This window comes from Metopolophium dirhodum, chromosome 1, assembly GCF_019925205.1.
Source record: "Metopolophium dirhodum isolate CAU chromosome 1, ASM1992520v1, whole genome shotgun sequence".
Classification (NCBI taxonomy): Eukaryota; Metazoa; Arthropoda; class Insecta; order Hemiptera; family Aphididae; genus Metopolophium; species Metopolophium dirhodum.
Genome location: NC_083560.1, coordinates 76346191 through 76472725, shown reverse-complemented (window position 1 = coordinate 76472725; position 126535 = coordinate 76346191). Strand labels below are relative to the sequence as shown.

Sequence of the window (126535 nt, the reverse complement as noted above, 5' to 3'; positions counted from 1 at the left end):
GCACCGCATCCCAGGCCGACGTCGTGCCCATACATAATAATAATAATATATAGACACATTATAGTGCCCACTGCACTATACATACCTCCATAAAATATTTTTATAATAAGCTTATGTGTACAATCGTAATATAAAACACAATATTATTATTATTACTGTGGGCCTTTACGACGAAAACGTCGCCGCGTCGACGGCAGCGACATCAACACACTGACAACTGCAACGATAATAATCATACGGCACACCGGTTCTTTTGTACACGCGCTTCGCCGTGCACAACATAATATACTTATATTATAGTGTGTATAATGCGTGTGTATATAATAATAAATTTTATTAATATTATTTGGGTACTATACCGCCGACGTGCGTGTAAGTAGTACTCCTGCTCCGGGTCATTGTTGTCGCGTCTATTCACTGCCGCCGCCGCCGCCGATGTACCCCCTCGACTCGATCTCGCGCGCATATATTATTATTATTATTATAATAATATATAGGTATATACATTTTTTCCGCAATACCACCGTAGGTACGATAGGGTGGGACGTGGTGGTGCGGGTAGGCTATAGTAATATATTGCAGGTTACCCATCACCACCCCATCACGCACACACACAAACTCACTCATTGTATTATCATGTCGATCGTGTGTGTGTGTGTGTGTGTATATAAAGACATTATTATCAGCAGCACCCGTCCGTCCGTAATGACGGCGGCGCGGCGGCGACGTCGACGACCCGAACCCGAAACAAACAAAACACAACCATTCGTCCTATTGTAGTCGATGCCATCGCGCTCGCGCGTGTATAACAGATTTATACCTATTATATATGTACAGGGTGGTTCACCGTACTTATCTCCGTTTTATCGTGAATTTGTTCAAATTCTGATTGATTACATTTTTAAATAAATTCGACGAAGATATATTTTTCAAATTATTGAGATTTTTGTACTATTATACTTCAAAAGAGTATCCAGCTGTGGCGCCACGAACTTTAACAGCTAAACGAGATACCCCAACGGGCCCAACGAGTAGTTTCTCAGTTATATAGTAAACAATGTGTCCCACGAAGAAGTGACGGGCCAGCATCATATGATAGTATACCTAAAGTTATGAAGAAAACCCTTTAAAGGAGGGGTGTAACTTTTTATTTTCTCCTTATGGGCAATTCAACTTTTTTTAATCAAACAGTACATTTGCTGATGTATGTTCAAAACTTTTCCACTATTTATCGCATTTTTCTTTTATTTAATAGCTATTTTACTGTGCTGCCTATCAACTAACGCATACATAAGCAAACCAGAAATGGATAAATTATATTAATTAAAGTAGAATAATAAAAAAAAAAATAAAAACTAGTAAATACACGATTTTCCATTAAAAATTCCATTTTTTTTACTTTTTTAATTTAATAAAAATAATTTGTACATTTCTGGTTTGATTGTGCAGTATGTTAGTTGATAGACGATATTACTATAAAATAACTTTAAAATAAAAAATTACGAAAAGTTTAATAAATGTGCAGTGGGTTTGGATTTGTAAAAAAAAATTAGTACCCTCTATTAAAGGGATTTTCTTTTATAAATTAAGGTATACTATTATATTAATATGACGCCGGCTATAATCACTTCTACACATGTATACTTAGGATAATAGTCTAAAAAACCGCAGTTTTTCAAAATTAATATATAAAACGATGTAATATATTTGTGCTAGGACCATTTTTACAAATTATAAATGCTGAAAATTATTACTAAAATCGGCCCCACATCTTCCAAACTCATCATCATCGTGACCTTATAGTACACAAAGTTAAGTAACTCAAAAAACACTAGTTTCTAATAATTAGACACGTCAACATTTTCAGAAAAATAATCCAACTAAATAATTTACTATAGGAAAGAGGTCCTTATTGGAAAAACAGAAATACTCCTAAGTAGTACAAAAATCTCAAGAATTAATATTAATGCTCTAAAGTGGGTATATTTAAAAATTCCAAAATTCAGATTTTGAATGACTGCATTATTGAAGAAAAAAAAAGGGGTTGAGTATATGCTTCATGAATCATCCTGTACATATATCGTATACCTGTATATATGTATATATATATACGAGGACGGACGGATGGACGTCGCGGAGATAATAATATTTGCACAGCAGCTGTGTTTTGCCGCGGCGCGTTTCCGACGACCGACGACGACATTACTGCAGCTATACAACTATATATACCTAAACGTACATCCATTATTATTATTATTATTATTATTATTGTGCCCGCGCGTAGTCTTCTCTGACATATACCATTATATTATACCCTTGTACATATTATAGGGGACGAGCAGCGTATAGCCCCTAAAAACCAGGAGCTCTTCAACGTTATATTGTCATCGTGCGTGTAAGTGCGTACCTATATAATAGTATACAGTATATGATATACCTATATATTATATTATATAATACGCGTAACTGACACTATAATATTATATATACACACACACCGCGTGCTTGGATATTGGACGCGGGTCCTGACAATAGATAATTGATTTAATGGCGTTTACACTCGGCGGGTAGGTATATAATATAATATAATGATGTACCGAGATGAGAGGCAGCAACTCGCGATTATATAATATAACATATTATTGTTATCATTGTATTTTATACAGTAGGTCCCAAAAGTCCCGTAGCGCCCTATACTCTCAATGGCTAGACAATAATATAATATAGGTATATCCATGATAATATTCCAGCTACTTAAACCGTAGGTAATGAGTATATTCGATTACAACTGCTAATATTAAACATAATATTATATGGATGCGGCTTCTATATGGATGCATGAGAATCTCCGTTATCTGACACAACTGATACTATATAATATATTATTGTTAACCACAACACCGTTATACATAATATTGTATAAATAATATCTATGTTTTATTAAAATAATAAATATAGGTATTATAATCTTCACTAACTTGTTTAAATGTTAGTTTCTTTATCGCTGTGCATAGAAGCTTCTGTGCGAGTACGCGAGAATCATGGTTACTATATAGAGAAGATATCATAGGAATGACGTATTCATAACATTATGTTTGATATCAATGGCACAATATCCATAAGTGCGATTTATTCATGGGTAATCTTTAAAAAAAAATCCAGGTCATTAAATTGGAGCCCTCTTATGTGGGTTAATGTTGAAAAAACCGCATTAAAATATAAATTTTGCGATGTACCGCGGGAGATACTTGGGGGGATGATACGGGAATTTATAGAGACCTACCGTATATTATACGTAACAATATAATACGATATATTGATATCATTATTTAGCCGGGGACACACGATACGGATAGATATATAATAACAATAATATTTTTCGGGGGTAGTTCGAACCTGTCGATCGAAACATACACGGGGATCGCACAAAAATTCACGACGACGAAATTTGAACAGTCGCGACGTTTTCTCGTCGACTCTACAAAATATGTACGCATCCGTCGAGTATAAAGATGAGTTCACGCTCCACCGGGATTTCCGAAAAAAAAAATTGCTGCCACATAGATTGGCTAAATCGTGTGCCGATTAGTAACAGCGGTATACCATAATGGTACCGTGTATACCGCGTGTATAGTGTGTATTATTATTCCGGCATATTGTACACCCGAGATTAAAATCTTTTCCTATACTCAAGGTATTAAGCAGCTATATTACTCATACCGCATAATTCTAGGTCCATCAAATGCAGCAAAAACTTATAAATCACTTCATCGCATTAAAAAATGTACCATCAATTTCTGGAAATCACGGTTCGCACGTGAGAATAGTCGCCTGCTTATATAATATAATATATTATAAGTCGTATAAATACATAATAATATTATATGGGTGACGTTTACCGCAAACGTGGGTAGGTATCTGGTATATATAGGTAAAGCCGTTAAATAAAAATCGTTGTAGGTACATTATATTATATATATATACTATACACAACACGCGCGTCACACGACAATTATGTACATAAATGTGCACGAACCGGTAGATTTGCAGCGTGCGTGCGAAAATCGTGAATCGCGTTGTATTATAATATGAAATACGCGTACCTAGGTATAATATCATATTATATTATTATTGTTAAGTCATTAATATAATATTATATAATATCAAACGGCGGCGGCGTGTGCAGCACGATTGCGACAAACGGTCATATATTATAATACATTTGTTACCTACGTATATAATAATATTATATTGCGCGTAATGCGGTCGTTTGATGTATAATATATGATTTCCCAGAAATACACTTTTGAAAAAAAAAAGCAGCCCTTTCTGCATTTCTAAAGAAATATACCAGCTATGCGCGGAAAAAAATTGTTTTAATCTTTTCCCACGTGCAGGTGGCGGCGGCGGCGGCGGCGACAATAATATAATTGTTATTATTGCCGGGCACACCGCAGCGTTAACCTAACCCATTTAACCCTTTTCCGGAACGACTACGGCCACCGACGTTGTAGCTGTAGGTGCCTGCGGTAAATAATATTTAACCCTTTTTCTTTTTGGTTGTTTCCGCGATTTTGGTTTTCTCTAGCGGAAACAATACCGCCCGGTGTGTTGCACCTATAATACTTATTATATTCCCACGACCACCGTCAAATGTAAAACGCAAAATATGTACCTATACATAATTGCAACGACGTGTTAAATATAATATTGAAAACGATAATTTATCGCACCGAGAAGCCGCTATTACATCGTGTATAGCAGCCCTGCCGCATGTTACAGCCGTCCGAATCCGTTTCGCTCGACACCCTTTCGCACGACCCGTTAGGGGCACAATTTCAGTTTCATTTAATCGGTTGTAAATTTTGTATAAGACCTGCAATTCCCCCCTCCCCCACAGCAAAATAAGTTTTGTCAAAAAAATTCACATATTTTTACTAAAGTATTTTTTTCTTGAAATTCAACATAGCTATATATATAAAAGTGAAACAGTATTTGCGTGCGTTTCTGTTTCAATTTTGTGCATATAATGTCTAGACTCTAAGTGATATAGAAAAAGTAATCAAAACGAAAAAAAAAATTGGTCAGACTCGGGAAAAGCCGTAGGGTAATAGCCTACAGGTATTTACTATTTAAACATGCATACAGCTATACCTATATAGTAAATAAATATAAGTACCTACTGCAGATATACTATTACAGCGTTTGGAATTGCGAGGCCCCGGTCAAAATACGCTACAAATTATGTGGTTGTACTTGGTACTTTCTTATAATATTTATATCAGGGCTTGCATTTGAAAAAAATTCCGTTTTTTGTTATCTACAAACGTTGCAAAATGTTTGCGTTTATAGTTATTCAGAATTAAAACGTTGTACAAGTTTTACGTTTATCGTGATTTAGAATAGTGTTAATCAAAATGTGTTAATAATAATTAATGCGGTCAGGTATACGGAATATAATATTATCAATTCTAATGTCCGTATGCATGAAATAAATATTTCTACGAAACAGATATATAACTTTTAAATAAATGGATTTTAAATTATTTAGTTTTGCGTTATGTTTCGTTCACTGAAATTCTATGAATTACATATTGCGTTATGTTTTGTTTAATGATATACAATATAATTTGTTAAACGTTGTATAGTTTGTTTTGCGGTGTTTAATTATTTTTGGTTTCAATCGTTTTTTTTTTTTGTCCAATATAAACATAACGTTATTATAACGTTTGCAAGCCCTGATTTATATACATAAAACATACCTGTTAAGTAACATATTTCCACATTTATGACATAAACATATGTGTCCCTTATTCTAAACTGATTTTTATACTACGCGGTGGTTCACTCAGAATTGTATTACAATTAACACACAATATATATTTATATTATTAAATAATATTTTTAATTACCTAGTAGGGTGTGCAATTTTCGTTTTATTTAGGAGAAAAATACTTCAACATAATTATTGAACTAACTGTTATTATGTGCATTTAAAATCAAATACGGGTAGTTCTTTATTAATAATTAGACAAACATAATATTCTTTTTTCAAAACTTGTCAATAAATATAAAATATATGAATAAACGTATTGATTTAATTACCTATTTTTAAGCTAATAATAATGATTATTGAAAAGTTTTTTCCTTGCTTTTTGTGATGCGAATATGTTAATTTGACAATTGTAATCGAGGGGATCTAATATTTTATTTTCAATAAAAATAATCTCTTCTAATACTTTATTCTTAAATAGTTTTTCATAATCTTAAGCAATGCGAAAATTCTTTGAATTCAAAAAAAGACTTGAAAACGTAATACAAGGTTCCTAGTAAGTTGTTGTTAGTGGAGATTAAAAAAAAGTTGTCTACTTTTATTAAAAAAAATGACTACCAGCAAGTCAAATTAAATTTTTATGAGAGTTTGAAGTTCAAATTTGTATACAATTTTGAAAAAGTACTAAAAATACATAACCACGATTTTTTGTTATAACCATTTAAAGTTCTAATGTTGATAAAAAACGTATCAAATAGAAAATGTACAATTATTTTGTAGTTAAACATGTATAAAATGTTCAACTTATATAGCTATAAGAATTGAAAGTTTAAAACAGGGTCACACACTCACACGTAATAAATTAATTCTGTAACCAAAAAATAGATATATGAACACAGTTTTTTTTTATAGTTATTTTAAATTAAAATTTGGATGAAACAATTACATAGGCATTAAATAATCATAAATAACGATTTTAGTTATTCTCTTTTAATTTAAAAATATTATTCGTGGGTACTTAAAACTTCTTAAGTATATTATTATATACAAATATTATAATATGCAAACAACATTAATTCAACTTACTGGCTACCGTATTAATAATAACAATATGTCAATATATATACCTAAATATAATATAAAATATCCTAGGCTGACAAACTGTCTCCGCTCAGAATCGTTTTTCGTGTACAATGATATTATATCATTGAATTCAAATTTAATACCATCCATTACAGAGACCCATTTTTAATCAACTGTACAGCAGAGCGTCACCCACCTACACGGTTTTTAAAAAAAATGTTTTCACATTTAAAGATTATGAGATCCAAATACATGCAATTGCAATGTAAACAATACAAAATTAAATCTGAAACCTGAATGCCGAAGTTAAAGTATTTATAATACCTAAGCTAATACCTGTGAATAAAAATTGCAGAGGGATGAGAGTTCACGTCCTTCCGCCCTTCTCCCACACCAATGGTGACTCAGACACCAGTCCATATTTATTATTATTACTTAACTTGGGCTGTGAATTTTATGCATTTAATAACCTTATGAATGTACTTAAAATCTCAAAAAATATAGTATAAAATGCACTTTAAATCTCAAAAATGTACTAGAAAACATTATAAAATTATATAAAATATAAAATATATTGTGTTAAACGTTTTACAGTAGTAAAATAATCGATTTTTCTATAAATTCACAGCCCTAATATTATTATTTATTATATTTACTTCTGTACGTTAGGCACTACATTTAATTAATATCACACAAAGCTGGTACCTACTACCTATCTAACTGTACATCGTAATATAATATTATATCGTTATAATAATATGTATAATGTATATAATTATTTTTCTCCCTTTCATAAAGCAAAACTTAAAAGTTTCAGATAATAGCAATTGATATTTAAGCCCGAATGCCAAGGCCAAAGTATCGATAAATACCTAGGCCAATCATTGTGGATAAAAATGACATGGGCCATAGGGATGCCAGTGCACACCATTCCGCACAACAAAATGGGACTACCAGCAACCCGTACGTTACGTGTAGGTACTTATTATTATTACATAATATACATTTTAGCATAGGCGATTGGGCCCCCCACTGAGAACTGAATTTACACTAGATCAAATTTATTTTCAAATATCCCTTTCTATATGCTCCCATAGTTCCTAATTTAAACCCCATAGGCATAACTACGCTACGCCCTTGATGCATACACAGTTAACTAATGATTGTAATGCACACAAATATAATATATAACATACAAAAAGCTGGTTCCTATAATTACTTTATTATATTATACCGAGCGATATTTAATGCATATAGTACATACTATAGTATAGAAATATCGTTATAAAAGGTACCTATAAAATATAATTTTATCTCTTTTTCCGTTTTGTCGGCGGTGATGGTTTCCGGCTCTCGCACCACACATCAAAAAAAAAAAAAAAAAAAAAAAATAACATTCTGTACTTTTCTGTGTGTACCTATAAATATATTATTATATAAAATACGAGGTATTACGACCTGCACTCGATACGCCTCGCGTAGTCGATCCCGAACCGGTCGGGATTTTCCACTCGGCCGCCACACGTCGGCGGCCATTAGCGTTACGGTCAGTGGTAGCGACGTGGCTGCGGCAGGGGGATTTCGGCCCCGTCGCAGTGGCAACGGATATAATGTATTATTATATTAATGCAATAATCGCGGGCGGTGTAAAAAAAAATATATATAAATCGCCACTGTTGCCACTGCGGTCTCCTCGCCCATTTCTGCGGCGGCGGCGGCTATATATTATAATGTACGTTCTATATGCACCTCCGCATCGCCTGCACCGGCTGTCCAACCTGCGCCCGTGCGGCTGTCGACGGTTCGGCGGGGTCGGTGGTCGCGTAGTAGCTGGTGTACGGTGGGACGTCAATTCAATCGCCGCCACGACGCATTTACGTCATTATTACTATTATTATTACTATGCTCGTCAAAAAATATTAATAATAAAATATAAAAAATAATATAATATTATTATTATTATTCTCGTGGTCCCTCTGCTGCGCTACGCGCCACATCCGCCACCGCCACCGTCGTTTGTTCCAGCTCCGAGGCCGGTGTCGGGTTTCTCCCCAACTACTAAACGTGTATATAGATGTAATACCCGCACGCCGCGGTGCCGTATTACCGCCGCCGTCTCGTCTACTGCGCGTGCGTGTACGTCTGCACGATGAAAACCTCGTCCGTCCGACCATCCGACCGACCGTCCGTCCGTCCGTACTACCGTTCACTCAAGTCTGTCCCCGTCCGTCCGCCCACCGCGGTTCTGACGCAAACAAACGTACCGAAAAAACAAACAAACAAGGCCAGAAAATGTACGAAAAAATCCGTCCCCTAACGCGCGCGTGTTTGTCTTGATGCGCGCGCATCGCCATTACATTATATAACCTTATCCGAACGGCAAACATAATAATATTTTTCTCGTTAATAATATATATAGGTACGATACACACAGTACGTGTATGGGGTCTGAAAATTCGTGAAATGGTTTTAGCCTTTTGGGACGTTTCGGTTTAAACACGAGCGGGGACGACTCGCGACGATAGCCAAAAGGAGCGTGTGACAATCAATACCGATCAGTATGTAGGGCACTCTGGCACACATCGTGAGCGGTTAGGCCCACAGGGAGACTGGGAATTTCCCGGTGGGCCTTCTCCGTATTTGGGTATTGGGGCCCTTTTTCATTGTTTGACGGAACAACGTCTTGTTGGTAGAATGCATCGGAGTCGGTAAATTGCGTCCCCCCAAAAAGGTCATAGCCATATACTAATATACTATAATAATGTAAATTGCGGCTCATGTACTTTTAAAACATACGTAAGTTGCGTCCCAGGCTGATGTCGAATCTTTAACTACTCAAGACGTAAAGTTGATCAAACGAAATTTATACTATGTTCGAGCTTCTACCCTACCAAAATTACCAGCCACTTTTTTGGAAATAGAAATTACAAACATTTTTGACAACACAGAATCCAAAACAAATAAAAATGAAAATATTTTGTTAGTTTTAGTAAAGAAACAAAAAAGTAGTAGTAAAAAATAAAGTAGGTTTCTCTACATAATTAAGCAATTTAAAAGTGCCATGCAATTCAGATACTATATTTGTAGATGGTACATTCAAAATATGTCCGAAATGATACCATAAGCTATTTACCGTTCCTTGTACAATAAGTCAGTCTTATGTTCTCGTTTATATTTTACTACCTTCGAAGACTACATAATGCTATTTACAGGTATTTTAACATTTAGTTATGAAGTGCAAAAAAAATAATTTACAGTTCAGTCCTATTCGGTTGTATGCCGATTTTCAAAGGCTATTTACAATGCTGCAAGACATGATTGGCCTTCTATTGAAGTAAAAGGGTGTAGATTTTACCTTGGTCAAAATTTAAACACATATTTAATTTCCAGTTCAAATACAATTTATCTAACCGGCAAGATCAGCCTAATAAAACTTTTTTTACGGAATTATTCGTTACAATTAAATATAGTTTAATGTTTTATTTGATTTTACATCTCGACATTTACAAGTGTTTGACCTAAAACCTTGACTGGTTCACAGTTTACAGAGCTTAATTTAATATGTTTGATGTCACGCCTGCACAAAAAGTTTGGTTTTCGATAGCGGTTAAAGCGTTGGAAAGTGTCCTTTTTCCGTCCGGCGCCAATAGTGCCGGACGGTAAAGTGGAAATCCCCAAACGTGCTGAGTGCACATATCACGAACGTATCCCCTGCAGAACTAGGCACTGAAATATATACCACGGTCCTTACAAAACATAAATACTTTTGGTTACATCTTATATTCATATTACAACCTACTTGCATGACGCGTAAACATTTTTATTTCATGAAATTGTTTTTGTAGAATAGTCTGATTGTTGCATAGATCCCCCTACATAGTGCATTACCTTTGCCGTGATTACATTTTTTTATTCTTATATTATTTTAATGTAAAAATTATTATTTATACTGAAATCCAGGGACGCTATTTGGGGTATCGCAGGGTATACATTGGCGGCCCTATTTTTCGGTATTGTCCGAGTTGCGGTCGCAATAGACGAATTGCGGTCTTAATAATATTGAAGGTAAAATTAACGTCTTAATTGCGGTCAGTATCCGGTTATCGATTATCCGATGAGCTCTTATCCAATTTTGTGCATCGTTTGTGCAGAAATGTGCACCAGATCCCGACGTTTGTGCACAAAAACTCCCAGCGCTATCCAAAAAACAAAGTGAGGGGTATTAACACGAGGGTCCCCCTTTTTTGAAATTTTAAATATTTGTCATATTAATAAATCTTGTTTACGTACCTAATAGGTTTAATAGAATTTTACTATTGCCATGTAAACGTATGACAAATAAAATCTTCAAATATTTTTAATTTATCAAGAAAGCATTATCTTGTTCTAATGTTTTTGATTTCAAAATTGTATGAATAAATACAGTTTTTTCTTTATGCATTTCTTTACTTTATATTTTATATTCAAAATTTGTATTTTGACCGTTTCATTTTTGTATTTAGCATAATAATATGTAACTATGTCAATATTTAAAACATAGTATTTTGATATTTAACCTGTTTTGATCCCGACCGCAACTCGGATTTTTTTTTTTACCTGTTATAATTTCGACCGCAACTCGGTATCAACCTATTTTTCGCCGTATCAATGTATCATATTGGCCTGGAAATAATTAATATAAGATAAAAATATTTTATAAATAAAGGGCTATACTTAGATATTAAAGATATAAAAAGAAAATGTATACAAATTAATAATGATATTTGACATTTATCAGTGTTATCACGTCTTAAAATATTAGTTATTTTTCATCCGTAATAGTAAGGTTAGAAATAACTCCAATATGGATACATTTCAATTTTCATTGTTATAACTGTGGTCTGGTGGTAGAAAAATGTGGCATGGTAAAAAATTTGACATCTCTATTTTAAAACTGAAATGGCACCCCTACTGAAATCTATATCATGGTTCTTACAAAACATAAATTTTTGGTTACATATGATTGGTTCTATGATCTTATTCTTTCTTGAAATATGAAATCAGAATTTCAGCCAGGTTGTTGCATAGACCTTTTCCGTGACCGATGAACGCATAGGCGTGACAAAAAATAGTATGTGTATCTCGTGCGGAAGGCAATTTTCGTCTTGGGCGAAATGCGATGATGCGCACGTCGCCCGCGACTGAAATAGCTCACTTCCCGCCCTTGCCACACAATATACTATTTTTTTCTAATTTACACGAATTATTAAAATACATATTAAAATATTTAAAAGGCATAACTGAAATCGACGCTCCACTTATATCTACTTCAAACGGAATAACTTTATTATTGACTTTGGTTTTAAACACAAATGGATTTCCCCACTATTCTGAGACACATTATTTACTAAATCAATAAACTCTATTTATTTTTAATTTTTTCCTTATACACATTTTCGACGTATGACCTTTTCATTTACACGACTCTCTGGATGGACACGGACATCGTACTTCCTTCCGCACATCTATAGCATTGACCAAACTTAAGAACTCGTGAACTTTGACTGCCGTGCTGAACTGACTGACCACTTTTTTGACCCGGTTTTGACGACTTTCCAGACAACGGTTTACCTCCAGATTTTTCGTTTCCCTTGAGTTCCGACTTCGATGACAAATTTATTTAACAAGACACGTTTTTCCCATTGTTGAAAAAATTTACTTGTGATCTATTATTTATTTGTTGTGTTTGATTAGGTGCACACCAACTCCACATCTAAAGCAATTTTACATGCTTCTTTAAATGGACTTTATACCAATCAATTTTCGTTGACACGCCCCATCACTGAGCCGCATAATAAGGCGATATCGCAGTGCATCGTTTAAAAACAAAAGTGTAAATTCACAAAAACTTGCTAATTTTTTTAATGCCCTATTATTTATGTACTCCCGAGTTGGCTTTCTACGCCAACAGTTTAGCCCTATCTATATTCTATGGTTTAGCCCTATAGTTGCACCACTGGTACAATATTATAAGTCACATTAAAAAAAAAAATTATAATGTACCTAGGTATATCAATATACTTACTCGTTTATAATTTAGTTAACACCTAATATTATATAAATGATAAAAAAATATTTGATCTAAAGAAAATGATTAAAATACTAATAAAATACGTCATGTCAAGTACTTTTTTTTGAAGTGTCTGTATTAAAATATAATATACGTATTCACTATTCGAGTACTTCAAAAAGTATAATATTCGAATGCTTTTATACTCGAGCACATATAATAGTGGAAGATACGCGACTTTACACTACTGCTCCCCGGCAATTTCTTGAATAGGTACACATCTTGCAGCTGCTGCTTTGGAATATCGCTGCAGGATATTTTTGCAAATAACTCGTAAGTTTTGCACTTTCGCGGCCCTTCTGCGTGGCAATATAAACGTCTCGCCTGGGGAGCTTATCGGAACGATGGTAATCATCGGGAAAGGTGTATATATGCGATAATATTATAATAATAATAATATATTACAAGCAGGTCGTTGACGGATTTGAAAATCGATAGCACGAGGAAAACACCCTGCGCCCCGTCGCTTCGAAAGCGAGAGAAATTCCTAGGTGGTTATATATTATTATCGTTCTCGCGCCGCCGGCAGTGAAACCGTTTGAAGATGAATCCGTTTACGTCAAAGTTTGGACCCACCTCCCACCCATCACCCACCTCTCGCCATCTCTAGCGTCGCTCTGTATTATATTATTACTCCTTCCGCGGACGAGCGTCGTCGTCGTCGTCGCGACATCCGACACCGGTCGCGTCGGATATCAACAGGCGGTGGTGCGGCGTGGCAGGGAGAGGGACAGAGACGGCGTCAATCGGAGGACCGGACCGCCGCCGCGTTTATGCCGTCCCGATGGACGGGCGGCGGTAGGAGAGCGTTTGTCGACGGGCGGCGGGAGGAGAGTGTTTGACGACGGACGGACGGACGAACGGACGCCGCCGCCACCGCCGCCGTCGATATCGAGTTTCGCGCGCGCAGTTACCTACGGCGACGGAACCGCCGCCGGTGCCGCCGGATAAGCCGCTGTCACCGCGCGTTATCGTCTACGCCGCCGCACCAGGGACAGAGAGTGGCACGCGAGAATAAACACGACGCGACGTTTATAATAACGTACAATATTTTATATTATTATTATTATCTATAAAATTAAAACGTCGCATTCGATATAAAGTCTATTCACCCCTCCGTTTTCGTCGCACTGCGCAATAATATTTGATAATGGTATTATAATTAAAATATATTCTCGAGCGCGCGTTGAAATACCGAGAACAATATAATGAAATTATGCTAAAATGCTAAACAAGCGTGTATAATGCGGAACTGCACGAGTGCGATGTATAGGTACAATAATAATCGAAGGCGCCAGTATAAAAAAATCAGATGTTTATTTTTTTAAACATTTTTCAGGAGACATAAAAAGTTTTATAAAAAATGAATTACATAATGATTCAAAAATGAAAAACGTAGTAGCATTGATTAATAATTATAATTATAATTATAAATAATTCTAATAAAAATATTATTATTATTATTATAATTATAAATTTATTTTGTTGTATACAACAATATTTCATATATTTTATAATCAACGACCGTTACCAAGGTACTTTTTGTAATAATTATATAGATAGATACTTTATATATAGTTCCAACAATTAAAACCATTTCTTTACGTTTAACCGTATAATTACCTATACGAATATACCTACGCCTACCCATCATTATATTCATGATAATTATAAAGTTTAAAAAAAACATACAATTTTGCAGTCTTGTAAAAAAAACCTTTAAAATGTATTGTATTTCAATACAGATATAAATATACATCCATTTAGAAAGTAGTTGTATATAAGTGTGAAAGTGTAGTGTATATTATCTCTTATTATAATAAAAGGTCCGCGTGTTGCACAGGTCGATCGGTCATTTTTTTCCTAATAATAAAATTGAAAACAAATGGACTTGTCTATAGTTATATCTATTGCATTGCGGTGTCTTCAAATGTTCAATAATATTGTACTTACAACAATACATATATAATATGTACGCATGACGTATTTATGTAAAAACAATTTTCGGAGGATAGTGATAGCCTAAATATAATATGGCTATCATACATTTTAATATTAATTTAAAATAACCCCTGAGCGCAATTTGCCACATGGACATTTATACGTGAAATTACGTATTGGGCCCAACCATAGTATTATGCATTTCCTACCTTCGTTGGGTTCAATTTACGTTTGCTCGTGTTTATTGGTATTGTAGGTATATACACGATGAAAAGAACATGGAATTCCGTAGTATGCATTATAATGAGCATTCCAACGCATGCACTCGCAAAACAAAACATTTATAATATAATTCCGATTTCCTTTCAAATAACATACATTTTTTTTAATTGAAAATTGAGACTGCTGTAATACATCTCTAAACTATTTGACAAAAAAAAAAATTATGAAATCGCTTTACTTCAAATAATATATGTATAGGTACCTAAGGATTTTTTTATCAAACAATAAAACTGCTGTAATAGTATATTTTTGAGGTATTTCACAAAAAAAAATTAATCATAACCAGTTATAATATAATATTTAAAAAACATAATTTTGCATTTTAAAAACGAATTTTGATTTGCACAATTTCGATTCTTGGACATGTAACAAGATTGAACATTAATTTGCTTTTTTCATCTACCTACCTAATACATTTTTTTATGATTACCTACCTAGACGGTTAATAATTTAATTTTTCATATATTTCTGCCAATGCACACTACACTCTGCAATACCTATAATCTATGTATCATGGTTGTATGTATGCATACCATGTATGTATGTATGATAACGATAATCGTTCTATGGTACAAGATGAAGTTAAATATAATATATATATATGAATAATTATATTGATCAATAATAATCTATACTCAACGTTTCATTTAATTTATAAATATTACATTATAAACACATTTGGATTTATTCAAATTTTAAGTTAATAAATTATATTACCTACTAAATTATTACTAAATACTAGGTATATTAAATGTTGATACACGTGACGTGAACGTTTCGGAACACACAGAGCCAAAAAATTACTAGACATGATTGTATTTTATTTTATACATTTTTACGATTTTACCAGAAACATTTTACCCGGTTTTATATGCTATTTAACTTACCGCTGGCGACCCCTTTTCAGAATAATAATATATGAAATGTAATTCTGTCGCGTCGCACCACGGCCTCCACCATCACCACCACCCACTCATCAATATTCCCAATCGATATACTATATAGTACCTATATATGGCTTTTAAGCATACAAATTTTTTTACTGCCATCCAAAAAATGTTTTCCGAGAACAAACAACAACAACACATACACACACACACACACACACACTGAGCAGGGAACATCCATCAATTCAATATTTAGCCGTCTACTGCTGGAAATCTACTACACACGCGCGCGTTGTTTAAAATAAATATGAGAAGTCAGGGATTACATTGCAGAAGGATATTTGTTTTGACATCGCATCATGCGACAAAATGTAATTTATGCTGAGAGTAATCTAGTTCGACATAATTATTATTCACCCCGTGACGCGGCCCACATGCTTTACCAATTTCCATATAGATTGATTGGGAATTATAATTATTAAACTAAACGTACCGTATAATGTAATCGCTGCAAAATATAATAATAATTATTTGTCCTCGATGAACTGTTGTGTAAAATGTCAAACAATATTGCACTATAATATAATATTGTAAAAAATATTTTAAATAGTTAGGTACTAACTACTAGGTACACAATATTATTTAATACTATTCAAATTTCAAATTACACTTTTTATAATTATTTATTATTTCACTTCTTTATTTTTGGAAACACCTATTCCTGGGGAAGTTAAGAATTTGAAAAAAAAATTGTCGGCAGAAATTTGGTGGTGAGGAGAAGGTAAGGTTAAGTTAAGTTTATGAGTAAAATCTTTAAATTACATTTTTAAATTGTATTTATAGATTAGCTATAGAATCCGACTTTGTCCGGGAAAAAAAGAGCAAATATAAAATACAGTGCCGTATATAGATGTATCTCGGTTTTAGTATACCTTAGTTTATGGGCAAATCAGTGTCAGTGATAGCTTTGTGATATAATTCGACCTAGATGAGCAACCATAAGTCATGAATTTTATTTGGCACTTGGTATATTTTTTAACGTAGTTCAAACTAATATTCTCTAAAATTTTTTATAATATCTCTAAACACAATCTTTCATCAAAATCATTGAATTATATAAATTTAGCATATTTTAATTTGAAAGGTACCTATTGAAAAATTGAAATATTTTTTATAAATATTATTCTTCTTAAAAATCTATAAATCAAATTTATTTAAATATTTAAAAAAAAAATAAAGTATTAATTTCCATTAATAGTTAGAAGTATTGAAACAAAAAGACAAGTTTTAAAGTTTTAAGTTTTTGAAAAGAGATGGTTCGTACGTAGCAATACTCTTGAGTGCTTTTTATAGACGTAAATCGGGGCGGTGAGGAGAAATGTCCACAGTCAACAAAATGAACAGACCTCTTGGTGTTTTTGAAATAAATTAAACAAATATGATTGAAAACGAATTGTGGATTTTATAGTTGTTTTATTGTAGATAAAAAATTACCTAGAGAAAAATAATAATTTTAATATTAATTAATATTTTTATTAAATTCAGTGAAGGAAAAGACAAAACAATTTGATAATAGTAGCGAGTATAACTATAATATTATTATATAGCTGGACTTGGATTTAATAACAGTACGTGGAAGTACGTAAGTATGAAACTAAAACCATAAAAAATGTATTTAAACAAATTGTTTGTGTATTATTTTGTACAAAAAATTATTCATAATTATTCAAATTAAATATTTATAAAAAAAAATTAAAATTAACTTGAACGAAGATATCGACACTAAATGTTATGAAATTTTACTTTTCATATCTATTAGCAAAACTACTATTTAATATTATATTCTAGTAGTATATTCCTAAACACGTTATTTATTTTAGGAGAAACACGAAATAAATCAAACTGAATAAATAATATATCAGTAAAAAAAAATAGCACTAAAACACTAACTAAGGATTTTAAATTTTTTTTATCTGCCTTTGAAACAATAACCTAGGAGCCTTTTATTAAATTTTCAAGCTTTTTTAACCAACAAATAAAATTTTATTGATATTTATAGAAAAAAAAACTAAAACAAAATTAACACGGAAAACGTCTGTAAACAGCTCAAAATATTTGGCAAATGTTATGGTGTATAAAAAATGCTAATATAAATGCACCAAAAACCAAAACCGATTTTCTCAAAAACAGATTTTGCGTAAAAATTCCCGTTTTTCCTTAATTTTTTTTTTGTTTTTCACGTCGCATTTGAAAATTACTGAGAAATTTTTACTTTTGACCTCCTTAAAGTGTTAACTAGATTCACTTTCCTATCAGAAAAGTTACTGTTGAAGAAAATCCAAGCACTTTTATTGTCTATCTTTAAAAGATGATAACAGGTAAAAAAAAAAATTTAAATAAAAAACACACATTATTGTAAAATCAATACATTCATCGCTCTGCGCAGAATTTAAAATATACTAAATACGCCACTGAAACAGCAAGTATACCTACAACAGCGACCCAAACGCAATTATAACTGGAATTTTTGAAATTTTTGGTAGACGTAATAATTTTTGGTTGCACGGTGGTAACGGTAGTGAACTCGTGAGACCGTCTATAATATGTAGTGTGGTAAATATATTAAATACGACACAAACTAAAATAATTGGGCGTAAGTCTAAAATCTACATTATGTGAAAAATACCCTAATGACGGTGGTCATTCCGATGTAGACGGACGTGCGCCTCCCCTTCGTCATTAAAATCGTCTACGACTATATAGGTACATAAATATATATATATATATTAATATATATTATGCACGTGTGCTAACACACACACCCGTACATTATACGAAGCAGACAGACCCGGGTCGACATTGGTATAGACGATTTGTATTTACTATAATATTATAATATATACGGAGTGGTCCATTTAACTCAAGACACTAATTATTTCAGAAAACGCACTAACGTTTTTGAAAATAGTATGTTTTATATAATTTTAAGTCTTTGCAAAACCATATTTTTTACTATTTTTTATCGTTATAATTTTATAAGTTATTTAATCTTTTGAATAACAACATATATTTTTGGTTTCATATTCCATAGAAGAATATTATTTGAAGTATTTCGATCTACAAAAATACAATTTCTGATATTTAGTTGATTAGTAATAATAAGTAGGAATTACAATTTTTATGAGTAAATGAGTGGACTAAAATTGTTTGTGGTACGTACTACCCCTCTGTATTACTGCAATCTGCTCAACCAAACATTAAATACTCATCGACTATCCGTCCAAAATTCGATTTTTATACATTGGAGTACTCCAAATAATATTTGGTTCCGGAATAAGAAATTAAAGTGTTAAAGTTTGTCATTATAAAGTAAAAAGTTTAAAATAAATTACGATAAATAATAGAAAGTAAGTCATATAATTTTTTTAGAAAATGTTTTGTTTTTAACAACTTAAAATTATGTAAAATAAATATTCCCAAAAACGTTAATAGTTTTTGAAATAATGAGTGCCTTACTTTATATATAAGATAATAAGATCACCCGGTATACAGGTGATTCGCTATAAGCACGTTTTTATTTTCCATAAGCTATTCGTTTTCTTTTGATTCTGATTTTTAGAATTTGTTATACTGGATAATACAATATATTGTTGCGTACGGATTATAACTTGTTTTATTTTATTTGTATATGCTTATAAGAATCATATTATTTTCAAAATATGCTCGGACATAAGGGAAAAATGAATGATAGAAATTTCTTATTTTCAAATGAGTACCACACACTTTTTCTGTAAACAATATAATATTATAGCAAAGGAGATGATTTTTTTGAAAATGTTGCCACTGTACAAATCGAAAAATACTCACTGTGTATCGTATGCATATGTATATATATATATTATGTGTGTGTGTGTTTGTGCATATATAGATCCCATTCTAACCCCAAAACCGGACAATATTTGTGTATACGTGTCGTTCGGTCAAATGTGTTGTCTCGATGCAAATCTTTACGGATGTTTATAGGTCCGACAGATGTACTGATGCCACACGGTGTATACTATATGAGATTCCTCGAAATATAAATTTTATTATAGCTGTACGAAGGTCGATCCTTAAACTATTTTCGAAGGGCTGATTACGACCAGTGACGATGTTATATAATATCGTTCACGCAATATATTATTGAGATACAATTATTATTGTTTGTGATTCTGTTGGTTTCCCAAACTAAATGTCAATTCATGTATTATAGATGTATGGGCAAATATATGCAGATCGCCAAATTGTATTAATTGGTTTAATTAGGTACTCGCCACTAATTAAACGTGTACAGTGCAACTGCAAAATGTAGGTATATAGGTAATAATGTAATAAAAGGTTCCTCATAAGTTGTTATAATAGCCGTTTAAAAATATTAAAGATACATAGGTAGGAACGAATTTGTTTGATTGATAAGCATTTAAATTTTAAGTGTTGATACATTTTATCAAATTGAAAATTTGATAGTTATTTTGTTGTTACAAATTTATTAAATGTTCAATTTTAATATTTAAGAATTGAAAATGTAAAACAAGGTTTTTCATAAGTATTTCTTACTGTGACCCAAACATCTAAAAACTATATGTACTTGTAACTTTTAAAGCGTATATCATTATATTTTATAGACACAGTAATAGTTTCAAATGTAATTTTTCGGCAAAAATGAATTTATCCTACTGTTTTACTAATGTCTGATAGTAAAATAAATTACTTCAATCACAATAATATCAGAAAACATACTTCGTAGATGATAGAATAGGCTGACAGATCGTCTTTGTTCAGAATCATTTTTCGTGTACAATTATGTTTTATATCATTGAATTAGAAATTAACACATTCATTACGGTGACCCACTCGACAAATACTTAATGTACCTACAGCAGAGAGACTTCCCCATTTTTATTTTTATTTTATTTTTATAATTATTTTTGATTTCCTAAAATAGTTATAAAATATTGAGTATTGATAATTTCACTATTGTAATGTAAATGTTTTTTTTTTCATAATTGTTTTTAATAATATAATATGTTTTTTAGTTTTATGTGTCTAAATAAAAATTCAAATTATCAAGCACGCTTTTAACATTAGGTAAATTACGTCACACCCTTTGGGAGTCACGCTGGTCACTTATTTAGGGTAAAATATGTGTATAGTTAGTAGTTCCTTTATAATAGAATTAAATTCAAAATATTATCAATTAGCTAACATAAAACATTTATGTAAATGCTATACTTTTAGGTGCGTTAGCCTGCACAATAGCCACATAATCTAATATGTCTTTTAATGGCATACCAAAATAGGTCGTGGTATGTGCTGTTGGTATAATATAATATATACATATCAACTAGGGGTAACCAACATGGGCGGTCTCCTGGTTTGCCAACAAATAATATACCAACAAGACAACTTGTTTGCGCATAAAGCTACCACTTGTTATTCGAGAACGGTTGTACCTTAAATAAGACATATGGTATACCCACAGTGATATTTTTTGTAAGTACGTATCTATAATTTCTCTCCCATTTAACATATGCTTAGAACTGTCAATGAGTATAGTCGCAGGTGTGGTTAAAAATGTACGTCTTGCTTGTAACATATTACATAATATGTTAATAAGTCTTGTATGTATATAATATATATGCGATAAAAATCACTATAACAAGCATCGCTCGTGTATATATACAGATTTATTATTTCACATAAAAACAAAAACTAAATTCAAATAGAATTGAGATTGATAAATATGAACCGTGTTGAAACATTTTTGACATTAATCAAATGCGCCATAACTAAAAATGTGTTGAGCATTATATAAAATGTAAAACGTTTTCAAGAAATTTAGAATTATTACATTTTTGCCGTGGTACTTAAATAAATAAACTTTTTGCATCTAAATAACAAAGTTCTTTTAATTTTCTGATTAAAAAAAGATGATTATAATAATTATACCTTGTTATATATTTTGGAAAATATTTTTTTTTCTAGTGATGTTCACATCGAATTTTGTAGTAAATTAACATCAATATGTTGTTATAATATGGTATAGTACATCATTACCATGATTTAATTGAAGCACTTGACTTATAACCTTTACACAATTATTATAATGGTATGCGCAAGTCGAAAACCAATACCTATAGAAGATACATTAAATTTTTTCCTGTGTACAAAGTCCAAACAAGTTATAATATTTCGAGTAAAAATTATAGATTGTGTGGGAAATCATTTTGCAGTTACCAAGTAGTACCAACACACTATTCGAGTAGATGCTTATGCACTAGGTTTGTTTCATATTCATGAGCGTACCAAAATTAATGTTTGATATTTCATGGATTTTTGAAGCTTAATAATAGTTTAAAAGTAATTATTTTGATTATAATTATTATTTATGAATAACAACATTAATACTTTATGTGTATACTTTTGCTATTTTGAAAGTGTATGAAGTAAAACTGTGAATTAGTCGACTAGGCTGTCGAGTATGGAAAAAATAACAAAATATTATGCAGTGATACATAGTTTAATAAGATAATTTACACTGTATAGTGGCTAGTGGCGTGACGATGAGAAACTTGAAAATATAATTTAAGGTTCCTTTTCCTCATAAGAACTTGTAGCAATTTTAAATTATCGAAAATACATAGGAGAATATTTTTTCATAAGCTTATGAAATTTTTATCACACAAAACATACAGCACTCACTCAAATCCTATAATCACTCAACTATCATCCAAACAAATCCCAGGTAATCCACCCAGGCGCCTGAAAAGGAACTGGCGTAGGGACCTACTCTCTCCTTAAATCGATTTCCACGGGGTGCCACCATTGCCACCTCCTGCTAATCAACCCAAATCCCATTTACTTATTGTATTACATGTAAATATAGATTGTATTTACAGAATTTACTGTATTGTATACAGATTGTAAATATAAATTTATGTTCAATAATAAAAAAAAAAGTTTATGAAATTTAAATTTTGACGAACTTGGATATTTTAAAGAACAATATTTTCCTCTAACGGTTTTAATTATTTTCTTGTAATTCAATAATATTACCTACCTAATCACAAAGACTTTTTGCTTACGTATGTTTATTATTATTTTCTATGCTCAATTAATTTTTTTAAATATTTGAACTAATTATTGAAAGGTTTGTATATTACAAACCTATAATTTGTGCTTTACGCCGATAAACTGGCTTAAATGTTTTAAACTAATAACAATATTATACTTATAGTATAAATAGTAATACTATAAATTATAGGTATATTATAATACTTATTATATTAATTGTATTAATAATATAATAAGTGACATGATTTTGACCAAAATTAGTTCAACTTCAATCTACCACATTATATTATTATTAATGGAAAAATAGAAGTTGACGCACTTAACCGTCTAACTGTCTCGATTAGAATTTGTTTTCGTAGACAATGATTTATCATTGAATACAAATGTAATACACGAATCTACCTAACGACAAGGTACACTAAAAATCTATACTATGTTGTAGATCGAATTTCTAGGTTTGAAAGTTTCTAGAACTTGAAAATAGTCTGGTTCTGAGATAATATTGTTCCAGATTTATTTATTATTTATTAAGTCCTACAGTTGTCCATTGAGCCTTTTTGGAGTCATTGATTATTGTATATTTAACAATTAAGACTTTAAAAGTGTTCGCTAGAACTTTTAAATCTGAATATAAAATACAGTCGGTGGGGGAGAGGCTTTCTCTACTATCCCTACCCCACGCCACTTATGACAACATTATATATTATAGTTTTTGACATCATATTTTCTTATATTATACCATCATACCTACTTTCAATAAAATATTATATATTGAAAAAACTAGTTTTTGTTTCAAATTCTAACAGACACCAATATATATTAAAAATATACATTATAATAAACAATATATTATATTATTTGCCGTTTAAAATATGAAAGAAATATGAACCTGTATGTGTAATATATTTAAGATAATATTATTATAATATAACCCGTCTGAACTCATCTTGATTCTTGGCACTCAGCAACCGCTACATTTACGAAAATTCAGTGGTCCGAAAACTATATTTCTTTCAATATTAGTTTACATACAAAATAATATTAATTTACAAAAACACAGTTTTTTTTTTAAATCCTAACGGTTATCGAGTGCTTAGATTAACTGGACAGGTTATATAGTTATATAAAAAGTATATACGATTTTGTACTTCAGAACAGTTTGTACAAAATCGTAGCAATAATAATATTTTATAATATTGTTGTATATTTCAAGGGTATAATACAATATATAGAGTGAAAAATCATTTGAATTATATAAATGTTATTAAGGACCGGTGGTGTATACATCTACTCATCAATATATCACTATAATAATCTACTTATAATTTTTTATTTTTAAAGCGTGTGGTTTCGATATTATCTGCACTTTTTGATGATATTTTTTTTTTATTTATCCCTACGTACGGTCGTGCAGCATCACATTTAATTTTACTATTACTATTCATTAATAACGACTAACGAGTAACGACCGTATATCAGAAGATCTTAAAAAAAAAATGTTTAGGCGTCCCTATGGGTATTATACCATATTGGTTGAACCAATGGTAAAATATGTACCACGTGCATTTATACATTCGCTTGGTGCTGCAGTATAGCAGCAATGTATACCTATACCATACGTCTTGATGTATGTATTATTTTTATTAATGTGGCATGTAGGTGAATACCTATAAGGCTATAAGCGAGTTACGACGATACCTATAATACACAATACATGTTCCCATATAATCTGGACAAATTGCGGTAATTTTCTGTACAATACAACAACGTAGGTATATACGCGCAGACAATTCTCATATATACCGGTAGGTTCCAGAGCAGGGGTTGAGTGGGGTATACAATTATTCACGGGGGGCCGCTTAAAACGATTTTTTTCCTGTTTACAATGATAAAAATATAAAAACTGAGAGCCAAAGTGGTAGTCTGCAGGGTCCGAAACATAAACACGGATTAGGGCGCATTATTCAATGTATATTTTAAGAATTCGCGGTTGGAGAACAGGAGAGAATCGATGAACCGGAAAGTCTTAGGGTTACTGATCGAGTGCGGCGTTAAACATTAAATACAATATTATATTTTATTTTATTCAATGTTACAAATATATAGGTAACCAAGAAGTATATTTTCAGTTGTAAATTAAAATTAAAAAATAGGGCATACGTAAACTGCGCCCAAATGACCTTTTTTTTTGTAAACTGCGCCCGAATTTTTATCTATGTTAAAAAGGTATAATGTAAACTGCGCCCAAATTTTTATCCATGTTAAAAGGTAGGTACTTACAACTTAAAATGTGCGCCGTTTGTAAAATATATAAAACTTTTGAATTATTAAAGTCACTATGATTGTGTACTTTTGCAATTATATCACAGAAATTATATTGTTATCTAAAGATACCAACACGTTATCGAATAGTTATTTCAGTAATACGGCATGGGGCTACTTAGTACATGTCGTATTCAGTTTAATCAGTGAAGTCACGATGGCCGAACAATTTGTTTCACAGCGCGAAAAAAGCTTGAAAATAATTGAAAAATTTAAATTTCGGAAAACTAATCGGCCTCTGAGTTACATATATTAAACTAAATAGTATAATTGTACCCTTTAAATACCAAAATTCTAAGACAAAAAATAAACGCAAAACGTTACAACATTTTGTACTTTTTAAGATATATATTTTTTTTAATTTTTAATTTTATTCTATTAATTATTTATGCTATAATATTATGAATGTAACGAATTAAATATATTAAAGATTGTAATTTTAGATAAGTAATTCTGTAATTTTGTTTAATTTGGCAAAAATATAGCTATTCAATTTTTAAAAGTTTAGCCGGTCGCGGTTTACATATTATGTAACATATGTCACCTTTTTACATTTGATAAAACTCGAGCGCAGTTTACATATCACCTTTTTACTCATGATAAGAACTCGGTCGTATGAAGTACATGTATGATTTCGTGTTTACCTGTACGTTGGGCGCAGCTTACAATCGCCGAAAAAATAAAATTGTAGGGATACATAAATAATGTATGTAATCGGTATGATTTCATTGCAAGGTATAAAATAATAATTATTATACTATAAATAAAATGATGGCTAAAATGTAATACAAACTTTAAACTCCCATAAACAGTTGTACTACAATGATTTATCACGTGCAACGAAAAATGAATTGTTTATTAAAACGTAGTTTAAATAGTTTAATAATGGCTAAAGCATGTGTACACAGGAAGTATACGGAAAAATATTATCTTTTTTATGATGTGAATTCAACCATATTATTGCATACTTGATGTCTGATGAGTTGTATTGTATTAGTATTGTATATTATATTATATATGACAGTTTTATAACCTCTCGTGAAAGTCTGCAGATAAAGACCCAATAGTAGACCCATATAAGCATAGGGCAGTGCTATATAATTCACAACACAGACATGCCTCGGATATTTTATTTATTTATTTTTAATACCTATATAAATTATTTTATACACATCACTCATCCTCGGCACTGTGTTATAAAATAGCAGTAGCTGCCGTGGTGGCTCAAAACCGTCATCGCTGCTGCACATGTTTAGAACCGGCTCAGACGGATTTCGGACGACGGCGAGGGGGACTGACCAGACGGTCAGTCTCTAGGACGTTTCATTGTATGCGTCGCACACACTGACCGGCAGGCATATATTAATTATATCTATATATTATTATAAACACATAAAATACAAGTGTACATTATTATTTTATTATACTACTGCAGTTTACGCTATGCACTATAATATGTCACTGTAAACACGAGTAATATGCCTGCACTAAACCTGCATATATAGAACATCTGCAATGCATTGTTCACGGTGCGTCAGTGCACATATATATATACAGATATACTTATATATTATAATTTAAAGTAATATGTACGACATGCGTAGGCCATAGGGTGATAGAATATATAGGGGGGAGGGAGGTGAAGCCATTTCGACAATCTCCTTCAATTTATGATAATGATATTCATTACTAAGGCTACGAAAAAAAAAATTGGTAAATATGTATGTAGATTTGCTTTTAAAAAGACACAACTATGCTGTTATAAATTAATAATGAAAATATTTGCATTAAAAATAAGGAAATAAAATATGAATGTAAAAATAATCATAGAATAAGCACAAACTTGTTGCTTTACTATAGCAATTAATTAAATGGATTTATAGCTTATGCTTAGAAATTAATCTAATTATAACCAGGTACAAAATCATGCAATCGTAATAACGATTTATAAAAAAAAAAATACAACAATCTAAATTCAAAGTAAAATCTTTTTTTTGTTTTATAACTTTAATCGCATATTATACGTTTATACGCATTATCACGTGGTCGACATTTGCGCTATAAACTGCAGTATACAATTATTTGACATCGACGACGGTATTTTTATTATATATATAGGCACTTGACCACCGCCCATCATTATTTTTATATATAGATCGTGAGTGTGCGCGTAAGTTTGTAAGTGTGTATCCATATTCCATATATATTATAAATAGTATACCTATACTATATACCTATTTGCGTAGTAATAAGTATATTGTACGATTATGGCACTTACTATATTAGTTATGCTTTATAAAATATATTTAATACCTATTGATTTTAAACGCATAGGTACACTATATAGTATAATATCATATATTATTACTATAGTAAACAGTAGTTAGTATATATAGGTAGTATATAATATTGTATAGTACCTACCACCTACGTTTATTATGCCATTATGATGGAGTATAATAATAATAATAATAATAATAATAATAATAATAATAATATATATATACGCTGCTACTGCAGCACCGAACGAATGCAATGACGAAGACTATACACGACGACGACGACAATCGAACAGCGGGGAAAATGTGTAATTTAACGCGGAACGGTGGACATACGATATCCGCGGCCGCGTTGGTGTTGGCTGTGGCGGCGGTGGAGGCGGTGGGGGTGTTGAGGTGCTGGTGGCAGTGATGGGGTGATGGTGGTGATGGGGAGGGTGATGGTGGTACACGATACACGATACTTTGGAAGCGTAGGCGGCGGGGACGCACGCGAAATACGATATACACACAACGACCGCCGTCTCCGTCATTATATTATATTATTTCGTCGTCGACGTTGCACTACACTCAAGTTTATCCGCATGTATGTATATATATATAGGACATAGGTATATATAGAAAGATATAAGTATGAAATATTTTTGATGTCGGTTGTCGTTGTCGTCGTCGTCGTCGTCGTCATCGTCGTTGTTGTTGTTGTTGGTGTAGGATGTAGCAGGATATATGCGTATAGGGGATGAGCAACGGTGATGGCAGTGACGCGACGACGATGAGCGTTATAAAGGTATACATTATAAATATTGCGGTATATATACTATATACATACCATATATTGCAGTACGAAGAGAGAAATAACGAGAGAACTAGAGTAAAAGAGAGGGGTGGAGGAAGTGAATGCGAGAACGAGAGAGATGGCGGACGGATGAAAGGATACAATATGGTACTATATACATATAGTAATAGTACTTATATATTATAGGTATAGGCTGCTTCTGCAGGTGAAATACGACACTGGCACGCTGTCGGTGTATAATGTAGGTGTGTGTGTGTGTGTGTGTGTGTGTGTGTATGGGGGCGGAATGACGGACCCAGGGACTATTATATCAACTGCAGCACGACGTTATCCCGCGGTGCGCGTATTTTAGAGTGCCGCACGTCGTATATTATGTACCTATACCTACGATGACGTTTGTACATATTTTAATATTGGCTATACTGACCTGAGTGTATAGGTAAATGTTACATAATATTATGCGTAAACTGTAATATACATGTCATATAATAATAATTCACATAATTTTAATGTAATGTACCTATACACTGTATATACACACTTTAATACAATATATATTATTATATAGTTTTGCACATATTCCATAATACATACCGCATATTTTGTTTTCATCACTGACAGGTGACACTCCACACTCAACGTATCTACAGAATAGTAGTGCCACGACTCTCTCTGTGTAGGTAAACTGCAGTATAAATGTGTATTATACAAATACAACACATTTTGGTATATTTTGTACTGCAATATATAACGGGATCCGCCATGGGAAACTCGTGGTTTCAATTAACTATTACTCAGACTTGAGTAGTATAATATATTCTAAACTCTTTATTTTAAGCAGGCAATTGGGTAACGATATGCTGTACATTAGGTGTATAGAGATATCACTGCGTAATGGATGTGTTATTTTGAATTTAATGATATAAAATCATTATATTCGAAAAACGATTCTGAACGCAGATGGTCTGTCAGCCTTTAATATTACTACCTAAGTATATTAAATAATATTATTGTATGATTAAAGTATTTTTTTTTACTATATTAGGCATTATTACAACAGTAGGTTAAATTAATTTTACCAACAAAATTGCAGTTTTCTATTTTGACCCATCGAAAGTACCAATTATATAGATTCACTTTCTTACCAGAAAAAATACTGAAGTTAAAAATCAAAGCATTATTCCAAGTACTTATCGTGTATACATAGGGACACAAACAAACACATCATTGTAAAATCATATTATGGTAGTCTGTAGAGCACATACAGACTCAGACACTTGTCTGTCGAGAATCATCAATAAAAATATTAAATAAAACCCATTCACAACGACGTATGTAGACTGTAGAGCTGCAGTGTTTCTCAACCTAGGGGTCGCCAACTTATTATTTAGGGTCGCGTATGAATTAAAATTTAACATTTAATACGCTTTTTAATTGAAAATAATTATAATATTATATATATTTTATGTTGTGTACTGTGTACAGTACTTTTACTATTGATTATTAATAAAAAGATATATTCTATTCGAGTATATAAAAAAATATATGTAGAAAGGGTTCACTAAAAAATTGAAATTCAAAAAAGGAGTCGACACAGTAAAAAGTTTGAGAAACACTGCTGTGGAGCACATACCTACTCAGAAACTTGTCGGTAGAGCGCATACCGAATTAGTACCGTAAAATCTAAAGTGTATGTTGTTATTAAAAAGAGTCGTTAAAAAAAAAAAAACAACAACAATAAAAATAGTAAAAAATATTATTTATTCATTTGTTTCCGAAAATGTTATATAACGACTTACAATAAACGTTTTTTAAAATATTTGTGTTTTTCTGAAATAATGAATGTCTTAATATGTCGTATATGGATTAATCTCAGTAGAATACTCCATTAATGATATATCGTTGTAATTTTTTTCATTAACATAATATTACTTTTCAAAAACTGCCACCAGTCACCATAATGCCTTTATTATGCACTTTAGACTTAATAGTACTTCAGGGTATATGAAACGTGTTATAATATTGTCACGCGTATAAAATAAACAGTCGCAAATTTCAGTTTTTCATGATGGAGTCGAGCCCGGATTAATATCTCTATATCATAGTCGTGGCCTAGAACCGAAATACATATTTTTGTGGGCCCACATAGACCAATGGAACAAAAAAGTACAATCTTGTTCTTATATAGGTACCCCTGTATGAAAATATTATATATTGACCAGATTGGCGTACAACACGTCATATGAGTATATAACTTCATAATTATTGTACTCACTATGTTAATATACATATACTATCAATATAATATTACAATTCACCATTGATTAATTTTTTTTTTATTAATTTCTTAGGCATCAACTAGGTGGTTATTACTTATTACCCGACATTACATTATTTACATTAAATTAATTAAATTACTTCTAAATACAATTGTACCTACATTGGTTTCTTAGGTGGTATATTATTAAATTAGAAGCGGAATTCAGTTTCGTTGATAAGGTTCATTAATTTTCTGATGTATCGGGAGTGGGTGAAAGAAAAAAATAAATAGCGGTAGTTCCTGTTTGATGCGTATTTCATTGAACTGGCGCCATTCGAGAAGTATGTGCTTGACCGTAATGAGTTATCCGTAAGTAGGCCAAGAGAGTGGGTCTTCATTGGCTATGAGGTGGCCTTGTGTCATGCGGGTGTGGCCTGTTCTGAGTTAGCCAAAAATAACGTCTTCTGGACATATAGTTTAGAGTTTTGGACCATGGAAATATTGTTTGCTGGATTTTTCTGAGCTTGTTATTATTGCAATATATCCAGAGGTTTTACTATTCATCCATATAATTGAATTTAATTGAATTTCGAAAGGTCTTGGTCTGATATATGACTAGCATCAAAAACGGATTTATGTCTTGTTACTTTATCTTTTAAGTCAACTTCTTCGTTCCCTCTAATACCAACGTGTCCCGGGATCCCTGAAAGAGATATATCGTGTTTACGGTCATTAAGTTCATTGACTGATAATAAATTGGTTAAGATGTGTTTAAACTATATATTATGCTAATATTAAAATATACTTAAATAATCTGACATTATTAGGTATTTCTTATCGTCGTTAAAATGATTAATTATCATTTATTATATTATTATACAATACATAATATTATGTAAGATTAATCAATTATGACAATTATATGTTACTCTGAGTTGTTTAAACACGTTGTTTTTGATACTTAAGTATTAAAAGGTGGGCAATTGGGTGTCGCTCTACTGTGCAGTAGGTTACAACGGGGTCACTGTAATGGATGGTGTTAAATTGTATACGAAAAACGATTCTGAGCACAGACGGTCAGTCAGACTTAGATAGGTATTACTAATAAGTAATAGTATATTTGATGATATTATTATAAATAAAATAATTTATTTACCAATTTACGTGGATCCTTAACTTTAATTTTCAATCCTATTATAGTTATAAAAGTTGTACATTTTATAAATTTTTAACTACAAAATCATTTTAAATTTTAAATTTGATACATTTTGTCAAAATTCGAACTTTAAATGCTTATAAAAAAATTGTGACTATGTATTTTAAATTTTTTTCAACTGTTTTTGTATAAATAAATTATCAGGAGCCTTATTGTATTACATTTTTATGTTTTTTTACAAATGACATTGTATACAATTGAAAAAAAAATTAAATATAAAATGTCCAGTAAACAACTAAAGTGAGTAAAAATATTTTGAAAATGTTATCAAGTATAGAAATTGATAAAATAAACATATTATGGTGTAGATTTAATGTATCTACAGTTATTGAATTACAATAAAATAAGAAAATCGCTACATAATGAGAAATCGAGTGAATATATCCAATGTTGTTAAAATTATGAGGAATTTTGAATTAAATTTTCAAATCTTAGGTTTAAAAAGAAAAATGTTTATGAATTTCTAACGCAAATAATTTCAAAATGTTCATGATTTTTACGTAATTTTGTCAAAATTCAAACTTAAAATACTTACAAAAAAAAATTATGATTTGGTGTTTTTATTATTTTTCATCTGCCATTGTAACAATATGTTAGGAGCCTTGTACTAAATTTTCAAGCTTTTAGACCCAATGAATTCCATTTTATTGAAAATTAAAATATTTGAAACAGAAAATGTCCGTAAACAGCTCAAAATTTAAAATTATACTTAAGCATACAATGTCATAATAGAGTAACCCGAGCTTGCATTTGAAAAAAAATTCCGTCTTATGTTATTTACAATTAAAACGTTATACAATTTTTGCATTAATCGTTATTTAGAATTAAAACGCTGTACGTTTTTTGAGTTTATCGTTATTGATAATTAAAACATTGTAAAGTTTTGCGTTTATCGTTATTTAGAATAGTGTTAATACCTACCAATTATATGAATTAAAAATAAATAATAACTATTGTGGGCAGGTAATGACCCTGATACGGAGTATAATATAATCAATTCTAATGCGCGTATTCATGAAATAAATATTTCTACGAAACCAATATAACTTTTAAATTATTTCGTTTTGCGTTATGTTTCGTTCAATGAAATTCAATAAATTACGTTTTGCAATATTTTTCGTTTAATGATATTTTTTAAATTACGTTTTGCATTGTGTTTTCATTATGTTTTGTTTTGCGCTATTTAATTCTTTTTGATTATCGCTTTCCGTTATAATTACGTTTACAAATTGCAATCGTTTTTTTGTCAAATATAACGTTATAATCACAAGTCTTAACGTTATTATAACGCTTGCAAGCCCTGGAATGAACACGTCACTATAACTATTTAAAAAAATATATAATTATTTTTACACGATACTGTTATTTTAAATAAAAACCTCATATTATATAATATTTCCATAAATATTATTGCTATAAATATGTACAACATTTAATACCTATATACATTTATGTTTATTAATTAAACATCGGAATTATTAAAAATATATCACTTTTTAATATTTTTAAGTGGACGTTACAGTATCGTTTGATATTCGTTGTCTCCGTCTACAAGTGCGTAGTATAGCAAATTGTAAGTTCGGCAGATCACGTTTAACTCCGTTAGTTTAAAAATCAGACATATTTTGGTATTTTAAAATTGTAAATAGTTTATACATCTTAAAATACTCATACTCGGTTTAAAATTAAATTTTAATAAAAAGACTATATCTTTGCCTAGATAATCACCTTACATTTAAATTGTATAAGAAGTCAATTCACTTTAATTTTTAAACTAACGGAGATAAACATGATCTGCTGATCGTAAAACTTGCTATGTTACGTACTTGTAAGACAATGACAACAAATGTCACTGTAACGTCCCTTTAACGTGTATATAGGTATATAAAAAACCATGAGTGTGTCTTGCAAGCATGTGCTTATGAAGTGAAACTTCTTTTGTAGTTTTTAATGATATCTAGCTTTTCCGAAAATGAACCATCTCGCAGCAAAGACTTATGATCTGACAGGATTTTAGGTTCAAGTTCGTGATTTATTTATTATTCATTTTTATTTATTCTGTTTATTTTATTTACTCTTATTTCATTATAGATTGATTTTAGACATTATATTTTTCAACGTTTCAAGTTAAAATCAAATTACTATTGGAACCATTTGATGTTGTACCAAGCAGTGTATTAAAAATATAATAATATAATATATTATTATAACTGATGCAAACCTATTGCAATTGTTTCAATATTTATAATTATTATATCCATGCGTTAATTACAAAAATTGTATAAATTGATATAAATTACCGTATATATTAAAATAAAACGACGCTGCGTCTCACTATTCCACACTACATAATTATTAAATATCTAAATAGATAAAAATAATATCGAAATATTCCGTTATTTCTTAAAGCTTTGATAGGTATATACATAGTTTTCTACGATTTCCTTCTTTTTTCCCTTCTCTGCTTTAATTCAGACGTAAATATCGGGACATATAGCAATTAATTATTTTTCAATAGGTATATATTTAAATCATCATATATACAATACAGCTAAATTATATCAATGAAAATATATTTAATGCAATAAATATTATAACTACTCGCCATCTTCCGGTGAAAAAAATAGTATAAATTAATATATTCTAAAAACAGACAATAGCCGAAAAAAACTATCTGGTAACGACACGGTATAGATACTATATAGATTATGTTGGTAGGTACATACTACACAAACTAACAACCTTTCACACGAATATAATATCATATAATAGTTTATAGTACCGGATGACCGAGTTTAACTCGTGGTTAAGTTTTTCAAAAATTATAATAGGTAAATGTAATATTATATATATCGAATACAAAATGTTTTTATTCTTTCTACAGTTTTATTTGTTTGTTTTAAAACAAATCAAAAGTACGGATGTTTTATATTATGATTAAATTTGCTGTTAGTTTAATTAAATCATTGATTTCAGATTAATTTAGGTCAGTTTTGTATTTGCACAATATACCTTTATTATAAATAATACGTGTAGGTATACGTACATCATTTTATAAAAATGAACGTTATTAGTGAAAAAGGCAAAACAATTTTAATTCGAGATGGATTCAAGTTTGGATTTGATAAGTTTTAATTTTTCATAACTCACCCTCATATTTAACCTGCAATGGCAACAAAATAATAAATACTAATTTCTTCTAATTATTTCTTCTATAGCCAATAGCAACCATTTATAAACAAGAATTTCCACCGTAAACCTCAAAATCCCCGTTTGAGCACCTACACGAGTTAGGATGAGTTTGGAGTCGTTTGGAAAGGTGTCTGAAAGATATGTGCTTCCTCCTATATGATGTATAGGCTTTCGATAAAATTTATTATTTTTCAACGAACTATCTAATGTTATCCCATATTGAAAATGGTAACTGAATAATATAATATAATATATTAAACCACTAGTCAATAATATTAACTGATTATACAGTTAAAAACACTTAAAATCATTTCGTACCTATATAATATAAACCTATAGTTAAATATTATAGGTACATATACCTATTAAAACTGTAAATGTAGGTTTCAGACTATCACAAAACAATAATGTTTTATATAGCATTGTAATGCAAGTTACTATATTGTCGCATATGGAAGTTATATTATGAGGCACTATATGAATATATGTAACCAAATAATATCAGTATTTCAGATTTTTGTCAATTTTTCAGCATTTTGAGGATAACTAAAAACGCGAATTTTTTTAATACATTTTTACCAATGAATTAAAAAAAAACCCAAGTAACAAAATCTGTGGGAACTGTTATTGAGAAAAATGTACAGGCATAAGCACATGTAATTATTGCTCAGTTTATAGTATAAGATAGTACCTATTATATTTTTTTTCTTTATATAGTTTGTTATAAAATTCACCTATAATATTTATCACTAAAAAAAGTAAGCATACAAATAACAATTTGTGAACATAACTGAACAACAATTAGTATGGACCCTTTAAATATAATTATGTGGGACGTGGCTACCCTTAACCCGGGCCAGGATGGGATGCAAGGGGTGACTTTGTCAACAAGACTTTGCATTGTTTATGACAGGTGGTGGGTGTAGGCAAGAGGGAGGTCAATCACACACTGTCGTCGACTGCGGTAAAAGTTTCGTACGGAATTGCCCCGAAATTGCGATAATTACATTTTGGCTTCGATGGACATGGCGGGGGGGGGATGTTTGTGGTGGCGAGTAGTCGCGGCAGCCGTGCTGTGGGCGTGACCACCGCCGTCGTGGTGTGATGCGAACTTGAACGAGGGGCGCGTGGGAGTGGGAGGAGCCAGCGGTCCCGCCTCGCGATCGCACTGTAATATATAATGGTTTTCCCAACTTTCACCGTCCCGCCACCACTACCACCGCCGTTGTGCCAACTATATCGAGGTTTTCGCTGACGTCTAAAAAATGACAACGTTTTGCTTTACTACACTGATGTATATTATTATTTATCATTATATCATCCGTTTTACGCTCGACAACTTACAATAATAAGTGTATTATTATTTGTAACCACTTGAACACCCACCGGCCACCCGAACACACTACTAACAGTCACCCAGTTTTACAGCTGAGCAGCTCACGAGTTTTAATATATTTTTAATATTTATTAGGTACTATATTCAGTATAGGTGCATTATGCATGTAACGTATAATAGTGTACTTAAAAAATATATTATAAAATATAATACAATTTATAAGCGTTTGTTCGTAGGATTGAGGTGAAGATACCTACACACGTATGAAAGCTATATATAATATGCTATACTGAATAATTATAAAATTCAATACCTATATATAGTAGATATAATTCTGATATATATATTGTTTTCTAACACTTAAAACGTGCAAAGAAAAACGATAATAAAAAATAAATTGTAGCATTGTGCCAATATTAAACTATTAAACTTATTATTAAAATATCATAATAATATATTATATCTTAGACCTTAGTAAATTATAGTTATACATGGCTTAATATTACATTAGGTATATCATATACCTAATATACGATACAAAAAAATAAAAACAACGTTTTTATTAAAAAATTATATTTTTTATCCTTAAAATTTTTTAAGTTTTTTACTTTTTTTAACGACAGCATGGAGTTTTAATTTCATATTCCAAAGCAGAATATTTTTCTTTAAATGTTTAAAGAAAAAATTAGGAAAAATACAATTTTTACGAAAAACCAAGTTTTTGAACTCAAAGACGTAGGTCATCGTAGATACTATAGATTCATGATATTTTCTCCAAATTTGCATATTAGCATTTTCTATGAATGATAACATTTTCTTAATATTTTGATTGGTTTTCAGCTATATATTTGACATTTTCGATTTTCTTTTAAATTATTTTTTTCATAAATGTTGGTAAATAAATTTCTCTGTGTAAAAATGATTGAAAATATTACCTATAAATATTTAAGAGACTCGTGTGGCTGTATTAAATTTAAAAATGTTTATTATTGTATTGGTACATAATATTTTGTAAAAATAAAATTGTATTTATACACATAACAATGAGCAAAAAATTGGTGCACCAGCTGACCTTCCTAATAGTTTGGTATCTAGTGAAAATTTAAGTAACGGGGATCAACTTAAAACAATTTGAATACAGTCACGACATTGGGCATTTTTTAAAATCCAGACATCTTTTTGATTTTGTTAAGCCTAAACTTCTTAAGAATTTGAAATTTGAATATTCTTGAAAACAATGATCCTGCAGGGTCGATTATATAAACGGGAAAGCACTGTTGCATTTATGACGTACAAAATAAATATACCAGTGGATGATATTATTGAAAGATTCTCAAAGATAAAAGACCAAAAATAAGGTATCTATATTTATGATATTGCTATCTATAGTTAATTATAAAAGTAATTTATTTTACTATTGGTAGGTAATGTAATAAGTTAATTAAATACATTTTTGCCAAAAAAATTGCATTTGAAAATTTCATTGTGTGTATAAAATATAACTATAAATAATATACTTTAAAAGTTACAAGTACTCGCACGAATAATATTTTTAAATTACAACAAAATAACTCAAATTGTTAATTGTTAATAATCTTCATTTTAAAAATCTAATAGAGTCCAAATTTTAACTTAAAATACCTATCTATATAAAAAAAGCTGTGTGTATATATTTTTTAGATTTATTGGTTTCAATATAAACTATTTACGAGTAACCTTGTGTTAAATTTTCAGGCCTTAGCTATAAAAATTGAACATTTTATACATTTTTAACTTCAAAATATTTTGCAAATGTTTATGATTTTAATATGAATTTTGTTAATTTCAAATGCTTATAAAAATATCTTGCCTTATGTATATTTAATTTTTTTTAACCGCTATTATAATTTATAAAAAGGTGGGTAAGTGGATGTCGCTCTGCTGTACAGTAGGTTATAAGGGGAAGCCGTAAATAAACGGAAAATAATCAAACGGACCGTCAGATTACGGAAATAAAAATAGTGCTTATCGTCAGATTACGGACCGTCAAATACCGAAATTAAAAAATGTACGGACCGTAATATGACGGAAAGTAAATACATGGACAGTAATATGACGAACCGTCACATTACGAAAATTGAAAAAGCTAGTCACCTTGTTTTTGTTTTCGGCAAACAGCACAAGATGGCGGTGAAAACTTTGAGTCCTCACAACGGGATGGGGTCAGTTGGGTCCCCAGATAAGAATTTGGACGCCGTGGTAAGAAATTATATCTGACATTGATAAAATCCAAATTTTGAAAATAGAATATAATTTCAACAAATTCGTCATTTGGTCACCCCAGTAAGTACGCTTTACTAATGACCTCGTTCGTTTAAGAAGCCGGGTGTTTATCAATACAATTTAATTAATTGGCATAATATACATATTTACATTGTACATTATACAATATACAATATACATTATTATAACAACAAATATTTTCAATAACTCTTATAATATTCATCATGTCAAAATAATTTATAATTATTTTTTTTTTAATTTTTATTTATACAACCTGTTACGCATCAGAACAGTAAGTTAATGGCGTAGCCAGGATTTTTTTTTTTTGGGGGGGGGGGCTAATCAACTTTTTCACTTTTACACATTAAATACGTACTAGCACTGAAAAGTGTTAATACTTTTAGTACATTTTTTAAATATTTTAAATACAATTTAAGACTTTTTGAGCAACTATCATAGACCATTATAATAATCTTTAAACTTTCTTAACATTTCAGTGGGGCTGCAGCCCTCTCAGCACCTCCCCTGGCTATGCCACTACAATAAGTAACATATATTATGACAGTAAAAACGAATTATGGAATATAGAAGAAGATTATCTACAATCGTAGAGGAGGAACTACGACTTAATTTATTATTATAAATAATATAATCCTGATACAATGTTACAATAGCAGTTAAAAAATATTAAAAATACATAGGCACAATTTTTTTCGAATCTTGACAAAATTTATCAAATTTAAAATATTTAATAATTATTTTTAATTTTATTATATTATTATAATATTATTTTTTATTTTTAAATTTATAAAATGTTCAACTTTTATAGCTAATGATTGAAAATTTAAAACAAGGTTCCACGTAAATAAGTTATATATAAATTACCTTATTCACAATAATATCATCAAATATACTTGGTAATATCATACGCTGACTGACCGTTTTCGCTCAGAATCATTTTTCTTATACAATGATATTATATCATTGAATTCAAATTTAATACCATCCATTACAGTGACCAACTTGTCACCTACTGTACAGCAGAGCGACATCCACTTACCCACCTTTTTATAAATTATAACAGCGGTTAAAAACAATTAAATATACATAAGGCAAGATATTTTTATAAGCATTTGAAGTTAACAAAATTCATATTAAAATCATAAACATTTGCAAAATATTATTTAAAATAATAAAAAGTAAATATTTACGCAACATATTGTATCATCAATAATAAAATTTTAATGAAATTATAAATTCAAAAAACATGCCAACAAAAGACAAAAAACGAATTACACTATAAAAAGTATAAAATAACAAATATGCATAAATTATACAAAAAAAAGTAGACAGTTATTTTACCACCCAGTGAACGAATATAGTTTTTACTTTTTTTACCGTGTAGATACAAGTGTTTCATCATTGTTATACAATTTTTAAATCAAAGTTTGTAGTTATACAAAACTGTACTGATACTAATAAGAGAAATATAAAGAAACAGGTTATAGTAAAGAAAACCGTCTGAAAAAAATAAAATACAAGAGTTTTGACAGAAACTTATTATTGTATTATTGTAGTAGGTTTGAAATTTGGTACCAGGGTTTCAGATGTACCTGTAACGCGTGTGCTTGGCTGATAAAACGATACTTTTTCAATATACCTACAAAGTACAAAGGTGACACCAAAATGAATTACTGATTTCTTAACATAAACATGTTTTGATTGTCGTTAATAAATACGAATTTAAAAACAAAATATTTTATAATGTTTATAATTTTGACTGTTTTGAGACATTTTTTTTATCTTTTTAAAATATGTTTTGTGTATATGAAATTGTAAAAATATAAACTTAAAAAACACATAGGTAAATAATTAACAAATTACCCTCATAATATTTATTACTAAAATAATAAAAGATATTTGTGTTTGAATATGAAACAAATTAAGTATAATAATGTATGTTGTAGATGAAACATGGGATTTTTAAATTAATATCTTAATTATTATATGGCCTGGATGTTTCTTATAAACAACACTAAAAATAACCAGATAATGATAACTTTTAAATTATAACTTAAGAAAAATAGTTAGTATAATTACCTATAAAAGAAAAATGTATAAACTACCTAATTACTCAATATACTATTATATAAATTATATTCATACAATATTAAAATTATTGAAGAACGAAAGAAATTCTTTTTTATTTTAGGAAGCCAAGAACGGAAACGTTTTAGTTCCTTTCTAAGATGACGTTATATCCCCATGTGTTTTCTCCGTCTTACAATTTATGTACAACATAGCAAAAACTGTTTTGCGCGGGATAGAATCACTCCCTCGGTATTTATAGTAGAATTTCACAACGCATTATAGGGAACAAATTTATCTGTGTCGTAACGTTTTTATTATTTGGATAATATAAATACAATTAAAGTTATCAGTTTGAGAACATTAGGTTTTTTTTTGTTGTTTCTTAAATGTAATTATTAAAAATTATTGGTAAATGCTATCAAAAAAATAAAAACACCTCAACACAGACAAAGTTGTCCCCTATGCGTTGTGGAATTTTGGTAATTCTACTGTAAATACCTAGAGAGTGGTTCTATCCCGCGCAAAACAGTTTTTTGCTATGTTGTAATACATTTGTAAGACGGAGACAACGCATGCGCGGGTATAGCGTCCAAGATGAAAGTGAAATAAAAATTAATTTTTTATAAAGGACGTTTCCAAGCACTGATTATATATATACCTATACAATATATGCTTGAAAAATTTTATAATATATTAAGAGGACGTAACACTGGTATTTATTGTCTCCGACTTACCAGTGCGTAACATAGCAAATTTACGCTCAGCAAAACACTTGTAGCTTCGTTAATTTAAACATTAGAGTAAATTGACCTATTATAAATTTTATGAAGCTTGATGGTAAGAACAATATCTGTATTTGTACGTTGATTTTTTACGATAATTCAGCTTTTAAGTGATTTATGATCATTTTTAATTTACGGTATATTATATATACGCATAACTTGGTAAAAAATTGAACTATCGTAAAAAATCAACATACAAACACAGATAATATTCTTACCATCAAGATTCATAATAGGTTAATTCACTCTAATTTTTAAACAAACGAAGCTACAAGTGTTCTGCTGAGCGTAAATTTGCTATGTCACGCACTTGTAAGACGGAGACAACAAATACCATGCAGTGTTACGTCCTCTTAAATATGGTTTATTATTATTTTTTTGTTTTAACTCAGTATTTTAATTATTCTCCTTCTTTTAATATTGATAAATTGTATTTTAAGCTAATACAATTAATTGTAATATTTAATTTAATTATTGAATATTTTTATAAAAATGGTTTAATTCATTATACCTAGATAATAAATTACCTAAAGAAAACATTTTTAAACATTTTAAATTTGATTTTTCAATTATTTATTTTACATTTTAATTTTCAAATTCATAAGTAGGTATTAGGTACCTACTTACTTGTTTTTAATTTAAATTGTCATGACTAAAAATGCATACAATATTTTTTAATATAATAAGTATAATTTAGGTATAATAATTATTGGTTATAAATGGCTTTATTATATTTCATAATTTGTCATATATATATTTGTATAACTATATATTATTTTCAATAATCAGAATAGTAAATAAAATATATAAAAATTAATATTGGATTAAGAAGTGATAAATATAGTTTGTTCATTGTTGCTATTAATAAAAAAAAATATCCATACAAAAAATATTAATTATTATATAAGACATGTATTAATAACAATGATGTATTGTTTTGAAAAATTGCGTATATTTATAATTATGTATGTATACATCGGCTTTTTGTCATAAAAATACAATATTTTTATTAAATAAATGCGTACGTGAGTTTGACTAAAAACCACTTAATCCTATCTACAACGGACACGTCTTTTGGTGATCTCGACGTGCAGACTGTCCGTTATAATTTACTGGTTTCACTGTAGTAAATAGTAATATCAATAATAAATAATTACTATATTATGAAAGATAATAAAATGTACAAATATGAATTTCTATAGATAAATTATAAAATAATAATTATTGTTTTATATACAGTAGACAATATATATTTCAGTTATCATATTAAAACCATGCATTGTTACTTATTTGTATTAGTATATAGGTATTATACTAGCTCTATTATCAAACTACTCTCGGGTTAAGACTAATCTATTTATTTTTTTATCGTTTTGCGTTTTGCTTCAGTTGATAGTTATATATTATAATATTTAAACACAATTACATGATTGATTTTACGATTTTTCACTTTGTAATTCTATAAATAAGAAAATTGTGTACAATTAAGAAAGCAAATCATAAAGTTAATCATTGTCATAACTGCGTTAATAAATATTTTATTTTAATATTTGTTTTTTGTTTTTAAAAAATATATATTTGTAAACATTTCTATATGCCATATTTTTACTAATTATAATAGTATTAGCCATTTAGCCATTAGGTATAGAAGTAGTAACTTAATCTGTAATTAATGGCAACTATTTAAATAAACAAAAAAATATTCGAGTTTTGTGAGCCAAAACTAAATTCATACGAGAGCCACCATATGGAAATTAGCAACATATATTATAGGGATTGAAATAATAAGCTTTATAGTTATTATAGATATTAGGTACTCATATCATGATTAATTTATCAGGATTTTAATAAAATATGTATACAAATTAACAATGTATGTAACCATAACACTGGTGAGTACGTGTTAACAATTACCAGGTTGATACATTAATAATAATAGGTGATGAAAACATAAACTTATTATTAGAACTAGGAATTTCATGCTCTAAAAAACTTTAAAATATGCATGAATTTATTTCCTTAAAAATTATCATATAAAATGCTCTAAAAATATGCAAAAATGCTAAAATAGCTCTTAAAAATATTGTATTTTTCATTAAACAAGTACAAATTCCAAATTTATTTGTTATTAATTATTATTTTTATTATTTTAATTTCTTCTTCTATAAACTTGTCTGAAAAAAAAAAACAAAAATTTCAATTACAAATGCATATTGTGTTTATGATTTAATAATTTTTAAAATCTTACCCAAATTAATTGCATGGTGTGGCTGTTAAATTTTAAGTCGTGTTTAAATTTTGAAATCTGTAATATTATGTAGGTACCTATTTTCTATTGAATATTGCTAGGTAATAGGCATATATTATTTTCATAACCAAAAATGTCGAAGGATTACAAATGATTTTAAGATATAAGATTAACAACACATTGAGCCCATATCAGCCATAACTTCCTGTCTTATCATACCAAAAAAATCATATATTATAATCGATTAACAAAAAAACTATACGTCATAATATTGATAAATACCTAATATCGGGTTGGTGCATTATATTATTATAGTTATTTTTAACAATTGTAAAGACATTTTAACTTTATACCTATATAAGTACCTAACAGTCCAACAATATTCAACTCATCGCGCCGTCGTACAAATAATAATAACGCGACGAGAGTGAACAAAAAAATTTTGAAAAACCACTGACAATATTATTACAGTAATAATATAACATAATAAATGTATGTACATAGTAAATACCTACCAAGACGGAGGACAAGAGAAACGAACGAATGCGCCGCGGCTGTTCGCCCCAATATGAAGCGCCGGGCAAACGCATTGCTTTCTGGGACCCTGGTAGTGGTTAGCGTTTTGAGAAGACTCTTCAGACTCACCTCTTAACCTTGGCAGGCACTATCGAAAAACGTGTTTCTCATCTCGTTATTGTTATCGCTACTCGGCCGACTGAAACAGCAACTGTGTGCACGGTTAGGTATACCGGACGCCCGGACGAGCAACTGACCATATTATTATTGCCTACCTATATCGAAATAATTATTCATAATAATATTATTACAACTGACTGTATAAAAACACCGGTTCGAATGCCGATTTCTGATATAAACATTTGTGTGAATATAATAATAATATAATCCACAACCTATAACTTGACTAAGTCAATTCAATTAGGTATATTATGTACATACCTATTTTATTTTATGAAAAATAAAAATCGTTAGGTACTTTGCATCAAGTAGAATTTTTAAATGTACCCATAATGTTAATGATAAAAAAAATAAAACAAAGTGTAATTATAGTGAAACAAAGTAAAGAACCGAAAATTAAAACTATTTTTCCAAGTACCTAATCTGAAAATTCAGTTTCTCACGCGTCACCAATGCTGCAGCTGTCGTTTATAAAACACTTGTATCCATATTGTCTCTAAAGTCTTAACTCTGTATGAACATTTTAAATATTATCATTTATTACCTATCAACATTTTGATATCTTTCCACTGTAAAAATAAGCACTTCCATAGGTACAAGTACTTACGGTTTAGAGTTGACGGTCGTAATAGTTGATTAACTGCTGCCGTTTTTAAAATATATATATCGTTCAGATTTTTATACGAGTTGAAATAAGCATAATAGCATTGAGAAAATATATGATAATAGGTATAATGGTATAATATTTATCTACATGACTACATAATATAATTGATAAGACGTAACAATGTGCATTTAATTATACTTGAGTATTTCTCGACCTTTACCTAAGGAAGAACCGAGGCTAACAAATTTTGAATTTTTTTTCCACCCATATTCTTTTTTATAAATTGTCAAATATACTAATATCGCATAAATAAATAATATGTGAACAATAAGCTACATAATAGTTGTACTCAATTATCCTATTAATGATAAATATAAACTGAATTTGGTGTAAAAAAATATAAAAATATAATTTTTTATTTTTAGTTATTTTATGTTCAAATTTTGACAACATTTTGTGTTATATTTTAAAAATATTATTCGTGGGTATTTGAAACTCCTAAAGTATATTATTAAATACAAATATGCTAACAAACAAATAATAATAATTCAATTTAATCGGCTACTTTCATATAACTCTCATATAACAAACATTTAAAATTTTCCGTTTAAAGAAATATTTTTGAGAACCAAATCAACTTAGAACCAAATTTATTCAGTTTTAACTTATATTTAAGAAATTCTCTATAATACGAATTTTTTTATGCCCCATGAGACTTGTACTATGGAAGTTTCACTGTAATATAAAATGTCATAGGTTGTCAAAACCATCTCCGCTCATGATCGTTTTTCGTATGCAATGATATTATATTATTGAATTCAAATTTAACACCTCCATTGTAGACTGTAATTTACAGTCACCCACTTGTAACCAACCGTACAGTCGTAGGTACAGCAGAGGAACTTCCACTAACCCGCTTTTTAATATTTTTATCAGACGTTAAATACATTTACAAATAGATATAGGTAAATAATTTTAGTAATAAATATTTTCATTATAAGTGTTTATTTTGTAACTATAAATAAATTATACAATATTTTTTTATATAGCTACTATATGGCATAAATAATGAAATTATTGGTATTAAGGAAATTTATTTTACTAATAGTAGTACAATTGGTATTTATACTTTTGCGCAGTTTTGCCTAAGACGTTGCGTTTGAAAATGTCATTATGTATAATATACAATATAAAAAAGGTGGGTAAGTGGATGTCGCTCTGCTGTACAGTAGGTTACAAGTGGGTCACTGGAATTAATGGTGTTAAATTTGAATTCAATGATATAATATCATTGTATAAGAAAAACGATTCTGAGCGAAAACGGTCAGTCAGCCTATGATATTACCAAGTATATTTAATGATATTATTGTGAAAAAGTAATTTATAAATTACCTATTTACGTGGAGCCTTGTTTTCAATTTTCAATCCTTAGCTATAAAAGTTGAACATTTTATAAATTTTTAACTACAAAATAATTATTAAATTATAAATTTGATACATTTTGTCAAAATTTGAACATTAAATGCTTATAAAAAAAAATTGTGCCTATGTATTTTTAATATTTTTCAACTGCTATTAGAACGATATATCAGGAGCCTTTGCCTTATATTAAATTTTCACGCTTTTCAATAAAATTTTATTGATATTTATAGAAAAAAAAACTAAACATTTTAAAACTGACAATGTTTGTAAACAGCTCAAAAAGAATCAAATTATTTTCAAAATTTTATCGTGTATAGAAATTACTAATATAAACATTCAGTGAAATTTTCAAGAATCTACAGTCACACGTTTTTTAATTACAACAAAATAAGAAAATCGTTACATGAGAAATCGAGTGAATATCAAATGTAAAAATATGAATTTCAAACGCTCATAAAAATTTAATTTGACTTTCTTGTAGACATTTTTTTTTTGATAAAGGTAGACAAACTTATGGATAATCTTGTATTACATTTTCAAATCTTAGATTTAAAAAGAAAAATTTTTATGAATTCTCAACTCAAAATAATTTGCTAATATTTTCGTGATTATTCAGGTTTTCGGTTTTTTTGTTTTTCCCGTTGCTTTTAGAAACTATTATGCATTTTTTACTTTTGACTCCCAAAAGTACCAACTAGATTCACTTTCCTATCAGAAAAATTACTGTTGAAGAAAATCGAACCACTTTTACTGTCCTAAAAAGTGATGACAGACACAAAAAAAAAATAAAATAAATTAAAAAAAACACACATCATTGTAAAATCATTATCGCTTCGCTCAGAATCTAATATACACAAAATGTTCCAAATACCCATAGTATATATTAATAAGTTTAAATCATGACAAAATAACTAAAATTGTTATTCTTTGTTTAAATATCTAATTTTGTCAAAATTCGAACTTCAATATCCAAGGCTTTTTATCCATTAACGAGTTAAAAAAGTTAAAGTTAAGTTATTTTTAACTTAGTTAAAGTTAAGTTACTTGTAACTAAGTTAAATACCGAGTTACGGTTTCTTCTGTGTTATTCAGTAACTATTATGAGTTAACTTGAAAATATTATACTTATACAGTATACACAAATATGATCCGCAGCGAACGTGTTAAGTTAATAACAGTTAAATTTTGAATTTTCGAGATTTTGAAGAATTTTGTCAAAATTTGAACTTTAAATAATTGTATTTTTAAAGTTTTTTAACTGGTATTATAAGAATTTTTTCGTAACATTGTATTCAATTTTCAAACTTTTTGTCGTGACGGATACGTTTTTATTCATATTTATAGAAAAAAAAATATAAAATTGAAAATTGAAAATGTATATAAATAGCTTAAAACAAGTCTTAAAGATTTTGTACATTTTATCATGCGTATGGACTATGGAGTATGATAAAATAAACATTTGGTAAAAATGTCAATTGTTTAAAGTTATTTGTTTTTAAATTACAACAAAATAAGAAAATCATTCGATGAGAATTCGTATATCCATATCAAAACAATTTAAATTTCAAAAGCTCATAAAAAATTAATTTTACTTTCCAAACACATTTTGTTTATGTGTTAATAAGTGAACATGATACGATTACAGCAGATTAAAGACTAGTTTAATAGTTTATATATTGTGATAAGGGCCATATTTAAGGGGGGCAACGGAGACATTTGCCCTAGGCGGCCAATTTTTAACCCATTTAGGGGGGCGGCCAGGCGCCGGGTGCCGGTGTGTATTATATAAAAAACATTTTTTTTTTTTTTTTTGATAATAATTTGTTTGTGTAGGTACCTATACTTGGACTTTTTGCATTGCATGACTATGATACGGCCATATTTTGGCGTCATTTACTCATTTTGTTAATCAATGATAACTATTAATTTTTGTAATTTTTTTTATAGTGTACAATTGTATGCTCTTATACATGTTGATAATAATTAAAACAATGTATCATCGTGATCTGTGCTTTTAACAAAATTTTCATAAATAATAATAACTATACCTACCTAAACAATTAAAAAACGGATTAATTTTTTTTTGGAGGGCGGGAGCGTACAAAAATATTTGACCTGGGGCGCAATAAATGTAAATACGGCGCTGAATTTCTATAGCACGGTGATTATTGGCTGTTGATCGTTGGACCATATCATCAGCTTTTTGTTCTCAAGCACTAGTCAATGATGAATAATATGTAGAATGTAGATTGTAGATAGACACTATACCTACCAACTTATTATAGGTAGTAACTTCAATAATGGTACATCCTGTTGTAACAAGGTATACTTAACAATAGATTTAGATAGGCACTATGAAAAAAAAAAATTTCTCGTTTTTAATATGTTATATTATTTGTTTACGGAATTATAGTTTATGCCGTATTAAGTTTATACTGTTGTAAGATAACAGCTCGGCATTAATAATAATATAGTGAACTCAAAAACAACTGATTATGAAAATACTAATATAAAAGACGACTATGTAATAATAATTAAAGATAAGACCATGTTAATATCAAAATGATTGCATTATCGCTAGTACCTACCTACCTATAGGTATTGTTATAATTTGTAATAAAGCTGTGAAAAGTAATTTTAATAACATTATTAAAACAATAGATTATTAATAATAATAAAAAAAATAAATTATAATAATTCTACTGCAAAAGTGTCTCAGATAACGTAATTAAATATTACATTTTTTCATCTTTTTGCAAAAAAGTCACAACCAAAATAGGGGACATTAAGAGCATCTTTCGAACGCTTTTTTTTTTATTTGTATAATATAATATACCTATGGTATAATATAGTATGATATACGGAAATACCTATATAATAATATTATTATTAGGTATATATTAAAAGTAATGTTAAGTTGCATTTATTATATGATAGATCATTTTTAATTGTTTATATTCGTAAAAGGTTTATTTTGAAATTCAGTCATCCATCAGTAGGTATTTAGGTACTTCAAAGTACAAAGCGATCTTACGATTGAGCACAGATTATGCGATAATGATATACTATTATTAATATTATTATACTAGGTACTTATTGTCTAATATTATTTTAGTACGACTGTAAACAAGACAACGGTGGATTATAGTTTTCAATAGGGTCTTTTATAATTTTTTAATATTTAAATTAGAAAAATGTGGTCAGGTGGGTACGCTGCTCTGCTGTACAGTAGTTGTCGAGCATTGTAATGGACGTTTGTAGATAGTTTGGATTATTGTAACTATTTTTCCCCACCACAAGCAATGCTTATTGAGGTCAACATTAATCAAAAAGCAGTTTATTTATTTAACTGTATATTATTGTAATGTTTTGATTTTATTGATATTATTATTACTATTATTATTATTTCTACAAACAATATACAATCCATTCAATCATTCATTAGACACAATAAGAATATAGGCTAAAAATAAAAAAAAACAAATATGTCAGGTAACATGAAAGCAGCCACTCATTGATGAAATTTCCTATTGATAAATGTATTAAAAGATTATTTAACGTTGCTCATTTTTGATGCCTTAATATTCTAAATATTTAAATGAATATATAAAAACCACGGGTTAATTACTTTCAGAATATTTTCGTTAGTTAAATTTGTATTTTGTATTTTTGGTCGAAAGTATCACTAATGTGTGGCTGCTTTCCACAAACTAATCATGGTGTGTTATATAAATTCAAGTAATTATGGTAAACTTTTTTTTCTCTTTGATTAATTTATTGTTTTTTGACTATGTATGCATGTTTTTCTGTAACGCATTTGGTCAGTTTAAATGAAATTGATACTTTTAGAAAGTTATATAAATTGCCTATACCAAACTCCTTGTATTTGTATAATGTGGTATTTATTTTAGTATAAATAGGTACTTAATATAATGTTTGAAGATGGTATATACAAAACTTACAAATCCTACCTAGTTCAATTTATCAATGGATGTACAATTATTTTATTATTTCATTCTATGTTTTTAGAAAGTGACTAATGATAAGTTAGGTATCACTTTTTATTCCCGTTTTCCTCAATTTTTTGTTTGTTTTTTCTGATGCTTTTGAAAACTAATATGAATTTTCCTATTTGACCTTCTAAAAGTACCAACTAGATTCACTTTCCCATCACAAAAGATGCTCAAGTTGAAAGTTGAAGAATTATTATTTATTCTAAAATCTTTGCTCAGAAACTATAAAACAGCTGTGATCCAGTAATGGAGACCGGGTACAATTGTTTTACAACATTTTTCATAAAATAATTTATTTCTGCCAAAATTCAAAATTTGTTGGTTCGTTTACACTTTCAATATTAGTAATGTAAGTTATTACCTTTAAAAATATGTGTGTATTCTACATGTTGTTGAATAAATATAAATATAGAAAAAAATGTTACAACTGTACCTAATACAGGTACAATATTGTAACAGCTAGTTGGGACTAATCACTAATGTAATAAACATATTTTTTACTTTTTTATTGTTATAAAACTTAAATTATATAATAGTTATCTTTAAATAAAATAAAACATAACTTTGGTAAACAGATTATCTCTAGTAATATATAGTAACACAACTTTTGACCTTTAAATTATTAAAAAACTTATAACATAACATATTAATATGATTTAATCTATATATATAAAAAGACTTGTCCTGGGTGATTCATCATCGCCTAGCCGGAACTGCTGAAGCTATGGATATGAAATTTTCAGTAAATGTACTTATTACTATGTATAGGCGCACTAAGAAAGGATTTTTCGAAATTCGCATTTTAAATAGCTGCTCAAACAGGGAGATTGAGATTCAAGATGGAAATTGGAAATTTTATTTTTATTTTTTTAATAGTTGCCATTGGTTACACTCTACAGTAGAAATTAGTAATTATTTATTATTGGTTGCCATTAGTAGTTTTAAAGTGTATATAAATAAAATGAATTCGTAGAATATCCTACGCATACACAAGGACAAGGTGTTTTACTTATTATTACGAATATTAATGCGTCATCGTATACGCACCCCAGTTTATGTACGGTTCTTTCTAAACATTGAAGTGTATTAAAATAAAATTTACATACTTACAAATTAATAAAAAAAATAATTAATATGGTTGTCGAATTATTGAACATAAATGGCATAATGATGTCCCACACTATCATTCCAATTATTGGTGACGGAGCTTGCCTGTTTAGGGCAATATCTTTTGTGTTATATGACACTCAAGATAAGGCCCAAGAAGTACGTAAAAAGATAGTAACCCATGTGATAAATAATTGGGAAGATTATTCAATAATGTCACATGATAGTGATGGAAATAATTATCGTAGTTCTGCTGACTACTTTAGTGATATGTTAAAATTTAATACTTATGGAGGTTTATGTGAGCTGGTGGCAGCCGGACAATTATTTTTGGTATTTATTGAGGTGTACCTCAATGGTGAACTGTATGAAAAATTTGGTTCAGAAAGGAACCCCGTAAAGAGATTTCGTTTTAGTTCTATGCAAAACATATCTAATGGGCATTTTGATGTTTATTTACCATATGAAGATGAATTGACTAACTCTGTATCTGATGAGTTTGATAACATACCCAGCTCTCAGAAGCATACTAAAAAAAGACGGAAGAGATTTACAAATAATATCAGAAAAAAACAGCTTATACAATCTGCTACTAAATATCAGCTCAAAAATAAAGAAGTTCATAAAGTAGCAGCAGCCAAGTATAAAAAAAAAATCCAGAAGTAAATAGAGTGCAAGTTCATAGATATGAACAAAATAATTCAGGAGGACGATCAGAAAGGCGAATCCATCCATGGAAAATAAAAGCTTTTTCCGGCATGAAATATGAATCGGAAATAGCTTATGAGACGGATGAAACCGTATCTTTGGGTACTATGAGTCATAAATGCGTATACTGCGATGCTCTTAAATTCAAAGAAGAGGTGCCTGGAATGTGTTGTAGTGCCGGTAAAGTACAACTTCCGTCTTTTTTACCTCTTCCTGAACCTCTTTACAGTTTGATTATGGGGTTCCATCCTGATCACAAAAATTTCATGGACCGTATTAGAAAATACAATAACTGCTTCCAAATGACATTTTTTGGAGCGAAACAAATTATCGAAGATGGATTTATGCCCACATTCAAAGTGAAAGGTCAGGTGTATCATTTAATTGGTAGTTTGCAAGCTTTACCTAAACGAAACCCTCAATTTCTACAGATTTATTTCGTTGGAGATGATGAGAGAGAAACACGCTTAAGATGTAGCCACTTCGCTGATGTAAAGCAAAGCCTGGTAAAACAATAATAAGCGATGTTGCACCATAATAACCCATACATAAAGGACTTGAAAACCACACTCGAAAGAGTACCTCAAAATAGTAAAAACTTTGAAATTATAATACAAGCTGATAGAAAACCTGATAATGCTCACAGAGGACGTTATAATGCACCAACAACAAGTGAAGTATCATTGGTCATAGTTGGACAACAGTTTGAAAAACGAGATATTATGTTACAAAGTCATGATAACAAATTGCAACGGATTAGTGAATTGCACCGTTCATACGATACACTTCAGTACCCGTTACTTTTCTGTCATGGGGAGGATGGTTATTCCATTAATATCTCTCAGATTGATCCAAAAACTAAATTACCACTTCAGAAAACAGTTTCTGCATCGCAATTTTATTCTTACCACATCATGATTAGACAAACGGAAATCAACCATTTACTGTACATTAGATCACTTTTTAATCAATATTTAGTTGATATGTACGCTAAAATTGAAACAGAGCGCTTAAATTGTATTAAAAACAATCAAATGCAACTCAGAGCTGATAATTACATACATCTCAGAGATGCTATTGGGAGACAAGATACTGATCTTACCCATCTTGGTCAGATGGTAGTTCTTCCGTCATCTTTTACTGGCTCACCACGGTATATGCATGAAAAAACTCAGGACGCCATGACATACGTTCGTCATTACGGTCGTCGGTTTGAGTCTTATAGAATTGGTACATTTAACGGGCAACGAAGTGCCAGCGGGATCAGCTAGTAATATATAATAAAATAGGTGCAACAGTGTATCACAGTTGTAGGCAATTGTTACATTTGTACCAATTCAATATTTTTTAAAATACTTAAATATTAGAAAAAATACTGACTAGAGTATTCAGACCAGAACCAACAAATACTACACAACTTTTATTGTATATCAAAATAACTACAGTCAAACATGTAATAAAAATCTGTACTCAAATAAAAAGTAAGTGTAGGATTTTTATTTTCTATCTGTTATCAAAAAGACATTTAATTTTTTTTTTCAAACAATTATCTTGTTATCATAATTTTGATAAGAAAACATTGTGCGTTCTTCAGGGCCCAACTGTTATATTTATTTGAGATTTTTTATATTGGGGAAACAGATTAACAAAACGCGCTTTGGTGGAAACAATTTGTACCTTCCAATTCGGGACGTATAGATATAATTTTATATTGGTCATTTTACTTTTTATAATAAATTAATTCTGGTATCGAAACTTTATACTCTTTTATAGCTAACTGTATACGTTGGTAAGTACAATTTCTACTAATATTATCAAATACATTCAAATACACTTCACTTAAAGCAAAATATATGCGAAATGTCGGGAAAATACATACAATCTCCCGACTTGAGTCCCAACTCCACGTAGGGGGGAACCCGCCTAACCATCAGTACGATAGGCGTCGACAGCGCTCCCAGTGTTAATCTGTCTTCCCAATTAGAACAATTTATTGCCAGTGTTACCAATTGTACCCGGTCTCCCTACTGTATTTTATTCGATGTAATGGTAGTTTTCGGATCACTGACTTTTTTTTAAATCCTTGCAGTTATCGAATGCTTCTATAGTAGGTAGCCTATCTAATAACTAATAAGTAATAACACATAATGTATTTATAGATTCTAAGTGTATGAAACAAATAAAATCTAAAATTAGAATGATTTGTGTTTTTTTTTAATTATTTTATTTGTGTTATCAATTTTTGAAGCAGTAAACATGTTTTGATTTTTAACATTTAAGGTGGTTTTTGGCAAGGCTGGGCAAGTTAATGATATTTTTACTTATAAATGGTTAAGTATTTTTTTTCAATTAAATTAAAAGTTAAGTTAATAGACATTTTTAATACATCAATTAAGTTTAAATTAAGTTAACAAACCTTATATTTAATCAATAAGTTAAATTAATAATAATAAAAAAAATAATGCATTTATAAGGTACCTATTATTTAATAAAATAATTGATAATCACTTGAATAGTAATCATTATTCATAGGTATTTTACTATTTAAACAATCTATGATAGTCATTATTGTACTAATAAAAAATAATTAATAACTAATGAGTAATGAATAAGTATTATGATTTATGAACATAATTTGTGGAATCGATGTTTTTATTCGGGCGACTAATGTTACCTCTATATCTAATATTTATAATTAACTTATATTAATACAATATAGGTATTAGTTTTTATCTTTAAACATAAATCCGAAATTCTTTGTAAATATATCTTATTTTTTCACTGATAATATTTTCTATATTCTGCAAACTTATAATAATTATAATAAACCAAAAATCCATAAAAAACAAAATATTTTCCTAGATTATATTCAATACAAACTTAATTGGAAAAATAAAAAAAATTACGAGTTGATTTTAAGTTAAGGTAGAGGCATATGAGTTAAGTTAAAGTTAAGTTAATTAAAAAACCGAACTAGTAAATTAAGTTAGTAAGTTAAAATTAACTTAACTGTCAACTTATTAACTCGTTAATGCCCAGCCTTGGTTTTTGGTGGCTGATTTCCAATTTGATCTAGTTGGCATTTTGAAGAGTCAAAAGTAAAAACTTTTCTGTACTTCCTAAAACTATTAATAATCGGAAAATTCAACAAAACAAATTGAGAAAGACAGGAATTTTTAAACAAAAATTGTATTATTTTTTTTTGTCGTAACTCAAATACGAATAACCTAAGTTGATCTCTCAACCTAACCCTTGTAATCTCATTGAAAATTTAGTTAGATAGTTACCTACTAACAACTATACATTACTCATTAGCAAAACCAAATAGGTACTTAAGTACCTTATATATCAAATACAATGTGGTACAAATTAAACTTAATTGAAAAAATAATGTGGAATATACTGATATTCAATGAATAAATTTAAATAATGTACTCTACATTTATAAATATAAATTTAAATTGTTTTGATTTTTACAAAATAAAATATATAATACATTTTTACATTACATATATTAACCTAGATACATTTTTGTCATCATGGAGTACCCAGGCCTAATTGATTTAATTTGATGTTTAGTGTAAGTTTAGTTTAATTTGATAGTAATTAATGTTCAGTTATAATGGTACTCACTGATGAGTTTTTCACATTTATTGATTTCAAAGATCACAACCTAACCTCTGTAGTGTTATCCCATATCATGTAAACATTATAATTATGTTTTAGTATTTGACAGATATCCTTATAACTCATATTATTAATTGATTATCATTATTCATTTTGATTTAAGGATTACAATTTGCTTATAAAAAAACATAAATATTTATTTTCGACAAATTCGACACTTTTGCAGGCTAGGGTTAATATTTTAATAGATGCTTTTAAAATGTTAAAATTATAAATATTATGTCGTGCAAATTTAAAATGTAACATTATTAATTCATTAGTTCTGGAAAAATTTTGAACTAATGTTTATTTAATTTTTAAATTTCAACGTTTCATGAACAGTGTTGGCGGGAATTTATACCAAAAACATATAATTTATAATTATGTTATTTATTTATGTATCGTTTTTAATTTAATCTAAATTATTTATATTTTAGTTGTTATTAAATAACTGCAAGTTCAAATAAAAAATAGAGTTTTATTCTATCTTCCTTTTTTTAACTAAACATTTAATACATAACAAATATATTTTTGATTTATGACACTAGTGTACAATGTAAATATGTAATTTTAAAATTACAAAAATACATTTTTAAAATTGCAATATATACATAGCCATGCAAACAATTTTAAATGCAATTAAAATTCACACTTTCAACAGGAACATGGGATAAAATGTTTTAAATGTGGCAAGGTGTGGATTATATGTAAATACTCTAGCCATTTTAATATTAAAACAATTAAAAACCATTTAACTTTGTATGACAACACAATAATATTATTGAGACAATATGATATTCAAAATAAATTAAATGTTATCTTTATTATAAAGTTTGATACATAATAATAATGTTGTAAGTAACAAGTAATTTATAATTGATGTGCATGTTGTAGTAACTGTCTACATTATTATCTACATTATACAATATATTTGCTTAAAGTTTTATAGTTGACATAGTATTTTACCTGACTTATAATTAACTAGTAAATTATATTGTATACAAAATAAATTTATGCACTTATCAATACATAGTTAAAATATATATATTTGAATTATACGATATAATTTTCTTAGAGAAGTAACATTATGTATAATATCTAATTTTAAAAGCTATTAGAGAGAGAAAACTGTCGAAGAAGAGATTTCGGCTGCATTTAATAGCTGTTTCATATCATTTAACAGGAACTTATAAACATTAATAGTAATACAATATGATTTAATAATAAGCAATAATTAATTAAAAAAAATTAATGTAATAGAAATACTGTAAGGAGACAATACACAATATAAGAAAATAAAACGCATTGTTAATACTGCGCAAGTAATTTGGTATTTTTTAAGTACTAAATTTACATAGTTGAGCAACTAGTAGTATTGCAAAAATAAAAAAAACATACAATTACATAATAAGATAATAAGATTAGCCTAGTTTAAAACTAAGGAGACAGGACATTATGTGGGGAAATGTTTGGGAATGTTTGTATACCTATTATTTATTTGATGGCACAAAACAATAACTTACATGCAAATAAAAAAAAAATACATTCCATTTATACTATTTATGGACGGTGGAGACATTATAAGGGTAATACAAATTTTTTGAAAACTACGTTGAGAAAAAAAAAGAATTGGATTATTTTCTAAAAATAAAAAAAGTATTTAAACTTTGTAGACTATAATAATAAATTGATATGCAGAAAGATAATTTAAATTACAGTTTTCATTTAATACTATCTATTTATGGATAATTATAACAAGAATAAACATGATAAAAAGTATAAAAGAATGATAAACAATAATAATATATTATATGTGTTGTATAGAGTGGGCCATGATGTTTTTCTATTAGATATTGAAAAAAAGACTATAATCAGCCTCTTGTATACATTTTTCATATATATATATATTAATATTGTTGATTTAAGGCACTCGTTAGTGGTAAGTGATTTATTTAATTGCGGAACATCTTATATAATATCATGAACCTACATAACCTACATCAAATGATTGCATCACATCATATCACAGAAAAATGTAATTTAAAAAATAAAAATGTATCTGAACAATTACGAAATATTTAACAAACAACATTTAAAAATCTGTATTTAATGTATAATAAAATAATGGTTTGATAAATTTATCATTGCTCTTTTTTCTAAACTTGATTGGAAAATCTTTGTTCAAATGATAACCCAGTTAATAATTTATATAAAATACACAAAATGTTTGTGAAGTTAATAATCCCATAAAAGTTGCATTAATAACTTAAATAGATGATTGGGTTAAGATTTGTCAAAAATGTAGCAAAGTATGTTTATAATAATATAAACAACAGTAGCATAAAAAAAAACATGATCAATTAAATTATTACTGATGTGATTAAAATATTTACAAATGTATGTAAATACATAATATATATGAATATAAAAAATGAGAAAACATACAGTGGTTATTTAAGAAAATAAAAAATAACTTTTACGGCTACAATAAGTTGGTAAAATGTATTAAAGTAAAGGAATTAAATTAAGACTATGTGTGATGGTGTAAATAATTAAAATAACCATGAGAGAACACTTTATAAAGGGGGAAAACATTGCAACATGGTCAGTGGGTTAAAATAAAAACAAAACGTAGTTTAATGTTAAATTAATAATAATTTTTATCAAATAATATTGTTCCTACGAGGAATATGGTACTAAATGTTAGGACTTTGTATTATGTGTTTATTATCCCGAATGGTGACTTGGGTTATGTATGGTCCTTGTTGCGGCGAAGACCTTTGTTGTTGCTGTTGATGATTGTGATTATGGTACATACCACCAGCATAATTGTTGTTGGTTGTCGGCCCTCTGTGTTGAAGCTGCTGCTGCTGTTGCATACTGTTGTGTCCTTGAGCATCACTGCTCCCGTAGTTGTACATCGCATAGTTTGGTGACTTGGTCGCAGGAACAGGATAATGATGCCGAGACAACGATTGTTGTTTTTGACTACGACCAGCACCATTTTTGTTGTTGTTTGTTGCCGCCACTGCCGCAGTTTGAGTAACACTGCCTACTAAACAGGGTAAGAGCGTGTGTGTGTAGGTGTGTATGATTGACAGAGATTGAGTGACGGGCCGGCGGCTATACATAAGTACGGAGGTTGGTGGGAGAGGGGGACAACTCACCTTGTCTAGTCAACGAGTTAGAATTGTTGTCCACCAGACGTGATGGGCCGCCGGTCGTGTACGGTAGAGATCTCATCACGCTTTCATATTCGTAATAATTAGAACTAGGTCGTGCAACAGATTCCTTAGGGTCACGTCTTTGAGAATGATAGTGCAACTGCCTTCGACTAGAGAAAAAAAGAACATAAAGAATTAATAAAATCATCTTAAACAGTCATCAATAAATGTTCAAGTGTCTTAAGCCCTAAATATAAGACATTCAAACAAACGAAAAAATATAAACTAAGACATCACAATTTGTAGGTTTTAATGTCAAAATATTGTTTTGTCAATCGGTCCAACTATTATTAAAAATAAACTCAATATGAATAATGTAAAAATATGAAATGTTAAAAATTATTAAAAATTACTTTAAGGATAAAATATATTTTAAAAAAATGTGACACTTATTTGGGCTGGATACAACTCTTTTTTTTTTCTGACCATATTGTGTCATCAATTTCGCGATTTTGCCTCAAGTAGCAGGTAAATAATGTAATGAAATTACCTACCTCATTGATACATTTTTACTTAATCAAATTTTGTATGCGCCATAGTAGTTACATTAGAATTTGTCTTTATAAATAAAGTTATTTCCAATTTATAATTAGGACTGAATTATGAACATCTCAAGAAAGTCTATCTAAAATAATGTGTAGAAAATATATTTAAATCTCAATGTCAAACTGTGAGGATGGATGAACATAAGAATTTACTAAAATGAGAATATTTACTGCAAGGACCAGCAAAAATATATATATAATCATTGATTTTCAATTCAGTGAAGAATATATCAAGAAAAGGTAGAAAAAGGCTCTTTTTAATAATTATACTAATTATAGTAATCTATACAAATTCTGATAATTTTTTTATATAAACTTAGCACCACATGTAAAGAAAGAAAGTGAAGAAGTACTTATAAGTATAATGACGCATTGTAATAATAGGCACATATCACAATCATAACTAAATAAGTAATGGCATATACAATTCATAACAATTTAAGATTAGCTTTTTCATTACTATAATCAAGTACATTTTAATTTATGAAATATACACCATTTATCTTAGAATGTCAATTATAATACAATTTTTTTTATTCCGAGAACAATATATTATATTGTACGATGGACCATTCAAGATAAAGCATAAAAGACAATATGATGTTTGACTCGCAGTTCAATTCTTCAGTGGCTACAGATGAGTGCCAAGACTATGCAGGCTGATGCTCGAGTAACTAATATTTTTATATGCATCTTGAATGTTCCAGTGTATGTTGTTATTGTACTTATTAAAATATATTTGAATCAGGTATTCGTCAAAATAGTGAACATAGCAACATTTTTAACAATTTGTGTACTTTTTAAATGTTACATATTATGCATTGTAACTTTTATGTTTTTTAATAATTTAAATATAATACATTAATTGTTATCATCACATGAAAACCTAGGTTATTTTTGGCTAGAACAATTACCTACCTTTCATCGTCGGTGTCATAATAGCAAGACACGGGTTTTTTTGTTTTGCCGTGATGTCGAAGCTTAACGCCGCGTATTTCATGCATCAAACTACAATCAAAAGTGCAAAGCATGCATGACATGGAAGAAAAAATATATAAATTAACACCTTATTCGACACCACAATCAATGATTAATGATGACTAATCTTAGTTTGTGGTGTCTGACACACATCACCAATAGTTGTGAAAATTATTGACATAATGAAAAAGATGTTCCAGAAGGACTTTTCCCAAACCTCAGTATATTCTTATAATTACAATCAAGTGAACTTATCAACCAACAAAAGTATAACATGCAAATATGCAATATGTATGTATATCATACTGCGTAGTTATTGAGATCAAATATTTGTATGTACATTGTAAAAGTTATATTTAACACCATGCAAATAATAACTGTTCAAATCTTGTATAGATGTTCAGAATTTTCAAAAAAAATTTAATTTAAAAACACTCATTGATTACTAACATGCAAAACAAATAAACAAAATTATCAGCAGAAAAAAAATTCACATTATGCACTTAGTAAAATAATAACAAACCTAAGATTCTGCTGTATTTCTTGAAAATTGACGTAATGGTTAAATCGAGAGGAATCAATTATACCTACACGACTACCAGGTCGATTTATTGCATTTTGAGTATTACCGATGGGCTGAAAAGAATAAAATAGTATTAAAATAAAATTAAGATTGTATAACAGAAGTACCATTGACTATAAGTTTATGTACTATACATACCTGTCGAACATCAGATTCATAATGATTTTCCTCCCTCTCATCAGGAATAAACTTTCCACTACGTTCCATGTGTCTTCTTTGATGTTCAGCTCGAAGTTGTTGGATACGATCCATACGAGATTGTTCAGGATTAGACGGTTTTGCAGGCACATTTGTATAATTGGCTGAACCATCATCTATAGCTATTTCTCTACAATGATTTTGTTCTTGCTATAATGTAAAGGTAGGTAAAATTAAGATACTTGCATACAATAATAGTTAAAAAGCAATCATGCAAAATTATAAATTTGTATTATTATAATATACATATTAAAATTTTTATTATATTTTTAGGGTTGGGATTTTGTTGCAACGGTTTTTTGTATTTTATAAGCATAGCTTTGTAAGTGGAAATTGGGTTAGGGGATCCTGAATTAAACTTTAAAGGGTATTTTGCTTTTTTTTAGAGTATTTTCATAATTTATTATTGATGTGAACGTAAATTGTAGTACAAAATATATTTTCATTATTCAGTGATAAAAACAAGCATTTTAGTAGAGGTACATGTTAGTGATAGTGTAGAATGTGTAGGTAGTAGATATGCAATACTTATTGACCACCGTTTTCATATCTGTAAATAATTGAAGAGGTGACAAAACTTTAAGAAATTAAGTTTTAAGCGCATTCATAAAATATAAATTTTTAAGATATTTTTGCTATTTAAAAGGCATTAAAATCCCAGCCTAGATTGTTGCTAATTATTTTTCTCATTTAATTAAAGTAAATAATTTACATAGAAAAAAAATTTTAATTAGCAATAACACATTACATTTTAAGTTATCTAAGTTTATGATATTTTTTTAATAAGTAGCATATTAATAATTAATACATATCAATAATAATAATATAAAAAGTAAATTTTAAAAGATTTTATCTTACTGAAGTTTTAAAAAATTCATTAAGTTGAGATCTTTATGGCTATATAGCTATGAATGCTATGATAAATATAACAAACGAATGAAAAGGCCTGTTTCACATGGGAGCCTATCAAAGCTGTGCCAAGGCCGCAAAAGTTGTAACATATTAAAGGGTGGCAAATGATCTAAAATGTATGGTTAATAGGGGAGCCAAATATTATTGCCCTAGGGCTCCAATGAAAGTTAGAACAGCACTGGCGCGTATCATACGATTTTCAGTGACATTGGTTAAGTTCATCAGCACCACTCCGACGATAGCATGTTTCCTTCGTTGGTATGGCGGGATGAATTTAATCAATGTAAACTAAAAACACGCCCATGTTAAACGAACGGGCCTGATGTATTGTAAAAAATAAAATACCTTATAATATTAAGGTTTATATAATAATTTATCACTTTAAAAACTATATTATTTTATATAATGCTACATGACATGTCATGTTTGAACTTAATGAAAACATACCATTTCTGCTTGTCGCTGAATTAGTCTTTGGTATTGTTCTTGTATTCTAAGTTGTTCATCACGAGCATTTCTTCTGGCTATTTCTCGTTCACGGTCAGCAGAGTTATCTTCTTCTGAGCTTAAAGTACCATTTAAATCTGGTCCTCGTCGAGGTTTACTACCAAATCTAAAATATCAAAATTTATAAAAACAAATTATTATTACATTACAATAATAACTAACCTAAACATGGAACCAATCCCTTTAAGTAGCCCTGGTTTTTTCTTGTTAACAACGACTGGTGGTGTGTTTGGTACTTTGTAATTTGTTGGAGAATGAAGTGAAGACTGTCTACGGCCAATTGGATGATCATCACTCTCCTTTCCATCTACAATATATCATTATACAATATACATGAATAAATTAGATTTAAATTCAACATTTTTAAAACTAGGACATTATATTAATTTATTGAATTTAACAAATTAAGTTTAAAACACTTTTTTAACTATTCATGTTATTACATAACATAAAAAGAAAAAAGTTTAAAAAAAATGCTTATTTAAATAAATGATAACAGTAAATTCTTATTATGTCAAACGATAGTATCTAAAATTTTTGTAATCTCAAACTCAATTGAAATCCCCTTAAAGTAATTAACATTACTCAATAGTTACCCTTGAGTTTTAACATCACAAGAATTTAGTGTTTATATACCATACATTGTGGCTTACAGGAAACTTAGAAATACAAAACAAAAGAGCATTGAAGTTTGGATCATCACAAATTACCACTTGAAATATAAACAATATGGAAAAAAGTTATATCAAACATAAAAATACCGTAATCAGTAATACAGTGAAACTTCCATATTATAGTCTCATGGGGCATAACAAAAATTTGTGTTATAGATAATTTTGTTAAATAGAATTGAATAAATTTGGTATGAATGGAAGTTTCACTGTATCACAACTAAATAAGTTATTGCAAAAGTGCAAAACTAAATATTTGGATACTTAAATGTTTGATAAACCTTGATCTTATCAGTATGAAAACAAGTGCTAGTACTGCAGGTTAGCAACTATATTTAGTGAATGACACGGCAACTAATATTAAGTGCTAACACTGCGTGTTTTTTTTTTTTTATCAAAATTATATAAAAAAAAAATTTTAAATGTTCAAAAAAATATTTTCCGGGTTTAATAAAACTAATATTTATTTCTCACAATTTCAAAATATGCTTAATAAGCTAAATTTTTCCTAACCCATAAAATATTCTGAAATAAGAAAAAAAAACTTTTTCCTACTAACTCATAGTTTAATGAATCGTCTACATTTTTTACTCACATACGAATCAGTAACAAGATGTAAAAACATATAAATCCGGTATTTAATTATAATACTTGGATATACACTATACAGACTTTAAATTGTATCATTTAACCTAATCTAGTCAGGTATCTTATAGAAATGCTCAAAAATATATGTGATTATACAAATACCAAAATGCTTTTTACTTAATATATAAAATATACATATTAATAAACCAACATGTTTCCAATCTTAGTTCATGTAAAGACAATGGACCATCCTTGTCAATTGCAGCTCTAAAACTTTCATCACATCCTCTACCACGCACTACTTTAACATTTCCCCGTTTTGATCCACCATCTGTCATTTGCACCTCTTGAACCATTGTTTGTAATGATTCCAGGCTGGAAGATTTTTTCAACCCAAGAGAAGGTCCAAGTTGCTGTTTTGATGGAAAACCATTGCCTGCATACAATAATTAATAATACAATTACATAGACAATATTAATTTCAAATTTGTATTATACTAACGAATTTTGGTATCATCTCCACGCTCTTCACGCAGTTTTTTATTTCTTTGATATGTATCAGTATTTTTGGCGTCTAACGTTGCATGTCGTTTTTCAGACATACTTTGCCGTCCGAATGCGTCTCGTGAAAATCCTGAGTTGGCATTATCCAATGATAATCTTTATTGAAACAAACATAACTTCATAATTACAATTTTATTAATTTATGTTATAAAATTGTACATACTGGCTTGCATAAGTAACATCAGTGCTAGTTGAACCAGTTCTTGCTTGTGGCGATACGATTGGTGATGGTTTTTCTTCCTCTATTTTTTTCCGGCTAAACAAGTAATGTACACAAAACATATTTAAGTATGGATATAATAAAAAAATTAATTTTATAATCTTCTTACTATTGAAAACTAATTATATATTTAATTTAATAAATATTTTAATTTGGGAAAACACACACAAAAATATTCACGAGAATACACGTATACGACAGTTTTTTAGATAATTAGACTGTATTTTAATAGGTAGTGAACGTTGAACATTCATAGAATATGGACATCTTGTATACAGTTTAAGAGTTGTATCTAATTTTTGTTCACTACTTATTTGGAAGGTACTGATTTATTAGAGTTAGTATTTTGAATTTGTGAAAATTAATAAAAAAAATTCTAAAAGCCTGTCTTTCAGACCAAAATACGTGTATTCTGAAAACCAACGATCAGAACAGAAGTAAAATAATTATGCGTATTAAGTATAAATAAAAGACTGATCATTGTGGTTTGGACAAAATTCCAATTTAATTTTTACAGAACTTCCCCTCTTTAAATTAAATTATTATTTTTTTATCTATACAACAATACATGTGTTTAATAAAAAGGTAACACAAAATATTTCAATCACGTGACCTTGAATTTGTGGTAATTTGTTTGATCTTTATATCATTGAACACAATGTATAATAAATAAAGATACCAAGAAATAAATTTAGAAGTTAAGGGTATGTAAAAATTGAAAACTAAACTATACATTTAAGACAACTATATAAAACACACAAATTTTATTTTTAAACACACTTTACACTATCAGGTTAAGTTAAATGTAGATTTAAGAATTACATTAAATAAATAGTTATAAAAGCATTTTGTATATGAAACTAATATGGATGTAATTTATAACCTAAATTGTTAATGATGAATAATACAAACCCTTACCTAACAGTATTATAAATTGGGGGGTCTTCTTCAATAATTAACATCTCTTCTGATGATGGGTTTACAGTAGGGCTATTTAACTTTTCTTCTTCTTTCAACATAATTGTTGTTTGATGTGTAGCCTGTAATTATTAGTTAATTTGTAATAAAGTTACATTTACAGTGAATTATTATATTTATGTTTACCTTATAATAACTTTCATTGCGCAATGCATTATAACGATTTGAGTGTCCAGTTAACCTTTCCAAAACTGGATTGCGAATTGCAATTCCATCTAAACAAATTATAATCAATTTATTTATGTTAGAACATAATAATTATGTGATAATTAATATTTGAATAGTTAACTATACAAATTTTAAGATAATTAAATTTAGTTACCTGGAGAAGTAGCTGTAGGTAATGTATTCCGTTTTGAACTCTCTGATCCTTGTCTTTGATGCATAAAGATAACAGTGGTATCAGAGTTTTCACTTGTTCCAGAATTTTCTGCCGTATTTTGGGTACTACTATCACTGCTTTCAGCTCGGCTAAATGTTTCAGTGTTTGCTGCTTATGAAATTATATATAAATATGTATAACTTCTGTTTAAAATAGAAAAAAATAATAAATTTCTTACCCGATGAATCTGTAAGTAGACTTGACGAAGAGTCACGACTACGCCTTCTATCTGATGTTGGAGAACAATTACGTCGGCGGGCTACTATCAATGAAATAGCTCCAGGTACTGGCCCAGGATCCACATTTATCATAGTTCTACGTAATGTTTCCATAGCTGCTGCATTAGTTTGGCCAATCAATGACATACCATTTATGTATAATAGCTGGTCATTAGTACGTAATCTACCATCCCTAAAATGTATACCAATTTGTTTATCTTAATATTATACACATATTTATATCAATAAATACCTAGAAGCAGCACCGCCGTGAATAACATTTTTGATAAATATACCTAAGTCTTGTGAGAAGTCTTTATCATTAGAGTTATTACTAGATGATGTTTTACCTTTAACACTAATACCTAAAAAAAACAAATATATATTAGCATGTAAAAAATAATTTAAAAAGTATTTTACCTAAACCAGCTTTTTCTGAATCATGCACAGGAATGTCAAAGGTCAGTATTTCTTTATGTCTCCAAGGAAATGTTTGTGTTTCTTCTAAGCTTTTAACGTATTCCTAATAAATGATTATGAATCAAATATAAATTTAATTTATACAAACAAAAATTATAAAAAAATAAAGATATTATTAATTTTTAAGTATTTATAAAACTATACCTGAACTGTATTACTGTTGGATTTTTCACTTGTTTCTATTAATTGATTGTCTGATGAAATCCCTACTTCTTGTTCATAATTTTCATCTAGATCCTATAGAAATTTAACACCAATTATCATTAAAACCATAATCTTATAATCTTATCTCTTTTAGTAACTTACTTGATTAGATTTCTGGCCTACTTGGCTAATTACTACATCTTCTTGTCTAGAAACAATAATTTTAACCTTTGCACCAGATGGAACTTTTCGCAATACAGCAACTGCTTCAGATTGAGTCTTTCCAGTCAGTTCTGTACCATTAACTGCTAATAATCTATCACCTGGTCGTAATCGTCCATCTTCAACAGCAGCTCCCTAAAAAAAAAAATTAAATGGAATTAGTTACATTTTTAGACTAACAATTTTTAAATATTACTTTTGGTAACACATTTTTTATGTAAATTGGACAATTTCCTCCAGCTGGATTATCTCTTGTTGTTATACTGAATCCAAGTCCATGAAGTCCTTTAGTAAGTTCTAATTCCATTTTCTTTCCAATTTTTCTTGTGTTAGCCACCATCAAGATATTGGAGGCAGTATGTGTTGCAGCTGATATTTTTTTAGTTGGTGAAATGGTGGCTATTTTAGTATTTGAGTTGACTATAACATTACATAAATTAGTAAAAATTAATGTTGAGAACAAATTTTAAAAATGTTAAAATTAAATACTTTTATCTTTATCAGATGATCCTGAAGAAACATTTTCTTTATTACTATAAGTTGCAGTGGTGTTTGAGGATGGTTTAGGAAACACTGGTGGCGGTGGCTGTTTTTTATTACCAGCCACCGTATTTTGACTAGTTTGAATGTCCATATTATTCTTATGTTTTACCACTCTAAGTCTGAGCTCTGAAGAGTGTAGTGAATCTCGAAATATTTCTTGTATACTGTTAAGAACAAATATTACTAATATTTATCTTTAATATCTATTAATTTTTAACTAACGCATTAAATGGTTGATCCAATAACGACCGGCCGTTGATTTCTACAATTCGATCATATACTTTCAATCTGCCATCACAGTGCACTCGACCACCAGGTTCAATACCTTGAACAAGAAGACCCCGTTCTTTGCCCAGAGCATTGTAATCTGGGACAACATGAATGCCTAATGAGCCACCACCAGTGCTTAACACTATAAATTCAGTGCTATAAAAAAAAACATTTTAAATTAATGTATGTGTAAATTAAATTAATTAAATTATTTAATTAAATACTTTTGTGATTCTGGTAAGTGACTAGGATTTGTATTTGCTTGTCCCAACGGTTCTTTCCTTCTGTGATCTCTTGGTAATGATAATGATAAGGCTCGATTATTTGCCAAATCAGCAGCCTCTGCCCACCGAAACCCACTAATAATGTATAGATAAATATTATAAATATATTTAATTTGTTTCAAATTTAAATAATTATTAATAACAAAAAAAAATAGTAAGTCAAACCTTGATGACTCTCCTAAGAATTGCATGGATAAACGATTCGAAGAATCACGATGAAATGATGGTGCAAGAAAATGATTGCTAATTGGTGGTTTATCTTTGTCACCTAATTCTAAATCATCTTCATCTTCTTCAGAACATCTCCATTTGTCAGATAAACCAAACCCATTAATTTTCGTGTAATCATCCTAAAATGTAAATTATTAATTAGGTATATAAATTACAAACCTTAAGTTAGAAAAATTAAAATTAAAACATATTTAATGTTATAATGTTATGTTATATTAATGTTAAATTATATTAACCTTTAAATATTACACATTAAGACTAAGCATTATTTCTAAAACGTTATAAAAATTGTATAATATAAATTTATTGTGAGCTAGAATTAATGTGATGATTGTCGTCTGCGTTAATGTTATGATACAAATATTACTCTAGGTATTCAATGCGTAGAACAGATATTATTTATTTAAAATATATTATTGTTGAATATGTTTTAAAAATGTCATATTATAGATAATATCATTGATTATAAATACTATTTATAATCAATGATATTATGTTCTATTACTAATATATTTCTACTACTTTGAAAATGTAAGAAAAATAAATATTTTGATTGATATAATTTATTAAATTAGTTAATATATATTAAAATTTTAATTACGGTTCTTAGTTTTTCTTTTGGGTCGTGAATCATAGGAGCTGCTGACCATCGTTTAGATTGACCTGATGCAGCAGGTCTAGTATTGCTATTTCTTTTGCCCAAATTGTTTGCTATAGTATAAATGTAAAAAAAAATTACCAAATGTATAATTTAAATGATTAGTTACAGATTACACTTACGACATTCAAGTGGTAATTGATTAAGAGCTGGTTCACTACCTCTACGGACATGTAAAGCTGGGAAACCACAAGCAATTTGTTCATTAGTGACTTCAATGTCAGTTTGTAAACCATCTCGGCTCTAAAAATGTAAGTATTTAAAATAACAATATTACTATAATATCCTTAATTATTCATAATTATATTAATCATAATTTAAATTTATAAAAACGAGTCACATAAAAACAAAAGATTTCTATAACAACTAATTAAATGAAAATATAATACAATATATTATACCAACTAGTTAATCAATTAATAATCTCTCTTTTAAATAAAATAACTATCGCTTTTATTTTGTCATGTCCCGTTTGAATTATTGTGTGCAATTCACAGCAAGCTGCCTTTGGCGGCGGTCACTGTTGCGACGCGCTTATGAACGCCGAACGGTCCCCGTCGCCAAGGTCGGATGAAATAAAACTTCATCATACTGCGCGTTACGCTACTATTTCGTCAAGTTTTTACTAGGGTTTCACAAATCTATTTGTACACATATTATACGGAAAATTATAAATACATCACGGTCCTGGTGTATCGTATATGTACCTATACAAGGTCGCAAGTAGAAATATTTCTCAATGACGTGAGGGGGGGGGGGGGGTAACAAAAAATATTTCTTAAATCTTAAATCGGTGATTTAAATAATTTAGTGTTTGTATAACGTATATTATCATCTAAACACGGCGGGGGCGGCCCCATTGACCCCTCCCCATACGGGCGGCCTTGTTTACCTAACTGAGTCCATACAGTTATACGAGGAACTTGTAATAATACACACACACACGTATTATTATATTAAGAGCGACCAACAGATGTGCGTTTTACTTCGACCAAATAATTCTGGGAAAACGGGCTACATGTTTCATCGGAATGCGGAAGCCATGAACATTCTCGTGTAGTGCATATAATAGGTCACTACTATAATATAATTTATGGATATAAATTAATAATTATACATATTATTCACACCCGTGAACGGCAACTCCAAAAAGGTTCGATCAAAAGTTGGTCGCGGAGAAAATGGCCTACGCGGACGACTGTTTTTCTAGACATTTGAACGACGGGAAATATCGCGATTCCCGGTTACCCACCCGCGAGCTCTGTATGACTGTATACCATTATGGACTATGGTAGACGACCGTTGACCATCACACATAAACTTTGCGGGTGCGTCTATTTTCCTCCAAATATTATTTTGGACTAAAATTATATCCAGTTTCCTCCAAGTATTAAACTATTTAGCCAATAGGTTTAGCATATTTAGCCTTTTTAGCTATTAGTTTTATTTGTATTAAACATAATATGGCAAATAGATAACATATAATATTATAAAATAATTATTAATAATTCAAAGGCAATTTTTTTTTTCTGTTGATATAATAGGTATGACTTGAAAATGTAATTATTATATTCTTATTGGAGGAAAACGAAACTTAAGTTTCACTTTAAAACTATTTGGTGACTTTTTATGGCTACAAGTTCTCTGTCCTAGTGATCACAGTATTTTCCGCCAGTCAGTATTGGGAAGTTGGGACGATATCGTCCACGTCGGTCATTTTATCCGCGTTCTATTCTCGATCAAATCGTTTTTACGTCACCGCCCACACATGTTTCTATAATATAACAAACTCTATGTCCAGTGCGACGATATTCTCACGAAACGATTCTTGAACGTATTAGGTACCTATATACTTATTTACCAGACTCATCACTTTTGCATTCCGAAAAATGTAGAGGTAAAATTTACGTGCTTTAAATTGTATAGGTAGGTACAGTATACATTATATTCACAAGTTCCTCGCAGGAGTGGAAGGAGGCTGTATCCATACGACTGCTATTTAGAATTTATTTTATTTGTTAGGTACCAGCTGCTATGTATTATTTATTATATTAGGTACTAAAATGTGTGCGTTTAAAATGTAGTAGAATCCAAGAGAAATCTTGGTAAATTAGTCACGGTATGCGCCATCCGACGATTGTTAGTAAAGCAAAATCTGACGTTTATTATTGTACATTATCGTAGTATTATTCACGCGTAAGTTCTATATTCCTATATGTACCGCATATAATATGCTAGATATGTAACAGTATTATATTGTAGCTGATGGAGGTATATAATTCGTCGTTACTAAAAATGTTTAAGTTTCTCTGTGGCGTCGAGTCTACGAGTATTGTTTTCAATTAGTCTTAACATTGAAATTATGAGGTATAGTATTGTACATAATTGATTAGTAAATAATAAAATATTAAAAAAGTTTGTCTAATTTTTATGGTGACCTAAAAAAATGCATATACTCGAATGTATTTAACTTAAAAAAACATTTTAGAATAAGCTGATAGTCAATGTTATTATAAACTGGTTGGCTGAAATTTTTGTTCAGTCGCAGGTGGTACAAAATATAAACAGTCTCGTGAGTCATATCAAATATAAAGGTTTATACACGGCCATTTATGACTGTTACTTACAGTTATAAAAAATTAAAAGCACTGTATCACATATGGCTACATTTTAACTATTTATGAAATTGAGTTGTGAAGACTGACAACAGTTTCAAGTGCTTCCTATCCTTGTTTTTATTCATCATCTTTTTAACATTTTATTTAGCATAATATACATATTTTACAACCCATTGTGTCTAATAGGTATATTGCTCACACAACGCATACGTATAACCCTTGTCCTATAAATTAGTTAATGTATTACAATACCGACTCATAAGTATTGTGAGGCATTAAAACTAGAAAACAATATAACATATAATTATGTTTTTTGTGTATGGATATCTTACGTGGAACATATCCGGACTAGAGGTAACGCTAGCTCCATCTCCACCTCCATGTTGGTGAGGACTATTGCTATCACCGTCATCGTAGAGTGCTACAATTTGTTCTCTATCATCCGCCACATCCCTGAGACGATCATCTGGATCCAAGATACCACCATCACTCTGAGACTGTAAACTGTGGACGGTCACCCATGAATTTGAGCTCTAGAACATTAAATTATGGATGGTTGTAATAAATTTGATATTTAATTAAAAATAAAATATTGGTGATACACCGGTACATTGAACCATCTTATTTTAGTAACCGAAACAGAAATGATGACGAATACAATTTAGACAAAAATGTAGATTAATACAATATTTATTATTTGTATTCATAATTTTTTAGATGTGTGGTGTACCTAGCGATCTTCATTTCTTACGTTATGTTTAATATTTTGGATCACTCATAGTATTTATAAAAATAAGAAAAAACTGATAATTAATAATACTCTATCATAGTTTCACGTTTTGTATTGTTTTAATAAAAAAAAATATTCCACTCACTCCGTCAAGTTAATATCTGAGTTAATTATACTATATAATTTGTACACATGTAGTTAAAAAACATATTAAGTTTCCTAAACTGAGAATAAAAGAATAATGGTAATTGGTAAGCACATTCTAATAGATTTATAATGGGGAATCATCAAAATTCTTGTATTGTTACAAATATACACAATTACTTAATATCATCATACGTTGATGTCTACAAATAGAAACTAAAACTAAAATTATTATAAAATGTGTATATTAAATGTGTATACAACATATTTCAACATATTCAATAAGTGTTTTTAAAATAATTTTTTACAAGCAGTTATATATAACAATTGAACACAAATTAAGTATTTTTAAAGGTAATTTTTTAAGTACTTAATCCCTTTAATAAATAGGTTCCGGTTACATTGGTTAACAAAATAGGTAGTAACATTTAATTAAAAAGGTTCGATAAACCCACAGTTTATTTTTTCGATAACTAAAATTATCACAGTAACTAGCTATAATGAATGCAGTTTTTATGATATAAATAGTGCTTATTACAATGTTTAAGACAGTTATAACAAACGCATTTTTTTTCTCATCATCCAAATTTGTATACCTATATATCCGATAAGAAAATCTACTAATGAGTTTTTATTACAAACGACAACGTCTAGACGAAAAACAAGTATTTTATACCTATATAGCTACTTCGATGATATTTATATTTCTATCACTAGCTCACTACCTATTTTATGACGATGAACCTGTTTATTGTTTACTCGTATTTTTCAACTGACATATTATAATACCTTATCAGATTAAGCCCTGGGTTAGCTCAGTCAATATTATAGAGTGTACTTAAAAATAGACAAACGAATAATCCGGATAATTATTATATAATTTATTGTGGTATATAGTTTTACATAATTATTAGTAACTTTTGATATAATAACAGTAGACATTTCATTTAACGTGATGTTATTCAAATACCACTATTATTGTACGAGCAGTGAACACTGCAGTCTTATTAACATTTTTTATTTATGATTAAACATAGTTTTTATATTTCCTTACAATAATAATTGCTATAATTAATTAACTTGGTACACAAACCATAATCGGATAATGGTTAAAAGGTAAACTTAAGCACCTAATTTATTATTTTTAAAAATCAGATTAGTTGACAGTGATGGATCTAGATTCTATAGACGTTTAGTTCAGAACTCTTCAATAACATATTTTTACAAATAAATTTAAAACGGCATCGTGATATTCACCTAAAATAATGAGGTGCCGGTCGAGATACAGCCATTTATGATATATTGATATTTTATTAAACAAAAATTATTATTTATTTCACAGTCCTAAGTTGGGATATTAAACGTCTTGATAATACATAAATACATAATATACATTACATATTATGATATATTATTTAATATTTAATAAAAGCCAATGAAATTGTTTTATAGGAATATTCATAATAATGTATAGAAACACATTATTTAAATGCTGACTTAGTAAATTATGCGAGTTAATAAACTCCCGCATAATATTTATCAGTCATCATGCATAATGCAAAAACAATAATCATAATTATGTATTATATTATAGAGGTATGTTATAAAAAATATTTATACTTGAGATCTCTGCGAGTATTATATATCTGTATTGCATACTTATGCATAATTTCATACTTCAATGGGAAATTAATGTTATCGTGGTTTATAATTTATTTGAACCTAAAAATGCGTTTTATTCTTTACATTACCGTGGTTAAAAATCGTTGAATAAATAATGATAAGATTACTTATTTAACTGTTTAATTTGAAATACTTAAACGTTAATACATTTACGTTACCTATTGAAGTATAACAAGTTTAATTACTCCAGGCAAAAAATATTATTGTATTATAAAATGTATGTAAGCATTGTAATATTGCATATTAATTAGTATAATTAGGTAGGTACTAGGTAGTATAGTAGTCCTTCAATTTCCTTAATACAGTACCCACTAAGTAAACATTATTGATGAAATAACGACAATAAAATAAATTATATTATAATATTGATATAATTCACAGAAAAAATCATTTATTTCTATGTTAGGTATAAAAAATGTGTTTTATTTTAATTCTTACCTTGTAGGGTACCTTAACGAGTTTTAGATATGGGTAATAAGGAATAATATGTAGGTACCTATAGAGAAAACGATTTTTTAATTTGATGCGTTATTGAATTCATAAAGGTAATACAAAATACAATAGGTACATTTCTATGCATGGTTATTAAAATTCAAAACGTTTCAAAATGTTTAGGTAGGTATCTAATAGTTTTTTTTCACTCAAACAATTTGCATAATTAATTTAATTTGGTTTTAAATAAAAACAATAAAAATGTAAATCATAAGAAAAATGAATTTTAATTCTGCTTCATAAAATAGATTCCACGCTCTCGTAATTGTATGCCTTGAGAAGGTTTATAAAATAAATGCTAAGCGATTTAAAAAAATAAGTAGAATATTATAATTTTTATAAGAAGGCAGGTTTAAACGGCATCATTTTATAATGGTTGATCTCATCATCATTATTTATATATATTTTTAATAAATTGGTTTATTATTGCTTTAAAATGTTTAGTTAAACAATTAAATAATAAGAAATCATAGCCTGCTAGGGGTTAGTGACACGACGAGCGAAGTGTGACAATGGTCTCGACTCTCGGCTAATGTATCAATTTACCTTTTGATAATTGTTGCATAATATAGGTCATATAATATGAAAAACTATTTATTAATGGCTTCAATTAAAGAATAAAAAAAATTATATATAATATTATATAGGTACATAATACGTATAGTGCAGGTATATAAACATATTATTTGCAATAAATTCGTAATTGTAGGTATACCTCGCCGGGTTCGGTCGATGATACTTTATTGAGTTGTTGAGCTTTTTGAACTTGATAGGTTTTTCTGCGTCCAAATACTTTGGCCAACTTTCCAATGACAGATGCACTTCGTTTACCACAGTTGCAATTTTGATGAGATGAACAGTTTTCCAACATGATAATGACATTATCGACGATATAAACAACGAATGTTAAAACCGAACTTCTACAACAGCAGAATCGCACACAAAAATCGGACCATATACGCGTAAGTATGCATAGCAATTTAAAACATGCACTCTAAATACATAAAGTACAAATGAAATTATTTTTTTTTTTGCTGCTTGAAACAGTTTTTTTTTAACAGACAGGCAAGGACGTATGAGCTTGAAACAAACAATTACAGTTTATACAGTTTATACCTATAATTTTTCATTTGAAAATATTTAAGTACTATTTAAAAATTATCTGTTTAATATAAATCTACATACCTAAGTTATATTATATTCAAAACTTCATATAGTAAGATACATTTTAATGATTAAACTAATAATAAATAATATAACTAACTTTAATACAATAAATACGACCAGATAAAAGAGTTTAATTTAAAATTATTCGAATATATATAATATAGCTATAACGCAAATTGCGTTTTAAGAACAATCGGAATGATTTAGGGCGAGAATTTTTTACTAAAATGTCTGTAATTAATCATTTTGTATAAATTATGTAGGTACCTACAACATACAAATTATTAAATTATCGTTTTGTACCAATAATGACCTATTCCAATTAAAAATGTACCTAATATTATTTATTTATTTTAAACTATGAGTTACCTATATATAATTTGTTCCCGTAAATTTCGATTTTTAAAATTTTTATTCTAAACACTATAAGTCATTAAATAATATTAACAAAGTTTGATAATAATTTTTTTTTACAGCTATCTGTTATCAAAGTAGGTACCTACCTCACATGAATACATATTTTTTTTTTTATTATTTCGCATTATCATGTAGTTAGCCCTGATTGAACGTATATTTACTTAGAAAAGTTAATTTACACAAATAACTTTAGGTATGCGATTTTGTTAGGAAAGGGATAGTTAAATAGTTTATTTCGTGTAGATTTAAATAATTACCTTAGTTTATACGTTTTAAATGATAATTTACTATAGAACTTCTAAAATTGTCAATTATTACAAGTGTACTAAAAAAATATTAACTTTATTATAAATATTATGTCTTAACTGTTTGTATCTCATATTATTAATTTAATTTAAAAAAAGTAATCAAAAATATTGATAAACCTATATTGCATATTTGCAAATAACAATAATTTTGGTTATCTGTTTTTTTTTATAGACGTGAGGTTTTAAAACTTTTTTTTTAAATTTCGATAACATTTTATGAGATTACAAAACTGCGGTGTGAAATGTATGAAATCAAATCAAGTGCACACTTTTAATAAGACATCCCACACCCACGTCACTCATAAAAATCCGTTAAAAACCACACACTTTAACTAATTATTTTTCTAAGACTACCTAGTAAATATATCATTATTTTTACATTTTTCGTTTTTAATAGGTAAGATTGAATGTGTATATTTATATTCATCAAAATGCGATATTAGTTAAGTTAGGTATGTATACCAAACAACTAAGATGATAAAATTAATTTTAAAAACAAATAATATATGTAGTATAATATTGGTTAAAAAATTAAACATTTTATGTGAACACCAACTATGGGTAGGAACAGACTACAGGTATAGGAACCTATAAATACCGCTATTAATAATTAGTATAACTTTTTCACAGTTAAGATTTATTTATTTTACACCAATATAAAGAATATGGGTAAATGTGTTTAGTTTTTTTTTTTATAGAAATGTAATTAAAACCGTAATAAAGGTACTATATTTTTTTCGGCGCGTCTTAGTTTCTTCGATTGTTTTCATCATAGTAGCCGACGTAATGATATTGGTGCATTGTATTTGTCTACTTTTTTACTATTGTTTTTAGAGAAAATTAATATCTGTTAGTAAAGAACTGAATAATAGAGTCAACCCGAGCCAAACGTAACAAAACAACAATACCGTATAATATAATGTATAGGTACGTATACAATTTCTTATAACATTGAGATAACTAATCAGAATCTATAACAATATTAATAATAATCAGAAAATATACACGAAAAATGTGTGGTGAGAAACAGAAGTTGGGAGGGGGGGTTAACAACTTGTGTAGATATTGTATAAATTTACATTTTATAGCATTGATAATATATTTTTGTATTATAATAATAAATTAAAAGATATTTAACTTGCTTATTGAAAAACTATATAGATTTTGAAAATATATTTGTAAAGGTTATACTACCTGTTTCTAATGAGGAAAAATACTTGAATTAGGTATGCCATATCGTAAATGGTGATAAACCTATGACTACGGGTTAATAATTTTATTGAGTTTTAACTCATACAGTCATCGTCATGCGTATCTGTGTACAGCTCAATAAATAGGTATGTTTTAAATTGCAACTGCAGCGTTATAACATTAGGTATGTTAACAAGTTTTTTTTATTGATTATAAAATTACTAAAATAAAAGTACTTGTACGTATATAATTACCAGCTATAGCCAAAATGTATTGATATACGAACATCAATTTCTAAAATACTAAATTTAATTTGATTTCTCAATTTTATTAAAATCAAAATTCGTTATATTTGACCCAGATTTATTCACAAAATCGAGATACTGTAAATCGCATAGTTGCATTAGAGATCATTTTGAAATAATATGAAATACTTTTAAGTGATAGATAAAACACTGATAAAATAATACAAACAAAATAGAACAACTATGCATTTTAACGACAAATAACCACGTCTGCAACGTGTCACGCACTGAACAACACTAATAACGAGTGCCGAGTGGTACCTACAACAGGCACAGACATCGTGCGTATTACCTACAGCTGTTCGATGATAATATGAATGTTGTGTTCGTTTTACTATTACTAAAGGTAAAAGTTTTTAATTTACATACATAAGTAAAATATCCATTGACAGCGAATGTATAGGTATAACGAGAATAATAAGTATAATAATAAATTCTTGAACATTTTTCTACATTTTTCTACACAAATAAAATATATTTAAATATTAATTATGAAATAATATAAAATAGTAAAATAGTATAAATAATGGAAACAATTTTATCAATAAATTAGTTTAAAGAGGACGTCGTACTCGCATATTATGTAAATGTTGTATCTATATAACTCGTAACATAACATATCTACGTATCGGATTCTTACTACAGTTTATTTATAGTGTTAATATTAGAGAAAATTTACATATTATACAATTTATGAAGGATAATATACTCGAGCAAAATTGTTTGACCATTTGTTTTTACGAGTTCGAAATAATTTTAAAATTTTAAATCCATATGGGTAACTCATTATAAAATAAATATATTATGAAAAAAAAAACTCTTCACTCGAGCACAGTAAAGTTGTCTCTACAGATGTTATGATATGTAAATTTGGTCAAATATTAACACTATATACAAACTGTACCTAGTATGAATCCGGTACGTAGAAATGTAGAATTGCTATGTTATGCATGTGCAAGACAGAGACAACACTTCGGGACGAATTATACATGAATATACAATCAATATACAGAATCATTTATTGCAAAATATATTTTAACTACCTACTTGGGAACCTATAATATTATATTGTACTCTACATAGTTAAAACACATACATATATAGGAATGTATAAGGTGTTTATATAAATTATGCATTAAACGAACTTTGCTCGAATTCAACTAAAACCCGAACTAAAATAATATATGCTAATTGTAAAACTAAACATATAAATATTTTATATATTATTATAGTTTATAGGTACCTATAACGTAATAATCAGATATCATCAACCTCCATATATAACGATAGACATATCTTATATTTTATTAAGCTAAAAAGAAATACCTCGAGAAATACTGTCAACTCTTGAACTAAGAATTCGAAATTAACGGTATATTGAGAAGAAAATCCACTTCAAAGTGTCAAAACATGTAATTCATTACTCATTAGGTATAGCCCAAAATTCTAGATAGTTTAAACTTGTTTCTTTTCCCTTTCAACTTCAATAGTTACCAAGAGTCGATTGTATTTGAAAAATTAAATCATCAAAATAATTAAATAGAACAAAAAAAGTATGATTTATGATTTTCATATTTAATAACAAAAGTAAGTAGTAGTAAGTAGTCAATAATCAATTGTATATAATATATTATATGTAACTCAACATATAAAAATATATAGGTACATCGTATATAATAATTAATAAGAATTAGGTATGTACCTATGTAGTTTTAACTATTAATCCGTGCTGACCGTTTTGAAATAATTTTGACTCTATAAAGAAATTATAATAATTATATAATATATTATAATTACAAAAACAATTTTGAACATTTTTCTAATTTATTAAAACATAAGTAGATAACAATTCTTTAGAAATTACTAAGCTTGTAAAATGTGTGAAAACATACACGATAATATACAATTTTATAAAGATAAATTACGAGTTGGTTAATTAATAGACATTTACGGATATTTAATATTTTTTTTAAATCAAATAATATCCTTATTATAATAGTTTTGGATTTTCAGTAAAATTCCAATTAATATTATTAAGTTTGTAAATTATTTTATTTGTTAATTATTAAGTAAGTAACATGGTTGAAATATACAGGTTATTGCATATTGACTCGGATTGTTATCATCAGAAACAAAATGGTTGCGTAAAGGGATATCACAAATATAAATTTTTCTTATCATCAAAAACACGCTGACAAAAGCTAACAAATTCAAAATTCCCGCGCATGTATACTTGATTATTATTGGCTTTCTTTACGCTGCCATTTTTGTTTTTATCATCAAATATTTGATCTAGAAGGAGTATAAATGCAATAACGTTGTATATTTCAACCATGGTAAGTACCTAATAAGAATTTAACGTTAAGAACTTAAGATGAATGCTCGAGCGGTAATGAGAGGATGCCTGAATGGCAAAAGGGTACCTCGCAAAATTATGGCCCACTACTCCACCCATAAAAACATTAAATACTTATAAATTATAATCTTATAACTAATTAGCTAGTTACCTATTCAAAGTTCAATGTTTTACTTAAAAATATTCTGTTGTACAAAAAAGTAATAATGGTAACGATAAAAAATATTTGCAAAAATGTTGTTTTATGGTGATGACTTCAAATTACATAAAAAAAAATATTGAATGAACAAATACTTTTTTAGAAAATGAGATGTAGGTATCTTTTATCCCTTTATTATACGAATCGCATTTTACAGCGGAATGATTTTACCGTGTTTTTAAATTGTTATATTTCATATACATACTTATATGACATCGTCATTAAGTTTAACCATATAAGTAAATTTACTTAAATAATAAAAATTAAAATACTTAAAACATTTAAACGTGTGCTAAGACAAATTCAACGAAAACATTTGTAGAGTCCTCACAGACGTTTTATTTTTTACGTTTATAAATTATGTATAACACTTCAAAATCTCAAGGATTTATTATTTTTTAAAGTTTCACTTCAAAAGTAATTATATCATAAACAACTATAATTATTCTATAATATTATGTTAAGTACAACGTACGTAAAGATTTTTTGTAATTTTAAAATAAATTGTATTATTTTTAATTTATCATTTGTACAATTGTGGGTTTTTGTCAACTACATACGTAATATATTTCAACCATGGGTATTGCAGATAATATTTAGCCTTGTATATTATGCTCCTTTTAAAATAGGATATATGCAATATAACATGACTTTCTGTATTCATAATAGCCTTCATTACTATATTACTTTAATAATGTTTTGTTTTCGGGAGGATGTCTGCTTCAAAAATATTATGCGACTATACAATTAATTAGAGGTTGAACATATATTGCATTTATAAACTAAACTATTTTTTATTTTTTTTTATTGATCTTTAAGCCCGGCGACTATGGCCATTAGCTGATTGTGGGGTTTTTATGATTGTAGGTAGTAGGGTTTATAACGGTAGGGGTTTTAAACGAGTGTGTTGTGTTTGGCAGAATTTCTACTGGGGCACCCGTAGATTTCAAATTTTAAATTGATAGTATATAAGTATAATTTTTAGTACATAAGTACAGGGTGTAACATATAAAGATCTGACAAATGTAATAACTTTTATTATAATTTATAAGCACTACTTGCGCTATATTTATAACATACATTTTAAAATGTAATTCAATTTTTTTTTGGAAATTTCAAAATAGCCTACAATTTGTAAATCTAATTAAAAGAACAATTTTGATGGTAAAAACATTTATCTAAGTCAAGTAATTTATTTTTTAGAATTTTTAAATATCAATACTTTTTTGGAGTAAATTATTATTTAAAATAAACTAAATAATTAATTAGTTTAAACTTTTTTAAAAATACAATTTTTTGGAACATCTTGACATGAGTATATTTCTTAAATTATTTATTATTCATATAATTTTCACAATTTTTGTCAAACGGTTAACTATTATCAATTTTTTTTTTTATCAGATCTTTCTGCGATACCCTGTGTTGTGTGTATATAGCAGTATCTATATCCGTGGTATATACACAGAGCAATCCTTGATTTACTAGAAAACAAATTTCTAGTAGTATTAAGTTAAGATATATTTGGAAATAAATTTAAAAGAGAAAAAGAAAATCGTTACATTTTATTTAAAATTAATAAACACAATTTTATCAAGTTGATCTAAAAGTTCATACAAAAAAAATGTGTCAATGTTATATTTTCGATATTTCAAAATTAGTGCAAGAACAACTTATGAGGAACCTAGTGAAATAGTGTATTACATTTTCAAACCTTTACCTAAGGTTTTTTATAATTAATTAATCTTGAAATTGCCGCGATTTAAAAAAAAATATTTAAGATGGTAACTTCGAACATTTAAAAATAATTGTGTAATTTGTATGTATTTTCAATACATTTGATTTCAATACAATTAGCAATAATTTATCGGGAACACTGTATTTTCAAGAATAGAAAACTATTATTTATCGACAACAATTTGAAAAAAACTAATAAAAATCTTTCTTATATAAATACCTTAAAAACAGTCAAAATATTTTTAAAATGTCATCATTGATGGAACATTGGCATATAGATATTTTGTGAAAATTTAAAGTATCTAAGGTTATTAGTTTTTGAGTTACATCATAAAAACGATATCGATTTGGTAAAAACTGGTTTTACGTAAAGATCCCCGTTTTCACTTATTTTTTTTTTTTTGGTTTTTTTCCAACGCTTATGTAAACTACTGGGAAATTTTTACTTTTACTTGTATTCAGAAATGTTATCGAATAAATTTGTTAATTATAATTGATAGTTTGATACAATATATAATTGGTGAAAGATTGATACTTTTAACAAAAATAACAAAATAATTAATATTCGTGTAGCGAGTTGACATGTGCGTGCACGTGCGGTAGCGCTCCGCTGTTTCTTTTACACACAGTCACGCGCACTAATGATCACACATTTACACGACCCTCACGTACGCACTTTGAAAATTACATTTATTCGACTTCTAAAAAACGGATGGTATTGAGAATTCCCCCAGAATCCCTATAACATTTTATTCCAACTGTGTGTTGATAAAATCATAATATTTAGCTGGTATTTAATAATAATAACAATATTAACTCTCGATTATTGATTTAAATGTACAGTATAGGTATGCGTGTAAAACTAGTAAGGTTTCAAAATTCAATTCTACATCGCAATACAAAATATATATAATGGAATAATATAATAGAAATAACAGATATTTTTACTATAAGTTAAAGTTAAATAATTATTCTTTTAAAGTTTAAATAAGTATTAAATTATTATATAAACACTAGTGTTAAGATAATATTATAAAATCTTATGTAAAAATCAATATAAAAATATATTTATATCATGAGAAACATACAAAATATATAAGGTGACTAGCAAAGTAGAATAGAATAGTATAAACTATTAAGTCGTCGTACTGGTACTACCACTAGGAATAGTGTTTACAATAATTGTATACCGGATACCAAAAATAGTAGAAGCATCAAAACTAAATAAGTAAATAGTGTTCAGATATCGAAGGAAACAAAATAGTCACAACTATAATAATGTAATGCCTTTATAATACCTTAATAACCTTTTATCAACCAACCATTTAACGGCATAAAGATAAAAAACATAACAAAATGTATGAAAAAACAAAACACGAAATTAAGTCAAACTAAAAGGGAATAAGACATTTTATTAAATCGACTAGGTACGCGTAGACCAGTCTGTTCACTCACAAATTCTTAATGACAAGAGAAGAAGCCCGTATATACCTATAATAATCGTAGCCTTTTTTCGTCCGCTTTTTATTTTATACACAGACCCTCACAATAATGATCACTAAAGCCCCGTCCAAACCAAAGAAAAATTGGTCGTTTACAATGTTTCTGATTTCCCGTCATAAGCAGTAACATAAATATTTGTCGACGACATGTTTCTTGGTCTGGACCGAGAACAAAACATTTTAACTGAATCTTTAATCATTATCGATTCAAACTCGACATAGGACATATCCTAGATGTCACACTAGGGCCAGACCTAGGAAACAACATCAATGCATTAATTTGTATGAAATAAAATATAAATCATTCTGTTTAACTAAAATAAAAAAATAAAAATGGTAGGTAATTATTAAAAATCTTTTTAAATTAAAAATGTGACTAATGGCCATATTGTAGCAGAAGTTGGCAATTAAGATCAATAAAAAAAATAAATAATTAATATTTATGCATGATAAAATAGGTAAGTAAATGTAATTTAAAATTCCAATATTACTAAATAATGATTTCAATGGTAACCAATATACGTAATATTAATCATATATTCCTCGATATATTCATATCACGTACCATCAATTAATTTAATATCAACCGACCCAATTATTTTATATAGGTACCTACATAATATAGTAGGTATCCAAATAGTAGATTGTAGATACACAAGTTACAAGTACCTATAGTATAACCATATAAAAAAAATTTGATTTCAAGTTTCAATCATGTCTTATTTATGTTTTAACTTGAGATATAAAGATTATCTACAAAATTTTTTATGTAATCAAAACTTACTGTTGTCTATTTATATAGTAAAACCCTAAGTTATTTAGTTCTATAATATAGGTATATATTTATAAATATTTATCTATTATATAATTACATTTTTATCCTTTGTTGGTTGTACATCCATAAAATGAGAGAATTATCGACGACTGGATGAATCATTGTTAAATGTATTAATTAATTTGGACTTAAAAACATCACTTATCATAAAACATAAAACAATAATAATTACAATCTATTATTGTAGTCATGTCATAAAATGTCTTAAAAATTTAACTTTACCGTTAAACTTTGTTTAGATTATATCATTATAATTATAGGTATCTATAATCTATCAATTTTTTACGACAATTGGCGACATCAATTCCCTGTCGGCGTCGGTTTAAAAAAAAAAAGGTTAGTAGATACATGACGTAATAGTACTACCAGTTATGATTTAAAATTAATCTAGTTAATAATAGAATAAAATACGTATTACGATACGTTGCTCGTAGAACAATAGACAACAAAATGAAATGTTAGTATCAGTAAAAATATGACAGTTCTATCGTGTGCTAACTGCTAATATTGTTACACGTGGAGATGTAGGGTATATAATATTATTATATATACATATTAAGCTTATTAGACGTTTACTGAATTAGCGAATTCTAAGAGACCTTGTACTAGACGATGCATGCATATTGCATATATATGTAGGCGTGAGCACATACAGTATATGTATATATTCAATAATATATTATATTATTATATGTACTGTACGTGCATGGCCAGTTTTGCAGAACAAGAACGATCATCAACACAACCAATAACGACCTTGTTGACTTTCATAATGTAAAATGTATGAGTCCGAGAATATTGTTGTAAGAAATACAAGAATATTTTTTGGACAATCAGTAGTTTATTTTGGGCAAATACTTAGTGCTTGTAAAATAATATATATAATATTAAATATTTGAATGTTGATCTAATTCTAATATATTTCAATAAACGTCTATATAAATTAAGTTAAGAAATTAGTTGAAGAAATGCTATACAGAAAATAATTAATCTTCAGGGGACGGGCATGTATAGACTAAAAAGTGAAGACTTACTATGGACAGTGATAGTTTGAAGGTTGATAGCCCTTCGACTGTAAACAAAACATCGATAATAATATTATGCTATGTACATTAAATATAGATTTTTTTGGGATTTTCAAGAATATTTCGAAAACAATCTATTGAAGTAAGTAATATTTTAATCACATCATCTTCTATTAACTTCCAAATTGATAATTCTAAAGAACTAATTAGATGTGTTAAAAATTTAAAACCTTTTTGAAAATTTAAAAACTCGAGGAAAGTTCACATAACACTTTTGAAAACTCTAAATACTTTGGTACCTTTGTAAGAAGGTACTTATACAATTTTGGTGTCAGCAATTTAAAATTGTCTTTTTAATAAGAATTTTTTAACAAATATCTTAGTATTACCTACCAACTTATTTACTTATTATTTTTTTATAAGTGTTAACAATTTGAAAAATTATAATCGTTTTATTACTACTATGTACAGTGAAGAAATAATAAATAAAAATTATAGTACCGCCATGCAATTTTAGCAAATATGTAAAATATATTTTACATTATATTTATCTAGACATTTATTAGAATTACTGTTATTTTTTTGTATACACTAAACATACATTTTTGTTTTATTTACGCCTCTGAACACATGTTAGGTGCTTTATCTGTATTTTATACATCTTATCATTAATAATATATTTTTTTAATTTTTATTATAGCTCCAATATTATTAAGTGTTTGACTATTTGAGTCAAGAATTCATGATATTCTGTTAACGATATTTTTTGAACTTCGATTTAAATAACCTTAAATTGTATGATTTGTTATTGCTTTCAAAGTACTTCCAGTACCTTAAAAATTATAATACAAAATATACACAATACTAACCAGTATTGAGTTAAGTAAAATAAAGATAATATTCTCTCCAAAAACGTTTACTTTCATATCTGATTAAAATATTTTTTAATGTAGTTAATAATATGTGTAATTGTATGTACCCTCACATGTATGTACAGTTTTATGTATAAACAATAAATATATAGTAAATCGGGCTATAAATATTCTTGGATTTATAGATAAGCTCTAGTTATTCTTTGTAGGCCTTGTATATTATCTGTAAAGACGTATGTATAGACTAGAATATATAGGTACCCCCTACTAAAATTTATTATCAATATTGTACAACAAAAAAGTCCTAACTGTTGCTTATATAAACACGTTTTAACAAAATACCAATAAAAAATATTTGGAAAGAATATCCATATATTTAGTCATACTTAACCACTAATACTTAAAACAAACAATGAATAATAGTTATTTCTAACAATATTATAATAGTTTAAATGCTGGTTAAAATACTTAATAATAAAATAATATAGAGTTATGTGGGCAACGGGGACCATAAATTATAATCAATACCTATAATATAAGAGTAAAAATGTTTTAGTAAGTAGGTATAACAAAGCAGATAAAAATATTTTGGGAATATGTTATACAAATGTAAATAAAATGTAGATAGCTAGGTAGGTAATTCAGGGGCACCATTTCAGTTTTCAAATAGGGCTGCTAAATGTTTTACCAGGCCATATTTTTCAACCACCAGGCCAGAGTTATAACAATGAAAATCGAAATGTAACAATGTTGGAGTTATTTCTTACCTTACTATTAGGGATGAAAAATAATTAATATTTTAAGTGATAACACTGATTAAAGTATAATATCATTATTCATAAATATACGTTTTCTTTCTATATCATTAATATCTATGTATATCCTTTTATTTATAAAATATTTTTATCTTATATTAATTAATTCAATTAATTCAATTTAACTGATACATCGGGCATCGACGCTAGCATGAAATTAAGGCAGGCCAATATGATACGGCGAAAAATAGGGCCACCAATGTATACCCTGCGATACCCCAAATGCGTCCCTGAGGTAATTGGAAATATTAAGACAAGGTATTTATTATATTTTAAACAAAACTATCTGTACGTTTTTAAAAATCATCAATTGTCTTTATTGTAATTATAAAAATCTATGAGAAAAACTTAGTATTTATTAAGAGTTGATAGGTCGTTTAATTTGTTTTAGCTATTACCTACAACATATCATTCCAGGTATTGTTCAAAACCATACCACATATTACCTATTACATTCTTAAACTAACAATTTGAGCTGTTATAATAACATAATAAATTATATAAAATCATGGATACCAAGATGGTTGTACTTTGAAGCTAATAATGTTCAACATAGCTTAACTTGTTTTTTTTTAATATTTAGGTTTACATCTGGGTGTTTACATGATATCATAGTTTTTTTCAAAATTACCCACATTTATTTTATAGTTAATGTCTTGATTATAGACAGAAAAATAAATGTATACATTTATTATGAGTAATAATTAAGTAAATAACATGGTACACGTACAATTAATAATGAGTAGATAGGTAATAAAAAACATAATATTTTAGATGAGTAATATTTCAATTACAGCTATATCAGTACGACAGTACCCATGTCAAAATCCTTGATACAATTGCACTTGATGTTTTCCTACAACATAATCTTATATGACCATCTTACTCAGCTTGTAGACTACCATTTATGGTTCATAAAAACAGATGTTTTCAGAGATGTTTTGGTACTCACTATTTTTATACATTCCTAGAATAGCAATCATAAATTAAAACTAGTGGATTATTCTTTGACAATTTTGTAAGAGTTTATCTGGCTTCCTATCATTATTTAGTTTTAGATGAAAAAGTAATACCTAAGGACTTGGGTAGATACTTTACAAGTAACTACCTATATGAAAAATTACATATCACATTTTTGTATTCAGTATTAATCATACACATCATTAGGTTTTATATTAAAATATAAAATATGTAGAATCCGAGTACAAAATCGATAAATAATAATACAAAATATAAAACAGTCAGTATTATTTAGGAATCTATAATTATCTGATAACAATACTTGGTAATCAATAACATTAATTTGTTTTATTGAATTTTAAATGTAAGTGAATATTATCCACCTACACATATAGTCTGGTAGGCTGATTTCTGGTAGAAATATAAATTATTACACAATACCTGCTGGCTGCTGAAGGCTACAACTTATTATTTAAATGCAATGATTTAAAATGTCTGTTGGCTGGACAAGTAAGTATGCAGTTAATAAGTTAATATCAAGTTACATAAACAATGACTAAGTAAAAAATGTATGAATCTATACTGAGCTAATGGTCTCTTAAACTTATCATTATAGTGGTTCATAATTGGTTCTAGAATTGGTCTATTAGATGCTAGTGAATCATTAAATTAATCAATTTTATATTAAGTAACCTTATAACCGTCTTAAACTGAATAAACTCCTCGACTCATCAGAGGTACACTATTAAATAAATAACATAGGAACTTAGCATAGTAGATAATGTTGGGCCTTTGTGGATTGTTGTTGATACATTGATGCCAAGTGCTAACCATAATGATCAATAGCTATAACAAAAACCTTTGGTTACCTAATACCTAGCTTGAACAAAATAAGAAAGAAAGAAAAGTGTAGTGGTGACTAATGGTGACTTGAAGTGAGAGGGAATGGTAAACCATCTATAGTTATTACTTATCAGGGATGCAAGTACAAATCGTATGATAGTATTTTTATAAACGAGGGTATAAATGTTGAAATATAAATTGTTTCAAGTCATGAATAGTGACATATATTTATTAATATGGAGCCATATTGACTTAAAATGTAACTATACCTAGGTACTAAAATAAATAAAAATGTTCAAGCAATTTTATTCTTAAATTTATGAAAATATACTTGATTACTAGGGTATGTAGATATGTATACTCTATATGTCTATATTGCAGATAACATACTTGCTCAACAGACATAAAATTACATTTCACATCATTCTATAAGCCTTGTATCTTATTTAAGATAAATGTTAACTGCTCATAATGTCTACCTATTATTATACCTACAGGTTGTGCTATCACTTGTCAGTATAAACACGCATCATGACAATTCAATATATAATTAATGTTTAAAAATGCACCGTGCCTATTAGATGGATAATTTGGCCCAAGTAAAGTAATCAGCGCGTTCTCTCGCTGGACAGAGTATAGATCCATATATAAAATGGAAGGTATATCAGTTACCCAAACTTTGTTTTCCCACACAACATTATAAGCGTTAAAATGGTCAAAGATCCATAGATTTGGCAGTTATAAAGCATGTTCGATTGACATATAAGAACAGTAATATCCACAATGGTCCTTAAACGGTTTAAACAAAATATGTACCTATCCATACGTAAACGTAGAAGTGATTGTTTGTGACTACCTACCTATTCTATTGAGATAACATTGATGTAAGAACTGCATGGGACTCACCTTTCCAGTGGCTTTCTTGTACCGAGTGATGGCCTGTTGAATTAGATCTCTGACCAATATTTCTCCACGTCCACAGGGGACGATGACCCTAGTTGAACCAAAGCAGACAGTGACTTTCATTGTGTCGCAGTCGCATTACCAGCGTCTTGAGCACGGCAGCAGTCCGTTGTGACGATAATATTATTCTAACCGAACCGACCGACGACATTGCCAATTCTCGGTCCGTCGACAAGCTACCACCGGGGGGCTCGACATCGGCGTCTGGTACCTGAGAGCAGTAGTCGTAGAAGTAGAAGCAGTGGGTCACAGCAGTCGTTATGTCGTTTTCACGTTACCGAAGGCGACTCGAATATCGGGCTCGACGTACTAGAAATACAACGAATACCACCCCGAGTGGGTGCCCAAAATTAATTAATTAATTATAATATTATGGTGATGTGCGTACAGTCGATTGTACCTCCACCACCGCACGATAACGATAACGGCGATAATGAAATATGATAATGAATCGACGACGTTCGGACTCGGCCGGCGCAGACAGCGATATAATATCGTTGACCGGCTAAGCGGGGACAAACGATATTATAATAACGCGTCCGGACGGTTCGGCGTATCGTTTACCGTCGGAAACGAGCGGAAAACGGCGTGGACGGATAGGATTAAAAACGGTCGAAACAAGCGAACGGCCGAACGGGGCAAACGGACGTGTGACGGCGGCGGCGGCTACAACGGCTATCATCAGTGTACGGACGGCCGTAGTAAACAAAGACCCATCCGGTGTGCAGTCTACGCGTGTGTGCCTGTGCGTGTGTGTGCGGACGGCGGCGGCTTCGGCATCGGCCGGTGACGGGTCGGCGCCGGAGGAAGGGGGAAAACGGCCGCAGATAAAATTACGAGGGAACCGCCGCCGCCGCCGCAGCCACCACCGCCACTCGCTCGCCACTAAAACCGTTCGCACTGTTTTCCGTTGAATCGGAAGCGAGGCGGCGGTTTCTGGTGATGCGGATCGGCCGCCGCCGAAACCGGTTTATTGATGTGTGCACTGTGCAGCAGACGCGAGACGTCGACCGTCGCGTCAGACGGCTCATTTCAATAATAAATAATAATGATGATGTAGCTGATGATAAATATTGCGTCCTCGCAGCGAAAATTCGTCAACCGGTCGCCGCCGAAAATCTATATAATAATATTATAATCATTATACCGGGTGATCCATTTAACGCGTAAGTCGCACCCGTTGTTTCAATATCGCTGTTACTGCGGTTTTGAAAATATTTTTTTTACATAGTTTTAAGTTGTGAAAGAACAACATTTTTCAAAAAAAATAATATTTTTATCGTCATCAAAATAAATTATTACATCTTTTACTGTTTTTATGACAACGTGCATTTTTAATTTTTAATTTTAAAGCAGATTATTTTTGTAGACTGTAATAGGTACTTCGATATAATATTTAAATCAAATTTTGGACGAGATGTTTTGAGTTTATGTGTTAAAAGTAGGACAGGGACGCCCGGAGACAAATGCACCACCTGAAAAAATTATTTTTAATAATTTGAAGTTTTCAAATAAATAATAAAAAATCTATCTTTGTTAATTAATTTTCGAGATCATGTCCAAAATAATGAAATGTTGAGAAACTGTTGCACTATAGTACTTATTTTATCGATTTTTAAGAAATATTAAATATTAATAGCCAATAGGTATATGGTAGTATATAGTACATCGTACAGGCTTTAAATTTAACTTAGGAAATTTAAAACATTATAGGTACCTACCCATAATTATTGTTATAATATTTGCTTTAATAGTTATTAGGTACCTACGTCCTACATGGCGATCTCGATAGGTATGTATTATGTATCTATGGTATCTATTAATGTTTATTGATTGTACATAACCAAGTTTGATATTTTGTTTTTGTATAATTGTTTTTTTAGTTAAGATAAAAAGTGTTAAAAACGCCGAAAGTTAAACCATGGATACCAATATTGCGTTTCAGTGTTTACAATATGTTTATAATACGATTTTGTTCAACAGTATAAATCAATATAAATGATTGTCTACTATTGTCTCCAAATAAAAAAAATGTACAATAGATTGATACAATTGATTGTGTCGATTTCTATCTTAATTCTTAACATGATTTTTATACAGATAATAAATCATAATATGTATATGTTTTAAATTTGTTTATCACAATTATTTGATCATCAATATCAATATATTATCATGTATAGTGAACAATGAACATAAATTGACTCCAATATTAACAGGATCTTTTATTCCAAACTGTATTAGGCTATTAGGTACATATTTTTTTACTCATTTAAAACATTGTCCGCTTTTTGACGAATACCTACTACGATCATGGTTAAAACTGATGCTTTCCAAGTTACAAAAATATAAATTATTTATTATTACTTCTAAATGTATGTAGCACAAAACGGTATTCGAGAAATAATATTATTTTACTCGTTAATTCACGACACAACATAATATACATTATATACACCAATTTACTGACAATACTTACGCGCCAAACCACCGACTGGTCGAATACTACCAGCTATACCAGCCGTTACACCGAACACTGCAGCTGGTATAATCGTTTTCGATCAATTACGTAGTTATACAATAATCTATTACAGATTTAAGTAAATGATTATTATATACCTATAATGGCTATTACTGGTTTAGTGGTCCACATAATTTTTATGTACTTTATCTAATGAGTTTGGGTTAATTAGTTGCTTGTATAAATTACAATGTGTTTAAGTCAGGGCTTGAAACCGTTTTCAAAACCGATTTCAGAAACCAGTACAAACCGTTTTAAAACCGAAATCGTAATCAAAAACGAAACCGAAAAAAAATTGGATACCGGTATTAAAGTCAAAACCGAAACCGGAAAAAATTGGATACTGGTATTATAATTTAAAACCGAAACCGAAAAAAAATTGGGTACCGGTATTAAATTCAAAATCAAAACCGTAAAAAATCGGAAACCGGTATTAAATTCAAAACCGAAATCTGAAAAAATTGGAAATCGTTATTTTGTTTTTTTTATTTAACGTGTAAATACGTAAATTCATGTCCGTCAAGTTGGCACCGGCACTTTCTCCAAACAACTCAAAATTAGTATCAACATTTTGCTACGAATTTGCTACATTTTGCTACACTATTTTTAGAATTTGCTACAATTTGGTTTTTCCGGAAATCCGGAAACAAACATGCCGGTGCTATCTTGACGTAGCACCGGCACTTTCTACAAACAACTCAAAATTGGTATCAAAATTTTGATACGAATTTGCTACATTTTGCTACGTTGTTCTCGGAATTTGCTACCCCCTGGTTTTTCCGGAATCCCGGAAAATATAAAATTTCCCAGCACCGGCACTTTCTCCAAGCAACTCAAAATTGGTATCAACATTTTGATACGAATTTGCTACATTTTGCTACGTTGTTCTCGGAATTTGCTACCCCCTGGTTTTTCCGGAATCCCGGAAAATATAAAATTTCCCAGAACCGGCACTTTCTACAAATAACTCAAAATTGGTATCAACACTTTGCTACGAATTTGCTACATTTTGCTACACTATTTTTAGAATTTGCTACAATTTGGGTTTTCCGGAAATCCAGAAAATATAAAATTTCCCAGCACCGGCACTTTCTACAAATAACTCAAAATTGGTATCAACATTTTGATACGAATTTGCTACATTTTGCTACGTTGTTCTCGGAATTTGCTACCCCCTGGTTTTTCCGGAATCCCGGGAAATATAAAATTTCCCAGAACCGGCACTTTCTACAAATAACTCAAAATTGGTATCAACATTTTGATACGAATTTGCTACATTTTGCTACGTTGTTCTCGGAATTTGCTACCCCCTGGTTTTTCCGGAATCCCGGGAAATATAAAATTTCCCAGAACCGGCACTTTCTACAAATAACTCAAAAGTGGTATCAACATTTTGATACGAATTTGCTACATTTTGCTACACTATTTTTAATATTTGCTACAATTTGGTTTTTCCGGAAATCCAGAAAATAGAAAATATCCCAGCACCGGCACTTTCTACAAATAACTCAAAATTATATTTTTTGTTTGTTACTGTTATATGCCAATAAGGCTGTCTATTTAATTAATATTCACTTTTTAATTGTTAGTTATATGCCAACCAAGCTGTTTATTTGTTTTATTATTAATATTATTATTCCTTTTTGATTGTTATTATTTATTTACTAAACAATACGGTCACTTTTATATTACTATATTCTTTATTGAGTCAAATAAATGGTAAAACTAAAATAAATTTCTATAGTTCATTTATTTATAATATATACTATACTTAGACAACGATTGTCCAGTACTATAAAATGAATATGTTGAAAATAGGTTTAAACATATTATATTGGCTGGAATATGTTAAATTTGGAAATTTAAAATATTGATAACATCTATTTAAATTTTATTTTATTTTTGTTGTTGATATCCCATGCTATAGGCTTTAAAAATGTATAATAAGTGCTGGCGCTAAAAGTATTTGAAGATTCTAAACTTACAAAGCAGAAGAAAGTTCTGAATTTAATATATCTCATTATTAGTGAAACGCATTATAGCGCATGAATGGAATCTATGAAAATAAAAAATGTTAATACCTATTATATCGTGGTATTTGGTCAAAGTGACGGCGCTGAGAAATTTTCTATTTTCCGGAATTCCGGAAAAACCAAATTGTAGCAAATATTAAAAATAGTGTAGCAAAATGTAGCAAATTCGTATCAAAATGTTGATACCAATTTTGAGTTATTTGTAGAAAGTGCCGGTGCTGGGAAATTTTCTATTTTCTGGATTTCCGGAAAAACCAAATTGTAGCAAATATTAAAAATAGTGTAGCAAAATGTAGCAAATTCGTATCAAAATGTTGATACCACTTTTGAGTTATTTGTAGAAAGTGCCGGTTCTGGGAAATTTTATATTTCCCGGGATTCCGGAAAAACCAGGGGGTAGCAAATTCCGAGAACAACGTAGCAAAATGTAGCAAATTCGTATCAAAATGTTGATACCAATTTTGAGTTGTTTGTAGAAAGTGCCGGTGCTACGTCAAGATAGCACCGGCATGTTTGTTTCCGGATTTCCGGAAAAACCAAATTGTAGCAAATTCTAAAAATAGTGTAGCAAAATGTAGCAAATTCGTAGCAAAATGTTGATACCAATTTTGAGTTATTTGTAGAAAGTGCCGGTTCTGGGAAATTTTATATTTTCCGGGATTCCGGAAAAACCAGGGGGTAGCAAATTCCGAGAACAACGTAGCAAAATGTAGCAAATTCGTATCAAAATGTTGATACCAATTTTGAGTTGCTTGGAGAAAGTGCCGGTGCTGGGAAATTTTATATTTTCCGGGATTCCGGAAAAACCAGGGGGTAGCAAATTCCGAGAACAACGTAGCAAAATGTAGCAAATTCGTATCAAAATTTTGATACCAATTTTGAGTTGTTTGTAGAAAGTGCCGGTGCTACGTCAAGATAGCACCGGCATGTTTGTTTCCGGATTTCCGGAAAAACCAAATTGTAGCAAATTCTAAAAATAGTGTAGCAAAATGTAGCAAATTCGTAGCAAAATGTTGATACTAATTTTGAGTTGTTTGGAGAAAGTGCCGGTGCCAACTTGACGGACATCGTAAATTCCATTAATACGCATAATTAATACTCATATAAAAATTGAGATCATGATTAAAATGTTGATGGCCATTTCATTATTAACAAAAGAAAATTGGAAACCGGTATACAAAACAAAAACTGAAACCGAAATTTCTTAATACCGGTATTGCTAAGTTGAAACCGAAAACGTAAAATTTCAAAACCGGTATACAAAATCGAAACCGAAACCGAAATTATTTCAATCGGTTTCAAGCCATGGTTTAAGTAGGTACTATTATGCAAATACAATAGGCTTCAGATCGCACTTGAATGTAAAGCAAGTGCGGGATATACCTATGTATGTCGTACGACTTGGTTATGACAATACCTAGCTTCAAAAAATATAACATTACATTTTCAAAAAAATAAAAACATTTTGGAACAGTAATCTACTGAAATTGCGTTATTACTGTAAGATATATTAAGTGTAAAAAAACATGTTTTGCAGATGTGTAATTTTTACGTTTATTTATTCATATATTTTATACTGCAAGATTCAAGAACTCAATTTGTATATGAATTTGTAAGACCATTTTCGGAATTAGTATGCGATCCTCTCCTTAGTTATAATCGAAAAACCAATTTTCCCATACCCCCCTGATTCGGAATTTTCTACTTTTTTCTACACGAAACAATTAAACGCCATTTGTATGAATTTGTATGACCGTTTAAACTTCTTTATTATATTTCTTACCTATAGATTTTCTGAAAAATTAATTTAAAAGTTAAAAATAACCGGAAAAAAATTTGGTTCATTTGGTACTAGGAAATACTATAATATACAAAGGAGAAAAATGTTTTTAGTTATAGCTTTTTTCGTATAAATGAAAACAAAAAAAAACAGAAATTAACGAAAATGTCTAGACATTTGTTAGTGGCACTTGTTTTTTATTTTTATAAGTAATAAACAATCTGTATCAGTTATACTAGACACAATAAGAATATGTGATAAAATTTAACAGGTCATGTCGGTCATGAGGTTTTGTTGAAAAAAGCCACCCATTGATAACAATTTCTGTTAGCTTGCTAATTAATTTAAGATAAGTTAAGAGATCACGACACCACTTACGCTTCAAACGTCTTGAAGGATTTCCAGGTATTGTGGAGTGACACTTGTAAATTTATGATCATAATCAAGCAGAAATATGCAAAAAAGCAAAAATAATCAGAAAAACTGTTATAAATAAGGATGTGTTAAATAAGAATTTTTTTTAAAAAAGCAAAAATACCGACTTTTTTAGTTGATAAAATATATTCATAATTTATACATAAATTTGTATTATTTCATAAAAATGTTGTACAAGGTTATATTTCAAAGTAAAATGCATACCTGAATGGTGCATATCTATTACATACCTAATTATAAAAATAAATATTTGATTTTTTTTTTGTCAGACATTTTTATTCGGTAATTTTAGGTATAGAATACACAATATTACATATTGTTATATGTGGACCGTCAGTGATCCAAAAGTTGATGATTTGAAATAAAGTTGCAGTAGTCAATTTCAACAGTGAAATAAAAAATATTGTATTTTTATAAATTATAATTGTACAGTAGTCGTATAAGCATGTTTATATTTTGAGTGACGGTCTTAACGCCTTTGTACATCTCAATATGCTGTAGTTCTGGCTTCTCTATATACGATGTCGGCTCATTTGGTATGGACGTGGACGTGACATAGGCTCATGGTAAGTTAATGTTTTCGTAACAATGTAACCACCTGGCTCTGTCGTTTCTAATGCCAATTTATTACGTTTACCAAATTTTAAAAAGGGAAAATATATCGTAATTCGTGGTACATACGCTGGCAGTTAAATGTTACCTATGCATCTATTGATTTATAGTTTTGTTTACTTAGATGGTTATTTAGATTTTATTTAAAATAACATATAAATGAAACTCGTTGTCCTCAACATAATATAATATAATATAATGTAATATGAATCCGTAAGGCCGAGGCTCGCGACAATATAATAAGTATATAGCATTTTGTAAGAATCACAGGAAAAACCCAAAGGAATAAAAAGAATGAAAATTAAATCCAAATTTGTATATTTATTATTTTGCTATTAAGTCATATTCAATTAGACATTTGACTATGACAAGACTCTCGTTAGTACAAAACTGGCGTAAAAAAAACATAACGATATTATTACCATAACAATGTTATATTGTCAGAACCATTCATAATTTTCAAAAAGTTTGTAAAAATGTATTCAGTACGTTAGTATCTAATAATATATAGGATGTATAGGTATTATATTATAATCTATTAAATACAAATTAAAAAATAACATTTTACTTCAAAGATACGAGAATATTTCTCAAAAGTCGTATTATTGAACCCATCAGTAATTTTGATCATATACATTGTATGATCGTAATTCTTAATTCGTAATATATTAATACTTGAACACATTATACATTTATACCATTTCAGTTCTCATCTAAGTTCGGAGACAAAAGTCCATTTAAAAAAAAGTTGGACAAAAAGTCTGGATTCATTTTTTTACTGTCAGACAAAAAGTTCAAAAATACAAAGTATTATATACTTGAATTCGATTTCTACTATTCCTTATACTTACCTACAGTTTACAAATATTATTAATATTCCATACACAAATTTAAAATAATAATAATTAATATAAAAGTATGTAGTAAGTATTATTTTCCTAATTTCGTTTTCACTTTTGATTACCGGTATTGATTTTTTCGATTTTGTTTGCGGTTTCGGTATCGATTTTGGTTTTGACCGGTATTCAAAATCCGTATCAAATATCGTTTTCAAGCCCTGCAGTTTTCACCATTCCTCAGCGCTATCAAACCCTAAACTTATCAGTGTTCTGGCATGGTGGGCTCCTGAATTTTAATCGTTGATTAGGTGTCTGATATAAGAGTGAACGCTTGTAATCTATACAGACTTCTTAACGGGTTTTACTAGTGCATCTTTTCTACGTACCTATGTGTGGTGGCTTAATGCTTGCCAGTGTCGGTAGCCATTGCAGTGGTGTAGATTTAACTTATTTAACCAGCTTATTATATTAATTTATTGTAGTTACTTCTATCAATTCATCTTCTAATTTTTCAGAATCTATATTTATGTTTAGTGAATTTTTTTTACAATAAGGTACCTGTATTATTGTAAGTGTACAAATTCTAAAATGGTACCTATATTTAAAAATTGTTAATTATAATTTTTTTTTAATAATAATTATGATAACAAATCATTTAAAAGTAATAAATAATTTTTCTGCAAAAATTAAAATAATTTTATTGCAATGTATTGAAATACAGTTAGTTTTATTAAGATTATCGTTGGGGCCCATTTAAAATGACTGGGTCAAGACAGAGTGTAGATCACTGGAGTAGTGGCCAGTGGGGTCCCCAATATTTGCCAATTAGTATAAAAGGGAGGGGCAAGCCTAAATTACCTAATTTTCATATTTGATTACAAATTTCACAACAAATATCAAAATTACAATATAGTTTTAAGATAAGTGTCTACCAATGACTATTAATTATACCATGGATATATTATTCACACTGTTCTACGGTAAGTCGATGTTGACTCAAAATCAAATAACAATAGTATTATAATATGATAAAAAATACCTATATATTAATATAGATACCTATACCTACTATATAATAATAAATGCAATGTTTCCGTCAAAAATTAATTCAACATAGGTACCGTATTAATAGTAAAATAGATTTTAATAGAATACTATATAATGGCATTATAATATTATATATGTATAAGTACTAGGTTAGGTTAGATATATATATATAATAAAACATATACTTGGTTATAAGGCAGACGGACTTATTTCAACCTATTTTACAGTATTATTATAGATATAACATAATACTGTATAATATTGATTATTGATGTATCTCAATCTGGCAGTCACGCTGATTATCGCTATTTTTTATACCTAACCTATATTTCAGTATTCGAGGCAAAATATGTTTTGTCTACGTTTAAAGTACCTAGTATTATCATACCTATACTTATAAATATTATTATTCAATATAAAATGTTAAAATAAAATTGTTTAAATATTAGGTATTCTATAGTGTCTACGACGTACAAATATATTTTTAAAACGTCTATAGGCATATACAGCAATGAGTCAAACCGTTGCATATTTATACAATAACGGAAAAACATCTTAAATAGGACAAAATATATCACATTATACTACTATAGTCTAAACGAGTATACGACAGTATGTAATTCTAAAAATGTTTAACTGTCAAAAATATTGTTTTTATTATGTTAACTATATTATATTATAAGTAATTAGTAATAAGACAATTAGTAGTATATTCAGTGGTATAGGCATACCTACAGAAAAATATATTTTAACAACAAATAATAACATAACAAGAATAAGTATAGACAGTATTATAGTGTATAATAATAATAAAAAAATATAAATGATTCCAAAAAAGTGATAAGTTATATTATATTATATTGTATGAGAAAATACGAAAGAAAATATTAAAACAGTAATATGTACCTACTTATTTACTAATTTTACTCGTTGTACTCGTTGTACTCATTGTACTCATGAAAAAACAAAGTTGGTTACACAAATTGTATACCGCTACACATGAAAATATATTATATAAAAATATAAAATTATCAATCATTATATTAACCATAAGAATATTATAATATCAATGATTCCAGAAAAGGTAAGTAGATACCAACTTAACATGATAACATGGAAAAAACATAGGTAATATTGATTGTTTCATATAGAAAAATTCGCAAATAGAACAATTTTAATTGTATAATTTAGGAAAATATATTAATAAAAAGAAAATTATTAAAATAAAATCATACTAAACATCATGTACGGATAATATATAATATTATATTATTGAAAAATATACGGCACAGTTGTGGCCTTGTGTGCTTACCCGACCCAACATGGATGGACTCTACAGCTGCGGTGGAGGTATGGCGCCTGATGTGTGCGACGATGATGACAAGTTAATTTTGATGAAAATTATTTTCTCTTTGTTGTTTCCAGTCACGCGAGTCAGCTGATCAGTAGCTACAACTTCCAGAGTTGTAGTCTGGATCTGTAGACGAACACCCACATCTATGATGTGACTATTTACATTGACATCATATTTCTCTGCTTGTCGTAGACCTTGTCAGTCTCATAAGATCACACGAATCCCATTGTACGGTGTCCAGTTGCCTGCTGTCACCAAGATCGTCGTCGCTTGCTACGCTACACCTTCAAAGTTTCATTTCGACGGTGTCCGAGACATGCACAAGCAATAGTGTTGTACATATCACTCACGTTCGATGACTACAACTTTTTCTAGATGATAATATTACATTCGTTTCAAGTCCATTGGTAACATTAACGGTCTCAAGTCTGACTACAACTGCTTAAAGTCTGATCCACGGTTGCTCGTTGTCAGGTGGCCATAATTTCTATTAGATGATGGTTACATTCATCATTATTCAAGTCCGATGACCACATTTACTTCAATTGAGATGAGTGATGAACACATTTTGTTAGCCACGTCTGATGTCCACCTTTCTTTCTCGTCAGATGATTACATGTATAATGACAATTTTTATTATAATGTATTATAATGACAATCAACAATATGAGATTACCTATGTTTATTTAGAACTAAGAACCAAGAAGACTATAATAATTTTTTTAATGCATTTTCATTAAGTTTTAAATTTATTTTAAATAAAAAAACACCTCATCCAATTATTAAATAATTTAAAATTACTACTCGAAGTACTATATAGGTAGGTAAGACAGGTAAGTACTTAATTATTAATATTTTTTCGTCAAATATTTATTGCGATCAACGATTTCATAAAATTGTACTGATAATAATATGATATATTTATAATTATCAATGGGTTATTATAAAGTGTGTTTAAAAAAACGAAAGAAACGAGCAATTTATTACATATTTTACAGTAAAAAAATATCTTAAATTACACATAAATTAATTACTTAAAAAGTAACTTCGTTACAATTATATACTTTTTAAGTTACTCCCCAGACACTGCTATTATATAATAGTACCTAATTAATTTTGAAAATTTAATTTCTGCAAGTTTTTAAATAATCCCAGTTCTCTTTGGACTTTAATAGTCAAGATCTCATAGCAATAAATGACAAGAGGCAACAAAGCATATTTGAGTTCAAAATACCTGCAGTATTGTCAACATACAGTTGTTAGTGTTAATATCAAACTCCGTTAAAGTTATCTTAAAGTTAAGAACATTATACCGTTACGGCGTTACTATATGCATGGGTTTGTTTTGAAATATTTCAATTTTTCTGCGGTAATAATTATTTTTTAACTATAGTATTTTACTTGCTTTTAACTTGCATAAAAATTAAAATATATTGTAAAAAACCAACGTTAAAACACACATAGGTAATTTTTTGAACTTAAAGTTGCGTACTAATAACAAATAGTGCGCAAACATCCTCTTAAGATTAAGGTGGGTAAATGAGAAATATAGTTCATAAAACGACTAATATTATGGTATAGCAGCGAAATAATAAATATTGTAAGTTATCGTGTTTATACTATAAAAGTATACCATCAGATGTAGTGCGTTGTATGATAACTTTTACATGATTGAAATATAAATCACGTTTAGATGCCTATAATATCATAAATATGCTCAACTTTGAAGGCCCTATTATGATATGAAAACCCGTGTAGAGCTTTACGAGCCGTTGAGTAGTTGATCATGTCTTAGCGATATTAATCACCAAAAATATATGCATCATCGTTTTATTTTAAGGTCACTAAACACCATCATATGTAGATAATTCACTTCTTGCAATGAGTCGCGATCATAAAAATAGGTATTTCAGTAAGTATAAGAAACACATTCAGCTGTATTAAAAATAATGGTGTACATTATGAATTATGATTATGGGTAATATAAAAACGACCGTCCAAGATGGACTGCGATTATATTATTATAGTTACCATTAGCTAGATGTCATACAATATAGTGTCAAAGTTCTGGTGTAACAAAAACTACTACTTTGCTAACTATATAGTAATTCACACTTTATATCTAAACACAGCTAATTTTATATTATTATTACAATACTATCAATATCTAAATACACATTTAATATTATAAAATTAAAATCAAAACTGAATACAATTTGTATAGAACTGCACCTTAGGGCAAATACTGGTCTACTCTTTTTTATTATATATACCAGATACCTACTGCACTCTTTGAAAAATAATTTAAATTGTTACTATAACCTATACGGCTATACGGCTTTACAATAATATAATATATACGTAGAAAAATAAAGAGATCTATAAAATATATGACATTGAAAATTTGAAAACATAAAAATCTTTTGAAGTTATTTTGAATTTTGTTGAAATATTGTTTCTGTGTTACTAAGTAAGGATGGCAGACAATTAGTGCATAATCAAAATGAGAACGGACTAACGATTTATACAAAGTTATTAATGCAGGTTCATTTAATAATTATTGTCGACAACTACGTTTTAAAAATTCTAATTTTGCAGAAGCTTTATTTCTAATAAAACATTGAAATTTGTTCACTTTCCGCCCTTACCACACAATATACAATTCTATCTTAATTTTAATTAGATAAAATAAATAATAAAAACATTTTTGATAGTAGATTTTTGTATTAATCTCAACCTAAATACTTAAATGAAATACTTCGACAATAAACACGTATGACTGTATGAGTATTTTATAATTATACACCAAATGATACGGTATAAAATGCTCGGTTCAGAGGATGCTTGATTTATAGGGTAAACAATATTTATAATGAATTTGAAACTATTTAATAGTATCTACACATTTTTAAAGTATTCGTATTTGGAATCAAAACATTTTTTTTTTATTGAATACCCACTTATTCAAATAAGTGTTTTAAATATTTTTCAAAATAAGCATCTGTATCTGAACTTGGATACTTTTAAAAAGTATCTTTTTTGTCGATACCCCTTAGTGACGCCTATGTTTATGCCACTGTGATAATATAAATGAGGTCTGTTGACAATTAGTGATGACGTGCGGTCGTTTGGATCTCCCAAAGGTGACGATGAGATGGCGGAGATCCGAAGTCGTAACGGCGTAAAGCCACTATAGAACCCGGGGTGATTTACGGATACAAAATGTATTGAATATTTTTAGAAGTTAAATGTTATATTATAATACATTTTAAATTTCTTAAAAAAATGATTTTAACTTGAATAATATTGGCGTGAAATAATTGTAATCATGAATAAGCAAATAACCTAACCTATATTTTTTCGATATGTCTATTTTTTTTTTTTTTTGAAATTAGAAAACAAACATGAACCATAATATTGGTTTCATATTGTAATAACTAATAGGTAGGAAGTAATTATTATTTTTAGAGATTTTACATTTGTAGACACTCATAGTTATGCCTATAATACGCCTGTCCTATAATTACTTAAACTTGACACTCTAGCTAATCGTATAGGCAAGCTGTAAATCTTAATTTTTTGACTAAATGATCACAAGGGAATATCGATTCGCCTTACCTGTTATCCTAAATCTCTTTCGATGTCCCTGTCCGAATCTCACGCCACCCTGTTCCTTTCTCACACCCTATACTTCCTCAACTAATTATGGTCAAAATGAACCACTACGTCGCTGCATGTATTTAGCTAATCAAGACCCTTCTTTCTTGCTTTTAATTAAATTATTGTCCTAACAATGTATTGTATTAAATGTATAATCTATATATTGGGCAAAAGCATAATATTATAAAACGTTTTATAAAACAACATTTGTTACATAAAAAAAATATTATATACTTCTACTCCGAGAAAAAAACTTATTTTATAAAAAAAATGTAACCACTATTAACATAGCAATAAGTACTACATAGTCATTGTCATTATTGACTACCTAGTAATTCACTAAAATGACTAAATATCAACATTGCCGCTAACGCATATAATATAGATAGATTAAGCTTTAGCCGGATAGACAAAAATCATCATCGATGCATGTCGATGACGAATAGCGGAATAGGTAGGTATAATAGGTACCTACATAATATATTGATTACCGACAGGTATTGAACTAAATCAAAGTGTGTGGCGAATGGCGATGGCATGTAACTACCTACCTAGTTAGTCGTTTGTTATTTACGTTGGATAAAACGTGTTGAACTCAGCATACTTATTGTATGCACTTTTTATAATATATATATACATATAATATGGAAAATATATTTTGTCAGATAGTAAGATGGAATGCAGGTGGGGTTACTTTGGACTACATTTTGATAAAAGGTTTAAAGGTCGCAGGCTAAATTGGATAAATGTACTGTAGTAGTGTCGTGTTAATCGTGCACGCCGCAAAGGTTAGAAACTATATTTGCACCACAGAACACGTCGATATTATTATACTAACCACGCGAGGTGTGGTGCAAGCTCATATAGTTGCCCCGAGTATAATATGTGCCCAGTGGGCGGTCCTGGTTTGCGCATAAATACCAAAAAGACAACTTGTCACAACTTGTTTGGGCACAAGACACTTGAATACTTATGATACCGCACTCGATACTCATTTGGAAGCAGTTTTAACTTTAAAATAAGCATACCTACATGGTTTGTGACGTGACGCGGTTGCACCATAGGTAGGTATATTTCCATTTTAGTACCTATATAATTAGGTACCAACTCATTTCTAGAGATGTGAGTTTATTATTGCACAGTCATATAAAATTGTATTGTACAAGTTATTATACACATGGTGAAAAATTTTTTTTACAGTTTGTGTACAAACAAAAATATATTGGTTATAGTTAATTAGAAAATCAATTTGATATTTAAGACTATAATTTACTATTAATTGTAACTATTATTTTAACTTAAAATTATTTCTAGTCACTAGATATACCAGAATTGGTAGAATAATGCCTTTAAATATTAAAATACTCTTAAATAATTCTTGTATTATTGTGGTTTTTAAAATGTTTTCTGCAATTATTAAGCCATTGGTCAAAACTCTCTAACATACAATATATAGTTTTGTTATATGTGTTAAATTTCCGATAAATTGCTATAATACTGCTATGTTCTGTACAGTCTATTACGGTATTATAAAAAAAAGACTAATACCGCATTTTAACATTTCTACTAATTTCAAATAGTACAGCTGGCTTACTAATTACTATATAGGCTTATAGGACTGTCAATGAAAATATTTTCCTCTGGTATGGTTAAAAATGTATGCGTAAGCTGCCATTACTCTTAAAATAACTTAATACGGCCTCGTTCTCAGGTTTAAACTTTAAAGTAACTAGTGTAACTGTGTAGCTACTTATACTATAGTACTCGAGAATAATTATATATTTATAGTTAATGTACCAATATGGTTGTTTTCCCCGCGTAGAAGCAATCGCCCATTAATTCTATTTGTATATTTCATCTGGTAATATTTACTCCAGATGCATATTTCCTCCAAAAACTAATTTATGTTTGACTATGGTTTATATAGTGATTTAAATGACTACTCTTTTCAACGGTAATTATTTATGATATTTTTAATTATGTTTCAGCTTTAATACGGCATAGAATTACGTAGATACACATATTAAACTTGATGTACTGCAGCGAGCTTATAAATGTATAGTGGCTTGTGGGGCAGTGATCTCAATATATAGATTATAGGTGCTATTTTAAACGTCTTATGTAAACTTAATAGTTCTTATAACTTAAACGTTTTTTCGTGTACTACATTGACACAATCGGAAGAGGTGGATTATAATATAATAGTTATAGAAAAAAGGGGAAAAAAATTATTATAAATCGCCATTATTTTAATTTATAAACTTTTTCCATGATTAACACTAATACACATGACGTTTTCACGACACGTGATCTAAAACTTCAATGATTTTAGATTTTGAGCGAAGCCATGAATGTATTTTATTTTTATTTTTGTGTCTGTCATCACGTTTTAGAACAGTAAAAATGCTTGGATGTTCTTCAATTGTAATTTTTCTGATAGGAAAGTGAATCTAGTTGGTACTTTGGGGGGTCGAAAGTAAAAATTTCCCAATAGTTTTCAAAAGCAACGCGAAAAATAAAAAAAAAATTAAGGAAAAACGGGAATTTTTACACAAAATCTGTTTTTGAGAAAATCGATTTTGGTTTTTGGTGCAACTCTGAAACAATAATGACCGTAGGTACACGAAATTTTGACTGAATGTTTATTAAAGCATTTTCTATACACCATAATATTTTTCAAATGTTTTGAGCTGTTTACGGCGGACATTGTCAGTTTTCAATTTTTTTAGTTTTTTTTTCTATAAATATCAATAAAATGTTATTTGTTGGGTAAAAGAGCGTGAAAATTTAATGCAAGGCTCCTGATATAATGTTACAATAGCAGTTAATAAATATTAAAAATACATAGGCACAATTTTTTTTTATAAGCATTTAAAGTTCGAATTTTGACAAAATTTATCAAATTTCAAATTTAATAATTATTTTGTAGTTAAAAATTTATAAAATGTTCAACTTTTATAGCTAAGGACTAAAAATTTAAAACAAGGTTTCACGTAAATAGGTTATATATAAATAACTTTATTCACAATAATATCATCAAATATACTTGATAATATCATAGGCTGACTGACCGTTTTCGCTCAGAATCGTTTTTCTTATACAATGATATTATATCATTGAATTCAAATTTAACACCATCCATTACAGTGACCCACTTGTAACCTACTGTACAGCAGAGCGACATATACTTACCCACCTTTTTTAAATCCGTATTTTAATAGTAATATTATATGAATTCGACAAAAATATAACGCGCGTTTGTAGTTTTACATTTTATTTTATTGTATTATAATATTACCTACAGGTACGCCATACTATTGCTAATAATAATACCTAATAAATTCTCTACAAGTCCTCGAGTGAGAATATCAATGGTATTACAACTTTTTTTCAGGAAATGTACCTTTAGAATATGCTATATTTAACAGTAAATAACGGCTGCCTATCGCACGAGCACAAAGATAAGAAATAATTATTATGCGCGCGATCAGGCTGTATATAGTGTAGCTGGTACCTACGTTTAATTTTATCACGTACCGTATGGTCTTTTCCAGTAAAAATTGTAGATTGTCCGCAAACGAGTTACGGCTGCCGTGCATGTGACACGCCGAGGTAATTTTTCCTCGACACAAACGTCCGCAATTATTATGAAGGTACAACTCGTGTACGCGCGTAGTATAGGTAGGTACGACCCACGGTAAACCTACGGCAACAGGCCACAACCGCGGTATATGACGTAGCCTGCAGTTGTAAATTAATAGGTGCACGTAGGCAGGTGATTTCTGTAGAATTATTTATGCTTTCAACAAACTATAACACCGTCTGCCGGCATCGCTGTACAACATAATACAGGCATGTTATATAATATCTTATAATATCTATAATATGTCGACTGCTAGGCACCCTATATGTACATAGCCTATACCGCGGTATACGTATAAATATTATTATACACATATACAATGTGTTCTGTGGGGAAGTGACTGGCCCGTGGCGCCATATCATGATAGTATACCTAAATACCTTAAGTTATGAAAAAAGTACATTTATAATGGGAGAGGGAGGTCATACTCTTTTTGACTTTTTTAATTTAATAAAAAATAATTGGTATATATTGCTGGTTTGATGTTAGTTGATAGCACACTAAAAAAACTTTAAGTTTTTAAAAAAAATACGATAAAAAGTTGAAAAGTTTTGAAGGTACATTAGCGTAAATGTGCGTTAGGTTTGGTTTTGTTTAAAAATAAATTAAACTGCCCATAACTAAAAAATTTAAAGAGTTGGACCCTCCTCCCCCCTTTTGGATCCTTTAAAGGAGTTTTCTTTCATATCTTAAACTTTAAACTTTAAAATATACTATCATACTATGACGCCAGTCCGCAGCCGGCCACTTCCTCCAGGAACACATTGTATAATAATATTATAATTAGACTATTAGAGCCGCTATATTCGTGTACTAGGTATAGTAGCAGTATTTTACACTTCAATAATACAAGCTGAGGCCGGGGTGGCGCAGAGGTTACGCAGTTGACTATACGACTCACACAGTCATCGGTTCGATTCATAGCAAACATTTGTGTGGTTCTACGCGATCACCAATAATTTCCCGTGCTGTCGTCGGATTGTGTCATCCGGTTTCCAACTAAGTCCCACTCCACTGGGAGTGAAGACTTCACACGTCTCCTCTTGGAGAAGGTATCTATGCATATAGTGATATATACATAGACAAACAGATCACATGATCTCCCTACTACCCATTTGTGATAAGCATTGACAAAGACCTTGAGGCCGTTGCAATAAACAAATACGGAAATAAAATAAAATAATGCAAGCTCTCAAGCAGTCTTTAAAATTGTGTGTAGTACAAAATTTAAAAGTATGTTATTCTATAATCAACCTTTATAATAATATAAGGTATGTATAAGTTTATAGCTTCACATTATTTTTATATTTTAATGGTTTTTTGCCAAACCACATTATAATTTATTATTATCTACATTCTACACAGACCTACAGTTAACAATATTTTAATCTTATTACAAAAAAACAAACTACAGTCACACAACAAGAATACTTTGAAGGTGTTTTTCCCGAAGCTAAACGTAAAGAGCTCCATTTCGACAGCATGTACATTTCCAATTTTGATATAATATACGTTATTTTGCGGATAATTTGCGTAATTTTGTGGACCATCTTTCAATTTTTGCGGACAAATATTTATTAGCAAACTAAAAAAAACTACAAAAAATTTAAAAAATCCTATTTTACTTTTTAGTATACCACAATTTTGCGGATAAATCGCACAATTTTGCGGAAAAAAAACAAAAAATAAAATTTTAATGCCCCTTCGTTGTGTAGGTTACTGTACCTATACCTTTTTTTCATTTTTGAACCGACGACGCCGCGAGAATTGATTTCGCATTCTTCCGTGGCGCAACCGTACCTATACCTTTTTTTTTTCTGTTTGAATCGAGAACCGGAGGAGGGACTGCGTGAGCATTACTTCTCCTCCGGCCCGACCGTACCTATACCTACATATTATTATAATAACTCTGCTGCCAACAAGAAATAATGGATATTAATACAGCCGAGTCTCGATAACTCAAATTTTTTTTCTTTCCTCTTGAAGTGTTAACTAAGTTGTATTTGAGGCATATATATAACACAACAAAATACAAATACATAAATTGAATTCATTTATATTCCCCTTGAGGTTCGAGACTCGACGGTATTATTAAGTTACACGTTGTTGACTAGTAGTGTGACGTGATCTAGCGGACGACGTACGAAGTGTGCAGTAGACCAGACGACTTGTTAACGTTCAATAGAAGGCGCCACTGCGATGATTTAATATTATAAGTTATAACACTCATAGCTAGGGATGTTAAAATTCGGTATTTTATTTATAATACCATATTAATAGAATCTTGAAAAATCTTAAATTATCGGAAGTTAAACAAAGTTATAAAACTATTGTACCTATATGATGACCAATTTTAAAATGACTAAAAGCACCTAGTGCCAATGTAATTTTGTACATACAAATACGCTTTACGAGAATAATGATCTTGTTTTGTAGAATCAACAAAATTTGATAATTTTCTTTTTAACTAATAGAGGGTAATATTCTACCAGCTACATCGAACTCCATTTAATAATATTTTAATCCCAAACTTTATAATGTCTTCGAAAGTAAAAAATTGTAAGCGGTTTTTTATAAATAATACTATACAGGGTGATTCATTAAGCGTAAAATCATATTTTTATCCTAATATTTTTCTAAGTATTTTGATATATAACAATCGAATTTAGGACGAGTAGTTTACGAGTTATAAGTATTTAAAGTTTAGATAAGCAGATTAGTGGACCAACATTTTGCGGGGTGCCCCATACCACTCCACTCCGCCCATCTAAACTTATAAATAAATACTTATAACTCATAAACTACTCGCCCTAAAATTCGATTTTTATGAATCAAAATATTAAGAAAAATTTTCTTTTTTTTTTAATATAATTTAAATTAATTTTTTAATAATATTAACCAATGTTATTTTTTTTCATACAACCTATTGTATAATACAATTTTATACCACTGTATAATACAAACTCGCACCTCTACTCATCGTGGTGACGGCGATAACGAAAACCACGACTGCGGTATTATAATTTTTATAGTATAGGGCTTGGAACTTATAATATGTACTAAATATATAGATATTATGTAGCATACAAAATATTTGAAGGAGTCCGTGCAAAAACCAAACAATTCCAATTTTTAAAAATAAAAAAAAAACAATTTTAATTTTTAAAGCTATATTGTATTTTGACCAGAACTTAGGAATCATAAATATTATTCATTATAATATTCTTTTGGAGCCATCTCTATCTGATTTTTCACCAGAAAATACAAAAATCAGATTTTGAATAATTGCATTATTGAAGAAAAAAAGTGGTGATCATGCTTATCGAAGACACTACCCATGCATTTGTTTTACACACGTACGACTTAGAAATTTCGTTGACTAGTTTCAATAGTGTGCTGTTAGTTTTGATATTAGAGTGAATTTACCTATTATCAAACTTTTAGGTAAGAACATTATCTGTGCTTAGGCGTTGGCTTTGATTTAAAATATAAAATATAAAAATTAAAAATGCTCATATCTCGCTTGAAAATGAAAACATTAAATAAAAGCCAACACCTAAGCACAGATAATGTTCTTACCTCGGTTCTTACCTAAAAGTTTGATAACAAGTAAATTCACTTTAATATCAAAACTAACAGCACACTATTGAAACTAGTGAACAAAAATTTGCTATGTCGTACGTGTGTAAGACGGAGACAACAAATACAGGGATGCATCCTCTTAAAGCCTAAAGGTAGGTCGTAAAATCACTCAGATTCTTAGATACTAACATATTGGTTCAGAGCTTTGTCGTAATACCGTTCACACATGTGCATAGAATATTAACTTACTATCTGTAAACTGTAATTTTGATTAAAATTATTATTATACTATATATATACTGGACAACACAAGTGTTTATATTCACAATTCACGGCGATACACATTTTTAACTGCTGGATCGCCACATTAGCTTATTAGGTAGGTACTGACGTATTGTTAAGATGTGGATACAAAAAAAATAGGTAGATGGTAGGGGGGTATGGCCATTTTGTCAACCTCTCCACCTTCACTTGACTACGTCACAGCTGCAGGGTACACCTACGTAAAAATAAATATTTACTCAAACCAACAGTAACGACATTATATGTTACGTCGGTTAATTGTTTATCCAGGACATAAGCACATAAAATTATATTATTATCTCCGAAGTCTCGTCTATATTGTTAGTGGGAGGTGCTCATATCTCATATATTCAGTGACATTCGATTGAGTGATCAACTCGCTCTTCGATGAATAATATATTTATAGCAACATCTATAAAAGTGTTTCCCAACCTTTTTGTTACGATGACCCACTGAACAACAGATTTACTTATTTTGGTCGGGTGACATTCTACCAAAAAAAATATCAACTATTCTATATAATATAGAACCTTCCTAAGTAATATTAATAATCGTTTTTATTATGATCAATTTTATTTAACTTAAGTAAAGTAATGCAGTACTGAATATTTAATATTTAACTCTGTTAAATATAAAGATGATTTTTAAATTTAAATTAGGTGCCTAATTTTTATATTGTTATATTTATTACGGTTTACAACTAAACAGTGACCCATCACAAAACTACCAATGCCGACTGGATAGATTATGTAGTTAATAATTACTTATGATAGACACACAAAAAACCACACGTTATTGTAAAATCGCACCACTCAGAATCTAAAATAAAAAACGATTATTACTAGGTAAAATTTAATATCCTTTTTTATATCCCAAATTTTAACATTTGTCTATATCTTCAAAACATATTTATTAAACCAAGTCGTTATTACAAAATCGAATAGGTTATAGTGTGTAAGAATCTGGTCGTTTATACATTACCAGAATACTACCCATAACCAAAGGGGAACACTTTGGTTGTGACCTATGAGCCGCACCGCGTGTGACCCGAGGGCCAAGTCGGTGGAACTCATAGGTTTTGATACCCGCATTAAAAAAATGAATTTTAATGCTTTATTTTAAGGGGAAAAAGGGTAATTAAGAATAAGAATAAATTAGGTAATCATGTTACTGTATTTTACCAGGTTATAATAATAATACATTTGGCGCATGGCAATGCATAAAAAAAAACAATAATAATACTAATAATAATTTTGGCATATGGCAATGCAATAGAATTTAGGCCATGTTTTTTCCGGCCCACGGGAGGCGACGCACCATATCACTCATGGTTTGCCCTCACAGGGTTACCGGAAAAAATCATGGTACAATCCATATACGTGCTTGTGTAAGGTGGGACAGGGAGAGAAACATATTACGACAACGACTGGCGGTTTGTGGTGACTCCATGCCTGGTTTTGTCTTGGCCACCAGTGGCCCATCGTTGCCCTTAGCCCATCATGGCGGTGTCTTCACTACAAGGAACCGGGTTCAGTCTAGAGAAAACGTGTAGACGGATCGACAGTTGTAGAGCAAGACGTGTAGCCAGTTCGCCAGTTGTAGAGGAAGCGTGTAGCCAGGTCGCCAGTTGTAGAGCAAGACGTGTAGCCAGGTAGCCGGTTGTAGAGGAAGCGTGTAGCCAGGTCGCCAGTTGTAGAGCAAGACGTGTAGCCAGGTCGCCAGTTGTAGAGGAAGCGTGTATACGGATCGACAGTTGTAGAGGAAGCGTGTAGCCAGGTCGCCAGTTGTAGAGCAAGACGTGTAGCCAGGTCGCCAGTTGTAGAGGAAGCGTGTAGCCAGGTCACCAGTTGTAGAGCAAGACGTGTAGCCAGGTCGCCAGTTGTAGAGGAAGCGTGTAGCCAGGTCGCTAGTTGTAGAGCAAGACGTGTAGCCAGGTCGCCAGTTGTAGAGGAAGCGTGTAGACAGGTCGCCAGTTGTAGAGCAAGACGTGTAGCCAAGTAGCCGGTTGTCGAGAAAGAGTCCGTTGAGTCCGTGACGGAGCGTTGTATAAGTGGGACAGGTCAGTGTCGGTGTTGTTGTCATTGTTTTACAATAATATAGTTCATTTTTGGTGACAGGTTGTTCTGCCGGTGTTAAGATGCCGAATGCAACCTAACCGTGAGCAACGGCGAGCGGACACTGAACATTGCAGGTTGTGGGGGCCGAAGGATATTTGTTACATAATACTGCGATCATTTACGTATCAGCGCGCGATACTATTATTTATAAATGACTATTGTATGAGAGTAGGCACGCTCGGGGACTGTTTTTAATAAAAAATACGCCAAAAAATGCTGTGATGTTACAAGTGTTATACATTTGGCGCAAATGGGCTGTCGGCAAAATATACCTTTTTTATTTAGGCGCAAAATTAATTAATTTTTTTGGTGCAATTGGGCAATGTCCACTAAATTACAATACATAAGTTTTAAATTCCCCCACCAAAAAAAAAAAAAAGATTCTGGGTTTGGTATTGGGTATAACTACTATTATTTTATAAATATGTTTACGACATGATATTTTATTTACAATGTACAATTGTATTGCGCACATTATATACTTATACAAAACAACCCTCTCGCCATGTTTATTGGTGCATAGTTATTACTGTGTTCTTTATTTTATTTTAGAGAACGCGTGAATGTATTGTGTACCATGAAATATTTAAAAAGGCGTCGACAGATGTTTGAAAACAATTCGATTGGAAAAAAACGCCGTAAACTAACAAGATTAAAACCTGCACGCAGGCGTTGTGCACAAAAAAATATGCATAGGGTACCGTGTACCGTGTAATATATATATTGTATTTATATTATATTACCATGCGTCAGGTAAATTAGGTTAAAAATCTGGGACAGTGATAAATCGACATTATTGTTTTTCAGTAAATTACGAGAAAGACATTTAAAAACACACGTTTTAAATTCACAATGAGAAAATAAAACGAAAAATGTATGGACGTTTACGGGAAACATCGGTTGTAAGTTGAGTAAAATATTGTCATCGTGTGAATATCAAAGTTTAAATAATTTTGTTTGATTATAATATATGGCGTGGAGAAGTGTGACGAGCCATATATAGGGGCTTACGCAGTATTACTTACTGTCTTATTACTTACATGCATACCCTTTAATTATTATTATAAATTCCCAGTTTATCTAATAATTTATTATTTGTGAATACTATGAATCAACTAAAAACTAATATAAACCGTTTATAATCGAAATGTTCCATCATAATATAAACAACCACGTTTAATGTCGATCATTACCTTCTAAGTAATAATAATTATTACAAATTGACAGGGGCGCCATTTGGGAGCGGGGCAGGGTGTGCACTCGCACACCCTGTAATTTTGCTGTCCACAATTGGCCTAGGCATCATTAAGACTATGGCCTTCAGTTTGCCAATCTTTAATTGTGCATGCACCGCAGCTATTCACTGATAATCATAAATAATATTATAATATTGTGTTCACGGACTATGATATAATGGACTGGAAACGAGCAGCTTATCACGGCCAAGAATGTATGTACAAGAGGCAAAGTGCGAGGGGTCACCTGTGTTCCTGGAGTTCACAGCGCCCTCTGCATTTAACACGGACTAAGATACAAATTGTGTAGTCAAATAAAACCACCGGTAGCGCTGAAAACTTCAAGAACAGTATTCCTATCAGCTAAGTGACACCTTTTCGCAGCAGTCCCGCGATCCCCGCCGACCATGTCGTTTCCAGTCCATTATATTTTAGTCCGTGATTGTGTTCTTTAATTTGATAGTTGATAAATTGATATCGGTATCACTTTATCCGATGGCACACACAAATATGTGTAAATGGTAAATGGTTACTGATCGACAAAAGACATAATAATATGCATCTATTCTATATTTCTATCTAAAAATATCTTTACTATACACACGGAATGTATGAACAGTTATTAGTTGTTACTGTTATCACAGCATGCATTATCACATAGTTGTTATCGTATCAAAATATCATTATTTATTGTTCTATGATTAATCGATGACTTTTGAAACAAATGAGACAAATGAGTCAGAAAATAAAGGCAATTTTATTGAAATACTTGAGACGTTTGGTGATGAAAAAATTAAAACAAAATTGCAATCAAGATATGGTCACTATACTTCATACAAGTATCAAAATGACTTAATCAGTGTTCTTGCTAAATGTACAGTAGAAAATATTTTGAAAAAAATGTCCAACATTAAAGCTTATTCGATATTATTTGATGAAACTAAAGATGCTGGTAAAATAGAACAAATGAGTTTTATAATTCGATTTATTGATCAAAGTTTTAATATCCATGAAAAGACTTAAGGTTGTTTCCATATGAAAAAGTGTGATGCACAGCATTTAGCTCAAGAAATTTTCAAAATATTAGCAGGTAATAATTTGGATATTAACAGATGTGTAGGCCAGTGTTACGATGGGGCATCGGTAATGAGTGGCAAATATACAGCGGTACAGCAAAGGATATCAAATGTTATACCACATGCTGTATATATCCATTGCTATTTACACAGACTTAATCTTTGTCTCATAAATACTATTCAAAATGTTCAATTGGTAGTCAACTTTTTTAAAACTGTCCAGGATCTATACAAATTTCTTATGAATGGTAGTACAAGATATAAACTCTTTATACTAGCGCAAAAACTAAAAAATATCAAAGTTCTTAATTTAAAAAGGCTTGTAGAAACTCGTTGGTCATATTGGTACACATCATTAGATAAAATACAAAACCATTACACTGAGATATGAGAAGTTTTATGAATACTAACTACTAAAAGAGATCAAACTGCTAGAGCGGCGGGATAACTTGATGAAACATCTTCTTATAATTTTATAATAATGTTGATTTTAATGAAGAAAGTATTAAAAACTATTCATTCTGCTTCTTGTGAATTTCAAAATGCATCACTATTACTGTCTGCAGCTATTTATCTGGTTAATTCTACAAAACATGAACTTTTAATTTTGAGAAGTGATACTGCTTTTACAAAAATGCATGAGAAAGCTATTGTATGTGCAACTAAAAACCAAATTAATATTGAAGAGGATGTAAGGAAAACCGTTCTAGAAGATCTCAATGTTATAACAGAAAACTAGATGAATTCTATGACAAGTCCACGATTGGAAAATATGCATTAAAACTAACTGATCCACAAAATTTAAAAAAGATATTTTATATGTGATAATTGACAGGTAAAAATATTAAAATAAATAAACAAATAACTTATCAACTATTTTACTATTTTTAATTTTATGTATGCATTTTACTATTTTAGATTTATAACTACTAGCTTAATGCTTAAATTAATAACATTTTTGCTTAATTTGTCCAGGTTTGTGACTGAGCTTAATGAATGCTTTTCTGAAAAGAACCAAGAAATATTTAGAGTTTTTGAAATATTTGATCACTCAAGTCATGATTTTTTCAATCCGAAGTGTTCCTATCTTCATTCATTTATAAACCACTATAATTTTTTTGAAATTAATATATCCAAAATGTTAACAGAATTTCCATCTGCTAAATCATTGCTTCAAGGCAATAAAATTATTCAACTAAATTTTGATTCTATTGTATCCTCTTTATCACAACTTCCAGCAGCCTAAAGATTCTTCCGATTACTACTGCTTCAAATGAACGATTCTTTTCATCCATTAAAAATGTTAAAACTTTCTTACGTACTACAATGGGAGATAACAGACTGAGTGATCTTATGGTTTTAAATGTAGAGAAAGAAGAAGCTAAGTGCGTAGATTTATATAAAGCTGTAGATGTATTTTCAAATATGAAGCAACGGATTACCCGCTTAAATAATAACCTATGCAGCTATGCTTTTATAATTATTATTACCTATGTTATTATTTTATATTAATTATATTTATTAATGTAAACTATTAAAGTATAAAGGTCGTTATAATAATAAACTATTATATTTCAAGTTGTTTATTATTTCCATTGCATTGCACGCTTTACTTTACTTTATGCTTAAGTCATAAACTCAGCTTTGAATAATTAATTTGTATTTTCCCTTTTGTTTGATATCCTATTTGAATAATTTATATTTAGTTTATTAATTTATGTGTTATCTATGAAAATATGTTTTTATTAAGTATGTTTTTGATACTAAAAATTCTGTAATGAAAAACTGAAAACACTAGAAACGTTTTTTTAAAAATTGGCCTGGAGGTGGGAAAAAATTGGCCTCTTTAATTGTTTGCACACCTTAAAAAAAAAAACTGAAATGGTGCCCCTGCAAATTGAATAATATTATGTAAAAGCGTATAATATTAGTGTATTACCCTGCATAATTATTAATTATATGTTCACAAATTTGCTATCAATGATTAAAAACTAAAATAAACATATAGGTTAACTCATTTGAACTGAAATTATTTTATGGTTTAGTAAAATAAAGTATAGGTAATATGAATTTACGTACCGTTTATTATATTATTTTATGTAGTATGCATATTATATTATTATAAAAAAATGATGCATATGAATATTTAATTTAAATAATATTTAGCCTTTCACATCATACGCGTTAGAGTCTGCAGCAGCATTGTTACACGCCGAAACAACATTTACGATACATTTTCCACAATCCAGATACCATTTTTTTTACTTAAAATAAACTTCGTTTTATTTATTCACGAACCTTTTTATTTTTACTAAATGTTAGGGTTAAAGAAGTTGTCGTATTCGAAATAAATAAAAATTGTTAAATTTTACATTTTAATGATATATTCTCGGAACGTTTTACTTTCTGTGTCACGTTCTTTATTAAACGAATTTAACTTATTTCGAACTTAAAAGCTGCATCTTGTATAATTTATAATGACTATAAAGAAGTCAGTTGCAAAAAAAAAAACTGAGAAACTTTTCACTCCAAACTCTAAAGTTTAAGGACGCAAAGTGTTAAACATTATACATTTATACAAGAATGACATTTTTCCTACGTGTCTGATCCTATTATACCAAACTTAATATAGTGTATATTAGTTTGGGATCAAAATCAATTTCTTTCAATTTGGTAAAACGAATTGCTTGTACTATTAGATTATTTTCATCACTGTAACGAAAAACATTTAAAATGTTTAAAACAATTAGGTGCGTTTGATTCAAATATGAACAATTTTATCAACGAAGCTATTTCTGTGGTTCTGTACAGACAGGTTGGCCTAAACGAAACAAATAAATAAATTACTAAAAGGGACAATTTTTTTTGATTATTTGTCCTTGATTATTCGAGAAAAATTATACTTACAATATTTTCAATTGTATTTCCACTTTCTAGAAAATATACAATATGTTTTTATACTGATAAAAATGTTTTTGACAATGTTTACACCGGAGAGGGTGCTTTTTTTCACTTGACCACCGATTCATCTGCACCCAACCGGTGATTAATGTATATTTATTAGAATATTCTATATTTGATTAGATAAATAAGCAATAGTAGAATGTACCTGAATAAAATATCTTGTGTTTTATACATATTGTACCTACTTAATATAATAATTATAAGTAAATTTAACAGTTTATAAACATCGTTATTTTTAAATAAGTAGGCACTTAAATTGTTTTTTGTGTATGACTCTAGAGCCGAAGCTTTAGAACTTGCGAAGGCTATAATATAATTAGTATATGAAAACTAGCCAAGTCAGACCTTAGGCTTCAATATTATTATTGTCCTAAGTTATAAAAAGAAATAATATTTTAAGTTGTTATAAAATATTGCGGCTTGTGGCCACTGCAAGTAAGCCGGTCGACCGCCCGACAGCCAGCTACGTCATACCTTGCATTCTATATTTACTATATAGTATAATTTCAGTTATTAATAACATTATTGTTATTATTAAAAGTATTTATAAAATTAATTCAAAAATTGATAATGTTATAAAATTTTCAGTCATTAAAATACTAACAGTTGAAGATTTATTTTCAGAACCAATACCTAGTATGAATATTGGAATTTATTTAGTAAATAGTAATCATGTGTCAAACCTTTATTAAATCTTTTTAAGTGATGTAAAATTCAAATGTTTTTTTTCTCAGCTCCTTCATAACCAAGCTGTTGTTATTTCATTATGTTATAGTGTCTGATATAAATGTTAAATTTGTAGTTCTATTACATTTTACATGTCTTAAGAATATTTATACTAAATTTATTGTATGTTTTAAATTAGTAGGCTAAAATAGAATAGAAATATTTGTATTGAATAATTCTATGTTATAATGTATTTATAGGTGTTAATTTTTGTATGTATTACAATTTTGTTTTAATTATATTTAATATTTATTTGTAATCATGTATTATGTATTTTTGACTTATGCAAATAAATATGTAATATTTATGACAATTTTATACCAATTATGTTTAACTTTTATTCTTTAGAATATTATATTATATTTTTGTTGGGTGGAGTATGATAATCATATTATTGTTCAGCCACTAATGTATTCTCAACTATAGTAAAAACCAATTAAATCAGTTTCAGCACTATCAATCAGTGTCCAATTTTTAATAATTTTTAAGTTTTATTGACATTTTTTTTGTAGGGTGGGGGCACTGGGATACTATTGGAGTTTCTAATGTAATGTTGAATATGGTTATGTTAGGAATGTTTTTTATTAACTCTATTGAAATGTTTCAGAATAATATTTATGGAACATACCTATTTTACAGTTTAGTGTTGTATACAATTTAGTCACAAGAAACACGGAATAAAGCGTTTCTGAAATGGTATAGTAACTGCTATGGAAGTTCCACAGGAACGTTTCAAAGTTCCTAATGTTTTTTTTATAACAGTGACATTCCTTTGCACGGTGGATAACATTTATTGTAAAATATTTTCTGTTGTATACAGCGTGTTCCCACAGAATACAGAGCGATTAGAAAAATATTTTATTTCTTTTTGATTTGAGTATATTTTTAACTATAATTTTATTTACAAATATTTCTCCTGGTAGGTGGGTAATTCATAACCGTAAGATAAACTATTTAATTGTAATTTTTTAAAAAATTAATGTTAATTTCATACAATAAAATAGGTCGCGGAATCAATTAGTTGAAAAATTATAATAAAATGATAAAAATGTACTAGTTTTTGATTTATTTCTTTGTATTCATACAATTACCTATCTACATACCAAATTTGAACTTTCTTGGTCTTCTGGAACTGGGTTAGAGTTTTGGTCAATAGGTCAGTCAGTGTTAAAAATGACAATTTTTGGACGTTAATATCTAGATAACCGTTTGAGGTGTGTCTATAAAATCTGGAGCACATATGTATCTTGCAAGTCTCAATGTATGAGCGACATTTGACATGTTTATGTGAAATAGTTTTTGAGTTATGAGGGGGTCAAAAGTGGCTCCAAATGGTTCGTGTAATATTACACATGGACATGGTGCGGTCGCCAGCTTGAACTTGGCTGACACGCTACCGCGTGTCTAGATAAATAATTATAGTAAATATTTTTTTAAGAAAATGATGACATATCAAATTAAAATTCTAACAAGCTGTTTTTGAGTTACCAATTTAACATTATGTACTAATGATAATACTATAATAGGGTTGAAAATTGTACTAATTAATCTATCTATCTATCTATCAATGTTTATAATTAGGAAAGATGTTCCAAGTATAATAAATATTTGATAATAATATAGTGTGTCTATTTTAGATTAATTTTATATTTTCGTAAACCCATTTTTAAGGACTATATAATATTATTATTCTTACCATAACTTACATTAACAACTGAAAAACTATTATCGTTCGAATAGGTACATCAAATTTACAAACATATATTATCCACTAAATAATTTACAGCAAAAAGGGTAGTTCTCATTTAAAAAATAAAAATATGTACCTACCACCACAGAACACTCATCAAGTATAGTATCTACACGAATATAAATAATTGAGGACTTTAAATAAATAAGTATCTATCTATTCATAAATTCCAAAAATCAGAATTTGAACGAATTAATATTATTAAGTGGAAAATTGGGGTGAAACCTGGTGAATTACTCTGTTTATTATTCATAGCCCATTTATATTTAACTTTTAAGTGAGTTATACTTTTGTATCATCAAAGCTACTTCAAGGGTGTCATCAATAAATACAATAATACTATGATAGATGATGTGGTACCTACAGATAATATTATATTATATAGTTTCAAAATTTAAATTATAAGTCCTTGGTTATGCATTAATAACTAATAAGCCACCTATTGAGCAGGAGCATTTGCTGTAAAGGTATGCCTTCGTTTTAAATTTTAAGGTCATGATGAATCATCGAATGAAAAAATAATTTTAAATGGGGCTCATGTGTAAACGAATAAATCACATTTTTATGTTAAAACTTTATAAGAAAATTAAATATGTTTTATAGAGTTTCGAATTCCAAATTTGTTTGAAAACATTTCAGGATTTAACTTGCATAACCTCTTGTGAAAATTAAAAAAGTAGTTTGCAGGAAAACGATCGATGTTGTTTTAATATAATATCTATATATATTGTATACATTTCCAAAACTAATTTCCAATTTAATCATCAAGTTCCAAAGTTATTAACCTTATATTTAATTCAAAATTAAATTAAAATCGGTAACTAACCCACATTATACACAATTTGACGATTTTACGTTTTTAATGAATCTTACATAGGTTAAAATGTGACCTTCGGAAAAAAGTTGAAGCCAAAACTAATTCTATACTTATGGAGACAAAGTTGTTCAAGTAATAAAAATTATATTACAATATCAAATATAATAACAGTGTGAATATTTTTATATTATTGAAAAAAGGGGATTCTATTAAATACTAACCTAAACACTTACTATTGTAAACAAATTGTTCACTTTTTTTAAAATATTTTTTTTTAAACATAATTTGAAGTCATTAGAAAACAATATTTTTAAAAAAAAATATATGTTTATGATATCATTCTTTTTCATGTCATATTCTAAATCTGCAGATTAATTTATGATAATTTTTCAATATAATATAAAAATCGAATTTTAAACTTGTAGGAAGTTAATTTGTTACCTATAATACATATTATTTAAAGTTTGGTTGTGTGTAGTATAATGGACTGACATTTTGCTGAGTATCTATGTGCCAAAGCGAATCCTACTTAGTACTTTTATGAAAAGATCAAAATTGGTCAAAATTTTTACACAAAATCAGTTTTCCACAAAATCGATTTCGATTTTTGGTGTAACTCTAAAAAAATGACCCTATATTCATGAAATTATAACTGGTTGTTTATATTGGCGTTTTCTATTCACGATAAAATTTTCAAAATATTTTGATTTGTTTTGAACTGTTAACGGACACTTTCAATTTCAATTTTTTTTAGTTGTTTTTCTATAAATATCATTATAACTAGATACACGTTTTTATCTTTGTTTTGCTATTCTAAGTTCATTAAATAATTCACAGGACTAAATAAACGATAATGTTAGCGTAGCCCTGACACGATACCAATCATGTTACAAGACATGGCAATACCGATGACAGGGTTAATGTTTTAATGTTTGTATAGGTAAAATATTATGGTATACTCAAATTATTAAAATATATATGACTACCACCTAATATTATTATCATTAAAATATACATATTATTTATCCACACCATTTTTTACGAGTATAATAATTATTATTCTATACAGGTTCTCTTAATTCGTTCTCTAACAAAAATACACTACATATTTTCGTTATGCCAAAAGTCCAAAACGAGTATTACACGGGTGTAAATGACTGTTATAGTAGGCAGGTATAATATAAAGTATATAATATTATGTGGTTTTAACGCAGTGAAATTGCCAACTGCGAACCACGCGTGTGCATTTTTCAGGTGCTCTAAATCAGTGGTTTGTTAATAATAGTATTGCTGTATTCAATGCACAAATCGATGTACAAAATTATTGAAAAGTGATTAATATGTTGTGCTCATATTATTATATCGACTAAAATATGATACGATTATTGGGTGCAAATTTAAAAATATAAATTTCTAGAATGCTGAGTTTTAGATTTACTAGTTAAAAAAATCTACATTTTATAGAATATGCAACTTTAACAAAAACAGTGTTTTAGAATGCAAATTATTATTACCAACTATTAGTGTTTACCATAAAGTTTCATATCTAGCTGCGATCGGAATGAGGACGGGAAGTATCAAAATAGAAATTCTTAAATACAATATTGTGTTATAATATTTTTTTAAGACATTGAAGATGTTTGTTTGTTTGTAAACTTGAACTTAAATATTATGATTTTCGTACATTGTTAATAATTTTTATTTATTTGTAAATAAATACGAGCATGTAGTAAACAAAATAAATATTTTCTGAATGTCAGTATTCTAAAAGTTTTATATTCTAAAACATAGCTTTTCTAAAACTTGGTACCTATTATAAAACTACCCAGGCATTCTAATATATAATTACTATCTAAAACCTGCCTCCGGTAGGTACTGTGTGAAACAAACCACGGCACTGTCCCGACCGTCGATACACAGTCTGCACTGCAGCAGAAAACGGGACTATCCGGTAATAAGAAAATATCTAATTGACTTTTGTCATTGGAATCATGGAATGTGACTTTGCGAGAGCTTTTCAGAATATGGAGGGGGGAATCTTCTTAGGTACTAGCTAGGTATATCGGGCCTTGGCTACAGGGTCATCGAGTAGTGATAGGCGATGAACCTGTCAATAAATTAAATTAATTCATATATTTTCGATGCTAACCTAACTAAAAAATAAAAGTTATCATGGTTATAATTAGGGTTTGGGACACGTTACACTCCCGACGATCGAAATATGCATGTATATACTATATGCAGTCAAAATTGTCAAAATATGCTTAAATATATGCAGCTAAATTTTTAAATTATTTTTGAAAAATGTTTAAAACATATCATAACATAATAGTTACCTATTACAATTTTGGAAATAAAAAACTCAAAAATAAGTAGGTACATAAACATAATAAAAATAATTGATATATCTATGGGTATTTGGTTTACTAATTCGAGTATATATTGATTAATATGGATACTATTGCGTACATATTTTAAACTATCTAGTGAAATAAAACAACTTAATCCAAAAAAAAACTGGCTGCTCACTGGGCTGAGAAATAACGAATAAGGTGATATGCGAACACGTATCTACTGATTTTCATTTTTCATACAATCTAGATGTCAATTATTTTTACTACAGTTTTATCACAAAGATAGTTATAAAATCTTACGTACCATAATTTTATGGTGATGTCCCCACCAACAATTTTAATAGCCCTCCCAAACATTTTCTAAATTTAGAAAACTTATAACTTACCTAGAATAATCTACGACCACCATAAAAAAATGCGAAAAGTCTCAAACCGTAGGTAGTTGTAGTAAAGAATTGGAAAATATGTATTAACAAGGTGTAAAACTTTACAAATATTGCTTAGTTTAATATCGGCTGTAGATCGTGTGATACTACAGCAGCTAATTTTAAAGATAATTATTCTTAAATATAGCGTATTCCTACTTCCTAGTATCATGGTCCTCGTCCTTATTAATATTTGAAATATTAATCAGTTTCTAACACATTGTTACTGTTTAACCATATAGTCTTGACCAACTGCAACATGCGTTTATGTGCAATTATGATGTTTTACTGTTTTCCATAGTATAATAATATATAGCAAAATTTAAATATTACAAATATAACAGTTTATATAGGTAGTAATTGTTCAACCATTATATTTTTATGATCAAAAACATGTATTTTTTAATTCAATAATTTAATTTAGTAGATAGTATTATTACCTAGCACATTTAAACTTCGGTTTCAAGTGGTGTAAACAATTTGAATAATTGAGTTATTCAATGGAATATATC

General features: G+C 29.2%; 3 protein-coding genes across 10 annotated transcripts; 2 read left to right on the top strand and 1 right to left on the bottom strand.

The window, feature by feature from the left end:
- The first annotated feature begins 51877 nt into the window (after window positions 1–51877).
- On the top strand, window positions 51878–52483 carry LOC132941609 (OTU domain-containing protein 1-like). The gene has a single exon (XM_061009745.1). The coding sequence runs from the start codon at window positions 51878–51880 to the stop codon at window positions 52481–52483; it is 606 nt and encodes a 201-aa protein (XP_060865728.1).
- A 566-nt stretch (window positions 52484–53049) lies between these two features.
- LOC132941603 (uncharacterized) lies at window positions 53050–54691 on the top strand. The gene is made up of 2 exons (XM_061009733.1): window positions 53050–53678; window positions 54685–54691. The coding sequence occupies exons 1-2, from the start codon at window positions 53050–53052 to the stop codon at window positions 54689–54691; spliced, it is 636 nt and encodes a 211-aa protein (XP_060865716.1).
- Window positions 54692–56988: 2297 nt separating this feature from the next.
- Window positions 56989–91472, bottom strand: LOC132933991 (partitioning defective 3 homolog). 8 transcript variants are annotated; one of them, XM_061000272.1, is made up of 28 exons: window positions 91139–91472; window positions 90694–91059; window positions 72542–72742; window positions 69714–69834; window positions 69535–69644; window positions 68868–69052; window positions 68643–68777; window positions 68371–68574; window positions 68095–68312; window positions 67802–68025; window positions 67546–67740; window positions 67384–67476; window positions 67180–67282; window positions 67013–67124; window positions 66720–66952; window positions 66482–66649; window positions 66286–66374; window positions 66100–66221; window positions 65125–65217; window positions 64900–65057; window positions 64609–64833; window positions 63301–63445; window positions 63079–63244; window positions 61660–61869; window positions 61462–61574; window positions 60879–60968; window positions 59359–59525; window positions 56989–59246 (listed from the first exon to the last, which is right to left on the bottom strand). In XM_061000272.1, the coding sequence occupies exons 2-28, from the start codon at window positions 90811–90813 to the stop codon at window positions 58888–58890; spliced, it is 4359 nt and encodes a 1452-aa protein (XP_060856255.1). In that variant the 5' UTR covers window positions 90814–91059; window positions 91139–91472; the 3' UTR covers window positions 56989–58887. The 8 variants fall into 8 exon arrangements, with proteins under 8 accessions (XP_060856255.1, XP_060856256.1, XP_060856251.1 ...); XM_061000273.1 differs by having other exon boundaries at window positions 91151–91472; XM_061000268.1 differs by lacking the exons at window positions 90694–91059; window positions 91139–91472 and adding exons at window positions 75974–76178; window positions 78596–78869.
- Window positions 91473–126535: the final 35063 nt, after the last annotated feature.

Excerpts from the sequence above, each read along its gene's own strand:
- LOC132941609 (XM_061009745.1), top strand. The coding sequence starts at position 51,878 with ATGATGTCCCACACTATCATTCCAATTATTGGTGACGGAGCTTGCCTG.
- LOC132941603 (XM_061009733.1), top strand. The coding sequence starts at position 53,050 with ATGTTGCACCATAATAACCCATACATAAAGGACTTGAAAACCACACTC.
- LOC132933991 (XM_061000268.1), bottom strand. The coding sequence starts at position 76,129 with ATGTTGGAAAACTGTTCATCTCATCAAAATTGCAACTGTGGTAAACGA. Across the intron at positions 68,026-68,094 it reads ATCATCTGATAAAGATAAAA|TCAACTCAAATACTAAAATA; the intron begins GTATTTAATTTT and ends GTAATGTTATAG. Across the intron at positions 66,650-66,719 it reads TCTACTTACAGATTCATCGG|CAAACACTGAAACATTTAGC; the intron begins GTAAGAAATTTA and ends TTTCATAAGCAG.